The sequence below is a fragment of the Pleurodeles waltl genome, chromosome 1_2 (genome assembly GCF_031143425.1).
Source record: "Pleurodeles waltl isolate 20211129_DDA chromosome 1_2, aPleWal1.hap1.20221129, whole genome shotgun sequence".
NCBI classification, from domain to species: domain Eukaryota; kingdom Metazoa; phylum Chordata; class Amphibia; order Caudata; family Salamandridae; genus Pleurodeles; species Pleurodeles waltl.
Genome location: NC_090437.1, coordinates 58,603,036 through 58,747,214, shown reverse-complemented (window position 1 = coordinate 58,747,214; position 144,179 = coordinate 58,603,036).

The following is a 144,179-nucleotide window of genomic DNA, read 5'->3' as shown; positions in this document are numbered from 1 at the left end:
CCAGCATTCCTGTGAGTGCTGCCATTCCCAAGGCGCATTCAAATAGAGACCTACCTCATCATGATTGAAGAAGTAGGACTTTTGCTCATTAGTGGACAGTGTCAGTTCGATTGTACTACCACTGATCACCCAACTTGGCAATTCTAAGTTAATGAATCTGTCAAAGTGTGATATACAATACCTGATATCAGTGGCGGCTGGTGACATTTGAAAGTGGTGGGGCATAATAGTGCGGGATGAGTGCCCATTGGTGAGCATGCGTAATGAGTGAGCCCGTTCGTCACAAGGTGGGCTCGGGGGGGGGGCGGGACTCTCCCCTGGGAATTGTTTGAAAGAAGAGTGGCAAATGGTACATTTTCAAGCAAATCTGAAAGCAAGAAGGTTAATAAAGCAATTGTGAATGTAGTTATGACATCAATAAAGAGATTACATATGATAATGATGTAGGTAGCTGCTTATTCAGTATACCCAGAAACTTTCACTTCACAACCCTCAAACTCACCCACTCACCTGTAAGCACTATATATGTATTTACTTTTGCCTTCTCAATATTTTGGTAACTGTGCACCTCCTTCGCACACAGTTGCACAGAATCACAATTGCAACTGGAATAAGTGACTATTACTCTGTTTGTTCAGTAGAGAGGCCATAGACCCATTGACAGGTACTGTGAGAAATTCGTAGTGCCTTCAGCCTTTGCTTCAAAGCTCTCAATGGTGGCCCGTTAAAAATGCCTGAGGGCAACTTAGTTCAAAGTATGCACTGTACATAGAAATAAGCTACAAAAGATACAGAAATACAACATCCTGGAAATAGTGAGCACTCTTAAGGAATGCAAGATTAAGTAAAACATGCGAAATATAAACAGGAACTAAATCACTGACATGGAATACCTTAACGTTTTATGCATTCATTTGTTCAGAAATTGATCAGTGTTATTTGCCAGTTGTGGATGGATGGATTGGTGGATGCTTGCAGGTCTGTATGGATGGATGGATGGGTGAGGGGATGGTTGTGTTTGAAGAGGATGAATAAGAAAATATGTTGATGGGTTAATGAATGAATGGGTGGGTTATGGATGGATGGAAGGATGGATGAGGTTGTGGGGCGAATGGAAGGGAGGGGTGGATGGATGAATTGGATAGAAGAACAGATGGTGTTGTGGAAGGATGGATAACCTGGTGAACTGAAATATGGCATGGATTGATGAGTGAACGGATGGTCAAACAAATAGTTTTGGTGGCAAGATGGATGGAATGGATACTGGAGGAGGTGAATTCACTCATGAATCCCTAATGGAAGGGAAGGAGGGAGTGCCACACAGGGGGTAGATTGAGACTGGGAGGTTGAGCCCTTTGCCCGGTGGGGTACAGAAAAAGTCAGACCCAGGCAGGGGTACGGGGTGGGTTTTAATGTCCCCCGGTGCAGATGGCATGTCTGTGTCCAGCAGTGCAAGGACACGCAAAGGTCATGTGGCCCCTTATCCCAGAGAGAAGCTGGATCCCCTCTGCAGTTACAAACTGGGGGGAATTTTAATGTCCCCTGAGGCAGATGGCATGTCAGTGTGTGCAGCAGTGCCAGGACATGGAAAGGCCATGCGTGCCCCTGATCCCAGAGAGGAGCTGGCTCCCCTCTGCACTAATTAAACTGGGGAAGTTTTAATGTCCCTGGGAGGAGATGGCACGTCAATGTGGCCAACAGTGCAAGGACGTGTAAATGCCAGGTGTTGTGTCCCGTATCCCAGAGAGAAGCTGGCTCCCCTCTACACTTATAATACTGGAGAAGTTTTAATGTCCCCCGGAGGAAATGACACATCAATGTGTCCAACAGTGCAAGGATGTGTAAATGCCAGGTGTCGTGTCCCTTATGCCAGAGAGAAGCTGGCTCCCACGGTGTCCAACTGTGAAGGGATGTGCAGTGCAGAGACCACCTGATTCCCTAGTCCACAGAAAGCAGCTGGCTCCCATCTACACATATGGGACTGGGGGAGTTGGAACGCTCTGAGGCAGAGATGGCACGTCACTGTGCCCAACAGTTCAAGGATGTGCACAGGCCACCAGTGCCCCTTGTCCACAGATGACAGCTGGCAGTCTGTGTGTGTGCTGTATGACACAGGAGACTGATGAAAGACCATGCACAGACCCCTCCTTGGACAGCCATAGACCGTCAGCACTACTTCCAGTGCCATAAGCGCCGCCACCAGAAACAGGTCACCCAGATTACCATGACATAACTAATGATTTAACTCCCATCTTCCGGATTCTCACATTTTATACAGTAAGACAGTTTACGTCCTGAAACGTTCCCTTGCAGGCAGAAACAAGGCTGCTGTTTTACCTAGTTAAACACACCAAAGGGGGGTTGAAATGAAACCCACAAGTACACCCCAGTCTGAGGGATCGGAAAGAGGTGGGCATTTCAGCACCAGGTGACACCAGACGAGAAATGAGCCAGCCTAGAAGGCAAGAGTGGATCTATGCTTTAAACTGATGCGTCAAGCAGGATGGCCTCTGAGCTTTCAACGGACCCGCTTGGCCTGTTCAGGCCCTGGTAAGAGGCCAAAGAATTGACTGGGTAACCCTGATGACCTCCCAGGCAAACACCGGTCACCAACAACAACAACCCCTTTGACACAGAGATACCAACACACAAACGCTATCCTAGACAGCAGCTACACACAGGTATATATGATGTGTGCTGAGACTTGAGACCTTAGGCAGGCGCGCACGCAAATACACACAGACACCTACTAACCCACCCATGCTAACACACACACACACAGCAACACATATTAACATGCATACACAGATTAACACACACGTACGCTATCCTACACAGAAGCCACAAACAGAGGTATACGGAATCTGCGCTGATACTTGTGACCTTAGGCAGCAGGCACGCAGGCAAATACACACACACACATACTAACCTTCCGCTACTACACACACAGTAACACGTGCGTGCACACCCAAAGAGTAACACCCACACACTCAGATACACACAGATTGTCCCTCATTTATTTTCGACTCAGAAGAATATAGATGTGTTTGATATGACAATGGGACACAGTACCACTGACTACAGCACACCAAAACCTAGAACACACACTCATTTCCACGTTCTGTCTTCCAGAGATGGGGCAATTTACAAAGACAAGTTCAGATGAGGGGCACAAACATCTCAATTTATAAGTGTAAAGCCACATACCATGGTACTTGTACTGGGGTAGCAACATTTCCGAGCTGCAAGCAGGCCCTCCAACGATATGTCAAGGAAAGCGGGGCTGGTGCTCAGCTAAGTCTTCATCTGCTGCCTCCATGTCAGTGCGTGGGCCCCACACGATGCCACAGCTCCTGTTCATCAAGCGGAGAGTCAGTGGACTAGAATAAACTGTGTCATAAAGAAGCGCCACCTTAATATGAAGCCCGCCCTCTGACAGCCTTGCTGATTGACACACAGTCTCGGGCAGGACAGGGCTTAAGCCTAATGCGCCCACGCTGTGTTCAATCAGCGAAGCATGCCTTTCATCGCAGAGGGGTGAGGCCTTATGGTGTCGAAGCCCAAAGAGGACCAGGGCTAGGAGAATGTAAGCCCTGTTAAACCTGCGACAAGTGGCACATGCGCACTAAGCACGTGTGCCAGTGAAACTTGCCTGACCCTGCCTGATGAACCTGTACACACGTGCTGTACCATGAAAATAATGATATAAACAAGATAGGAAATATGGCCTGGGCGGAGCCCCTACGCCCTCATGAAAAAATCGCCCCTGCCTGATATAAGTACACAAGGCCCAGAGTAACACATTTCAGCCCATATCTATACCTTTTTAGTGCTGCATTTGCGCCGCTTTTTTTAGGTAAAAGTGGTGCAAACTTAGAAAATACATTTGTATTTTCTAAGTTTGTGCCGCTTTTGCATAAAAAAATGACACAAATGCAGCGCTAAAAAAGTATAAATATATGCCTTCATATGCAATGACTACTCCTGTGCCCACGCATTCCGTCACGGTTGATCAAATTAGACACCGTCAGCATACATCTGTTTGTTGTTGGGAGTCATGTAAGTGGCCAATCCATGTTTATGGTAACACTGTCATCAAGTACAACACAGGATCCCTGCCATCATGTTGTCATAGGGGGCATATACGACTCTGGGTACACTGCCAGTGTGGCATATGTAACCTACATACAACACTGGCACACTTATAATGGACCACTGAAAGCACAATAATTCCTGAACGAAAATCAACCACATGAGCATCACACAGTTACTCATTGTCCCTTGATGCACAGGCCACAATACCTAGGTCACTGGTATTGCAGTGCACCAGGAATGTGGCATTGCATGTGTCTCACAATTACAAATGATTAAATGGAGTACCCTCTGGAATGAATTAAGCACAAAATTGAGTATTCATATTTGGCACCACATGATTGTTAGGGCCAGTGCATGTGTGCATATGTGTGTCTATCACCACTGGAGTGACAGTGTCAATGCATGTTTTCAGTGGTATGTCTATTGGGGTGTCTACATGCCTGATGAGCAGCTCTATCATATAAAACGTCACACATAGTAATTTTTTGTTACAGGTTTTGTACAGTGAGCAGACATTGAGCACATATCACCCTTCCAGGTTTTACAGGTGGACAAGCCCCCTACACAATTGGTGAAGTGCCTCGATTTGCGGACCCAGACGTATCCAGTAAGTGTTAATATGTTTGTCCTGTGTTGTGTTTGCAGCTGTTGTATGATTGACTCCTGTGGGTTGGACTCATTGCAAGGTATGATGTGCTGGCACGTGATCTGATATGTGACTTGACTGGAGGTTGACATTTAGTTCCATGGTAGAGTTAGACATTCTGCGGCAGAGAGTCATATATTGGGAGTCAAGTGCAGCGCAATAGGCATGGGCAGGTGAACAAGGTGATTTGTTGCTACATGTATGCCAATCATTAATTTGGAGGTGGCCAGTGTCATAATTTAGTCAGCAAGTCATACCCTAATTCACACAGACCAGTGATGCATAAGTTTTACTCACAGGCTTGCGCATTCCTGTTAAGTAATGAACATGTAGGACGGTATAGGTGACTTTACCACAGCGTCTTGCTCCACCTGTTGCACTCCTTTTACATGGCACTTGAATGAAATGTCATAGGCGTGTATGCAGGTCAAGGCCAGATGGGTGCTTGCATCAATGTGCTTGATTTTGGAAAGGTGTCAGTGAGATCTAATAATGTTGACAATTGTCTGCAATTAGAAAACTAAGTGTAGATGTGATTGTCCAATTGTTGACTCAGTCCTAGTTGACAGGCCTCCTTCACTGTGGTGGACTGACTAAACCCATGGACAGCTGTCCAAAGCATCGTGGTTGTCATTGATGTTTGAAAGTATGTGTTGCATGTCCATCCCCCTGAGGCACAGGGTTAGGGCTAGAAAATATGTGTACCTAGGTGTGATGATCACAGTGTAGATGACAGACATGTAATTCAAGCATTCATGTGTTCCAAACTTCAATGCCTCCTCAAGATTACCAACTGCATACCATCCTGGCAGTTCCATAGACAAATCACAGGTCTTGTGTGACTTGATTTTGATCCTGAAGATAGTTATTAGTCTGCCTGGCACATGTTGAGTACTTGCAGCATTTGTTATGTGACTAATAGCAGTACAAATATGCACAGAATGTTATTAAGAAGATCCTGCAGAGGGCCAATTTGTGACTTTTGGATCCTCACCCAGGATTCCCTCCCCTCTTTCCTCGTTCTTTTCTTCAGTGGGTTTAGGGGGCTTAGTGTTAGGTTAGAGTAGGCTGTTAGTTTAGTTAGTAAAAGTGGGTTGGGGTGGAGGGTGTTATATTATTACATGTTTTTTTGTGGGTGGTGTATGATATTGGGGTTTATGTGTATTAAACAAACAAATACAAAAAAATATAGATTTGTTTAGGATAAGTTAGCATGTGTTTAGGTTAGTATATGTTGTCCTACACATGTCCCGTCATATAAGGGGCTTGGGGGGTTGATGTTTAAAGTGTTAAGTTAATTGTGGTAAGTAAGTTTAGCTTAGGGTAGGTAGGGCCAGTTGTGGGTAATGTGCAGTTAGGATAGGTTAGGTTAGTTTAGGTGTTTCCCCTAGTTTACATTTCCTTTAATACTGATATAATAACGTTTTAAGTACTCATTTACAATATGTGTGATATGCTTGGGGAACAGGGCCTTTGCATGGGTGTACAGTGTCAATTTAGTATTTGCATTAGTGTTCCATCCTGCATCCAAATACCATTCTAGACATAGTTATTCCCACTTCCAAATGAGCTCTCCATTGGCAGCTACAACAAAGCTAGTTCTCTATGCATCTGTCGTCCATTGCACCCACCACTCCAGGTAACTATGGTTCCCAATGTGTTGTAAAGGTTGGTGTGTTTTTAAATTTGTCATCGTTTGAGTCCTGTATTGGAATCCTGGGCACTGTGGGACGTTTGCCTGCAGCCTGATGTTCATGTCAATCCTGATAAGCCGAGTGATGTTATAATCTTATGAAGTTCTGTATACATAACTCACACCTATCATTTAATACATTGTACTCCCAGGTTACATAATTGTCCATACACTCGTACACATCCATTCTTGCTGTATGGTGTATGTGAATAAAGTTTATAGTCAAATGTCACATATATAATGATTGTCTTGAAGGGAATGTCGACCACATTGAGTTTTATCTTGTACATACTTTGGAGCTGACATTCTCAGTTCTACACAGCATAATACTGTTTGTGATCTTTTAACTTCAGAAATAAGCCTTAGGAAGCACAGATGATGATAAAATCTAGACCCCAGTGCATAGTTATCAGCCCACATTCTTTCTACACTGTTGTTTTGACATTCTGTGGCCATTGACATGTTACATCGCATCACAAATCTCCTACACAGTTGATGTGTCACATTACACAGAGACAAAATGGTTGTGTAAGTGCTATTTTTTTTAAAGTGCTGTAGTGCAATATTTTCATAGTCCAGGATTATAAGTCCGTTAGTGTGACGCCTTCTATTGTGACGCAACACAAGTGCAATGGTGAGGGACATGTTATTGGACATGCTGTGGTGAAGTGTCATTCAGTGCAGAGGAACATGAATTGCCATCGAGGTAGTGTGAGGCAATTGCAGTGCATAGTGGTAAGGTAAACAATGTGCTGGAGAACAGTGCATGTTACCAACTATAGCAAGACTGGCATGTTAACAAGCACAGGACATAGGAAATCAGTGCCCATGTGGCATGGACTTGTGCTACCAGGTACTCCTGTGGGTGAAGGTGATCTGTTCCACGTCTTCATCTTCTGATGTGTGTGTCGTCTCCTCTGCCCTTGGTGGTGGTGGGTTTGAAGTGGTAACACACTTCAGTGTTTGAAGACGTGGAGTCGGAATTCCCAGTAGCTGCTAACTGTGGGGCTACTAAGGGTATTACTGCAGCAAGGAGGCGCTGCTGGTTCTTCAGTATAGCAGCTACATCACTGTGGTAGGCAGCCAGGTCGGCCTTGAGGAGGTCATGATTGCCTTTGTGCATGCAGTGAAAGGTTTGGGATCCCAGGTGTTGTGACAACTCCCTACGTGCTGTGGTGAAATCCCTCACACATTGTTGTAGTCCTTGCAGCAGGGATTGTTGCACTTGCATGGCTGCTGACTGTTCTGCAGATGACATCATGCACATGCGAATCCCCTTAAGGCTGGCTTACATATTTTGCATCCCCACCCGCATCTCCTTGGCCAGCTCCCGCTGTACTCCCACTACTATCCTCTCAAAGGTGGTATCCGTTTCATCAGAGTCCTCAGCTGGGTTGGAGATGGCAGGTCATACTATTGGGGTGGTGGGTGGGTCCTCTGTGATAGCTGCTGCATTTGTGCTCCTCCGTGCGACTGAAGGTGGGGTCTGGAGGGTTCCAAGGACATCTTGGAGGGTTCGTTGGCTAATGGTTGCAAGCTCATCATCCATGTTATCAGGGAAGTCCAGGACAGGCATGTCCACAGGAGAGCCATCGTCCTCTACAATGAGATATTGTACAATTAGTGTGTCTGTGTTGTGGCAGTTGTAATGTGACGTCACTGACTTCCTATTAGTGAGACGACGTAATCTTGGTTCCTGTTCAATGTTCGTGTCATTAATATTAGCATTCTCACAGGCCTATGCCCCACCTGCATGTCACATGTAGTGTGGGCAGTTTGGGGAATTGTCTGTGTCACATCCTCTGGGTGTAGGTTCTGTCCAAATTGTGTGTTGCCACCTTCTTGTCCTACTCAACCCTCCCTCTACTTCCATTTGCATGGTGAGGCCTTGCAATGGCTGTGGGTGTTCTGATGCCACTTGCACCACACTTAACAATATGGGACTGACCCAGTGTAGGAAAGTACCATCTTGCCTGGCATGTTACCCCCATTTTTACATGTATGTCAGTTTGTTTTTGCCTGTCTCACTGGGATCCTGCTAGCCAGGACCCCAGTGTTCATAGTTTGTGGCCTGAATATGTATACCTGTGCAATGATTAACTGTGTCACTGAGCCTCTGCTAACCAGAACCTCAGTGCTTATGCTGTCTCTGCCTTTATACTTGTCACTATAGGCTAGTGACCACTTTTACCAATTTCTATTGGCACACTGCAACACCCTTATAATTCCCTAGCATATGGTACCTAGGTACCCAGGTTATTGGTTTTCCAGGAGATCCCTATGGGCTGCAGCGTTTCTTTTACCACCCATAGGGAGCTCAGACAAACCTTTACACAGGACTGCCACTGCAGCCTGAGTGAAATAACGCACATGTTATTTCACAGCCATTTTCACTGCACTTAAGTAACTTATAAGTCACCTATATGTCCAACCTTCACTTGCTGAAGGTTGGGTGCAAAGTTACTAAATGTGAGGGCACCCTTGCACTAGCAAAGGTGCCCCCACATAGTTCAGGGCCATTTCCCAAGACTTTGTGAATGCGGGGACACCATTACATGCGTGCACTACATATAGGTCAATACCTATATGTAGCTTCACAATGGTAACTCCGAACATGGCCATGTAACATGTCTAAGATCATGGAATTGTCCCCCTATGCCAAATCTTGTATTGGGGAGCCAATTCCATGCATCCCCGGGGCTTCACTATGGACCCCGGGTACTGCCAAACCAACCCTCTGGGGTTTTCTCTGCAGCTACCACTGCTGCCATCCCACAGACAGGGTTCTGCCCTCCTGGGGTCTGGGCAGCCCAGTCCCAGTCCCAGGAAGGCAGAACAAAGAATTTCCTCTGAGAGAAGGTGTTACACCCTCTCCCTTTGGAAATAGGTGTTAAAATGCTGGGGAGGGGTAGCCTCTCCCAGCCTCTGGAGTTGTTTTGAAGGACACAGATGGTGCCCTCCTTGCATAAGCCACTCTACACCGGTTTAGGGAACCCCAAGTCCCTGCACTGGCAAGAAACTGGACAAAGGAAAGGGGAGTGAATGCTCCCCTGTATATCACCACCCCAGGAGTGGTGCCCAGAGCTCTTCCAGTGTGTCCCAGACCTCTGCCATCTTGTTTTCAGAGGTGTGAGGGCACCCTGGAGGCCTCTGAGTGGCCAGTGCAGGTGACATCAGAGACCCCTCCTGATAGGTGCTTACCTGACTAGGTGGCCAATCCTCCTCTGAGGGCTAATTAGGGTCTCCTTAGTGTGCTTTTTGGCAGATAACGACGTGCAGGAATTCACCAGAGTTCCTCTGAATCTCTCTCTTCGACTTCTGCCAAGGATCAACCGCATTAGCTCCAGGACGCCTGCAAAACTGCAAAAAAGTAGCAAGAAGACTACCAGCAACATTGTAGAGCTTAATCCAGCTGGCTTTCTTGACTGTTTCCTGGTGGTACACGCTCTGGGGACTGTCTGCCTTCACCCTGCACTGGATCCCGCAAAGAAATCTCATGTGGTTCGACAGAATCTTCCCCCTGCTCCAGCAGGCATCAGACTTCAGTTTTACCGGTACTATGGGACCCCTCTCATCCTGACGAGCGTGGTCCCTGGAACACAGGTGGTGGACCCAAGTGACCCAGACTGTCCAGTGGTTAAACTGTCCAAATTTGGTGGAGGTAAGTCCTTGCCTCCCCTCTCCAGACAGTAATCCTGTGAACCGCATGAATTGCAGCTGTAGGGGCTTCTGTGCACATTTGCAAGAAATCCTGCATGCACAGCTGAGCCTAGGTCCCCAGCACTCTGTCCTGCGATGCTCAGCTCCCTGAGTTTATCTCCGGTGTTGTGGGACCTCCTTTTGCAGTGTTGAGACGACCAATGTGTTCAGACTTCTTGAACTTGTTTTCAAGGACTTCTGCGGGTGCTACCTTCTTGTGCGTGGGATCTCTGCATTGCTGAGCGCCCCCTCTCTCTCCTCTCCCAAGTGGCGACATCTTGGTCCTTCCTGGGCCTGGGCAGCACCCTTTTTCTTCAACCGCAACTCTTGCAGCTAGCAAGGCTTGTTTGCAGTATTTTGCCAAGGAAACAACTCTGCATCCTCCAACTCCTTCAGTTGTTTCAGAATCTTCAGCTTCTTCCATCCAGGTGCAGCCATTTTGCATCTTCATCTGTGGTTTAGTGGGCTCTGCCCCCCGGACACTTTTGCGACTCTTGGACTTGGTCCCCTTCTTTGCAGGTACTCAGGGCCAGGAATCCGTCTTCAGTGCTTTGCAGTCTGTTGTGGTCTTTGCAAAATCCTCTATCACAACTTTAGTGTGTTTCTGGGGAAATAGTAGTACTTTACTCCTACTTTCCAGGGTCTTGGGGTGGCGTATCTTGGACACCCTTAGTGTTTTCTTACACTAGTAGTGTGTAGAGGGTCAGTGACCCTCTACACACTACATTAGCCTAGGGCTCCATTTGTGGTTTGCATTCCACTTTCTTAGTATATGGTTTATGTTGCTCCTAGGCCTATTGCATCCTATTGTATTCTGCAGTGGTTGCACTACTTTCTGACTGTTTTACTTACCTGATTTGGTTTTCTGTGTATATTTTGTGTATTTTACTTACCTCCTAAGGGAGTATATCCTCTGAGATATTTTTGGCACATTGTCACTAAAATAAAGTACCTTTATTTTTAGTAACTCTGAGTATTGTCTTTCTTATGATATAGTACTGATATGATATAAGTGGTATGGTAGGAGCTTTGCATGTCTCCTAGTTCAGCCTAAGCTGCTAGAACACTACTACTCTACTAATAAGGGATAACTGGACCTGGCAAAAGGTGTAAGTACCATTGGTACCCACTATAAGCCAGGCCAGCCTCCTACACCCAGTCTCTGAGAATTCACATACACCTATATGTTGCTGAGGCCAAGCACATACTATGTATAGCATTGGCATGGCATAATACAGGTGTCAGCATTGGTAGTGTGTCATGTTGATGTTTGCGAATGTGTGCTTCATTGGATTGCACTGATGGGCCTAGTAGTGTTCCATTTCCTCTTATGACTGTGCGGGTGTGTTTAAATAGCTAGACATATATGCCCTCCCCCTCAATGCTGTTGTCTTAGCAGTATGACAGTTGGGTTGATGCAATGTGGCATTGCAGCTATTGTAACACAGGCATGGGGTGGACCCTGGAATGGGCAGCATGGGTATGACATTACTCCTGTGTACTTCATAATGTAAGTAACAATACCTGATGTTTACTGCGCCTATAGACATGAGCATTTGACAGGATTTACACTTTGCTAGGAATTACAGGGGATTGATAACATCGTCATCCTGAACCCTCTATTTTGGGTGTGTTTGATCCATGGGCACCTAACTGCCATTTGCTACTTGACCAGCACACACAGCACAGGTGGTAGTGGCAACTGTTGTCAATGGTACATGGCACTTTCGGATATGGCCTGAGACTGGAAATTGAGGCCTAGTTCATGTTGTGACAATACCAGCTGTCCTGTGACAGTGGGCCAGTTTTACGTTCTATCCTACCCTCCTGGACTGGCTAGGCCTTTCCAACAGCCTTGGCATGGCAGAGTGCCCCCATGCAAAGGTTGTTGGTGTAGTGTTGTGCTGTCCCCCTGGTTTCCCCTGCACAGCCCATGCACTCATGCTGTGCCCCTTTCCCCTGCCTGATTTCCATGGCTGACATGCATTGTGTAGTAGGTATATACCTCCCCCTGCTTGCAGTTAACATTTAGGCATTTTTGTCCCCCATGCAACTTACCCTGCATCTCTGTTGTTTCCCGATAGTCTGCGATGTCCTGTCCTTGAATTCCTGTGACTATCTCCTCTGGGATGACGGCTGCCACCATCTCCTCCATCTGGTCCAGGGTCTCCTGCAGTGCTGGACTGCCACCTCCGGTCTGCAGGGCTGCCTTCCTGTTCCTTGCCATTTTTTCCTTGGTCCTGCGCTTGCAGTCATGCCAGCGTTTCTTGCACTCAGTGACTGTTCTCCGTACCTCTGCCACACTGTTTATCTTGTCCACAATTTGTTGCCAAATTGCCTCTCTCCTCCCAATTGGCAATTTTGAGGTGACAAAAAGTTGATGCTGGTGTTCCTTCACCTCTTTCACCAGTATTTCCTGCTCCTCTGCACTGAAACTACACTTCTTTTTCCTCTTCTCCCTCTCCTGGGTCTTGACTGGGTCCTACTGGCTGGTTCCTGGTCGATTGGGGTCTCCCTGGGGTCTCTCCTGGCTTCTGGGATCCATTTTGGGGCTCCTTAGCACTGTTTTCTGCGTTTGCGCCGCTTTTTGACGCTATTGCGGGGAAAAGTGTTGCGTATATGGTTTGCAATGTCATAAACCGGATTAGAGTCATTTTCTCCGCGTTAACGTCATTTTGCTTTACGACGTGGCACAATGGTTAGATAAAAAAAAAATTACCCTAACCTGTGGTTTGTGCCACGGAGCGTCAAAGTATAAATTTGACACCCGGGTGGTGCAAAGAAATGGTTTTAGCCGGCATTAAACTTTTTGACGCAAAACTGCATTGGCGCAGTTTTACATCAAAATGTATAAATATGGACCCTAGAGCCTAGCTGGACTACTTGAAAAGCCAGGCCTTCATCTTGCAGATTTCAAGAAGTGAAGCTGAGGCTCATATGTATGGCAGGATGTTCAATGGTTTAGGAGCGATGGTTAAGGCTTGACTGCCCAATCTGATTTTCTGTTAAATTGGATGCGTGCAAGTAGGAGTCCGGATGAGGGGAGGTGTTGGGAAGGTTTGTGAAACCAGATGCAATTGTTGAGGTATGCTGGGCTAATGTTATGTAGTGCCTTGAAAGTGTGGCTGGTAAGTATGAATTATAAACGTTTGTGTATGAGGAGCTAGACGAGTGCCTTCACTCCTTCACTCCTTCCACTGCTAAAGATGTCATCACTGAGGCTGTGTTAACTAGAAGAGGACACCATCTCCTACATATTGAGAAAGTGTTTATTAAGTAAGGTGCACAATTTTATTTTGACAGGAGAAAGTTGAATGCTTAGGTATCATGTCATAGTCACACATTAACTAGGCCTGGGAGAAATGTTCATTACTATGGCAAAATGTGTGTTCTTCTTGAACTTCACATTATGTGAATTTCCTAAAATTGAAGGCGCCCAACCAATTTACAACAGATCTCCCACTCCATGAAACTATAAATGAGGTGCATTATGTAAAGATATAAGGCATAAAAGAGGCTTCTATAACCCCTGCAGTGCATCCCTGAGCTCTTCACGGGGTCTTAGGGACAGATGTAGCAAAATTTTGCGAGTCGCAAATGGCCCGAATCACTATTTGCGACCCCGCCAAATCGGAAATGGGATGCAAAAACCCCATTTCCGAATCGCAAATAGCGACGTGAGCCATTACCGACTCGCAAAATTTGCGACCCCATTGTGCGACCCACAAATAGGAAGTCGCAATTTGCGAGTCGCAAACCATATGAAAAAGGCACTCGCAAATTGCGACTAGTCGGAAAAAGCCCATTTTGCACACCCAATTTACCACTAACTCAGAGCAGATGGTAACCAGAACCAAAGTATAAAAGGAGACCCAGAAGGCGCCTGGGTTACTCAAGATGACGGAGATATATGTGATAGCAAGGAGGAGGAGAGTCCATGCCGCACAGCAGAGGAGGAGGAGGAGCCAGAGACAGGAGAGGATATACAGAACCAGGCAGACACTTTTCCAACAAACTGAGGAGGAGATTTATGATAAATACAGACTCAGCAGTGCGGCAATATTAGAATTAATAGATCTACTTAATCCAGCTACAACGCCAGACTGTGCGCGGCAGCGCCATACCCACACATGTGCAAGTGCTATGCTAACTGCACCTCTTGGCCTCGGGTAGCTATCAGGGGGTCATTGCTGTGGCAGGTGGGGTATGCCAAAGTGCACTCTCACGGTTTTTCAGATGTTTCTTAGATGCCATATTCACACACATGTCCAGATATATATACCTACCCAGGAATGAGGCAGAAATCAACAGCACCAGGTTGGAATTCTAAAGGATTGCCAACTTCCCTCATGTAATAGGGTGTGTAGACGGGACACATATACAAATCTGCCCTCCTGCAAATCTGGAATATCTGTTCCGCAATCGGAAGTGTACCTACTCACTGAACATCCAGGTGGTAGGTGACGCCCATTTTGTCATCACTGACATGGTAGCCAACTTTCCATGGGGTACACATGACTCCTATATTTTCAGGCACAGTGGGATACACCAACGCCTAGAACGTGGGGAGTTTGGAGACGGATATCTCTTAGGTATTGCTAAATACACCCTGAAGACATACACACAGGTCAATGTGGAAACCATCCATGCCCTGCTAACAGTGTCCATTTTTGCCAAACAGGTGACAGTGCATATGTACTATGACCATGGATACTTACCCCGTACTTAACACCCAGCAATGAGACTGAGAGACGATACAACAGTGCACATAGGAGGACCCGAAATGTTATAGAGAGGACCTTTGGACTGTTGAAGGCAAGATTCCAATGCCTTCACAGAACTGGAGGTGTGCTCCAGTATGCCCCAATAACAGCATTCAAGATCGTTGGCGCATGCGCTATACTGCACAACATTGCCACCAGACGTGGGCTACATCTCACCCCAGAAGACACAGATTCGGAGGATGACGAGCAAGAGCTACAACATCACCATCATGGGGATAGAAGCATTGCAAATCAAGGCAGACAGAGACGGGACCACATTGCAAACCAATACTTTTGAAGGTATGTGCTACCTGTCACCACACACACTAATGTCACACACAAAGAGCCCAGGCGTGAAGTGGAACAAACAAGAACTTTTATTAAGTGAACCTAATAACTAAAGAACTGAACTGTTGGTCAGGGGCTGTAAATGTCCACCTGCAATGAGGACACATTCACCGCATGTGCCTCAATTGTCTGCAAGTTCATAGCTCAACTCCTCCGCCTGGGATGCCCAGCATGGCTAGTGTCTGGAGTGTCAGCAGATCCCTGACGTGCACTGCCACTCCTCAATACCCTTGTGTCCGTGGCAGATGCACTACTGATGGTGGAGCCCTCCTCACTATCTTGAGGTGTGTCTGCCGTGCCCCTAGCCACCTGTCTTGCCTCCATCATGTCCACAGCATGGCTTATCCGTCCCAGTCCACAAGCCACATCCCCTGCACAGTGGCCCAAGTCTACCTGCAGACTGACTGTACGGCGTGACAGCCCTGTTGTATTGACAGCCAGGTGGACGATTGAGGCAGCCATGCGGTCCAAACGGTGTATGAGTTGGCGCTCATGGCGCCTTGCACTCTCTCTCTCTGAAACAAGTTCAGTTACTAGTTGACGGATGAAGAGTGCAAGGTCACCAACATGACTGTTCAAGCTTTGGAAGTCTGTGTGCACCTGTGCCAGCCGTGTAGTGAAATTCCGCTCCATACGCTGCATGGCCCCTGATATGACTCTCATCTGCCTTGTTTGCAGGCTCTGACCTCTGATGAGAGCTGCCTCGGCGGCGGACATGGAAGAGTCCCCTACATCTCCCTGGGACACTGCAGGGACATGGACGTGTCGTCTGCGACGCGGTGGAGCATCAGGGTCTTGTTAGATGGCACTGTGGCTGGGACCGGGTGCTGGGTCAATCTCCCCAATGTCCAATGGTGCAGCTGGAGGGGACTGTTGTTGGGTGGTGCTGGGCCCTTTGGTGGCTGCTCCTGACTCCTGTGCTGCCTGTTGGCTGCCTTCTGCACCCTGGACGGACTGGCTGGTGGGGATGTCTTGTGGGAGACCTGTGGGACATAGGGAACACACTGTCATTATCTAACATCTGTTGTATGCTTTCTAATAAAATGTTGCCTATCAGCTGACTACTGGACTACATTGCCCATAATGCACCATTCTGGTGGTTGCTAGTCTGGAATGGAGCTAATTTGGTTGTGCATGCTGCTGTGTACTGGGTGGGTGGGGGTATGGCAGATATGGGTGTACATGCATGTTTCATGGTACTCACTTGTTGATGTTCCTGGCGCTGACGTGTCCAGCTCTCCAATTCCAGCCACTGCCTCTGGCTCCAGGGTCTGTTCCACACGTTCCTCCATGGGTGTGGGTGGTGGGACGGTGGATGGGCCTCCTCCTGTGCCCCTCATCTCCCGGAGGTGCTCTGCCACCCTCTCCTTGGTCCTGGAGCGCAGGTCGCACCATCTATTTTTGAGCTCTTCGATGCTCCTGTAGCCCACCCCTATTGCGTTGACCTTCTCCTGGATGTCATTCCAAATCCTCCTTTTGTCAGTCTCTGGCACACTCAGGGCAGCCCTTCCAAATAGCTGGTCATGGTGCTGGCAGCATTCATCTGTCAGCACCTCCAGTTCCTTCTCTGAAAACTTAAGTTTCCTCTTCCTGCCAGAGTCCTCCATTCTTGCTGCTGTTCCTCATGGTGGTTGCTCAGCAGTTGGAAATGGGTGTGGTCCTTCCTCCTCCCAGGTGTATTTGTAAACTTCCTGCCTGTGATGTCATCAGCAAGGGCCAGGAAGTGTTTTCCAGACTGTTCTGCTGCACCTGCATGCAATTTGTGGGACAGTCGCAATTTGCGACACCCACTCGCAATTTGCGTGTTCTTTTTAGCGAGGTCGCAAAAAATGACCTCGCAAACAGCGGACTCGCAATCTGCGGTGCGACTTAATTTGCGAGTCGCAAAATGAAGTTGCTTTTTCTTGTTGGATACCTGTTTGCGAGTCGGAAATTGCGAGTCGCGACTCGCAATTTCCGACTCGCAAATTTTCAGCTACCTACATCTGGCCCTATTTCCTTTGGACGGGCCACTCAGCCCAAGGAAAATAAATATCTGTGAGATAAGACAGAATGAGAGACATTCATTGAAATCTGCAGGGGGTCATGATTTTGCAGAACACCACTGTTAAAGATGTCATCACTAAGGCTGTGTGAAATTGTGAAGATAGATGGTTGACAACTTTGATTACTATATTTTCTTTAAAAGTTTGTCAGCCTCATAAACAGTGAAGCTGAAGAAGTTTAAAAAAACAGCTTCACAGAAGCAGTCAAGTGTAGCGAAAGGAATGTTACAACTGTCATGCAGGGTGAAATGAAGCACCATAGGTGAGATTGAGCTGAAATGTATTTCATGTCCAGCAGGATCAGTCAACGTCTTCCTCCAACCTTACTCGACCGTCTCTGCCAACAGTCCTACCCCGAATCCTCGCACCCCCAGCATTTTCCTTCCAAGCACCACACTCGGCACGAGAGAACGGCACAAGAATCAGCATATTCGAATCCCATTACTGACACACAGAAGAATACGACCCAACACATCTTCCCCCTTTATCATCAAATAATAACAAATAATAAATGCAAACTACAGGAAAAATGAACAAGAAGCAAAACTTGAAAAAAAACAATACAACCTATATACAAAATAATATATTCATGAAGTACCTTCAAGTTTTATAAGATTGGTCCATGACAAAATCATCAAATCTATTGGGTAGTCTGACAACTCCGGAAGAAAACTTTCATGAATTTGAATCTTCATTCCTCCTTGTTTCGTCGTTAACTTCACCGTGATCCAGGGATCTGGATAAAGAAATGTTGTCCTTCTTCCACCACTTACCATCTTCCAGTTTCACAGCACTCTTACCCACTCACACTATCTTTCTCCTTGTGCTAAATCTCGATTGACCCTTTGTAACAATTCTTGGAGACTTCACTTTCACGCCATCCCCTCCCTTCCAACTAAATCTACGATTTTGTACACCATGAAGATCATGGGAATATTTCATTTGCACACACTCCCTTTTTCTCATTACACCTTCAACTTTATACCAAGGTACCACAAAATGACCCATCCACTCTTTTCCTAACTTGGAAGATGGAATGTGACCACGCAACAACACAAAAGGTGAAACTTGAGTGTCAGCATTATTAGTGGTGCGTACTGTCCACAACAATTTTTCTAACTCAGATTTACAATGCAACCCACTCACCTTGGACAACTGAATATTGTCTTTAATGACTCTGTTGAATATTTCTACAAGCCCATTGCTTTTTGGGTGGTACAAAGAAGTCTTAGTATGTCTGATGCCTAAAAATTCTAAAAACTTCTTAAATTGCTCAGACGTAAATTGACAACCATTATCTGCCAAAACTTCATCCGAAATACCTTCTCTAGCAAAAATATATTCCAACCACTTTATTATGTTGCTAGTATTTGGTACTTTTACAAACTTCACTTCTGGCAATCTACTATAATAATCTATTAACACAATGCCATACTCTAAAGCACCGCTCGATAAATACATTGGTCCAATGATGTCAGTCGCCAGCTTACTCCATAGCTTGTCAGGCACTTTCACAGCTTCCACTAGACTTGGCGCAGTCACTTGGGACTTGTCACTGATAGCACAATTCATACACTCTCTAACAAAATGCTCCACACTCTTGTCAACTCCTGGCCACCAGAAGCCTTCTCTAAATCTCCTTTCCATGGCCTGCATACCAATGTGACCCTCATGAGCCAAACTTAAAAATCTCTTCCTCATAATCTGGGGTACTACTAATGACTTCTCCTGGAACAATGAGTTGTTACCTACAGACAACTCATCAAACACATGCTTTTACTTATTTCTAAGATCTTTTCCATTCGGACCAATCCATAACAACCCCTTGCATTACTGACTTAAGGTCCCAGTCTGCGTCACACTCATCTCTCAATTCTTGTTCCACTAACGCTCCATCCAGCTGATCACTTATGGAACACACAACTACATCGCCATCCTCACACTCTGTCTTGGAGCCAGACATGTCGGCCTCACAAGAATCAATCCCAGTTAATCTAGACAAGCAGTCCGCTAGCATATTTTTTCTCTCTGGAACATACTTGAGCTTGAAATTGTGATCACACAACGTATACTGCCACTTAGCAATCCTAGGAGTGGCTTTGTCCGCACCTTTAGTTGAAAATAATTGTACAAGCGGTTTATTATCAGTTCTCACAGAGAATCGAGTGCCCCAAACATATTGTTTAAAATGACTTATACCCCACCAACATGCCAGGGCTGCACACTCAATTACAGAATAAGTTGCTTCGGCACCTCTTAAACTTCTAGAAGCAAATGCCACGACTTCGCCCTTCCCTTCCCTCTTCTGCATCAAAACAGCACCTAACCCTTTCTGGCTAGCATCCGTCATTATAAATGTATGATCTTTGGTGTCAAAAGGGTTCAATGGTATGGCATGAGCAATTTCATTCTTGATACAATTAAACTCTCCTTCACAACACTCAACCCAAATAAACTTTAGGTTTAATGCCCTTTGCAGACAGTTCCAATCCTAAATAATTTACTAATGTTACACCAAAGCTTTACTTGCTAGGACTGAGAGTTACTCCCTGCATCTTCAACACATCTAGCACACGACTCAGTCTCTCATCATGCTCAGACATGTCCTTCCCATAAATCAAAATATCATCTTGGAAAGCTTTCACACCTTGCATATCCTTGAACATACTCTCAACTGTTCTCTGAAAAGTAGCAGATGCTAAAGCTAACCCAAAAGGCACCCGTTTAAATTGAAATAAGCCAAATGGTTTTATAAAGGCTGTATAGTGCCTAGGACTAGGATGTAAATTAATTTGATGATACGCAGACGTCATATCAAGTAAAGAATATATCCTTCCACTCTTGACAGATGACAACATTTCTGATATGTTGGGTGAAGGATACTGATCCACCCAAATTTGATCATCCAAGTCACGTGAGTCCACACGCATCCGTAATGACCCATTAGCCTTATGAGACAAAACTACAGGTGCAACCCATTCTGATGACTCAATAGGCTCGATTATGTTTTCTCTGCATAATTTGTCCAGTTCTTTTTTAAAATCACCCTTCAAAGTCAAAGGTACTTTACGCACTTTATGTACCTTTGGGTATGCATACTCATTGGTTTTGATTTTGTGGGCAAAACCTTTGAATAAATCTACTCCACTTTTAAATAACTCTGGATACTGAAGTTCCCATTTGCTGCTTCTTATGGTCGACACTTGCATATATTCTCTCTTTATTACAACTTGTTTGGGGTTATTCAGATCCAACACCATGTCCAAATTGTCTTGATCAAACAACCCATGAAGACATGCATCATTCTTGGCCACACATTGCTTTTGAATTTTAGTTCAGCGTTAAACTCCCCTACCACATCAATAGACTTTCCTCCGTACCCAACAGGTTGGATTTTTGAATGCGATAAGGTGAATCCTTGATCCTTGAACAATTTGTTCCATTTAGCCTCACTCAACAGCGTAAATGGAGACCCTGAGTCTGCCATGACTCTTACTTCAATACCATTAATCTCTACTAGACAAAAGGGTCTGTGGAATTTGAAACATTTAATTCATAAACTAGCGAGTTATCTGCACTAACAACAGATATTTCCTCTTCTTCCTCGCTAGAAGAAGGAGAATTATTCAAATCTATACTATTCACTTTGCCTGTTTCTTGTTTACTCAACTTACATGACTTGCACACCCTAGAAAAGTGTCCCTTCTTGTAACAGTTGGTGCACACTTTATCGATGGCTGGGCAATTATTGGAAATCCCCATATGAGATGTACTGCCACACCTGTAACACTCTGGTGGTTTACCCCCACATTTCTTATCAGATACATTGTTCGTAATCTGTTTATGGCTATCCTTCTTATTGAGTTTTTTATTCTTGCTTTTTACAACGAATACATCTTGCCGTTGAAACTGGAGACATTTGCTCCATGAATGACATAGTACTCTCCATTCTGGTCGCTACTTCTATGGCCTTTTGTAACATCAAATTGGGTGTAGACAATGAGGCTTCTTGCACTCTTTTACTATTAGTCCTCTCCACTAATTGGTCTCTAATCATTTCCTCCTCAAATTCCTTATATTCGCAGGAAACAGCTAAAAGTCTTAAAGCCCCCACATAACTAGATGTGCATTCACCTTCAGCTTGAATTCTTCTATAAAATGTTTGTCTCTCTGATGTAAAATTTTTGCACTTTTTGAATCTGGAATCCAAGGACTTAGTTGCAGTCTCATACTTGTCTTCCACGCCATCTCCTTCTCCTTCTCCTTCACCTACCAATACTAATTATTTTGGAATGTATTTAAGGATTTTCTGACCTTCAGTACCCAAACAATGCCTCAAAATTGCTAATTTTTCATTTGTGAGTGAAATTTTCACCTTCCAACACATCCAAATATGCTTCAAAGGCTTATTTCCATTGTTCCCAGTCAGCATCAGGTGAAGCAGGATTGGGAATGAATGGAGTAGGTGGTGAAATAGACTGATGCACACTGTAAGATAGCTCAACTATTAACAAATGTTGCAAAAGTTGCAATTGTGGTAAGTAATAAGAAGTTGCATAATGATGAAAAATAACTCGTCACTATAATGGTAGAAACCAAAGTTGCACCTTCCAGTTGCCTTTATCAAGGTATATTTGTAATAAGTATATCCATAATGAAGATTAATAAGGTGTGCGTATCACCGGTAATACCAAACATATGACAGAACAATGATACACTATGAGTTGAGCTTATGAACCAACAGTGCCCACTTAAAAATGGCATCCAATAAGGTGTGCGTGTCACCGTGACACGCAGAGCTCAAAATGCAATTGCACGGCGGTTACGGAATGCAAAATTCCTAAGACGGTACTTTCTCGACAAATGCCCACTTCAAAATGGCTCCCGATATGGTGTGTGTGTCACCGTGACACGCAGAGCCGTGACTGCCGACATAAAATGGCTGCAGATGCGTGCCAAAATGTAGAGATGAGCATAATGCGCAACCGCAACGCCGCTGCATGCTGAACTATAGAGGCGGAACACTGAGGGCTCAAAGCGCAGTTGCACCAACGTAGTAGTCCCAGAAGTGGCACAACTTTGGAATAAACAAAGCGCAACTGCCGGCATAAACAAAGCGCAAATGAAACAGCTATCACAGATTTCACTGTCAGAGTGAAAACATTGCACACCAGCATGCATGAGGATCCTGCTGGCAACAGGATGCTCGTCGCCACTGAAATGAAGCACCGTAGGTGAGATTAAGATGAAATTTATTTCATGTCCAGCAGGATCTGTCAACTTCTTCCTCCAACCTTACTCGACCGTCTCCGCCAACCGCCCCACCCCGAATCCTCGCACCCGCAGCATTCTCCTTCCAAACACCACACTCGGCACGAGAATCAGCATATTCGAATCACATTACTGACACACACAAGAATACGACCCAACACAGGGACGCTTTGTACCTATTGAGTTTTTGTATTCCATTGAGCTATTTCCTTCCCCCTATTCTGATGGGTGGTGTCTTCCAGGGTGGCACTTCCGGTAGTGTGTAAGGAAAATGACGTGGCTCTTTGGACAACATGCCTTTCTGTTTCCCACTTGTTACTGTCTGACCAAATGAATTATGCAAGGATAATATAACATTTCTCACCAAACAAAGACCCATATTTATGGAAGCTTAGCGTTGCCTTAGCGCCATTTATTTTGGTGCTAAAGCAGCGCTAACTTTACATAATGTCTATTGGTGCTAGACCCGTCTAACATCAAATATTGGAGTTAGCGCCATTTTTAGTATGCACAAACCCACCTTGAGTCAATGAGATGCAAGGTAGGCGTTCCCGTCCTAAAAATGACGCTAGCCCCCAGCGCCATATTTAACTCCTGGCACAAAAGCAACGCGCGGGTGGGGGGCGGGCCTAAACAATGGAACTAAACCCATTTAGCAGCATTATTTAACGCCTGGTCAGACCAGGCATTATAGTGCAGGTAGGCCCATTTCCATGTGAAAACTCAATGGGATGCGCACCAAGATGCTCACCCCAAGCCCCAGCAACACCACTACCCACACCACAGGGACTCTACAGGAGGAGAGAGCCCATCCCAGGTAAGTTGCAGGTAACTGTTTGTGTATGGTGTGCCATTTGGGGCCCCTTGCATGGGGCCCCCTGTCTGCCACTGGGTATGTAGGGCTGACCCAGGGGACACTGGTCCCCTGTGGTGGGCATTGGGGTGGTAGTAATGACTCCTGTCTGTACTTAGACAAGAGTCATTTTTTGGCTGATTGTGCATCAATAAACGACTCTAGGCTGATTAGTGGCAAACGTTTTGCCACTAACCAGCCTAACGTAATTTCTAACCCACTAGTGCAATTTCCCCTAACGCCATCCCTTACCGGCTAGCGTCTTTTTTTGTGACACTAGCCATTCTTTAGCATCATTGTGTGTCATTTCATAAATATGGCGCATGGATGGCTTTAAGGAATGTCGTTAGCCGGCATGTTAAAAAAATGACGTACAACTGCATTAACGCAGTTGTGCGCCATTTTTCATAAATATGGGCCAAAGTGATTCAACTTTGCCCTTCTTTGCAAATGGTAAATATGTTCAAGTCTGTCTGACTCTACCGGCAAAAGTAAATTGTATATTAATCCTAATTTATAGCTGCTAACATATTTCACCTAAGACACTGCTATGACATCATCCAGATGTGGATGTCCACAGTCTATCGTAATCTAAATTCAACAAAAACAGAGTTCATTCTGATCAACAGTGGCAGGTTTCAGGCAAGATTGGCACCTGCCTCAAAACACCACCAAGACAATAGGTGGTACATATTTCTATGTTCAAGCTGCCAAACTATGGAATTTCTTACCCACAAATATAAGATCCATGGATGACTATCTTATTTTCAGAAGACTACTCAAGAGTTGGCTCATTCCTACATAACTACCATACTCAAACAGCAATACACTGCCTATCCCTGTGAATGTAAACATGTTATAATTTGATTTTGTGTATATATACGTACATATGTGTCTTTCTTTGCACAAATAAGTACAGAAACTATTTTATCTTCAAATATATACATACTCTTTAGGCCTGTTTCATAAATGTTTATCTTACTTCAATTAAAAGGAGATATGTATGTATTTGTATGTGTAGGTGTGTGTATGTGTGTATATATACTATGGACATGTGGATGTTTCTACGTATATATATTATTCCACATTTGACATGTTCATAGGTCATTGCATACTTCCTAAATAGGTTGCTTGATTAGATGCTTATGAGTCTCGTTTTTATTTTATCTATCACAACAGGTAAATATTATTTTCACTATTTATCTACAAGCATGCCACTATTGAAATATTGAGAAAAGATAAAATACTGTTATAAACATACACAAATAATTTAACTGTAAATACTGTGACTCTTAAAAACCTTTGTTTATAGGATAAAACTTGTAATCTCAAAATACTAAATTCCTCACACATTTATTCCTTTGATTATGTAATCATATATCTATATATTTACTACTCTAATCCTACTGTAAGAGAGCAAAAAAAAGAAAGGAAAACATTTTACTCTCTCAAATTATTTACTCTTTCTGACCATCACCCTAAACCTCTGTCAATTTACCCTCTTTCTCCACTCTCTGACTCATCACAAATACATTCTGCTAATATGATCTCCAAAATAACCTTTCCCAGACTGTTCCCACCTTTACCCCTCCTGACTTACGCCAAACCTCAGCTTATGACTATGAGCTCCCAAACAACCCCACTAAATTCTCCTTCATTTATTTCTTCTTTGGCTCATCTCAAATCCTAATTAACTACTATGATCTCCCTAATACCCATCTACAGACTCTTCCCTCCTCCATCTCTCGCTTTACTCATCCCAAACCTCATCTTACTACTATGATCTCCCAATTAACACTTCTGGATTCTTCCCTTCTCTATCCCTCCATTATTCTATTCAAATCAACTAACAGACTCACGTATTCTCTGCTTAAATTAACTCATACCTCCCTATACTAATACCATATTCATATTTCCCTATAGTAATCCCCACTAATCCTTTTGGGTTCCGGTGTTTTGTGTTACTCGCTGAAAAGCTCTTTGATGCCTCATCAGGGGTAGTAAGCACTATATAAATACAATAAAAAAATTCTAGCTATCGCGTCAAGAATTTTCAATTCTATTAAGGACACGGAGGCGAGGATTATGCTTTCTCTTTCTTTACTGAATTAAACAGCAGCCAATCAAATACAAGTAACAGAAAAAACTACAACACCCAGGATACCTAACATCCTGTCACATGGTCCAATCACCGTCCATGTCCTCTGCTATGAGTCCTTTGACCTATGAAGTCACTTCCTCTTTCTTTGTTCAAAACAGATAAGATCAACTTGAAATCGAACTTCTTACGCCATCCCGAAATCCAGAGTCATGAACTTCTTCTCCAAACTGAAGAACCGAAACTTGGATGGCTGCATGCCGGAGAAACAACCGATTAGAACATATAACCCAAACTTCCTTGAGGTTGCGAAATTCAGGTGTTCTTCTGATCAGAAGCTGTAACAATAAACAGGTAGGTAATATCTCATAAAGTATACATAATCTCAAATTTTATAATTTAAAATAATGGGAGGGTTAAATAATAATATATCATCAGATATGTACAATAATTGATAATAAATATTCCATATATATAACAAGGGAGGGATAATCCTTGCCTCCATGTCCTTAATAGTATTGAAAATTCTTGACGCGATAGCTAGAATTTTTTTTATTCTATGTCAGGACCAGAGGCTCCGATTATGCTAGTTCAAAGCTGTTCCATCACCACACTAGCTACATCCAATACAGGTTTATGATAAAACTTACGAAAAGTATTTTCTGAAGACCAATCTGCAGCTTTCATTATGTTCTCTAAACGAGAACCTAAGGCAAATGATTTTGAAGCCATAGCCCCTCTAGCAGAATGGGCCCCGAAAATCGAGGTATCAATACATGCTTCATTCATCATCCATCTCATCCATCTAGCTAAAGTAGCTGAGGAAACTGGTTTAAAAGGTTTTTGCAAAGCAATTAACAGTTGATGTTTAGCATCCTGACAAAATTCTGCTGTGACAACTTCATAATCCTTTAAACACTGAACAACACATCATTTCAAATTTTCCGTATAAACTGGATAGGATACTGACCTGAAATTTGTTTTAATTCTTCTTGTCACCGAAAAGGAGACTCCTTCTGGTGAAAAAGTTCTACCTGCTAAATCTAAGGCTTTGACGTCCGATACTCTTTTGCAAGAGACAAGGCATAACAGCATGGTTAGCTTAGCTGAAAGTTGCTTACGCGATTAATATCTGTTGGCAGGCCAAGAATCCAGGAACTTTAAAATAATATTAACATCCCATAAGACAGTATATTTAGCTTGAGGAGGATTTGAAAGACATACACCCCTCAAAAGCTTGCAAATTAATGGATGTTCTCGAATGGGCTTACCTTCTAACTGCGAGTGTCCTGCTGAAATGGCAGATCTAAAATTATTGACCGTCCGATAAGCCAAACCTGAGCTAGCTAGTTCTGCTAGAAAGTTAACAATCAAGCCAATATGTGCTTCCACTGGATTGGCACCCCTTTCATCACACCAACTAGACCATCTGTGCCAGGCTGAATTATATCTCTTATGGGTACTACTGGCCCAGGCCTGTTTAATGAACTCCGCAGCTTGTTGCGAAACATCTGGGGCACTCCATCTCGATCTGAAATTAACCAGGCCAGAAGTGTTAACTTCCCTGACAAGATCAGAGGATGTTGAAGGCCCTCTGGACTCAAGAGAAGATTCGGATGAGGGGGAATCAGAGGAGGAGAGGCACAGGCTAAATGTAGAGCACTGGGGAACCAAGGCTGTGCTCTCCAAAACGGAGTCACCAGAACAATCTCTGTTTTCTGTCTCCGCACTTGAGCCAGAACTCTGGCAGTCGTCAGAAAAGGAGGAAACGCATAACCTCGAAACTGGGACCAGTCCTGAAGAAAGGCATCTGTCTTTAATGCATATGGGTCTAGACGCCAACTGTAAACATTTTGAATTTGGCAATTGAGACGTGATGCAAACAGGTCCACTTCGCAATTGCCCCATTCCTTGACTATCTGAGCAAAAATCCGAGGATCTAACCTCCAATCGCTGGAGTCTGATAGGTACCTGGAGTTCCAGTCTGCTATGATATTCTGGTCCCCAGGCAGGTATTTCACTATGACTACTAGACGCTGAGACAGGCAATAATGCCAGAAGTCCTTGGCAATCTCTGTCAGGATTCTGGACTTCGTGCCTCCCAGTTTGTTGACATACCTCACTGCCGATATATCGTCCATCCGTAATAGTATGCAACAATCTGTTTTCTGCGGGGAGAGACTCTTTATGGCAAATGAACCCGCTAGAAGTTCCAGACAATTGATGTGAAGGGATTGTTCCCATTCTGACCATCTGCCCCCCGTCACTAGGGAGTTGCAACGAGCTCCCCAACCCCATCTGCTGGCATCTGATTCTATCACTACCTCCGGGCGAGAGCCGAAAATCGCCCTGTCATTCCAAGATTCCATATGATGAAGCCACCATTGAATCTCCGATCTTACTTCGGCAGTCAATGGGATTTGTTCTGAATAACTCAGACCCTGTTGTAAGTGTCTGATCTTGAGCCTTTGAAGTGCCTGGTAATGTAGGGGAGCAGGGAATATCGCCTGAATAGATGAGGCTAATAAGCCCACTATTCTGGCTATATTCCTCAATGATACGGTCTGACAGGTTAAAACCAATCTCAATTCTCTCTTGAAGTTGCGTATCTTCTGAGAGGGAAGAAGAAGTTGGCATAAAGTGGAATTTATCTGGAATCCCAGAAACTCTACTATCTGTGAAGGCTTCAACAATGACTTCTGTACATTGATCAGGAAACCTAAATCTTGTAGGAGACTGATGGTCCAATCTAAGTGCGATATTAGGACTTGAGGGGACTGAGCCATCAGCAGAATATCGTCCAGATATAAAATCAATCTGACACCTTTGGTTCTGAGATATTCCATCACTGGTCAAAGTAGCTTCGTGAAGCACCAAGGGGCTGACGATAGATCGAGTGGGAGTGCCAGGAACTCCAGGCATTGACCCCTCCACTGAAATTGTAGAAATCTTCTGTGGGGAGGAAAAATGGGAATCAACAAATAGGCATCTTTTAGATCCAGACGCACCATCCAATCCCCTTCTAACAGGATGTCCCTTAACATGTGGATGCCTTCCATCTTGAAATGTCTGTACAGAATCCACTGGTTGAAATCTCTTAGGTTTAAGACTAAGCGGTGACCTCCTCCCTTCTTGTCTACTACAAAAATAGGACTGAGGAAACCGAGAGGATGAGGGGAAGCAAATTGTACGGCTCCTTTGTCTAAGAGAGCCTGCACTTTTTTGTCTATAAAATCTTGCTTTGCTTGGGAAAAACACATTAGTACAGGAAGGGAGAGTTGTTTGGGGGTACTGACAAACTCCAGTCGAAATCCCTCTACTGTTTGGAGAACCCATGGATCTCCTGATATTCGTTTCCAATTTGCTAAGCAAGATGCAATTCTGTCCCCAAGTCTGACCTGAGAAAAATGAATAATGCTCACCTGTGAAACTTGAGTCTTGAATGGCTCCTTGTTGTCCCCTGCGATGACCCCTGCGGAAGCGGAGTCAGCCCCCTCTGGGTCGCGTGGGGTAGAAGGTGGAGTCTTGATCTCCGTACCAACCACATCTGCCTCTTGGGTAGTAGTTTTGGGGACTGGAAAAGGAGCTGCGGCCGGACATGCGTCCCGCGTAACGACCGGCCCTGCCAAAAAGGCCTCGCTTGAACACCTTTTTAAGTGACATTTGTGCTTTGTCAAGGGAAGAAAAAGTGGAGCAAAACTTAGCTAGGTCTTTAATGAATGGGGATCCAAAGAGCAGTCCTTCGGCCGAAGGTCCCACTTCTGAAGACGCAAGATCTGATAATTTGGGATCAATGCGCATAAGCACTGATTTCCTTAGTTCAGCTGAAATGGCACAGTTGGAATTACCTAGAAGACACACAGCTCTTTGTGCCCACCCGATAAGAACATCGGTGTCCACCGGAGAACCAGATTCTTTGGCTATATATGCCAGTTCTACGATCTTAGTCAAGGGTCCTGAAAGGTCCAATAGTTTGTCTTGGCAGCTGCGCCATGAGCGGTCTAAGCCTTTTTTGGGATCTTTAGCAAATTGTTTCATAAAGGTGACCATGGTGGGGTCTATCTCTGGAGTTTCAGACACCTTGCCTTCCAGATCAGGTCTGGGGCATTCCGCCATCAGGCGTGACCTAACTTCTTTATCAAAGCTTTTTCGCAAATTGGCTTGAACATATTGAGCTACTTCGGGAGGGGGAACCCAATTGGAGGACCTGGGATGAATAATTTCTGTAGGATCAAAGTCCAGAACCTGGAGGGGGAGGGGCGTATTCTTACTTTTCTTGCTCGGTACAGGATCATCAGAACCATCTGAATCATCAGAGGAGGAAGTCTTATCAGAGGAAGAGGAAGAAAGGGGAATTCCTTTTTTTGAACTGTAACTGTGTTCGCCACTGCGTTGTTTCCGCAGTTTCTTGAAAGCGTCAGCATGAATAGCACTGACCTCTGCTCCTGGCTCCAGATTTTTGGCTTTATCTTTTACTTTTTTGGGTTCTTGTCCCTGCGACCAACCCTGGGATCGGGCGAGGTCAAATATTTGCCCAGAAAAAGGGCCTAGAGCTTTCAGTAGAGCATCATTAACTGATTGTTGGACCCTGGCATCAAGGGCTTCCACCAGATCAACCTCAAGTTGATTACTCAACTCCTCAGTGTAGTACTCGGTTTCTTGCTCATCCCATTGAGCCATGGTTCAAGGATAGTAAAAATATTGAGGAGGAAAATTATAATAAATCAAGAGTTCAATTGGGGGAGCGCAAAAACCCCAAGTTCAGGCCAGGAAAAGGAGCCCTTAATTCAAGTGTGGAGGGAGCGACCCGAAGAGCACTCTAGGCAGAAGCCTGTTCTTTATTTTACAACCCAGTCAGTCTTTAATAACTGCTGGGCGTCAGGGAGCAATATTTGGCTGAGGGAATTGGTCACAGACAAACACGCAGCATACACGAGCCGATCGATTTCCAATCTGGAAAGAGATCGGCTCGATAATGTGTGCGCACGCGTGTGCGTGCTAAAAATAGAAAAAAGACTGCCCGAGGGCAGCCGAGCTCCCGCTCCACCAAAAACGGGCTACAAAATTGGCAAAACGCCACAAATATTAAGCACGAGAGCACTTACATCAATAACTGAAAGCGGGCAGAATCGCGACGCTTATTTAAACAAATTACACACATAAAATCACTCGTAATACATTTAAATACAGGAGAGAAAATAATTGTGTACTTATCTGCTGCGAAGCAGCAAAGAAAGAGGAAGTGACTTCATAGGTCAAAGGACTCATAGCAGAAGACATGGACGGTGATTGGACCATGTGACAGGATGTTAGGTATCCTGGGTGTTGTAGTTTTTTCTGTTATTTGTATTTGATTGGCTGCTGTTTAATTCAGTAAAGAAAGAGAAAGCATAATCGTAGCCTCCGGTCCTGACATAGAATTACAATTACAAAACTGTGTAATTTTCAATTCACCTAAGACCTCTATAATAAACTTTCAGACACTCCCTACCTTTTTATTTCACTCTCACAGGTTCCTGCTTTCTCCCTTTGTGACACATTTTCAGTTTTCATCTTCTACCATTTTTCTGCTGTGAGTGTTTTTTCCTCTCTTGCTATCAGTAAATGTCTTATTCAGAAAAATAAGTGTGGGTCCCTAAAAATAAGTTCTGGTGGCCCCCACCTGCAACCATTGACTCAGATTAGGCACTGAGTACATATGGCCCTAAATTCTTTCAAGGAATGGCACTAGTTGCTTTTCACAGGTTTCTCAAGTACAGATTTATGTAACTTGAATTTGTAAAACGAGATCAGAGCTAACTTTAAGTAACTAAAAACTTCAGTGTTCTATCTGTTTCTATATGTTGTCTTTTTTCCCCCCAAGGTTGTTCTTTCAATATGTAGTTGAAAAAATGTGTTTCTTATTTTTATCGATATTATCACAAATACATGTTTTAAATACGTATTTTTAATTCTACGGTGACTAAACTGTTTTCACAGGATGAGATGTGTGCACAGTGCTCAAATACACACTGTGTAAGAGTCACACAATAGGAAAAACAATATAAAATGATTAAATAAAATTAATTTTCTCCGGATCCATTGGATCGCAGATAATCTGGAGGTAGGTAGCGAAGACTACTCAATGGTAATTGCCTTCAGTTCTGTTAGCGCGTCAGTCCTTAATAAGTAAACTTACAAGGGGACGGGTATAGGTCGATGAAACTTTTGATTCGTTTAAGGTGTTCTTGCCATAGTTTCAGTACAGAAACAATAATCAACACACAATAATCAATAATCATTGGTCAAATCAACAATCAGTGGAGTCAGTAAATTTCACACACCATGACTCTTCAGCCATGAATAACCACACATTTAATTATAAGTTTAGTAAGTTTTATTTCCCTTATATTAACAATACTAAAGTCATTAATCTTAATCAGCAACTCAAATCAAACTATTTTAATAATGCTTGTTAATCAACAAGTCTCAAGAAACATGATCTAATCAAAGCTTGAATCAAAAGACATTCCAAGGCATCAACACAAAGCATTAGTAAAACCCATTTCAGCAAAGCTATAATTTCCATAAAGTTCAGCAAAATAGTTTGTCAACCATTGTCTCTTCAATTCGTCAGTCATCATGTGAATAATCTCAACTCACCCAGATTAGCATCAGCATGTGGGGCTTCATGCAAAACAATTTAGAACACAAATTTGGAAAAACATCTACCTAAAGAAAAATATTAAGCCAGCACAGTTGGTACCTAGAAAGAAAAGGCATAAAAATGTAATTCCACCATTGTCATATCTACCTATCCACAGTATGGGTCAGCAAGCAGAATCAGTCTTCGTCCTCAGGTAATCAATCAATCAGCAACACATCAGGCTCTCAATCAGAGAGTATGAGACCCCTGACAGAATCTCGAATCTCCTCTTCTCCCACTGTCATTCTAGATCTCTCGTCTCGCATTCTACCTAAGTTCCCTTTGTCAAGTTGTTACATCAAAGTTCCCCAAACTAACCCCCAATTTCCAATTGGTCAATTAATTGTAAGTTATTACTCTGCCCAATGATGTCCATATTCCAAATCTATGAATTTTAATATTTCACAGTTCACATGTAGTTGATTGGTTCGTCTTACCATGTTCTTATCATCCGGCTCGTCAGATATCAAAATTGTTGCATCTTCATCTCCAGTCAGTGTCTTCATTGTTCACGTCCTGGGAAAGTACATCTCATGCACATTACACACAATTGAATACATTACTACAGACTTCATCTCCTGCCCGTCGGTTCCCATAGAAAGTTTCTGCTAAGCACTTTATTAAAACAATGAGCATTTCACAGTTAGTTCACCCTGTCAGCATTTTATATTAAATGCTAAGAAATACAACTTCTGCATGAGGCCTGGCAAAACTAGGCCAAGACACTCACTAAGTTAAGGCCTACAATTAATAAGCAAGAACATGATTCATAACCCTTAATATGACATATTGCTACATTAATCTAATACATTTTAAATATTGTGTATGGATTAATTATAATTTAGTACATTTCTTGAACACTGATGGCCATTCTTCGAGGTCACATTTTCAAATGCACATTATTTTTCTACGTTATTCATTTTTCTACATGTCATTATTCAAAATATGTAAACACTCATTAATAATTTCTAATTAAGACATCTTCTTCAGCAGTTCCAACTCATCTTTAGAGATCACCTGGGGTGAAGAGATGTAGAAAATAATGCACGCAGTACCCACACTTGCACGTTTGCTCTAAAAGAGTTCCGAAAAAGCAACAGAAAGTAGCTAAAGAAAGGCGGGTGAGATTAGTGCATGTGGCACATGCAGGACCCTCTGTGCTCCTATTCCTCTGGTCACAGAGCCCTTGGTTGAGAAATGGAAACACACGTCACAGTAGAAGGCAAGATTACAAATAATTGTAAAGAAGGAACAAAGGTGTATACATTTCTTTGTGTGGTAGAAATAAAACGAGTAGTCTCGCCTTACAGAATCATGAACGTTTCAAATTGAGCCATTGAAAAAGAGCTTTTTGAAGCATGTGGCACGTTGTAAAAATCCATGGTGGAAATTGGTATTTCTGTTTACCAGTGCCTCTCTTCTGTCAACCCACTAACCACGTTACTGGGACATTTTCTTTTTATTCAGCTTTCAAATCTGTCAACTGTGAAAATTATAAACCATGTGAAAATGGGCAGGGATTAGAGCGGGGGCTGGGCTTTTTCTGTTGTCATAGCCTGAGCACCACGGTGGAATATTAGAGGGACAGCGGTTATTTGGGCAACCTCATCTACGCTGTCCAAAAGCAGGATGATGAATCTCAAAGATACTGCAAAATTTCTAGTGGATTTGCTCCGCTCAGAAAAGAGCGAACACATGCAAACGAGAAACAAAAGTATCAGTGGCGGCCGGCAGCTTTAGGGCGGAGGGGGGCGGGCGGGGCACACACACAAACCCACACACTCATTCTTTCACACACAGACACACATGCACGCACATCCATTAACAACACTCATACCATTCAAACATGCATGCACGCACCAAACATTCATTTTAAAACATCACACACACTCATTCTTTCACGCACGCATGCACGCACGCACATCCATTAACAGCATTCATACCATTAAAAAATGCATGCACACACCAAACATTCAATCTGAAACATCTCACACATACACACACACACTTACCTTCGGCCTCCAGGTCCCAGGAGGGTTGGGACTGCTGCCTTCCCTCATTGGCGGACCTTAGGTCAGCCAATGAGGGAAGGCAGCAGTCCCAGCCTCGTCACAGAGTGGGATGGGGTCAGTGAGACTGCTGACCCCACCACACTCTGTGACGAAGTGTCACTGATTGACACTCGCCCTGGGCACTTCAGGGCTTAAACTGAAGTGCCCAGGGAGAGTGTCAATTAGTGGCGCTTTCCTCGTCACCCAAGGGAGGGCCTCGAGGCACCTTTGCTGGGCTGAGGAGGTCACGCCCATAGGAGCTGTGATCTCCTCAGCCCAGCAAAGTTCAGCTCAGGCAGCTAGGAGTCTGCGCAAATCGTGCATGTCTGCTCCTGGCTGCCTGACCTGAACATGAAGAGTGTCTGTCAGGCTGACCTTTGTTCAGCCTGACAGACACTCTTCATGGGGGGCATAAGATGGGTGGGCATGGCCCCTCCGCCCTAAAGGATGGGCCGCCACTGAAAAGCATTACTATGTAAATTCAGCTCTTTCCCGGGTAACCATCCAATTGAAAACTGACGATATTGTGTGACACAGGGCAGTATTATGTTGCTTTCTCAATAATCTTAAATTACAGAGACTTTTTTAAAGTGGTATTTTAGGTAATAAGACATATTTAAAAGGAAAAAAAAATACAGTGGGCCTCGTATAAAGCACAAGAAAGCATGTTGGCCTCGCAGTTTATTGTTCAATGGCCAGGAAACAACCAGAGAATCAAGTCACACCTAAGCTCCACAGTTTTAGATATCTGGTTTTGCACTTGATGACAGTCATTCACCCGGTTATGGGTGTCATTTCATGGGTCTGGAGGAATTCCTCTCCGATAACAATAACCTGTAGTGAGAAATCATCTTATCAACCATCAGGGTCTGTAGATACATAAACATATTTTCCTCTAGAGTCAAGAGAAAAATACCTCAGCAAAAATTAAAAAATTACCAACATATGGAGGCGAAACCAGATGTCCGACTCTATGTGTAACAAGCAAGACTTTCTAAACCAGTGTCTAAGGTGTGGGGCATATAATGGGCAGGCAACTAAGTAACATAAACCACGAAATAAACCTTGGCACTCAGTCTATGTAGGAGGTAAAATGGATTACTGAATATTTATGTATTTCTGTTTCACAGTCATCTTAAACCCTGTTGTTCAATTCATTTTGAAATACACCGGACGTCACAACGTTTTTTCTCCCGAGATGAAATGTACTAAAAAAATTATGTGACGTATGCGCTAGGATTATCAGTGATAGTGACTGACTCTTCCCCACCCCCGAAAATCTTTTTGAAGAACTTATCTGCAAGGTGACTTTCGCAGGCTCAATCCTTCCAACATTACAGAGGCACTTGCCTGACTTCCTTATAAGCATTCTTCTGCATAGGACCGATTCTACCCAAACCCACCACTTCTTCCAGAGACAGTCTCCGATGACACAGACACTGCCCCAGCTTTACTGGCATTCAACTCACTGTATGGCACGCGATCAACTCTACCCAAGCCTCATCTGTCTTTCAAATGCATCAGTCTGCATGTGACTGACTCCTCTATCTCGCCAGCCGTGTACAGACATTACTTTAATAATCTGACTGACATTTCCCTCTGAGCCGTTTAGAGATACTCAAATGAATGGTCACTGACTGTGTCCCCTTCAACCAGCCTTCTAACAGAACTAACTTGATATGTAACTGGCTCTCCCAACCCTATGGATTCTTTTTTTAGAGAACTCATAACTATCGGCTGTTAATCACCTTTAGACAGCAGCAAAATAAAGTTTATGTGCCATTGTGATTTATAGTGCTTTATGACGTTCACACTACCTCGTGGCCCTACTAACCAGGCGGAGACAAAGCAACATGCCAATGTATGACGTTACAGAAACCCATTATGAGAAAGTGTCTTGGAAGTGCTGTCCTTTCTGGTACTCTTATATTGATGCAGAGGCCGCATCACTCTAGGGCTGTTGTGGGGTGGGGTGGAGGGTGGGGCACGCTTGAGGGCATGCTAATGACTGGGGCGTAAACCTGGGCTTCAGTTCTTTGTACCTACACAACATCCGCTTGTGCAACCTCAGTAGTGGCAACTGTGTGTGATACAGCAGTGCCGGTCTAACTGACAGTGCCCAAGGTGTGCCTGGCATTGATTGTTTCATTCTCTGATTCACCAGTGGCAAATCTAAAGTTTTGGTGTAGTAAGGCAGTGATTTTGACGGGAGTGAGAGTGGAAGGGCTGTGATGCACTTACAGTGGGTGAGAAGTGCTGAAGGGTTTATGTGAATCCAAGGCCTGACTCCTTGCCCCTGCCCCTCCCTGCCCAGAAGCCCAGGGGAGAAGAGCAGACCCGACAGCTGCCTATATACAGGGAGTTGGGGCAGAACTTGAGACTAGACCTGGGGTCCAGAAGAGAGCACACACTGAATGCACTGCACTCCAGGCCCTTCTCAGAGGGGAGTGAGCAGCAGCCTTTATGTCACTGCAACCATCCACTGCACACACTGCGCTTTAAGCTCTGCTCAGATGAAAGTGAGGAGTGGACCTCAGTGCCACTGCACCCATCCACTACACGCACATCGCTTCAACCCTGCTCAGAAAAGTGAAGCACACCCCAAGCGTCACTGCCGTCATATTCACTGCACACAAGCGTGAACGCATGATCAACCACAGCCGCCATGATCATGAGCGCAGAGGCACAGAAGGAAACAAGCATTTGCAGTGCAAAGGGTGCCGCGTTTGCTCGAGTAAGAGCTATTTGCATTGTAAATTTCTAACTGGAACTTTCTTGCCACACAAAATGAAATTAAAAAGTTAAACAGTTGAGATAAGCGAGCCGATTCAAAATGCCACTGTGACAGCGACGAGAGAGACAAAAGGAAAAAGAAGTTCACTCGCAGTCAAAGTTATCAGCAATAGAGCAATTATCCATGTAACAGGGGCAATGGCCAAGGCAGTAACAAAACCGCCCTAATGGACAAACGTAAAGCAGTTACCAACCAAAACAAAGGACTTTTGAACAGCAAGCACATGGACGAGTGATCGTGATGGGCGTGGTTAAAAGCCCAGATACATACCAACACATTGGAAAAGAAGCGCTTACGTGCTGCTATGGTCGACCTAAGAAATGACAAAGTGCCCTGTGCAACCCTGTATTGAGCAACTTTCAAACCGCCCAGGGTCTAAACCATATATATAGCAACAAATGCCTAAGGTGCAAAGCATATAGTAGCCAAATACATTGTGCAAAAACAGTTTCCCTGAGTACAACCTACTAAATGAACATAGCAGCAAAAATGTTAAAGGTCTGGAAACAAAAATAAAAACAACAAAATACCTTGTTCAACCCAATACTGGCTCCTTCAACTCATCCAATATCTGATATGTTTGTATAGCAACAAAGTTTATAGTGCATAAGTGTATAGCAGCCAAATACATTGAGCTGGACAATTTCCTTAAGTACTACCTCGATCAAAAAATCAACATATGTTTCAGCATGTCCCTGTCTAAATTATAGATCACAATAGTGAAGGAGATCTGGGAAAGCGACTCTTCACATATAAAAACAATATAGACCTTCCCAAACTAACCTTCCTGTGGAAAATACTATGATTTAGCGAAAGATACCCATGTTGCGTTGAATCTCCGAAGGGCCATCTCCTGCTTTGCATAGGCCTCTTCAAAAGTTGGCATCCTAATTATTTTATTGTGCTTATGAGAGTATGCAGGGACCACCTCTTTTTTCCATTTTTGAAGGATCAAAGAGAGCGCCTCATTGCAGGTACTATTGAGATAAAATACTGTTTATGTAAATGATAAACTTGAACCAAAAAGCTACAGCATCAATGAAGGAGAAACTCTCACACACAAAAATGGGCTAATTGCCTGGAACACCTCCTCCCAAAAGTGTTGCAGAATTGGGCACTCATCTGGATGTGAAGGAATCATCCTCTGCAGCCCTTCATGTGTGTAATAAGTTGACCATCTGGATGGAAACGCCATTCTCTTAAAATTGGCGGCTCAGAGAGATCTGTAACATACCTCGGAGAGGTGCTGTCCCTTTTTAATATATCTACAGTTAGTTGAATGATGGACTTTGAGCAAGAGATCAGGAAGTACAGCCTTACTATTCTGTTGGCGTAACAATTGGTACCAGTCACCTACTCTCTACTGCCTTGTTTCGTATATACCAGAATCTATATAACAAGTCTCCTCCTTCATTACTACATAAATATTTTTTTAAATCTAGTTATCTGAATAAAACTAAGCCATAAAACATATTCTGATTGTCAAATCTTTGGATTAATAATTTTCTTGTAATCAAATTTGACAAATTGTAAAAGCCCCTAGTTTTACAAAACCTAATGCTTGCCATTAGGGAGACACCTTTTTTGATGCTTCCAACCTCCCCCCTCCTAGATTTCACAGTCCTGCAGGGGAGTATATGCATGATATTGCAGGACTTTCCAAGATTTGAAAAACGTCCGTATATGTGAGACAAATGTCTTCAGGGTCTTATACCTCATTTTCTTGGGGAGTTTGGCACTATTGCCATTTTGACCCAGGGTTGTTTCTTTGCCCAGACACAACTTCTTATTATAGCATCAATTTCTTTAAGATAGGCACTCTGGATTTTCAAGAGAAATAAAAACAATGGGAGAATATACATTTTGACCAATGCAACTCTGCCAACCAGGGAGGGAGGCAGTAATGCTCACCTTTCCAATAACTCTTTAGTTTTGGCAAGAGTTGCACCCTAATTTAAGCAAAATAGTTGTGTAAAATAATTTGTCAAAAGAAATTCTAAACACCTCACGGGGTTCTGTGGGACCTTCCAGAGAGCAGGTGGAAGCTCAGAGTGAGGTGAGTTAAACAATACAAGTTCAGCCTTGGCCTGTTTAACTTTATAGCTACCTATTTGCGTAAAATTGTCAACTTACTTCAAGGCATTCAAGATTTTAGGCCTCTCGGGCCTAAAATATAAAATCATATTATTGGCAAATAGCTTAATTTTAGCCATTCCCTCAATAGGTAGTAAAATTGCTTGATTATAACGAATCCTAGAGGCAAGGGTTCTATAAAAAGTAAAAAAGAGTGGTGAAAGAGGGCAACCATGACGGGTCCCACAGTTGATCTTTACTACCCCTGCCTCCTTGGTATTGATAAAAATCTTTGCCTGGGCCCCCAGATAAAGCCACTTGATCATATTTATAATTAATAGGGAGATGCCGAATCTATCCAGGATTTTAAAAAACGGCTGACCAAGTAACCAGGTCAAACGCCTTTTCCGCATCAATCATAAGGATAGCCATTTTCTCTTTTTCAACTGAAACATAGTTGATGGCTTGCATCAATTGATGGGTATTAGTTGCCATTGATTTCCAGGCAAAAAGTCATTTTGATTTAGTGAATCAATGATTGTACACATGAATGAAGCTTATCTGCCCAAATCTTCATGAATAGTTTACAGTTCACATTCAGTAGACTTATGGGGCGATATGAATTGGGATTTTTGGGATCTTTACCTTTCTTGATAAAGCTGACCACAACTGATTCTTTGAGATTTTGGAGTATTTCAACTCCCGCTTTTATGCTATTAAAAAGGGTTAGTAGAAATGGGAAAAGTTCCTCTAAAAAGATTCTATACACCTCTGTAGGGATCCCATCACCTCTGCTCACCTTGGCATTGCCCATATTGTTTCAGGCTGTTGTAATATCCTGGGGTTCTATATTGCTATTTAAAATACCTTTTTGAGTTTCAGAGACTTGCAGAAGCTGCAATCCATTAAAATACTGTTCTAAATCGAGCTCCGTAACTGGCTCTGCTTGTTCATAGATTGACCTATAATGGTTAAAAAAGACCCCAGCTATTTCTATATTTTCTGTCTCCAATATTCCTGTTATGGGATTTCTAATTTTATTAACTAATGTTCATTTCTCTGCCCTTTAGTTGACCAAGCCAGGAATTCCCCACCAGTTGGCTCTCCTCATAAAGCTTCTGCTGGTATGCTCTGCCACTTGCAATTTCCTCTACAAGAAACATATCCCTTAGTTCTTCTCTGCTCAGGATAACTGTTCTTGGAGAGTCTGACGATTTATTGAAGGAGGGAGGTTCTCCATCGACCCCAGTATGTGGCTAGGGGCATCCTCCATTACTGCATAAAGCTCCTGAATCCTATCTGCCCTAGCCTGATTTAATGTGGCTATGTAGGAGATCACCTGCCCCCTAAATGTGTCTTTGAAAGCTTACCAGACCACAAAAAGAGAAGCTGAATTAATATTTATTGCAAAACAAATTGTAAATAAATTGTTTAGTGCCCCTAACCCAAATTTGGTTCGAGTGCAGAAGCCCTGTCGCATTGCCATCTTGGCGGTGCCCTCTGTCGTACATCTAAAATTATGGTTAAGGAGACTATTGAGTGGCCTGAGAAGGCATTGGCTGTAATCTCAACAATGCCCTTTCTTAAAGATTGCGCCACAAGAAAAAAAAATCCAAATGCGAAGCCAACTGAAATCTTGAGGAGTAATAAGTATGTTGGGAAAATGTGGGATATGCAGCTCACCAGGGATCCTCCAATGCAAGATCCTACTTGATTATACTAAGGAGTTTGTCTGTTTTTGGTTTAATTTGCCTCCTATCCATATTGGAAGTATCATGGCTCAAATTTTGAATACGCCCTTCTTGGGTGAGTAGCACAAGGAACCACCTGTTAGATGGAGGTACCGAAACCTGGCCTTCAGGAGGCCGAAGGTTCGCTCTATAATTCTTCTTGTTCGCCCATGTGCCTCATTGTAACGTTCCTCTGCCCTTGTCCTGGAATTCCTCACTTGGGTCAGTAGACATGAGAGGTTGGGGTAACCAGAGTCACCTGCAAATATTGAGGGATACCTGTTAGCCAGACACTAACCCTTAGGGCCAACCCCATACCCATACACCAACATATACTGGGTGTGGACCTTGGGCTCAGCAATTAGCCACACCTGGTGCCTCTGGAGTTGAGCCATCACATATGGGATGCTGCTGTTCCTCAGGATAAAGGCATCATGCACAGACCCCAGATACTTTGCATTGACATGGGAGATGTACTGGTCCGCCAGGCACACTATCTGCACATTCATTGAGTGAAAGCTCTTTCGATTTCTGAACACCTGTTCATTTCTCCAGGGGGGGCAAATGCAATATGTGTACCATCAATTGCCCCAATAGTGTTGGGGATGTGTCCCATTGCATAGAAGTCAGCTTTCACTGTGGCCAAATCCTCCAACTGGGGGAAAACAATGTAGCTGCGCATGTGTTTTATAAGGGCAGCCAACACTTTTAATAGCACTATTGAAAACATTGGCTGTGACATTCCTGCTGCCATGCCCACTGTCACTTGGAAAGAACCAGTTGGCAAGAAATGGAGCACAGATGGGAATTGCACAAGAGGGAGGATCCCAGTGGGGTGACAGATAGCAGAGATCAGGTCTGGCTCCAAGTGGGCACACAGCTCTTGGATTGTGGCCCTGTCAAGTCTGTAGGTGAGGATAATGTGTCTGTCCTCCATTGTTGCCAAGTCCACCAGGAGCCTGTATACGGGGGGATGTCTCTATCTCCTATCCATCCTCAGCGGTTGTAATCTAGGGGGCAAAACGATGAGCATTTGGTCAGTATTCAACATTTCCAAAATGTACAGTGCATTGCATGTTGTTACTGAAACAGTATGTTGTTGTATAGTCCCAAATGGTGCCTATGTGTGCTGTGACGCAATTAGGTGCCATGGCCTGCGCCCCTCTCAAATGGCATCCACCTGTCCTGTGTGGCTGGACATGTGGAAATGAGGTGATGTACACCGATGGTGACGGTACGCAGTGCCGTGGACGTGACTGCCATTTTCTATCTCTTCACTCACTTGCTACTTGACCTTCAACAGGAGAGGACCTACACTACATGTGCTGCTGTGACCTGTGTCTGGAACCGACTATGGCTCTTGTCACTGGGAAAAGGGCCCCTGCCTTCACTGCTGTGGAGTTGGAGAGACTGGTGGATGGGGTCCTACCCCAGTGCGAATGCTGTATGGGCCTCCAGACCAACAGGTGAGTACACTGTGAGCACGATGTAAGGGGCATGGTTGCATGGAGTGCTGTGTGTGAGGGCCTCGTGGGGGTAGTTGGTGGAAAGATTCTGGGCAGCGTGCTGCATGTATGGTGGGCAATGTATATGCGTAAGGGGATGGGAGGGATATGGTGGGCCAGTAGTGTAACAGGCCGGATGGTATGACTGATACCTTTTTTTTATGTGTATTTCTCTGCAGGTCAGCGCCCATCAGAAAAAGGGTATATGGCATGCCATCACCAAGGATGTGCGGACCCTGGGGGTCTACGGCAGGTGGAGCACCCACTGTCGCAAACGGTGGGAGGACCTGAGATGCTGGGCAAGAAAGACGGCGGAGGATCAGCTGGGGATGGCCTCCCAACGAGGAAGGGGTGCCCGTCGAACCCTGACCCCCCTGATGTTCGCATACTGGCGGTGGCCTATCTGGATGGGTGCTTAAGCATCACAGCAGCCACAAGGGGGTGAGTACAGTTTCACATTATACCACTTGTGCGTGGTGGAGTGGCCTTCGGGTGGGGGATGTGGGCCTGTTGGTGCACCTAGGCCAGGCCGGACATTGCAGGGTAGGTTCCATGTTGGGCAGGGGCTGATGAACTCCACCTCCAACCAAGCCAGTGGGCATCCACTGCTGGGCAGGGCTCTGTGGGTTTCAAGCATGCTGCAATTGGCGTTAGTTATTACTGTCTGTGGCCTGGTGACTAGCATTGTGACTGGTAGTGCATTGCCAAGTGCGTAGTGAGGTTCCCTGTGTGTGTGTGTGTGTCATGTACGTCAACGGTGGTGGTGTTGCTGACATTGACCAAGTGTATCCTCTGTCTCTTCCCTCCCTTTTTGTTTTGTCATCCTGTCCTTATGTGCATTAGAATCATCTGGCGGAGGAGCAAAGGCATCGGTGACGAAGGGAGCTGCATCCCACAGGGCCCATGAGGCCGAATCAACCGATGGTGAGGGCACCAGTGGGACGCAGGGCGAGGGGAGCACCATGGCGGAGACAGGAGGGGACAGTTCGGAAAGTGATACCTCCTCCGATGGAAGCTCCCTAGTGGTGGCGGACAGCTTTGTACCCACCCCAAATACAGGTACAGCCGCCCTCACAGCAGCCCCTCAGCGAGTTTCCCGTGCCCGCTCACCCAGGAGTGTGGGCATCTCCTTTGCCCCAGGAACCTCAGGCCCTGCCCCAGTTAGCCCTTCTGCCCTCAGTAAGGAGGCGAAAGACCTCCTGAGATCCATCTCTGTTGGTCAGTCAATCACAGTGAATGCCATCCAGGGGCTGGCAGGGCATTTGCAATAAACTAATGCATTCCTGGTGGACATTCACTCTAGCATGGCGGCCCAACAGAGATCAATCCAGGCTCTGGCCTCCTCCCTGTTGGGAGCCATTGTTCCTGTCTCTAGCCTCCCCCATCCAACTTCCTCTGCCCAGTCCCATTCCCCTCAACCCCAACCTATCCCAGTAGTGTGTGTGTCACTCTCTTTTTTCTCCCCCCTCCCCTGTGTGCTAGGCAGTAGTACTCATCGTGGTCGTCTTCGCCGGCGTTGGTATTCCTGGTGTAGGAGGAAATAGACCAGCATGGGGAACACCTACAGTTCGGGCTCCATGGTGGCGTGGTTCTTCCCTGAGTGTCCAGAGGTGAATCATTTACCTTCTGTGTTCTGTTTCCACCGTGCTTTTGGTGTCCTTGGTACCGCCCCAGAAAAGGTGGCGGATAGGCTTCTTGTAATAATGTGGGTGGTACATTGTCTTCCACCAGGCTGTTGGCAGTTACCGCTGTGGTGTTTGTTGCTATCGCTGTGTCAGTCTGTGTGTTAAGGTGGCTGTCTGTCTGGGCAGTTTCCGCCGTGGTCATAATTCAATGTTTTTTACTGCCGGCTTGTTGGCAGTGTTACCGCCGCTTTATAACCGACCGCCAGGGTTGTAATGAGGGCCTTTGTGTCTTTGAGCTGCTGCAATTGACAAATCCAAGAAAACTCTCATCTGGCTAATATCTGCCAACAAAAACAATTTTCTTTTGGATTGCTGCTGTCAAATATGTGTTCTTTTTGCCCACAATCCACAAAATTAACTATAATAGTTCAAGGACATTTCAGATGTGAAGGATGATGACCAGGGATCCCATGTGCCCACATGATCGTCAAATCGACTGGTGCATCTGGCAGAATATGTTCACGAATCAAAGAATCCATTAATTCAGCTACGTTCCGGGCACCCGTGTACATCTCTTCCTTCGGGGATGGCAGTGAACCTGAGGTTAGAGCACCTGCATAAGTTTCCATTTCATCCAGTTTATTTTCCAGTTGTGTCTTCCTTTGGTCAATCGAAAACTCTTTTCTCGCAGACAGCAACATATCCTCTGAGATACTCTGCTCTGTCTCCACCAATCTCTATAGTATTTGTGACAAAATGCTCAATTTCCAATAGAGCAATAATTTTATCTTGCAGACTTGTTGTTGCTTCAGCTCTCTAATTTCCAGTGAAATGTTCTCAAACAAAGTTTTAAAGGTCTCGGGTTGCATTGAGGAGGCCCAATCCTAACTTTCTTTGATGCCCATTGTCCGCTCCATGACTGGACGAGGGCTTTTTTGATTCATGGCCTCCTGCAAACAATCCCTTTGCTCTGCAGTTTCCATGTGGCTTGCAGGGCAATCTCTTCCAATACACAAACTGGTGCTTCCCTTATAAATGAACGCTCCACAGGTAAGTCCATGATAGTTTTGTTGGCCCCCCCCTTATTTTGCTTCTGCATCAGTTTTACCTCCTTATTAATCTGTCTAGACACTGACTTATTAAACACGGATTATACCTTAATTTTATCTGCAGTATTGTATTGGAGCTAACCATAGCAATAAGTCCTGGTCCTCTAGCCTTGATTTCTTGACACTGTACCGGGGACCCTTTCTTACCATATTCCACCTGCGCATGATTGAGCTGAACTACCGGCGCAGGGCTGGCAGTGAGTGCATCAAGAAAGAGATTGGTATCAGCTGTGTCAAATTGCATTTGCTGGCCCTTTTGGCTTGGTGACAAACTTCTCTCTGCCATTTCACTGTAGTGACGTTCCTCTGTCCCACGTTCCTTCTGGCCATCACAGCAAACCATCCCTGAGCCATGCGTCGCTTAAGTTTTGCGGCAGGTGTGCTATGAACAGTTCCGGCTCCTGATACTTAAGAGTGCATTTGTCACATTTTTAAGAGTCTGCTCTAATTTCTAGAGCCCCTGGGGTCATACCCCAGAGCCCCCTTAATCCCTGTAAGAAGCCATCTGCCACAACTCTTCGTGTCCGATGCTCACTGAACTCAGGAAGCTGAGTGCTCCAGCTCCACTCTCCGTGCATGTGCTCTTGATCAGAACACCACCACAACAGCCCTGAAAGAGCCAACTAGTGTCTGTGCTTCATCCCAAACCAGTCAGGAAGTGAATTACCCCTGCACCTTCATACGTTTGGACACCGAGAGCCTCAGGAGACTCAGGAAAACGTCCATCATGCCGCAATTCCAGCGCAGTCCATCTGCTCCACCGTCAGGAAAGTGGGGGAGGAGTCACAAGAGAATGTTAGTGGTAGGCCATGTGAGCTTTGCCTTTGCTAGCCACCCAGCCAACAATAGTATACCACTCTCAACGATCCAGTTACACCCTTGAATTAGAAGGCTCAACAAACACAGAGTTCAGCACTACATGTACCTTCTCATGAGCAACAAGAGTATTTATTGTAGGGTATTTTCATAATCAAACCATATTGACAACAATGTAAGAGCCAGTGCTTCCATATTAGAAACCATCAGAGGAGGATACAGTTCTTGAGCTGGGCATAAATAGTTCAACACTAGCAGTCTCTTAGGCGTATCTATTGAGGTTGTTTTTAGAGGACACCTAGACTTATTGCCTGGGTGCCCGGCTCATGGGCTTGGGCTGATTAGCTTAGTTCTCTTCAGTAGTAGTATTGAAAAGTAGATGTAGTAAGAGAAATAAAGTTTGCTTCAGTGCCTGCACTAAAATCCTAGTATATAAGTTGTAAGCACTTTATAACCAGTATTGTTATTAGTCAATTTAATGGTACTCAAATTATTGCCCCTGGCAAAATGTGTGCCTGAATAGGGCTTGCCATGACTTTAACTAGGACCCAATTATCAAACATAGATCTTTGCTCTAAATCCCCCATTATGACCAGCCCTACACTAATTCCCTAAATAGTAGTTCTTCATGGCCTTGCCAGGAATGTCATTTGTTACAATGTGATGCATGAAACTGTGGTTTGTTACATCAGAGTAATCAAATCATGATTACCACTACATATTGATGAGTTACTTTGTGGACCATTACATCGCTGCTTATGGTTTAAATAATACTTCTAACTCTATAATATATGTGTAATATTTCATTAAGGTAACTGTGTGAATAAAGGTTATTGAAGTACTATTGGCCCTTAAGGTCATTTCTTGTTTTCCCTTATGGAACCTCTACGTTATGAGGATTCTAGGAATAATGGTGTGGGACACAGTTGAAAGCTGACTGCGAGCAGCCTAGGTTGACTGTCGACATCTACTTAAGGAAATACATACCAGAACCAGTGTTCAGTTACTGCATGATTATTTCTACTTACTTCAATGGTGACGAGGATGAGATGGGCGGATGGTCTTCCCAGTGATAACAAACCACCATGGTTGCGAGGGAGATTGGGCTGTGAGGATGAGGTGAAGCGCAGCCATCACAAAAAAAAGAAATTGGGATCGAGGCATCAGATGACGGAGGTTGAGACGATTGTGCGCAGCACTAGAGGATTGACAGCAGTGGCTTTGCTGGTGAGGAACAGTTGTTTGTTTGTCATTTTGCCATGTGAAACACATCTGCTGTCCATCACGACGGTTGAGAACCGACATGCTCAATTTCCTTTAGAAACAAGAAAGCAGGATTCAAAACAAGCGCTGCTTGGTTTAGAAAACACACTGAGCAGGTCTATATAGTGGTGATTTTGGAAATTTCAAAATAAGCTCCACTCGCTTTACAAAACGCACTGAGGGTTTTGACAATGTGGCCATTTTGAAAATTCAGGAAAAATAAGCTAATGTCCCAAAGAAACAAGTTTCATTGTTTTTCAGTAGATCCATGGTGGCCATCTTAGAGGAGTTTTGCATTAGAGATGGTAAACATATTTACACACTTTGAAATACACTAATGAATCTAATCCAGCATTTGTCACATTAGTGCCCATACACTAATACTATTGAGTTGTAATCAGTTATACAAACTACTGCTCGCATACATTTATAAACTCAATTGCATTCCCTTGAAACGTTTATTTACAGGTGTGTATTGGTCGTAAACAAAGATTACACATTGTTTGAACCAGTCATCTTCATCTAAGGGTTCAATTATTCTGTGTCATGCAATCCGTTTTACCACCCCCACCATTTTTGGAGACACCGGGAGAACCACCTATTTCATGGAGACAATGGTACAATAATTTGAGACTTTCCTAGGTGTACTTGGAGCATCAGTATTTCATCCGGAAAGAAAAATATTTGTACTTCTTCATTCACTAGGATTTGAGGGAAGATCTATCTTCAAACATCTGCCGAAAATTCAGGTGGTGAATGGTGAGGATCTTGATGAATTCCAAGAAGCAGTTAAAAAATGGTTGAGAGATTTGATGTACCACCCAGCTTAGTTATGTTGAGAAACAAATTTTTGAATAGAGTGCAAAAATCCAGTGAGGGTGTAGATACTTATATATCTGTTTTACGTAAACTCATTGCAGAGTGTCAATTTGAAAATTTTACAGAACAATTGATTTGTGATCAGTTCAAACGCCATTGCACTGATAGAGTGATTAAACAAAAGTTACTCTCAATGGGCAATCCCACATTGGCTGAAACTATTGAAGTGGCAAATACATAGAATCTTCTTCAAAAGCGGCAAAGGAATTTGATGAAAAAACTCTAGAGCAGGTGAATAGCATTAAAGGTAGAGAGAGTAGGGTAGTAAGACAATTGCACATAAAAATTCAGGAAATAGATTTTCTCAAAACAGTTCATTTTTCAAGCAATCTAATGTTTGTTTCAGGTGTGGTAATCTGCGTCACGCTAAAGGAGGTAGGGTGTGTCCAGTTAAAAATGTCCAATGTCATATGTGTACAAAAATTGGACGTTTTGCAAAGGTCTGCCAGAGTGCCAAACAGAAAACTAAGGATGTCAGTGCATCATGTGTGGAACGTGCAAGAAATGTGGATGAATTGATAGATGAAGTGCATGACATGATGCTTGTGGTGTTTGACATTGTCAAGCAGGGTAATCCTGAACATTGCATAGATCCTTATTTTGAGGTTCAGATAGGTGACAAAATTACAAGGTTACTGGTAGATTCTGGTGCCAGAATCATTATAGTCACTCAAGAATTATTTCTGCAAAAATGGGGTGAATGTGAGTTGATGCCACCAGATAGATCTCCAGTATCCTATGAAGGAAGAAAAATAGAATTGCAACGATATTTTGAAGATATCTTGATGTTTAAAGGAAGGAGGATTTTTGGTAAAGTAAATGTTGCAGTTAAAGGTCTTAACATATTGGGTTGGTTTCACCAAGGACTTTTTGGTATGATTTTACAGCCTGGTACGAGCGAACAAGTATCTGTTGTACGTGATGACAACACCATTGACGAAATTTTAAATCACTTTCCTGAGGTGTTTTCAGGAGAACTTCGAATGATTAAAGGTTTTCAACATAAGATTAAGACCAAAGACAATGTCATACCTATTAAGCACAAAATTAGAGGAGTACATTTCAGTGTCATGGAAGATTTGAAAAGAGAGTTGCAAAGGTACTGTTGAACAAGTTGAATCTTCTTTGTGGCTCTCTCCTTCAGGTATAGCCTAAAAAAGTGGAGAAATCAGCATGTGTGTGGATCTTAGAGCACTAAACAGAGAGCTATGGGTTGATGTTTACCCTCTTCCCAAGATTTGTGAAATGTTGTTGACCATTTCAGGAGCAAGGTACTTTACTAAACTTGATCTAGCTTCGACATGTCATCAAGTGGTATTAGAACCAGAATGTCATCATCTTACTGTAATTGTTGCTCCATGGGGCACTCATCAGTTTTGTCGCATGCCATTCGGCCTAACATCGGTGGCGGCGGTTTTTCAAAGGGTGATGAGCACTATGCTCAAAGGTATTTCTAATGTAACTGTCTTTCACAATGATATATTGATATACGCCAAAAAGCGAGAGGAGCATGATGTTGTGTTACAGAAAGTGCTACCTATTTTCAAATCTTCTGGCATTGTTTCAAAAAGAAATAAATGTGTATTTTTAAGGAAGCCTGTAGAATAATTAGGACATGTAATTTCATCTGATGGAGTGAGACCAAAACCGGGGCTCTTTGATGTCATTATGAAAGCATCTCCTCCAACAGATATGACGTGTGTCAAATCATTCTTGGGTCTTTGTGAATTATATTTGCGGTTCATTCCAGACTTTGCTTCAAGAGTCAGGCCTATTTTGTTGTTGCTGAAGTCACATGTGGATTTTATCTGGGATGCTGATTGTGTTAAGGCCTTCAATGATATCAAATGCCAAATATCATCGGTAGATGTGCTTAAATCATATGATCACAATCTGACATGCATTCTAACAGTTGATCCAAGCAATGTGGGTTTAGGTGCAGTGCTAGCACAGAGGACCGGTGTCTTAGAGTTTACTGTTGGCTTTGCATCAAGAGTTCTTAGAGACTCCGAGAGTCACTATTCTCTCATAGAAAAGGAACGTTTAGCGTGTTGGTGGGTCATACAAAAACTTAAGAGTTACCTGTGAGGTAGACATTTCATTCTTCAAACTGACCACAAACCATTGGTAGCTATTCTCAATGGAACTAATGCCAAAGCCTGTACACTCATGTTAGCTAGGTTTGCTACAAGATTACTGCAGTTTCATTTTGAGGTAGTCAACATATCTGGTGGAAAGAATGTTAGAGCTGGCTACTTGTCAAGATTTCCTGTAACAGAAGTAATTTCAGAAAAAAATAACAACAAGGATGAGGCATCTTTGATTGCAGCAATTGAAATTGAGAATGTAAGTTCATTTTCAGAAAAAAAGTTGGAAGGAGGTCACTGTAAATGATTATGTACTTAAAGGTGTTTCTAAGTATGTAGTGGAAGGGTGGCCAAGGGAAAAAGCAGTAAGTATGATGATTTCATCATTCAGTAAAAGCGCTTAAGAATTGACAATTGAAGATGGTATTGCCATGAAATCAGACAATTTGGTTCCTCCTGTTGATCTTAGTAACCAAATTGTGCAAAAAGCTCATGAGTTGACATCTAGGGGCTACTTTAATCAAACATAGGATACATGAATCGTATTGGTGACCACAAATGCACAGGGACATCGATTTATTGGTAAGGAAATGTGTGTAGTTTGTTCAACTTGTGACAAGTCCTTCAAAATATCAACTCCACCATAGATATGTATAGAGTATCCCTTGGTCCCTTGAAAAAACATAGGTATAGATATGGTATGATCTTTTTACTCTCTTCCACACCATTCCAGGTATGCTAATATAATCATGGATTATTACCACATGTCAAATTTGTGAGTGAACCAAATTCTAAATCTGTGATAACATTTTTATAAGATGTTTTCCTGTGTGCGAGTTTCCCAGAAGAACTGGTTTCAGGCAATGGAGCTCAGTTTGTGTCAGCTGAGATGGAAGAATTTTTAACAGGGAGCTCTATTAAACATTTAAAAAGTTTGTTATATCATCCACAAACCAATGGTTTGATTGGGCGCTTTAATAGAGTGCTAGGAGAATGTGCGAGATGTGCTTTACTGAATAAAGGTGTGGTTTCTTCTGCGCTCCAAACCATGTTATGGTTCTAAAGGACAACGCCTCATTCATTCACAGGTGTATCTCCATTTCAACTTTTAAAAAACAGAAAAACAGCTACACAGTATAGGACAGCCTGGATGGCCAAATTATTGAAGAACCAACAGACTCCAAAAGAATTTGAATCTTTTGTACGAGCTAATGTTGGAATAGCTCAAGCTAAACAAAGAAGTTATTGTAATCAAAGACATGGGGTACTGGAAACGCCCATTAAGGTTGGTGACATGGTATGCATAAAAAAAAAAAACTGGGTTCGTAAGAAAAGGTGAACAAAAATTCTATGAACCTACAGTGGTGGATAAAGTATGCAGATCTGCTGTGAGAGTGTTAGGTCATTACTGGTGAAATAAAGCAAGGGTAACTAAAATTTAAGACAAAGAAAATAAGGAAGGTCCATTGGGTTTTTCTTATGGTATGAATTTTCAGGATAATGTGGTCAATGATGGGACTAGCCAAAATCAAAAGGGTATAGTGCCTGTATGCAAAAGTGCTAGGTGCCGTCAAGTGCCTATGAGATACAGATAATGTATTTGAATGTATTTTTGTTTAACTCATGGTTTTCTCATTCTTTTTATTGTTGTTTGTTTATAGGTCCTGTAGCTTTTTGTAAAAAAAAAAAAGAAAAAACACATATGGAATATTTTAGTATGATAACTGTGTGAATAAAGGTTATTTAAGTCCTAGTAGCCCTTAAGGCCATTTCTTGTGCTCCCTTATGGAACCTCTACGTTATGAGGATTCTAGGAATGTTGGTGTGGGACACAGTTGGGAGCTGACTGCGAGCAGCCTGGATTGACTGTCGACATCTGCTTAAGAAAATAAATTCCAGAACCAGTGTCTAGTTCCTACGTGATTAGTTCTCCTTACTTCAATATGGTATGTGTGTGTTTATAAATTTATAACTAAAAAAAAGTCAAACGTTGAGATGAACGCTTATAAGCAGGTGTTAGAAATTGTGTCTGTAGTTGGCAGAAGTCTGCACACTGTCCAGGTAGGGACCACAAATCTAGTCAGGGTAAGTCAGTTACACACCATAAATTAACCTGTGCTTACCCTCTAGTAGCTTGGCACAGTGCAGGCAGGTTTAATATATGAGGCAAAGTGTGAAGTATTTGACAGCACATAAAACAATAAAACAGTGAAACACTATTAGAAATGGGGTTTTTGGTTGTCAGTCAGGTTAACCTCTGTCCAAGCAAGAACCCTCACTCTAGTCAGGGTAAGTCACACACAATCCAAATTATCCTGTGCCCACCCTCTGGTAGCTTGGCACGAGCAGTCAGGCTTAACTTAGAAGGCAATGTGTAAAGTATTTGTGCAATAAATCATACAATAACACAATATAGCACCACAAAAATACACCACACAGTGTTTAGAAAAATATAGAATAATTATCTGGATATTTGTAGATCAACACAATCAAAGATGCAATAAGAATTTGTAGTAATATCACTGAAAAGTGATATAAAGTGTCTTAAGTCTTTAAAAAGCAAACGAAGGGGGTCATTCTGACCCTGGCGGTAAAATCCGCCAGGGCCAACGACCGCGGGAGCACCGCCAACAGACTGGCGGTGCTCCCTTGGGCATTCTGACCGCGGCGGTACAGCCGCGGTCAGAAATGGAAAACCGTCGGTGTACCGCCGGTTTTCCGCTGCCCTGGGGAATCCTCCATGGCGGCGCAGCTTGCTGCGCCGCCATGGGGATTTCAACCCCCATACCGCCATCCTGTTCCTGTCGGTTTTGGCCACCAGGCACAGGATGGCGGTATGGGGTGTCGTGGGGCCCCTGGGGGCCCCTGCAGTGCCCATGCCAATGGCATGGGCACTGCGGGGCCCCCGTAACAGGGCCCCACCAAGATTTTCAGTGTCTGCCATGCAGACACTGAAAATCGCGACAGGTGCAACTGCACCCGTCGCACCCCTTGCACTCCGCCGGCTCCATTCGGAGCCGGCATCCTCATGGAAGGGTGTTTCCCGCTGGGCTGGCGGGCGGCCTTCTGGCGGTCGCCCGCCAGCCCAGCGGGAAGCCCAGAATACCCGTGGCGGTCTTTTGACCGCGCAGCGGTATTCTGGCGGTTCCAGCCAGGCCGGCAGCTTCCGCCGCCGGCCGGGGTCAGAATGACCCCCGAAGTCTCTTTCAAGCACAAAGTACCTGGTTTGGAGTGGAAAATCTCCGTAGAGGGCGCAGAGGAGGAGATGTGTGGAAAAATGGTGTGTGCGTTGGTTTCGCCCCTTCACACACGGACTTGCATTGTTATTTTTCACGCGTGGAGACGTGCATCGTTCTGTGGGAAGAAAAATGTTGTGTGCGTCGGTTTCGCCCCTTCACACACGGATTTGCGTCATTATTTTTTACTCGGGGAAGACGTGCGTCATTTTCCGGTACGCAGGCCGACTCCTTCTATGGTTCGCAGGATTACCAGACATCCCAGGGTCTGTGCGTGAATTTCTCGGCTTGTTAACCGGCTGCGCGTCGTTCCGGGAGGCTGTGCGTGGAATTTTCTTTCTCACGACAGGCGTCGCGTCGATTTCCTCTCTGGAAGTCGGGCGGAGTTGTCCATGCAAGGCCGTGTGTCAAAGTTCCCATCGCACCGTAGGCGTCGTGTCGAGCAGCATCGGCGTGCGGCGATTTTATCACCGCGGAGCAAGCTGTGCGTCGAAATTTTCGGCGCACGAGGAGTCCAAAGGAGAAAGAGAAGTCTTTTTGGTCTTGAGACTTCAGGGAACAGGAGGCAAGCTCTATCCAAGCCCTTGGAGAGCACTTTTGCAGCCAGACAAGAGTTCAGCAAGGCAGCAGGCCAACAGCAAGGCAGCAGTCCTTTGTAGAAAGCAGACAGGTGAGTCCTTTGAGCAGCCAGGCAGTTCTTCTTGGCAGGATGCAGGTTCTGGTTCAGGTTTCTTCTCCAGCAAGTGTCTGAGGTGATAGGGCAGAGGCCCTGTTTTATACCCAACTGTGCCTTTGAAGTGGGGGAGACTTCAAAGAGTGGCTCAGAAGTGCACCAGGTCCCCTTTCAGTTCAATCCTGTCTGCCAGGGTCCCAGTAGGGGGTGTGGCAGTCCTTTGTGTCAGAGCAGGCCCTCCACCCTCCCAACCCCGGGAAGTCCCATTCAAAATGCAGATGTATGCAAGTGAGGCTGAGTACCCTGTGTTTGGGGTGTGTCTGAGTGAATGCACAAGGAGCTGTCAACTAAACCTAGCCAGACGTGGATTGTAAGGCACAAAAAGGTTTAAGTGCAGAGAAGTGCTCACTTTCTAAAAGTGGCATTTCTAAAATAGTAATATTAAATCCGACTTCACCAGTCAGCAGGATTTTGTATTACCATTCTGGTCATACTAAATATGACCTTCCTACTCCCTTCAGATCAGCAGCTGCCACTTCAACAATGTATGAAGGCAGCCCCAATGTTAGCCTATGAAGGGAGCAGGCCTCACAGTAGTGCAAAAACGAATTTAGGAGTTTTACACTACCAGGACATGTAAACTGCAAAGGTACATGTCCTGCCTTTTACCCACACAGCACCCTGCTCTAGGGGTTACCTAGGGCACACATTAGAGGTGACTTATGTGTAGAAAAAGGGGAGCTTTAGGCTTGGCAAGTACTTTTAAATGCCAAGTCGAACTAGCAGTGAAACTGCACACACAGGCCTTGCAATGGCAGACCTGGGACAAGGTAAAGGGGCTACTTGAGTGGTTGGCACAACCAGTGCTGCAGGCCCACTAGTAGCATTTAATCTACAGGCCCTAGGCACATACAGTGCACATTACTAGGGACCTTTAAGTATATTAAATAGTCCAATTGGGTATGATCCATAGTTACCATGTTTAAAGGGAGAGAGCATATGCACTTTAGCACTGGTTAGCAGTGGTAAAGTGCGCAGAGTCTAGAGGCCAGCAAAAACAGAGTCCAAAAAGTGAAGGGAGGCAGGCGAAAAGTTAGGGGTGACCACGCTAAAGCATGTCAGGTCTAACAAACACCACACAAAAATAATCAACACCAAGTTAGAAATAAAGATCTTAATGTAATTAACATAACAAGACCAAAACAACAAAAATCTTATCAGTAGAAGTTAAGGTATGAATTTTTAAAGAATATCTGCAAAGATAGTGCTTAGAATCTTAAAGTGCCAACCAGGGCAATATGGTCGCACTAGACCAGGATTAGTCCAAATGTTCAGGCTGAAAACGGCGAAGCACGCTCCAGGACCAACTTTGCCCAGCTGAAACAGTTCCTTGTGTGGAGCGATAATGCAATGTCCTTGAGGTGCAGCGTTGAACCCTTTGCGGTGAAGGTGATGCATTATCCTTGAGTTGTGCAACCGAGGTGATGAAAGAGATGCATCGGGCTGAATACAATGCTTCAAACCCGAGCTGCGCAGTTGGTACTGTGATGTCCTTATCCTCAGGAGCAGTGGGAATGGGTCAGCGTTGAGGAGAGATGTGCCATTTCCAATTGGTGCAGTTATGACGATGCAGGGATTTCTGTGGAAGGTAGCTGCAGATCCCACTTCCAAGGGTCAAGGCCCCAAGACTGGATTGGCACCACTTGGTATGGTAGGACTCACATTTGGCAGAGCCCAGAAGCTGTAGCAGAGTTGAATGAAGTAATTGATTTACCTGAGACTTCAGAACAGGAGGGAAGCCAGAAAGCCCTTAGAGTCATTTTGGTTCTGGAGATGTAGAGATGCAGGTCCAGTCTTTCTCACTCTCAGGCAAAAAGGACAGCAGGCAGCGGGGCAAGCACAGCAAAGCTGGAGTCCAGCAAAGTCCAGCAGAACGAATATCCTCAGGTCCAAATTGTACTGCTTTGGTGGTGTTTAGGGTCCAGTACTAATATCCAGTTATGTTTTTGAAGTGGGGAAGACTTAAAAGAGAGTAATTTGAAGTGCACAAAGTCCCCACCCTTCCTTCCCTGGCTCCAGACCCACTGCAGAGGGTTATGAAGTCCTTTGTGAGGGCTCAGGACCCAAGCTTTTCAGGTTTAATTGTCAGCTCCTTCCTCTATCCTGAACAGGATGTCTCACCAAGATATTAATAGCCCATCAGGATGTGGGTGGCCCATCATGCACACCTAAGCTCCCTTTGTGTGTGGCTGTCTAGAGGGAATGCACAACAGCCCAGCGGTCACCTACCCAGACATTTCTTCAGAGACAGGCAGAGACACAGAATGGTTATAGTAAGAAAACAATAACTTTCTAAAAGTGGCATTTTCAGACTTGCAAATTAAAATCTGACTTTACCATAATTTGTGATTTTAAATTGAAAGTCCGGAGACACCAAGCTCCAAGTATCCATCTGGTCCCAATTTTAAATTACACTTATAAAATGTAATAAGGCAATCCCAATGTTAACCTATGGGAGAGATAGGCATTGCAGTAGCGAAAAAATAATTTTAGAGTTTTTTACTCTCTGGACTTGTAAAACTTGAAAATACATGTCCAACTTTTTTTATTTACCCTGTACCCTGCCCTTTAGGCTGTCTAGGGCCTACATTAGGAGTAACCTATATGTAATAAAAAGGAAGATTTGGACCTGGCAGGTGTGTTAACTTGCCAGGTCGACAGGGCAGCTTAAAACTGCACACCCCGGCTCTGGTATGGCAAGCCTGAGTCATGTCTAAAGGGCTACTGAATTGGGTGTCACAATCAGTGCTGCATGCCCACTAGTAAAAGTTAATTTAAATTTACAGACCCTGGACACAGGCAGTGCACTTTTCTAGGGAACTATAGGTAAACTATATATGCCAATTGTGGATAAGCCAATGATAACATGTGTAGGGAAAGAGCATATGCACTTTAGCACTGGTCAGCAGTGGCAGAGTGCCCAGAGTCCTAAATCCAGCAAAAATGAAGTCAGCAAAATAGGATGTCATAAGGCATAAATTAGGGGGAACCACACCAAGGATGTGGTCTCGCGTCCCCACCATGCCCAGATTTTTCTTCAAACAGTCAACTGCTAATGTTTCATTTATACTTTTAAGGACATTATAGAAGTTATCATTACTGCTGTCTTACCTGGGGTAATTAGAAGTGCATGCCAAGGTAGTGGGTATAGTTATCTTAGGGCACGAGTTATAGTTACTTGAAAGAACTCTAACTATAACTGATGAATTTCTATGATTTTGTGCGAGTTAATTCAGAACCTAACTACAACATCCCTATAACTTTTTTTTTCCAGTGAATATATATACATTTATATATATTCACTGGAAATATATATATGTATATATATATGTATGCGCTGAAAAAACCCAATGACCGATATAGGTAATGCATACATGGATATGTGTGTATGCATTTGTGTGTGTGTATATATGTATATATATGTACATATGCATAAGTGTGTGTGTGTGTATATATATATATATATATATATATTTTTTTTTTTTTTTTCACTGAACGTTATAGTTAGGAGACAGAAGTTCACCAAAAGAAACCAAAGGCTATAGCCATGTTATAGTTAGGCTCACCTTTTAAATGTACAAAACCATAGAAATTTGCCAGTTATAGTTAGGGTTATCTCAAGTAACTATAGTTGTCAGAAGGTTACCCATTAAATCAAACTTCCACAGGAGCAGATGCCTTTTACCCAACTCCCTCCAACAGATGTGTGCTCAGACTTTCACTGATTATCTGAACCCTGCATCCGCTAGGGGGAAAGGGAATAGAAAAAGAGAGACTGCCTCCAGATCCAGTTCCCGTCTGTGTTTCCCACTTGAAGATAGGATATTCAGTGTGTGTCTCTGAAAACCTGCACCTTTCTTCTTACTGCAATTTCTTTAAATGAAGGAGATGCAGTCAGATTATAAGAGCATAGATAAATACATTCCTACTGCGCATTCAACTGTTCAGCCATTCACATTCACCCAATTCTATTGTTCTCCTAACATGGACCTTTTGAGAGACTAGCCTCTCTCTAAGAGAACAAGGTCTCTAGGAATTAGTCTGAGCACTGAGGTTTGTCTCTAAGACTGACAAGTCTGCAAAGCAAAGAGTTCTTGAATATATATGTATAGATATATAAATATATATTGTCAAGTCTGGAAATCGTACAAAAGGATTCCTTACTACAGTTGCTTGAAGTTCTGTTAAGCCAAAACAATTTCTCCTCAGAAAGCCGATAGCCAGTTGCTGGAAGAAGGAAGAACATTCAGCTTTTTCAAAAGGGGAAAAGTAGCTGGTGTGCACACTGTAACAAGAAAAATAATTAATTACTCAAATCTGCAAGAATTCTCTATGAAACTAAGCTCCTCAGGAACACTTCTCATTCTCCTCAGGATGACAGTTAAAGTGCAGGGCTCCCAGAGTGAAACAGCTGGAAGGAAGCTTCAGCACGAGACTACAGTAGAAACACTAGAGCGCTGATCTCACAAGGATTTGTGGCCACCATCTTGAGTGGCAGTTAAACCTGAAGAAGCTAGTTCTAAAAACAGCCTCCACAAGAGCCACCGGGAGTGAGGACACCACTGCAACCAATGTGGGTACAAGAAAAAGGGGAATCATTTTTGCTGAGGGAAGAACCTAACTACGTTGGCAATAGTTTTCCTGACAGTACCTTCCTCCAAAGAACTCCCTCCCACGGAAGGTTTGTTGGGGAAAGTGTTGTGAAATTGCTTTATCAACCTTGGAGCATGCAAATTTCTCTGGATCTGGAGGGGTGGTTGTCCTAACATTGGGAGGGCTTCTTTTAAGTAGCAAGACATGGAATACTGGATGAACCTTAACTTGAGGGGGCAAGGCGAGTTTGACTGTTACTGGATTTACAATTTTCTTTATTTTAAAGGGTCCTACATATCTAGGCTGGAATTTTTTGTTTCCTCTTAAATGTAAATGTTGAGTGGATAGCCAGACCTTTTCGCCCTCACAATAACCAGGGTTGCCTCTCCTCTTTCTGTCAGCATGTTTCTTGTAAGAGACCTTCGCCTTGGTCACGTGTTCTCTAGCGGATTGATAGGTCTTTTGAATTTTCTTACTGAATTCATTCGCAGCTGGGGCCGAGCCTCCCATCTTTCCTAAGATAATGTTTGGGTGCCTACCAGAGTTCAAATAGAAAAGAGAATAACCAGTGGAGGTATGAATAGCATTGTTGTACGCGTATTCTGCTGTCCAAATGAAATCTGACCAATCATTATCTTGGTCCAGGAGACATAAGCGTAGGTACTGCTCTATCTCCTAGTTAACTCTTTCTGTCTGTCCATCTATTTCCGGATGATAACTGGCAGAATATCGTGAGTCTATTCCAAGTTGTTTCATAAAGGCCCTCCAGAATTGGGAAACAAATTGGGGCCCTCGATATGAGATTACAACCACTGGAATGCCATGAGCTCTCACTATGTGCTGTGAAAATAACTGTGCTAACTGAGAGACTCTAGGAACCTTCTTCAGAGGGATGAGATTACTCATTTTAGAAAAGGTGTCTACAAAAACTAGGATTGTGTCAAAACCTTGACTTGAAGGTAAATCTACAATCAAATCCATAGTAATGGTGTGCCAGGGATATGGTGCAATGCGAAGAGGCTAAAGCTCACCTTCAGGAGCTAATTGTGTTGTCTTTCCCTGAATGCATTTATCACAGGTGTGAACGTATTGTCTCATTTGAGGGATCATGGCAGGCCACCAGAAATACCTCTTAAAATTAATTCGGTAGTCTTCAAAATTCCTTTATTTCCACCTAAAGGATCATCATGACACGCTTTTAGCGCTAGTTCTAGCAACTCACAAGTTAGCAAATATAAAGCATTTTCAACAAAAGGAAGATTTTCTAAAACTCTTCTTCCTTCTTGACATGGATTCTCGAACCTTCCTTTTTATTTTGGAAAATTGTAAGGTACAAACAAACTTGCCTGCTGGAATAAGTGGAATCTTTTCAGCTTCTCTGGCTCCATGTATATTATTAATTTATATAACACATCTGCCTTGCCATTGGCAGAACCAGGTCGATAGGTAATGATAAAACTAAAATCTGCAAAGTACAAGGATCATCTCAATTGTCTTTGAGTTAATGTCTTAGCAGACTTTAAAAACTGAAGATTTTTTTGATCAGTAAACACAGTGACAACATAAAGAGCCCCTAATAAATAATGTCGCCATTCCTGAAAGGCATCCTTTCTTTCAGCAGGAGTTAGTTTTCTGGATCAAAATGCCACTGGGTGAAGTTGACCTGTTTCCTTATGCCTCTGAGACAATACACCACCAATCGCTTGGTCGTAGGCGTCAGCTTCCACAAAAAATGGCTCCTCAGGGTTAGGGTGGAGAAGGATCATGGCTGTCGTAAAGGCTCTTTTGAGGAAAGCAAAAAATTTGTCAGCATCAGTTGAGCAATGGAAGGGTACTACTTTTCTCAAAAGTTTTGTAATGGGGAGCACCTTTTTAGAAAACTCTTTCATAAATTGGCGGTAGAAATAGGCAAAGCCAATACAACTTTGCACCTCCTTCACCACTTTAGGAGAAGGGCAATATAGGATTGTTTGAATTTTAGCAGGATCCATGGAAACTCCATTTTCCGATAATACGAATCCCAAGAATTCTACTCCCTTCGCGTGAAAGGCACACTTTTCCAACTTCACATTTACGTTATTTTCCAACCATTTTTTTAGAACTGCTCTCACGTGATCTACATGGTCTCGCAAATTCTGGGAGAAGATTAAAATATCATCAATGTGGACTACTACAAATTGATCTAAAAGCTCTCTCAGAACAGCATTCTCAAATGACTGGAAAGCGGCCGGCGCATTACATAACCCATAAGGCATCACTTGGTAGGCCATTTTACATTCGTCTCCCGTAGCAACTAGAATTAAATGGTACGCTACCCAAAGATCTAGTTTGGAGTAGATTTTTGTGTCTTTTACCTGATCTAGCAGTACTGAAATCAAGTGCAGGGGATATCAATTCTTCATCGTAACTTGATTTAACACTCTATAATCGATACAAGTTCTTAACTCTTCATTCTTCTTCTTTGGGATGAAAAAAAGGGGGGAAGAGACTGAGGATTGAGAGGGGTGAATAAAACTGTTTGCCAAATATTTTTCTAAATATTCTTTTAGGAACTTGTTCTCCTTTTCAGTAAGGGCATAGATTCTACTGCAAGGTAGATTCGCACCTGGCTCAAGTTCAATCCTGCAATCATAAGATCTGTGGGGAGGTAGCTTCTGTGCCTCTGCTTGGTCAAACACTGGAGACAATTCTTTATATTCTGGGGGAATGGCAGCCTTTTCCAGAGCACAAACCACATTGGATTTAGTAGCTAAAACCTGAGCGGGAGATGGTGCACTACTTATCTCTTGAGGACCATAACAATCCTTCCAACAGTAACTTGAATTTAATTAGAAAGTCCTCTTTTCCCAATTAATTTCAGGGTTGTGTTCCGTAAGCCACGGTAAGCCCAAAATCAGCTGAAATTGAGGAGCATCTATGAGATTGAGAGATATATTTTCTTGGTGTCCTAGATGATCTTTCAGAACCATAGGTTCAGTTTCCTCTGTGATAGGACCTGAAGACAAGTTTGATCCATCCACCGCACAAACAGGCTCTGCGATTCTCTTTTTTACAAAATGTATTCCCATTTTGGTGGCATACTGGATGTCGCAAAAATTTCCCCTAGCTCCTGAGTCAATCATCACTGAAACCTCCTGCAGCTTATTTTCTCTTAAGATGAGGTCAAAAGAGATGGTAAGATGAGGGAAAGCAGACTGTAAGGTGTTTGACACTAATTGGGATTCAGGGGCTGGATGGTGTTGTAAGTCAACCAGAGCTACTCTCTCAGTAGAATGAGGTTTCTCTTTTCCTGAATTATCTTGTTTAGGCTTCTTTGGGCATTCTCTTACAAAATGCCCAGACAACCCACAATAGAGACAGAGGGCCAGATTTATACTTGTTGACGCAAAACTGCAAAATGATGTTAACGCAGGGAAAATGACTCTAATCCGGTTTGCGACATGGAAAAACGTCGCAAAACAGATATGTGCCATTTTTCACTGCAATAGCGTCAAAAAGTGATGCAAATGCAGCAAACAGTGCTAAGGAGCCCCGAAATGGATCCCAGAAGCCAGGAGAAACCGCAGGGAGACCTGAATCAACCAGGGACCGGCCAGGAGGACACAGACAAGACCCAGGGGACAGACAAGAGGTAAGTTGCATGGGGGACCAAAATGCCTAAATGTCAAGAGCAAGAAAAGGGGAGGCACATACCTATTATACAATGCATGTCAGCCCTGAAAATCAGGCAATGGAAAGGGCAAAGGTGCACGGCACTGGACTCCCTGCACTGCCCATGCCAGGTGCATGAGCTGTGCGGGGGCAACCAGGGACACAGCACAACAAAACACCAACAACCTTTGCATGGGGGTACACCACCATGCAAAGGCTACTGGAAATGCTAAAGCAGACCAGGAGGGTAGGGAAGAACTTAAGACTGGGCTGCTGTCACAGGACAGCTGGTAGTGTCAGAATGTAAGCTAGGGGACAATGCCCAGTCTCAGGCCATTGGCTCAAGCGGCATTTACCCTTGACAACACTTGCCACTACTACTTGTGCTGTGTGTGCTGGTCCGATAGGAAATGGCAGTTAGGTGCCCATGGCACAATCACACTTAAAATGAGGGATCATTATGACTACGTGATCAATCCCCATCAATCCCTATCCAAGTGCAACTCCTGTCAACTGCTCATTTCCATAGACTCAGTAAACATCAGGCGCTGTTATATACATTATGAAGTACACAGCAGTAATCTCATACCCATTCTGCACATTCCAGTGTCTACCCCTGTGCTTGTGACACAATAGCTGCAATGCCACCATGCAACATCTCAGGTGTTATAGTGCTTAGACAACTGCATTGAGGGGGAGGACATATGTATGTAGCTAGGAAAACACACCCGCACAATCATAAGAGGAAATGGAACTCTGCCATGGCCCATCAGTGCAATGCAATTTAGGAAACATACGCAAACATCAGCATGAGAAACTACCAATGGTGACACCTGTATTGTTTCATGGAAATGCAATACATGGCATGGTGCTAGGGCTCAGCACCATATAGGTGTATGTGAAAAATGATTTACTGGGACAGGGCCAAATCTTTATGTGTGGTGTATGTGGCATCAGCACACCAACAAGCATTGCACGGCCTCACCATGCTAATGGTGGCAGAAGGAGGGTTGATTAGGACAAGAATTTGGCAAGCCACAATTTGGACAGAAACCAAGCCTAGAAGATGTGACACAGACAAATCCCCCAACTGCCCATACTACACGTGACATGCAGGTGGGGCATAGGCCTGAGAGACTGTAAACATTAATGACAGGAACAATAAATGGGAACCCAGATTACAACATACCACCAATAGGAAGTCAGTGATGTCCCATTACAACTGCCACAACACAGACACACTAATTGTACAATATCTCATTGCAGAGGACAATGGCTCTCCTGTGGACCTGCCTGTCCTGGACTACCCTGATGACATGGATGATCAGCTGACAACCATCAGCTAGGAAACCCTCCATCATGTCCTGGGAATCCTCCAGACACCACTTCCAGTCGCAAGGAGGAACACAGATGTAGTATCCATCCCAGAGGAAACAACCACCACCCCAATTGTACGACCTGCCAGCTCAAACACAACTGAGGACTCTGATGACACTGGGACCACATTTGGGAGGACAATTGTGGGAGTACAGCGGGAACTGGCAAAGGAGGTGCGGGTAGCTATGCAAACTATGGCAACCAGCCCTGAGGGGATACACAAGTGCATGATGACATCCGCAGAACAGTCAGCAGCCATACAACTCACCCAATCTCAACTGCAAGAAGTCCAACAGTGTGTGAGGGACCTTACCACTGATGTGAAGGAGTTGCAACAACACCTGCCCTCCCAATCTTGCAGCTGCATGCATGACAACAAGCTGGACTCCCTCAGGGCAGACATGGCTGCCTACCACAGGGATGTTGCTGCCATACTCAATAATCAGCATCTCCTCCTTGCTGCAGTTCTAGTTACACAGATGGCAACTGCCGGGAATTTGGAGTCCGCTTCTCCAACTACTGAAGTGTGTGATGCCCCCTCAAACCCACCACCACCATCATCAAGGGCAGAGGAGACGGCACACACATCAAAGGATGAAAATGTCGAACAGATCACCTTCACCAGTAGAAGTACCCGGTAGCACCAGTCCATGTCACAAGGGCACTGTTTTTCCTTTGTCCTGTGCTTGACAACATGCCAGTGTTGCTACAGTTGGTGACATGCACTCTTCACCCACACACTGTTAATCTTACCACTATGGACTGCAATTGTCTCTCACTACCCAATTGGGAATTCGTGTTCCTCTGCACTGAATGACACTTCATATCAGCATGTCAATTGACATGTCCCTCAACCTTGAACTTGTGTTGCGACACAATAGAATGCTTTACACTAATAGGCTCACAATCCTGGACAATGTAAATATTGCACTACAGCACTTTAAAATAAACAGCACCTACACAACCACTTTCTCTCTGTGTAATGTGACACATCTACTTTGCTGGAGATTTCTGATACATGAAACATTTCAATGGTCACAGAGTGTCAATACCATAGTGCAGAAATAATGTGGGCACATATTTATGCACAAGGGCCAGGATTTTAAATCATCTGTGCTGCCTGTGCCTCATTTCTGAAGTAAAAGCAGCACAAACTTACAAAATATCATTGTAATTTGTAAGTTTGCGCTGCTGTTGCTTTAAAAAATTAGGCAAATGCTGTGTAAAAATAGTATATTTCAGGCCCAAGGTTTCTAAAGGACTAAACTCAATGCTGGTCACATCCCCTACAATGAAAAAAGGAAATTCCCCAATGGGATAAACTATACTCAACTACAGACGATACACAGTCTCAACCACTCAGTACCTCCAATGACCAATCTAAATACAAGTATCAGTGATAAACAATATGATTTTAATTAATATAAACCCATAAAATTATAAAATAAAACCACACTTTACACACTATGAACAATAATAAAACCATCACATATAAAAATCAGACATAAGGGAGACAAAACAAAAAGACATCCACTCTAGTCTATTATGTATGCACTGTCCCAATTTTGGTATTTTGGTATGGGCCTATTGACTTCTGTCCACAGTCTTTGTTCAATTTTAGGCCTGTTCCAATGGGTCCAGCAATCCAATTCGCGTAGACGCGTTTCAGTGGTTTTTCAAAAGTCCTTCCACCACCTTCTTCAGGACATTAAGATATACTCCCCACATATATCTTTCAAATCTGCATATACCATAAATCATGTAGGTATCAATTAACCAGTCATCTCAAATGATGTGATTAAATAAATTGATTTGGGAATTAAGTGGATTTTTTGAAGTTATCTGGTCTGTGGACTATCGTGAAACTAAAACCAATGTCTGTATAAACATATGGATTTGAGATGACTGGATAATTGTTTTAACAGTTTTTTATTGTTAATTGAGGATATCTTCATATGGTACTCCATGTCATGATTTGTAATTGGGTGACAATTGCAATGGCACTTCCCTGGTGCACTGCAATACAAGCGACTAAGGTATTGTGGCTTGTGCATCAAGGTACAATGATTAACTGTGTGATGGACATGTGGGTCAATTTTCAGTCAGCAATTATTGTGCAGTCAGTGGTCCATAACAGATGTGGCACAGTTGTATGTAGGTAACACATGCCCCATTGGCAGTGTCCCATAAGCTGTAAATTCCTCCTATACCAACATGATGGCAGGGATCATGTGGGTGTAATGATGACAATGTAGTGCTAAACATAGATAGCCCACTTTGCTGTACCAAAACTGTGAAATATGGTATGCTGATAGTGTCTTAGCTGATCATCATTGACAGAATGCATGGGCACAGGTATAGTCATTGCATCTGAAATGTGTTACTCAGGGCCATATGTACCAATATCAGGTTTTGTGAGTCACACATTGCAAGACTTAGCAACTAGCAATTAGCAAGTTGGATGATCTGAGGTACAACACTCGAAATGACACTGTTTGCAATTAAAAAATGGGGTAGCAAATGACCTACCTCTTGAATAATGATGAGGTAGGTCTCATTTTGCAAACCCCTTGGGAATGGCGGCACTCGCAGGGATGCTGGCCTGCTGGGCTCACCAGACCACCATGTCTGTGACTGCTTTCATATTGGGATGTAAATATTCCTTTAATTGCAGCCTTATTTCAGCAGGGGTAAACAGAAAGTATTTCAAAAACCTATTTTATGACTGAAAAATATTTATGAAAGCAGTCAGTGTCCCGTGGCACAACTTCCTGCTCAGAATTGATTTTTGGCCGTGCATTCACAAAGGGGAAGGTATCCCATGGGGACCCTCCCCTTTTGCAAATAGGTTAGCACCAACTTGAAACGGATGGTACCTGCAATTGCTTAGTGCCAGCATTTGTGCCCAAGAAAAAAACAATTAGCCTGTGACTCGATAATAGGCTATGAAAGCCCATTCGTAAATGCCACTAGCAAACCTTGTTTTGTGATTGTGCAATGTGATAGCAGAATTGCAAAATTTGGGTTGTGCATTTGAATGAGTATTTGTCCTGTCGTAAACACAAACATAAAAAAAAACAGGCCGTTTGTGAAAATTATAAATATCTTGGTACATATGACCCTAAATAATAGTCGGACATGGGTCAACAAAACTCTGGACTGCATTGTTGACATGTATAAACATGTGGAATACATCTCAGTACTGGTACACTAACAGTTTTCTACGTGCATTCCACATGGCCACAAACATAGCGTGCAGCACGTCAAGACATCTGCTATTGTCACTCAGGAGCATTCTACTGTACACATTTGTCAATGTGATACTCACCAATAGGGCCACCGATCACCACACACAAGTGGTCCAGCAGGTCCTGGTCTCTTGCCACCAGGTCAGCCCAACGATGCTTCAGCTGGTGCTCGTTCTGAGAGGTGTTGAACACACTTTTCAGGTGGAAGAGCACCTTCACCCAACACAGCCGCCTTGCCTCCAGCATAATTGTAAGAAAGTGTCACACCAGCCACACAAATGCCCCAAGCTCCTCCTCCCCTATGCAGCTTAGCCGCGCCCTTCCCAACATGTTACGGTACATAATTTCAAAAAGAAAAGTGAAAAATTAAGGAAAAAAAAAAGTCAAAAGGAAACTTACAACCCAAATTACAGACTCCAACTAACCCAACTAATCTAACCCCCAAACAGACACCTGACAGTACAAATACAATTCAGACAGCACTAGAATACACAAAACTGTTACACAGGTAAATATACAAATAGAATACACCAAAAGACAAAAGATAGACACCACGAGTACAATATATGCAATCCAAACAAGAGCAACACCAAGACACAGCCACATAGTGAAGAAAAAGCACAGACTGTAAAGTGAAAGTGAAAGTACGCTCACTGTCCCATGTCGGGAAACAGGATTTCCTATTATATCACTTCCTGTCCCCTTTGCGCCCCGTTTTCCGTCTTGCGTGTATTTTTTTTTACGCATACGTAGTTTGCATTAATATATTTGATGCATAACCTACATGTGCAGCAAAATACCACGCATTACCGGGAAACTACTATTTTTATGGATATCCACATGCGTGGGTTGCGCAGGTGGAGTTAATGCATGGGACCCACTGATGTTTAGTATACGTTTGCATGGTTTTTCGATGCATTTGTGTCAAAATTTCTGACTCAAACTGTCCTTTCCTGAATTTGTTATATTTAACATGCATGCAGCCTGTATCTAGATGAAGCTAGGATAGTAAGGCCTGCAGTGTGTGTTATAGTGTTTGGCCACATGTGGTAGACCATAAAACTACTGCCCACATTTATACTATCTTTGCGCAGCATTTCCTTTTTTTCTGATGCAAAAGCAGTGCAAAGTTAGGAAATTCTAACGGAATTTGTACGTTTGCTCTGATTTTGCATCAATAAATGACAGCAAGGCTGTGCTACAAAAGTATAACTCATGGTCTGTGTGTTTTGTGTGTGAATTGACTGTTACAACTATATGTGTGCTTCTGATGGAAGGGCATGCAATACATTTGGCATAATGCTCATGTATGAATGTGTTACAAATGGGTATCAACATCAGATGGCAATCAATGATGTACAACAGTCATGATATGTGTTTGTAATATGTGTCGACTCATTTGATGTGTGTAGTTGTTTGACTTTGGGGACATTACATTTCCCACGACAAACAATACACAGGGATGATCGAGGATGGCTGATGAGAGCTATGTCGGATATGTTACCCCTCACATGTCATTAATTGTTGGCTACGACTTCATGGTGACATGTGTAAACTACCTATATGTCGGGTATTTGTACATGTTTGGTAGATACAATGTTTACGACACTGAACCTCAATTCCAATCATAAAAATGTTCTGTACACGTCAGTTTGACTAATGTAAATTACCTATGTTCATCCTGTGGCTGTGGTGGATCTGCAGCCCTGGCTGCATGTGTTCACATAATTTCAGAGGTGCATTGCACGAGTGTCCAGTTCAAGTGTGTGGGCATGTGTACCCTGTGTCAGTATTGGGCTCCATGTTGTTATGGTTTCATGCAGGTCTAGGCAGGAGTCTGTTGGGGCAACCCTTGAGTTCACAGAGTATCTTGAAAGGCAGATTTGTCCTAAAGCAGATCAGCTAAAGGCATACAAGGGGACACGACAGCTATAGTACAACAGATAATACAGAATAGTGAATACAGAGCAACCTTAGTGGTGACAAATATGTATTGGGTCAGTAATGGGCAAACATGCAGGGCTCATCACTCAGTTTGTACACAGGGTATGGCTCAGAACTTCCCACAGCAACAGGGAACATCAGTGTCTCTGTGAAGATTAATCTCACAGCTAGTCACCATGCAAGCCCCATAGAAAGGTGGCAGCAGAAGTGACTCTGTGTCTGGACCCTCAGGGCACAAACATGGATTGCCCTTACATACACAAGACTAGCCCTTGTTTGTCAGGCTGGAGACACAGTAACAAATCCTGGAATACAGTCAAAGCACAGTGTCACTGTTAGGCACTAATGACTACATGCAAGACTAGACACAGAATGGGGGCTGGATTAGCCTCCTGGAAACTAGGTGCCAGAACAAATAAAAAGATAAACAATTCTATACAATTGAGGACTGATAGTACACTTACCAGACACGATACCCCAAGAGGAAACAGAGGGCAAGGGAACCAACTAGGAGGCACATACAGGCACAGGGAACAGGCTCTGGTTGACACAAAGACTGGAACAGGTCTGGGTAACAGAAAGCAGGCTCTGACAGAAACAAACATGAACAAGGCTGAAAAACAGGGAGCTGACTCTGACTGGTAAAATAGAGAGCGGTTTCAGGCGCAATCAGGACAGTAACACAATCCACCAAGGGCTCTGGTACTCCAGTGCTTCAGGGAATGGCAGCTTCTAAACAGTTCCAAGCAGCAGCAAGGCCATGGTAGACTCACATGGCTGGGCTGCACGAGAGAGGCCACAGGTGCGTGCAGCTTCAGTCTCTCACAAGTCCCGGAGGAGAGAATTCAGTATAAGGGGACAACCAGACTTTTCCCATAGGAAGCTATGGGCAGAAGATTACAGGTCTTGCCGACTACCAGGCAGTGCATTATGGGACCTGAAGTCCATGCAGGCTAATATAGTTGTTCTATAGCATGCCATATGGAAAAGGAAAGCAAACAGGAGTCAGAATGGGAGTCTGGGTGAGTGTTAATGATGATTCACAGGGTAAAGATAGTCCATTTACAGCGCCCCCTAGAGAAGGGAGGGCAGAGACTTAACACATGGCAGTTGCAGGACTTATTACCAGGGGTGGACTGTGCAAGGCCTGTGTTGTGACCATTGCTTGTCATACATGGGACACTTATGCTGTCCATTTTCAGGATTGATGCACCTCTTGTCACACAAGCTCCTTGCAGAGATAGCAAATGTCACACTTACGAATGTCAAGGGTCTGTTCATACATTATTGTTACCACTGATATATCATATCCACTGGATCATGTATGAGGTGCTTATTTACCTTATGATTGAAGATGTCATAGTTGTGTGTCATGTACTACAGTAGACCATGTTGGCAACGTGGATGTCTGTCATATGCTGTGGTCCTATGATTTCGTCTTTCATATGTGTGATTGAAACAATTTTTTTTTTAACTGTGTGTGATGTGTGCTTTACAATCATACGCATCACATGTGATTTTGCATCAGAAGTAGTCAGATTTGTCTTTGTGACATGCTCCCTGAGGTAATACTCACATCCATAAAGAACATGTGATGCAAAAATAAGTAACCAGAGCAGGATTGAGTGATAAAGTGAGGTGTTTAATTACATATCGTAACAATGTGTTTAGAGTGACTATTGGTGAAAAAAGTTTTGAGCTATCTGCTGTCTGCGATGCGTTCCTGCAGCTGTGTTTGGATGTTCTCCCTCATTTTCCCTGGCACCATCTGCCTCCTCCTCCTCCTCCTCAGGCAGTTCTTGTTAGGGTTCATATAGGGGATGTTCCTCCTAACACAAATGTTGTGCAGGATGGCACAAGTGAATATGATCTTGCAGACCATTTCTGAGGAATATAGGAGGCTTCCTCCTGTGATGTCCAGGCACCTGAATCTGGACTTCAGGATGCCAAATGTCCGTTCCACAATGGTGTGTGTCCTCCGATGTGCCTCATTATAGGCACGCTCTGCTGCTGTGCTTGTGTTGGGGAATGGGGTCATGATCCATGGCTGGATCCCATAACCCTGATCAGCTGAAAAAGAAAATAGGAGTAAGTATTTTGTTGTTGCTTTCGCAAGGAATGTCATGTAGCAGATAATATCTTGTGTCATCTGTGACTCATATGTGTTTGTGGCATTGTGTGAGATCCTGGGCTTCTGTGAGGTTCTTTCTGCATTGGGTTGTTTGACTTGACAACTTGTGTTTGGTTCATTGACCTGATATCTCTAGTTTAGTTTCCAAACTGCAGTTCAGTGTGTACCATGCGTTGTGTAGTGTCCTTAATGTTTTAGTGTGCTTTCACTGGAGGCGACATGATACTTCCACACACATGGTAGATTCCGATGTGGTGGTAACATGGTTGCATTACATGGCCTGGACATCCCATCCACTTAGACATATGTCTTTGCTGATTAAATCAGAAGTGAGGCCCTTTGATTAGGCCTGGTGAAAATGCCCAACACATCTCCCTAAGTTGGCAGCACAGAGGTGTTCAGTATTGACAATGCACATTTGTCCCATGTTTGACTTGGTTCTATGTAGACCTTTGTGGTTCCCTCTGCCAGTGGCTCATGTGCAACCGTGCACCTACACTACCAAACTTTCTCCTGGTAACCTGGATAACTGCCTTGTGGAGGTGGATGTTTCTGTGTAGGAAGGGCCATCTCCCTGTACATCTGTTATTTTGATGGACATTTGGCTCTTTCAGTGTGTGCAGCAGTGGGCAGTTTGCATTAGTGGCACATCAATATGTGTTCATAGGACAGTCCACTTCCTATTGTTTCCTGGCAACGGCACCCCAGGAGTGATGTGTGATGTTGGGACTGCCTCAGTATTTCCATGTCACCTACATGTGAGTCAGCATCATCAAGTTCTGTGTCTCATGGTGTTTGACCTCCAGCAACACACATTGCACACCGCTTCCACAGTACTTTTTGCTTGGGAGGGTGTGGGATTGACTATGTGGCCTAATGTAATAGTATATGGTTCATCTTCCAAATTGTACTTCCTGCTCAGGCCATGTCATTGTCATTGTCATCATGCATTGACATTGGTCCCTTGTAGCTCTACAGTGGCATATATTATTATTGGCAGCCATTGTTTGTCCATAGGTGTGTATCCCATTGTGTCAGGGTGTACAACATAACTACCTGTGTCACACCTCAGTGTCTTCCTGCCCACGTGTCAATGTAGTGGTGTATGTATTGTGGGCCCTACAGGGTTGCTGTGGCGTGTGTATATTGCTAGGTTTATGGACTTACCAACAAGAAGGCCATTTCCATATCATCCATCCTGGAAATGCAGATTGATGGTGCTGTGGCGGAAGATGAAGGAATCATGTACACTCCCAGGATACTTGGCCAAGATGTTGGTAAACAATCCCTGGTGGTCAACTATGGCCTGCATATTTATGAGGTGGGTGTGCTTTCGGTTCCAGTATAGATGCTCAGTTGCAGCAGGTGGTACACTCCGGACAAGGGGTGCAGTCAACAGCGCCAATCACATCCGGGAAGCCATGTATTTGGTAAAACCAGTGTTTGATCTCCTGCTGCTTCTGCTGTGTGTTGGGGAAGCTGATGTGATGGGGAGTGAGGGAGATGATGCCATCTAGGACCTTGGGAAGGAAGGCAGAGAATGAGGGCTGTGATACCCCAGTGACCAAGGTACCCTTATTTGGAGTGAGCCACTTGCCAACATGTGCAGGACAGCTAGCAGCTTGGTCACCGGTGGAATATTGTGTGGTGTCTGCAGGCTGGCTGTTATCTGTGGCTCGATTTGGCGCACCAGCTGCTGCATGGCTTGCCAGTTGAGTCTGTAGCTCTGGATGATAACCTGTTCCCTGAGCTCTGGACGATATCCTGTTCCCTGAGGCCCTGGAGGGTTGTCCTGGTCCTGAAGACCCTCTGCTGCCATCGGCGTTGCGTTTGAGGTCCACGGTGGTGTGGTGGTGGCTGCTGCTGTTGGTCAGGTGCTCTGTGTCATCTGGCATGCTGCATGAGTAGCACCTCTATATTGTCCTTCTTGAGCAATGATGTTGCTTGTGTGTGTTTTTCTTAAGTAGTGGTGTGTTTGCCCCATTTTAATGCCTACCCTGACCCAGGCGTTAAAATTTGACACAAATCTGGCATTGCGTCATTTTTCGAGTCCGCATCCCACCCGTGCGTCATTTTTGATCTGTTGGATAAATATGGCGCTATGGTGTTTGAGTCATTTTTTGGATGGGAACGCCTACCTTGCATCTCACTGACTAGAGACTAGCCTCTCTCTAAGAGAACAATGTTAACTTAATATATTCTTTTCTCCAGGAGTCAGAGGTTTCCAGGATTCCCTGGAGAACCGTTCAAGAGGTCACAAATATACAAACTATTAATGTCTTTTACAGGAAACAAAAACTCCTTCTCAAGGTTTAATTTTTTCAATCTCGGTCTCTAGGAATTAGTCTGAGCGCTAAGGTTTGTCTCTAAGACTGACAAGTCTGCAAAGCAAAGAGTTCTTGAATATATATGTACATATATATACTGACAAGTCTGGAAATCATACAAAAGGATTCCTTACTGCAGTTGATTGAAGTTCTATTCAGACAAAACAAATTCTCCTCAGAAAGCCGATAGCCAGTTGTTGGAAGAAGGAAATAAATTCAGCTTCATCTAAAGGGAAAACGTAGTTACTTCAAAAGGGAAAAAGTAGATGGTGTGCACACCGTAACAAGCAAAATAATTAATTACTCAAAACTGGAAGAATTCTCTATGAAACGAAGCACCTCAGAAAAACTGCTCATTCTCCTCAGGATGACAGTTGAAGTGCAGGGCTCCCAGAGAGAAACAGCTGAAGGGAAGCTTCAGCACAAGACTAAGGTAGAAACACTAGAGCACTGACCTCACAAGGGTTTGCGGCCACCATCTTGAGTGTCAGTTAAAGCTGAAGAAGCTAGTTCTAAGAATAGCCTCGGCAAGAGCCACCTGGAGTGAGGACGCCGCTGCAACCAACTTGGGTACAAGGAAAAGAGGAATTGTTTTTGCTGAGGGAAGAACATAACAGTGCTGGCAATTTATTTCCTGACAATATTTTGTGCCTTAAGGTAACTATAGCTAGCTCCCTTGCCATGCACTGCTAATTACCGCAAATTATGTCAATCATGACATCTTTGATAACATGATTGATAATATCAATGTCATATTTGCTGTAAAATTTTTGACAAAAAACCTGTGCATGATGAGGGAGAGAGAGGCTGTCAGATTGTCTGTCTGGGTGTGAGAGAGCGTATATCGGTGTTTTAGTAGGCGCACCAGTGTGTGCATGGGTCTGTGAGTGGGTACATGAGAGTGTCAGTTGGTCTGTTAGTGGTTGTGTGACATTCTGAGTGGGTGTGTGATTGGGAACATAACCGTCTGACTGTGTCTGTGAATGGGTGCGTGAGGGTCTGACTGGGGCTGTGAGTGAGTGCATGAGGGTCTGAGTGGGTCTGTGAGTGGATGTGTAAGTGTATGAGTGGGTGTGTGAGTAGGTTACCTTGACTGAAAGAGAGACAAAAAGAGAGAAAGTGAGGGAGAGAGTTTTTTATGGTTCTATGTCTGATATACTGAGAATGACATGTTTGAGTGCAACTTTAAATCAAAAATATATTTATTTTTAAAAAAGATTATAATTTTGTTTGAAAAAAATAAAAGGAGTCCAGCTGCACTTGAACCCCTAATGCTCAGTGTGAAGGCCTGCGACCTTCAGACTGAGCAAATGGGTTTTCCCCCCCCCCATTTCCCAAGATTCAGTGTCTCTATTTATTTATTAATTTATTTTATATATATATATATATATATATATATATACATACATATAAATATATATATATATACATATATATATATATATATTTAAAATCCCTTTACGGGTATCTGGCTCCACAGGGGAGCCCTTGAAGGCTTCCCTCGTGGTGTCATTGCTTCAGCAAGCACAGAGCTGCTTTGACAACAGCTCTGTGCTTGTGGAAGCATTTCATCCCTGTCCCCTGCTTTACAGGTCCCCCTGTCAAAAATGAAAGTGTTTGCTGTGGCTTGGCTGCAGCTGCAGTGTTGCAGCCAGGCCACAGCAAACAGTTATGACCTGGGGGGTGGTGGTCTCCAGGACCATCAGTGGCTCCAGGAGGGGGACAACGAGGACTGAGCCACAGGGAGGTAGTGGTTCCTGGGGTTGGGGGTCCCAAATTGACTCCCTTTCGTTTATTAAAGATTTGCCCTGGTGGTTGGTGGTCCCTGGTGCTGTGGGGGGCTATGAGGGATCCCAGTCATAAATAAGTGTAGCCCGAATGGGGTGCTGGTCCCAGGGGTGCGGGTGCCACGCACCCCCTGCTCCAAATAAAGTGTAACCATGGGGGATGGTTTTCTGTGGGGTACGGGGGCAACAGTATCCCCGCATTAATTAAATTGATTGTCCCAGGGAGGTGGTGCTCCCCGGGGCTGTGGGGAAGGCCATTGGGCCTCCCCCATGTTCTTAAAAGCATTTTGGCCCCAGGGGGTGGTGGTCCCCAGGCTGCCTGGGGGCCCCATTCATATTTGCATATTCACCCTAGGGAGGTGGCAGTCCCCGGGGCTTAGTGAAGCTCAAGGATGGGCCCCGTGCGCCCCCCTCCTCTATGGTACCCCCGGGACCTGGCCCACCTGGTAGTAAATTTCTTGAAGTGTGGGAGGCCGTTTTTCTTTTATCTCAGAAAATCTGTGGATCCATCCACAGATTTGTCTGTTTTTTTTATTTAAACAAAAAATGCTTCTTAGCCCTGGTGGGGTCCCTCAGGGACCCCAGCATCAGGGCCAAGGGGTCAGGGTGACTCTACCTTGGCCCTTTTCTTTTCTTTATCTTTTTTTACTGGGACTCGGCTTGGCTGTCAACATTTCCTTGCTGAAGTGTTTTCAGCCAATCATATTTCAGCACAGGGACAGTTGGATCCGTGGAGGATCCATGTCCCTATATATCTATATTTTTTGGCCTTAAATTTCGCCAAAACTACTGAACAGATTTGCAGCAACTCACAAAAAGCTTGATTTGCGGAACAGGTTCTAGCTTCATGCCAAAGTTGGTGCAATTCCATTCAGTAGCTCGGACTATAAGCGTGTCTAAAGGTCCTATTGAAAAATTAATGGGAAAAATGCATTTTGGGACCCTCCCTTTTTCTCAGCCCCCACTTGACACATCATCCCGAAACATTCAAGACAGAAGCTGAACCTAGCAGAGTATACATTTTTTACATTTTGTGAAGATTTGTCAAGCAGTGCAAAAGTTATAGGCAAACCAAAAATTATTTTTCTATAGGATAGGGTTAGAGTGATGCATAAATGATGCACAAAAAAAGAGAGAACTCTGGGTAGTTCTCAAGTTTAGGTGGAAAGCAGCTCCAGTAAGGAGCACCCTGCAAACCAGCGACACTCTAGATTTGTTCACCTCAAATGTCTGTTTATCTAGCAAAGTTTTTAAGCATAAGATCAGCACGTGCTATCCATGCTGAGCTAGATAGGGACAAAGGGGGTGATTCCAACTCTGGCGGGTGGCGGAGGCCGCCCGCCAGAGTTCCCCCGACAGAACACCGCTCCGCGGTCCTAAGACCGCTGCGGTGATTCTGTGTTTCCCGCTGGGCTGGCGGGCGACCGCCAGAAGGCCGCCCGCCAGCCCAGCGGGAAACCCCTTCCCACGAGGAAGACGGCTCCGAATGGAGCCGGCGGAGTGGGAAGGTGCGACGGGTGCAGTTGCACCCGTCGCGAATTTCAGTGTCTGCTAGGCAGACACTGAAATTCTTTGTGGGGCCCTCTTACGGGGGCCCCTGCAGTGCCCATGCCATTGGCATGGGCACTGCAGGGGGCCCCAGGGGCCCCACGACACCCCATAACGCCATCCTGTTCAACAGGATGGCGGTATGGGGTGTCGGAATCCCCATGGCGGCGCAGCAAGCTGCGCCGCCATGGAGGATTCCATAGGGCAGCGGAAAACCGGCGGGACACCGCCGGTTTTCCTGTTCTGACCGCGGCTAAACCGCCGCGGTCAGAATGCCCTGCCGGGCACCGCCAGCCTGTTGGCGGTGCTCCCGCCGACCGCAGCGGTCAATGACCGCTGGGGTCGGAATGACCCCCACAGTCTTTTGCCATTTATACAGCAACCTCTTTAAGCACAGGACTGACACAGTATCATCCTTGCCGAGCTGTAAAATGCCAAAAACCATTTACCACTCCAGGCACAGTATTACAGCTTTGGTCTAGTAAAATACCATCCAAGCCAACCTGGAATGAGTAAAAGCAACCCCTGTCACGTGTTTTGTTCTCATTAGAGCTCTTCAGAGGGATTTTATATATATATATATATATATATACAACCTAATGCACACTTATATATCTCTATAGGCATTATTGAATATATACATACATATTTAGTAAACTGTGTTGTCATAGCTAGGTCAGAGTTTCCATAGGACAACTATAGCCTACTGTTTCCTTAATAATACTGGCGCTGTTAGATTAATCTGAACAAAACTGTCAAAGCAAAAGTTCATACACCTTGGCTTCTTTATTACAAGTTCTGCACTGATCAATAAAGTGGCCACTAAGAAAAAGGAGTTGGGTTCAAAAGTGAAATTTACTTTGTCAATTCCCATAGTATACTTTGTGCTATGATATGGAAAAAAGTTGAATGGGATACCACAAACTGTCTTGAAAAGTTTGAGCTTTACTCTAAAAATATGCTTTTTATGGTTTTGCCCCTTCCCCCATTCTTTTCCCCACCTTCTTTTCTTGGCCCCATTTCACCAAACAGTGTCAAACTTCCCATACAGAACCTGAGGTGGATTATTTTTTATTTGGAAAGTTTCGTGCAGGTTCATCAAATCTCACCAAAAGTATTGGCAAAACAATGCTCTTTCTTTGGCAACACCAGCCTAACTATAACCACATGGTCTTGACAACCACTCTGTAATATGTGAGTGTGTAAGTATGTGGGGGTGTGTGTGCATTTGAAAAAACATGCGCCTAACCAGTGATCTAAACTACTATAATGTAAAGGTAGTAAAAACCCACCCTTGAGTTACTTGCTTCTGTTATGTAATGGCCGCGATGTAACCATAGCAATGTAATCGGAGCACTTCTACAACGGAGGCATCTACAAAACTAGGCTGCATTATTACTGGTGGCACACAATTTGATCCCCATTGATCTCATGGAATAGGGCATAACATACATAAATTAGTTCTAATGCTTCAATTTCATTTTTCAGCCTGCAATTTCAATTTTTTTTATGGGGATAAATTCCCCCACAGTGGACCTGAGGATTTGCAGCAGAGAACTAGGTGTGGCTACCACATATGGTATTGCTACAATAGTCATACTATCATTTTGAGTGTAAACTCATAGTTCCGCCCAAAACAGTGTTTCGGGACCACTCGTACTCAGGGCATTGATGGTTAAATAACTGATCTAGCGTGTCAATAATGTGAGAAATTAATGAATAAGTTAATTAATACCACTTAGTAACAGTCCTTGTAACCCAAGAGGGTTCAGATTAATTAATTTCGCCTTGTTTTAGAGTTGCCTACAGTCCTACACCAGACGTTTCACTACTGATAACATGAATATATTTTGAGGTAGGACATCCAACATTTGCTAATAATATTCATGCAATGCAGGAGTACAGAAAATTTTAGTCCTGTAAACTGAAGACCGTTTTACATACTTTACTTTTAAATTGTTGATGACCTTAGATTATGAAATTGCACGGATTCTATTTGTGAAAACTGCTGACCTATTGTGTGCAGCTATTTCCTAGAGCTTGTTTTCATTCACTTCTCCGTTAATAGTCAAAATCTTCTTCCGGATTGAAATGCCTGGTGAAATTGCACTCTTCTGCTAAAACTTGACATCTTCTACCTCTTGCAAGTGCTGTGTGATATTGTTTCTGATGATGTGAAATAAAATATTGGCCGGATTTGACAAGAAGTGATTAAGCTGAAACAATCTCGTCCCGCTACCTCTCGCCCTTTTTTCGTTGCTAGAGCTATCTTTGGCTTTCACATTGCCGGCAGAGGAAGGAATTCCTATTATGGTAAGCAAGGGCCGACCTTCTCACCTGAATCCCTGTTTTGAATCTTTCAAATAAGCAAGCTAAAATTATGCATTTGATGCACTGAAACTTTTTGCATTTCATGTGTTTATTATTTCATAAAGCCGATGTTCTCTGAGGGGCCTGCCCCAGTGGGATGGTGGAATAAGGAAAACTCCTTAACTGTACAAACACCAACTTTCTCCTGCTAATATGTCGCTGTCTGGTCAATTAAAAAAGGTGAGATCACCTACACAAAATTGTTTACATCCGCGAAACCCATAGTCAATATTAAGAAACTATGAAAATGTCGCAAGAGGACGTAAACATACTCATTCATGGTTTCATGCCCAAGCGCTTTATTTAAAGTTTGGTAGACAGATTTCTCCATCTATACTTGGAGGATATCGCATTTGTCATATTGCAAATCCCCTTGGTCATACTAAGTGGCAGACGGGGCATCCACCTCCTTTGTGATGGAGTTTTCTGTCCGCCAAACTTTAAATAAGACCCAGTCACGGCTCGTGGCGCGCTGAAGGGGTGGTGCGAGGTGGGGTGGGTGGTTCAGAGCAGCATCTGGATTGTCTGGGAGTGCCCAGCCAGGGCGCTCCCAGGCAGACTGGGAGCCTGTGCCTGCTCTCTCCAGCCCAGCAACACAGTGCCGGGCCGGAGAGAGCACACTGCGTATGTGTGTTCGGCCAGCATGAAACGGCCGGCCAAACATACATGCGCACTGAGGGGGAGTGCACTCCCCCTCAGTGCTTGTCAGAGCCTGTGGCCTCACCCCTTTGCAAGAAAACAATAATAAACCCAGTTTATTATTGTTTTCTTGTAAAGGTTTTGCAGCTGCCCCTGCTGGCAGGGGGGCGACACTCCGCCCTAGCGGAGCAGCCGCCACTGATAAGACCCCAAGTTAGAGTTTTATTGTCATCTACAGTTATCGAATGTTTCAAAGTTTCAATTTAGATGACAGAAGTGGCACACGTATACAATGCAGAGACAGATAGGCAAACGTTATGGGAGGTTATAATCAATAATTAAATATGCGTGGGCGTTGGTGTCACTCAAATGTGGCAATTTTCAAAGGAAAATCTTCATGTGCAGACTTACATGCAAGTTCATTTACACCTACAACTTAATGTAAATCTCTGCTTGGAATGTAATTCACAGACTGCAGGCAGAGATTAATGCACAGTATTGGATTGACGTCCCCACCTTCTTTCAACCTTGTGAATGAGATGGTGGGAAGACGTATGCCTTAAAATATGACTTTAAGCATACATTTGTAACTTTACATTGGTATTTTGGATGTAATTCACGCAAATGCTTTTCTACATCGTTTAGCTGTGCGATGTAGAACAGAATAGGTAAAAAAGTATCACCTGAAGAAAATCATAAACACCTGTCACTCAATACAAGCGAAAGCACATTAACAAAGCCCATAAACTAGTCTTTAGTCTCTTCCCCTTGTTCTGTGTGAAGTTGTAGAAACCAGAGACCAGCTACATTAACAATGGTGCAGACCATCCTACTATAGAGGAAGAGGAACTTCACTGAAGAGGAATCTGACATTGTGGTGAACTATATTATATAGTGGACCTCTACAGTTAAACCATTCAGAAGCTTATGTGGGGCTTGGGGAAAAATCTAGATGTGGGGCAATGACCGAAAGAACCTGGCTTCAATCCCAGCTTCCCAGTTTGCACAAACTGTGATCCTAGCCAATTCATTTTCTTAACTGTGCCTCCTTTTCCAAGTTCATCACATCTGACTGCATCTTGAATTAATTTGGTTCAGTTTGCACACAAAAACCTCCCTTGTATACAGTTTAATTGACCATAATGTTGCTTCTTCTCTGACAATAGTAAAGGCTTATGTGTGAGGTACAATACAATAGCCTGGTTTCTTTAGTCACTAATAATATTGTCAGCGTGCCAGAGAGCCGGCGTGCGAGATTGCCGCACACAGAATTTTGTATATTATTCTTCTCAAACCTGTTACAAAGATGCTGCGGCGGGTGCAGGGGGCCACCCATACAATCTGAAATTCCCAAAAGCCTTCTGGGACTCGCTTCTGTGGCTTCTATGCAGTTGGCACTGTCAGTGGCTTTTCCTCGCTGCGTTTTGCCTGTGTGCCATCTGGCCTTTTGCGCTGTCTGCAGCGAGTGCTCGGAGTTCTTCCTACCTCCACCTGTACAGATATGCTGGAATGATACAGCAAGAGGGCCTGCTGGCGTCTCTGTCAGGCCCCTGAATTCAGCTGTGAGAGCCAGGGACTGTACTGTGGTGCGGCGGCATTGGGGAGGTGGTCCTGCTTTGATATGCGGACTGCCCTAGCTGCTGCACCGGCCTTTGTGAGGCCGGGTCTGTTTCTAACGTACCACATGCCCTCCTCTGCAGCAGTGTGCCCGCATCTGAACACCTGGGCTTTTCCAGGGGGCATCTGCTGTTGCCTTGCCCCCTGGACATATACTGCCATATGTACTGCCCCTTGCATGCATTTTTTTGGGTGGACCCGGGCCTCTCTTGAACATTCTGCTCTACTGGTGCCCCACTCTCTCTGGTAACGCCTGGCCATCTGGCTGATGTGATAACTGCGCCCCTTCCGCATCTGGCCTGCTCATGCCCTCCACCCCCATGTTTCTGGATACATGTGGGGGTGTGGAGGGGTCCATCTACCTTCTAGGGAGTTGAGCCCTTTCGCAATGGGGCAGTTAATGTGACCCAGCTCTATTCGTCAACACTAGGCCTGTAACTGCTCTTCGGCTGCACCATTAATACATTGTCAACTGGGACCCATGGCTTCAACCTACTCCTGGAACATGCACATGTCTGGCCTGCTCATGCCCCTCTGCCTTAGAGGACAGTGGGGGGCGTAGCAGGACCAGAGAGCAAGGTTGGAAACCTGCTGATTGTCTGCTTCACTTCGCTACTGATGTTGTGAGCTATATAGCACTGTCTTTTCTATTTCCTTAAGTGCCTCACCTATTCTGCTTTACTATCGGTTGGCCGGCAGGCAAAGCGTCAGTTTGAAGCACAGCGTGCCCCTCGGGGCTCTACCTCTGGCTCTGAGCCCATAGACACATCAGCTCCTCCTCCCCCAGTGCCGGCTATCACATAGGATATGACAGACCTGCTTCTGTCCATGCAATCCAGCCTGTCTTCTGTTAAAACCAAGGGTGCGCAAAAGGACAGCCTCGCCCGCAAATTAATAAAACACAATGGCAGACTACAAGAGGCAGAATAACACATATCACAAGTGAAAGACTCTGGCAATTCCTGTGAAGACACCCTCCTCAATATGGAAAAGGTCCTCAATGTAATTGAGGCCAGAAATGAGGATTTGGTAGAGAGATCGCACCATAATTACTTACGTATCATATGTGTGCCTGAGTCCAATAATACTGGTAAATTGGAAGACTATGTGGAATGTATCTTGGTCTCCCTCTTTGGTGCTGACTCCTCCTTCCACTTCCTCATAGTGGAACAGGCACATTGCATCCTGGCAGCTAGGCCACCTCTGGGGGGCCCGGACGCAGTCCATTATCTCTGTCTTCTGAATTTCAGAGATCAGGACACTGCTTTGTGCTTGGGGTGCAAGAGCGGCTCCTTATCCTTTGATGACAACACCATTTCGATGTTTCCAGACTTCTCAATACTCCTCAACAAGGCACGGATTTCCTGTACAAGCTGCTGGCTTGAATGCCAACGAATCCTGACCTCGTGTTTCGTCCAGTGCGGCTTTGTCACTGTCTGCAGCAGACTGACAAGATGGACACTGTCTATTGTTTTACAGTGGAAGCCCTTCGAATTCCAGCTGAACTTCCTCTCTTACAAAATACATGGCAGATTGCCGTGCTGCAGCTCAGCGTTTCCATTGGTCATCTCATGCATTAGCTATGGCCTTGATTTTTGTTATCCCCTTGACTGAGGATGTCTCCGCTGTCTCTTTCGGTGTACCCTTCAGGCTACCCCTTTGTTCTTTCCTGCATACCAGCTGCACTTTTGTGCTTTGGTTATGTTGGTTATTTTGTTTCTGTTACGGGTGGGTAAGTTTGGGGGGGGGAGGGGGGTTTGAATGCCTGACACCTGGGTTGTCAGCGTGGGTGGGATAATGGGATGGTGACTCAGGATGGGGTAACACCTGTTTCAATACTTCAGTATTATTACGACTCTCGCTTACTGTTGCAGTGTTGTTTACATATGTATCAATACGCTCTGCAGATCTCATACAGTATGTTGTTTATATGCTACCTGAAGTAAGCACATCCCCTGCAGGCTTTCACACACAATATGACTGCCTTACCTGGAATGTGCATGGTCGTGGAAGTCCATGAAAACGACAGCATATTCTATCATATATAGATCGTCTCGCAAGGCTCCTTAACCTCTTAGCTGCTGGGCCTTCCCCCGCCCCCAGTGCTGAGCCCTTTTTTGGCTATTTGGGGTGGTTCGCGCTTAGGCCTTCATAACTTTTTGTCCACATAAGCTATCCACGCTAAATTTGCATCCTTTTTTTCCAACATCCTAGGGATTCTAATGGCACCCAGAGTTTGTGGTTTCCCCTGGAGGAGACGAAGAAATTAGCCAAAATACAGTGAAAAATTATTTTTTTCCAAAAAAATGGGAAAAAAAGGCCTGCCAAAGAAGGCTTGTGGTTTTTTCCCTGAAAATGCCATCAACAAAGGGTTTCTGGTGCTAAAATCACCATCTTCCCACCTTTCAAGAACGGGCAGACTTGAATCAGAAAACCACATTTTTCAACACAAATGTGGCATTTTACTGGGACATACCACATTTTTACTATTTTTGGTGCTTTCAGTCTCCTTCCAGTTAGTGACAGGAATGGGTGTGAAAACAATGCTGGATCCTGGAAAATTAGACACAATTCTGAATTCAGCAATGGGTCATTTGTGTAGATCCTATAAGGTTTTCCTACAGAAAATAACAGCTGAAATAAAAAAATATTGAAATTGAGCTGAAAACAACAGCCATTTTTCTTTATGTTTACTCTGTAACTTTTTCCTGCGATGTCAGATTTTTTAAAGCAATATACCGTTATGTCTGCTGGACTCTTCTGGTTGCGGGGATATAAAGGGCTTGTAGGTTCATCAAGAACCCTAGGTACCCAGAGCCAATAAATGAGCTGCACCCTGCAGTTGGTTTTCATTCTATACTGGCTATACAGCAATTCAGTTGCTGAAATATGAAGAGTGAAAAATAGGTATCAAGAAAACCTTTGCATTTCCAAAATGGGCTCAAGATAAGGTTTTGAGGAGCAGTGGTTATTTGTACATCTCTGAATTCCGGGGTGCCCATACTAGCATGTGAATTGCAGGGCATTTTTCAAATAGACGTCTTTTTTACACACTCTCTTATAATTGGAAGGAAAAAATGTAGAGAAAGATAAGGGTCAATAACACTTATTTTGCTATTCTATGTTCCCCCAAGTCTCCCGACTTGTGGGGATCTGACCAGGTTCTGTTACCCAGAATCCTTTGCAAACCTCAAAATGTGGCTAAAAAAACACGTTTTCCTCTCATTTCGGTGACAGAAAGTTCTGGAATCTGAGAGGAGCCACAAATTTCCTTCTACCCAGCGTTCCCCCAAGTCTCCTGATACAAATGATACCTCACTTGTATGGGTAGGCCTAGCGCCCGTGACAGGAAATGCCCCAAAACACAACGTGGACACATCCCATTTTTTGACAGAAAACAGAGCTGTTTTTTGCAAAGTGCCTACCTGTAGATTTTGGCCTCTAGCTCAGCCGGCACATAGGGAAACCTACCAAACCTGTGCATTTTTTAAAACTAGAGACCTAGGGGAATCCAAGATGGGGTGACTTGTGGGGCTCTGACCAGGTTCTGTTACCCAGAATCCTTTGCAAACCTCAAAACGTGGCTAAAAAAACACGTTTTCCTCACATTTCAGTGACAGAAAGTTCTGGAATCTGAGAGGAGCCACAAATTTCCTTCCACCCAGCGTTGCCCAAAGTCTCCCGATAAAAATGATACCTCACTTGTGTGGGTAGGCCTAGCGCCCGCAACAGGAAATACCCCAAAACACAACGTGGACACATCCCATTTTTTGACAGAAAACAGAGCTGTTTTTTGCAAAGTGCCTACCTGTAGATTTTGGCCTCTAGCTCGGCCGGCACCTAGGGAAACCTATGAAACCTGTGCATTTTTTTAAACTGGAGACCTATGGGAATCCAAGATGGGGTGACTTGTGGGGCTCTGACCAGGTTCTGTTACCCAGAATCCTTTGCAAACCTCAAAATGTGGCTAATAAAACACGTTTTCCTCACATTTCGGTGACAGAAAGTTCTGGAATCTGAAAGGAGCCACACATTTCCTTCCACCCAGCGTTCCCCCAAGACTCCCGATAAAAATGATACCTCACTTGTGTGGGTAGGCCTAGCGCCCGCGACAGGAAATGCCCCAAAACACAACGTGGACACATCCCATTTTTTGACAGAAAACAGATCTGTTTTTTGCAAAGTGCCTACCTGTAGATTTTGGCCTCTAGCTCAGCCGGCACCTAGGGAAACCTATGAAACCTGTGCATTTTTGAAAACTAGAGACCTATGGGAATCCAAGATGGGGTGACTTGTGGGGCTCTGACCAGGGTCTGTTACCCAGAATCCTTTGCAAACCTCAAAATGTGGCTAATAAAACACGTTTTCCTCACATTTCGGTGACAGAAAGTTCTGGAATCAGAGAGGAGCCACAAATTTCCTTCCACCCAGCGTTCCCCCAAGTCTTCTGATAAAAATGATACCTCACTTGTGTGGGTAGGCCTAGCGCCCGCGACAGGAAATGCCCCAACATAACATGGACACATCCCATTTCTAACAGAAAACAGAACTGTTTTTTGGAAAGTGCCTACCTGTAGATTTTGGCCTCTAGCTCAGCCGGCACCTAGGGAAACCTACCAAACCTGTGCAGGTTTGAAAACTAGAGACCCAGGGGAATCCAAGATGGGGTGACTTGTGGGGCTCTGACCAGGTTCTGTTACCCAGAATCCTTTGCAAACCTCAAAATGTGGCTAAAATAACACGTTTTCCTCACATTTCGGTGACAGAAAGTTCTGGAATCTGAGAGGAGCCACACATTTCCCTCCACGCAGCATTCCCCCAAATCTCCCGATAAAAATGATACCTCACTTGTGTGGGTAGGCCTAGCGCCCGCGACAGGAAATGCCCCAAAACACAACGTGGACACATCACATTTTTTCATAGAAAACAGTGCCTACCTGTGGATTTTGGCCTCTAGCTCAGCCGGCACCTGGGGAAACCTAGAAAACCAGTGCATTTTAAAAAACTAGAAACCCAGGGGAATCCAAGATGGGGTGACTTGTGGGGCTCTGACCGGGTTCTGTTACCCAGAATCCTTTACAAACATCAAAATTTGGCCAAACACTTTTTCCTCTCATTTCGGTGACAGAAAGTTCTGGAATCTGAGAGGAGCCACAAATTTCACAGTTTCAGAAGGCCTCGTAAGAAAAGGGAGACTCTCCCCTTTCTTACGAGGCCTTCCTGAAAGTGTTTCCTGGCCTCGATCGCAGCTGTGCTGCAATCGGGGGCCAGGAAACTTGAAAGTGTGACGTCACAAAGGGGCGGGTGGGGGGCAGGGGGAGACATGGAAGAGCTTCCGTGTCTCCCTGGGAGCAAAAAAATTAAATAAATAATAACCCCCTCCCTGGTGTCGGCCACTGGTCGTGACCCGCACCAGGGAGGTAGTGTGGGCGTCGGCCACTGGCTGACGCCCGCATTGAAGGGGTTAACTGATGAGAAAGATAGATATGTAATCGCATAGGGTAAGCTAGCGACACATACTTACCATGGTGAATTGTTACGGCCTTAATGCAGATGATCCAGCTTTCTTCGACTGTTTATGGGGTTGTATCGCTTCTACTTGTCCATCCACTGCTCTTATGGGGTGGCAAATTCAACTGCGTGCCAAACGAGGTTGTGGATCACTCTCATGTTGCACCCAGCTACCGCAGAGTGGCATCTAGACAACTTGGGGACATGATGAATGATCATGCTCTCCTACATGTTTGGCGGGTACAACACCCACTTACTTGTGAAGGTGCATTCCTTTCAGGAGTCCACAGGAGCTAGTCAAGAATAAACTACTGGATGCTTTCCTGTGGTTTAGCGTTGTGGGTGTGGGATGTTTGCCATCTGGCCCTCACCTTCTCATCACACCCCTGTGCTCCTCATGCTCTCAGTTTCTGCAGCTACATCACTCAGCTACAATTGACATCTTTTATCACTCATATTGCTTGATTCCCAATTCACTATAGAGATGCGTCAGGAATTAATGACGTTTTTGAAGTTTTTAACTTGTAATGTGGACCCTGTCCCGTGGGTCAGGGTGGTTTGGGAGGCCTTTAAGTTGACTGCCAGGGAGCTCTGTACGGCCAATGGTAGCGGTATTCTCCCTTCCCCTTGGGATCGTCTTCCCCAATTAGAGCACAATTTATCCCTTCCATCCACTATTGCTGACCCCTTCATTACCTAACAAATCATGACCACCTTGACAGAATACCAGGACGTGGCTGATAGGGAGTGCCGATTTCATGGCATATATGCCACTGCCCGTGGTTACGGAAAATGCATACTATGGTAGAAGATGATAACTACCATGATTTGATCTGTATACAGGACTCACGTGGCCAGCTACACACAGACACCCTACACATGCTTCAGACATTCACTGATTTCTACAACTCTCTGTACTCCTCCCAGCATAGCACTTGACTAGACGTAGGGCCTAACTCAAATAATACAGCTTTGGGGTGGTTTAATGACATGCACTCTACCTTTCTTGAACAAGATTTTACAGTGGATGAAGTCAGAAAGGGGATCATGCAATTACAGTTGGGCAAGACCCCAAGGCCTCATTCGCTCCTGGCGGAGTTTTAAAAAACTTGGGCCCATATTTATACTTTTTCAGCTCCGCATTTGCGCCACTTTTTTAAGCAAAAGCGCAGCAAATTCACAAAATACAATTGTATTTTGTAAGTTTGCGCCGTTTTTGCGTCAAAAAGTGGCGCAAATGCGGCGCTAAAAAAGTATAAATATGGGCCTTGATCTACTGGATCCCCAGCTGCTTGACATTTATCAAGAAGCATGACAAGCAGGCTGTCTTCTGTATAAATGCAGGAGGCCCTAATTATTACACTGCTTAAGCCTGAGTGCTGCAAATCCTACAGACCCCTTTCCCTAATTAATTTTGATGATAAAATTCTAGCTAAACTTATTGTCAATTGCTTGAATCCCCTCATGTCTTACTGTGAGAAAGTAGCCTCTTTCTAGCATGGTTACACCCCCCCCCCCCTGTTTTTGGCCTGTTTGTCAGAGTGCTTTTACTGTCTCACTGGGATTCTGCTAGTCAGGATCCCAGTGCTTATAGTTTGTGGTCTACATGTCAGTATGTTTTACTGTTTTGTCAGTATGCGTGACTGTGTCACTGGAGTCCTGCCAACAAGAACATCAGTGCTTATGCTCTCTCTGATCCACAATTTGTACTTATATACCCTGTATTCCATTCCAAATTGGCATACTGGACCCGACCTTATAAGTCCCTAGTATATGGTACCTAGGTACCCAAGGGTTTTGGGTTCCAGGAGATCCTTATGGGCTGCAGCATTTCTTTTTCCACCCATAAGGAGCTCATACAAGTACTTCTTCAGACTGCCATTGCAGCCTGAGTGAAATAGTGTAAGCACTATTTCACAGCCATTTTCACTGCACCAGGTCACTTATAAGTACCTATATATCTAACCTTCAGACTCTGAAGGCTAGGTGCATAGTACTTGTGTGTGAGGGCATCCCTGCACTAGCAGAGGTGCTCCCACGTCTTCCAGGCCCATTTTCCCAGAGTTTGTGAGTGAGGGGACACCATTAAAAGTGTGCACTACACATAGGTCAACACCTATATGTATCTTCACAATGGTAACTTTGAATATGGCCATGTGAGGTGTCTAGGATTGAGAACTTGTACCCCCAATCTGGTTCTGGTATTTGGGGACAAATCATGCACACTGGGAGCTCCACCATGGACCCCCAGTACTGCCTTACCAGTCTTCTGAGGATTTCACTGCAGCCACAGCTGCTGCCACCTCAGAGACAGGTTTCTGCCCTCCTGGGGGTTAAGCAGCTCAATCCCAGGAAGGCAGAACAATGCATTTCTTTTAGGAGAAGGGTGTTACACCCTCTCCCATTTGAAATAGGTGTTACAGGCACGGGAGTGGTATCCTCCTAGAGCCTCTAGAAATGCTTTGAAGGGCACAAACGGTGCCCTCCTTGCTTAATGAAGTCTGCACCGGTTCAGGGACCCCCAGTCCCTGCTCTGGCACGAAACTGGACAAAGAAAAGGGGAGTGACCACTTCCCTGTCCATCACAACCCCAGGGGTGGTGCCCAGAGCTCCTCCAGAGTGTCACTGGGTGCTTTTCTGGTTAGGTGACCAATCCCCCTCTCAGGGCTATTTAGGGTCTCTCCTATGAGTGTTTCCTCAGATTTAGATTTGCAAGATTCCAGCAGGACTCCTCTGCAACCTCTGCTTCACCTTCCACTGGCGGATCAACTGCAGAACTGCTCCAGGAACTCTACAACTGCAACAAGGTATCCAAGGAGGCTACTGCAACTCTCTAACTTCAGCTCCTGCTTGCAACTGCAACAGTTTCTAGTTCATACATGCTCCAAGGACTGCCTGTTTTCATCCTGCACCAGAAGGATCGAAGAAATCTCCCGTGGAGTGATGGAGTCACTTCCCTGCTTCAGCAGGCACCTCTCTGCAGCAGTGACTGGTACTCGGGGTCCCCTCTCCGGACAACGAGCGTGGATCCTGGAACACAGGTCATGGACCGAAATGACCCAGACTTTCCAAAGGTCCAACTGTCCACAGTTAGTGGAGGTAAGAGCTTTCCTTCCTGTGCAAGAAGTATCCCTGTGCACCACATGTTTTACAGCTCCTAGGGCTTCTGTGCACTTCTCCAAGGAATCCTTTGTGCACAGCATAGCACAGGTCCCCAGAACTCTATCCTGTGATGCTCAGCTCCCTGAGTTGTTCTCCGGCGGCGTGGGATCCCTGTGTGTAGTGCTATGATGACTGCGATTTGCAACTCCTTTGCCCCATGTCCTGGGATTCCTGTGGGTCCTGCCTGGTCTTCTGAGGGCTCTCTGAAGTGCTGAGAGCCCCCTCTGTCTCCTCAGTCTGAGTTGAGACCCCCATGTCCACCCTGGGCCCAGGTAGCATCTTTCCGAGCCAACTGCGTCTTTTGCGTGAGCCAAGCCTTGTTGGCAGAATCCAATGACGAAAACCAGCCTGCATCCTTCTACTCGAAATGGGACATCTCTTGCACCAAGCAGGAACCCACAGCTGTCTTCTTTGGTGCATCTCTGACTTTTTCTTCTAACCGGAGAATCCACTTTTGCACTTTCATCCTGGTTAGCAGGGGATCCTATTCTTCCTGGACTCCTCATCTGTTCTTGGACTTGGTCTCCTCTCTTCACAGGTCTTCAGGCCAGGAATCCATCATTGGTGTCTTGCAGTCTTGCTTGGTTTTTGCATAATCCTTCATCACAACTCCTAGTGTGTTCTGAGGAAACTTGCTTTCCTTTACTTCTGTTTTCCTGGGCTCTGGGGTGGGGTACTTTACTTACCTTTGTTGTTTTCTTACACTCCCAGCACCCCTCTACACACTACTCTTGCCTAGGGGGGTATCCGACTTTAGCATTCCACTATTTTAGTATATGGTTTGTGTTCCCTCTAGGCCGATTCTAGTCTATGGTGATTTTCACTATTTGAACTATAATATGACTGCGTACTTATCTGATTTTGGTTACTAGTGTATATTTTATGTGTTTTACTTACCTCCTATGGGCGTATAGCCTCAAAGATATTTTTGGCCTTGTGTCACTAAAATAAAGTACCTTTATTTTTGGTAACACTGAGGGGCATGTATATATATATACTCTGTTTGCGCCGGATTTGCATCATTTATTTGGACACAAATTTGGCGCAAAATTAACACCATATTTATACTTTGACACTAGACCCCACTAACATCAAAATCTCAGTGTGCGTCATTTTCTGAATGCGTGAAACCGCCTTGCGTTAATGACATGCAAGGTAGGCGTTCCCGTTCAAAAAATGATTTAAACACCCGTGCGGCATATTTATCCAACCGTGCAAAAATCCCGTACAGCTCGGAGGCGGAGTTGAAAAATACTGCACATCCCGATTTGGCATAAAAAATTAACGCCTTGGTCAGGGTAGGCGTCAAAATGGGGCAAACACACCAGTACTTAAGGAAAACCCACAGAAGCAACATCAGAGCTCCAAAAGGAAGACATGGAGGTGCTATTTATCCAGCATGCACAAAGGGGCAGAGCACAGGAGCAACAGCAGCAGCTTCCACCACACCAACAGGGATCCCAAAGGCAACGCCAAAGGCAGGAGAGAATATTCCGGACCAGGACAACACATCAGGACCTCATGGAACATGACATCATCCAGAGGTACAGTCTAAACTGGAAAGCCATACAGCAGCTGCTGCGCCACATTGAGCCATAGTTGGAACCCAGCTTGCAGACACCCCACATCATTCCACCAGAGACCAAGCTGCTAGCTGTCCTTCACATGTTGGCAAGTGGCTCTTTTCAAAGCACTGGTGCCCTGGTTGCCGGAATCTCACAGCCCTCATTCTCTGCCTTCCTACCCAAGGTACTTGATGCCATCATCTCCCTCACACCGCGCCACATCAGCTTCCCCAACACACAGCAGAAGCAGCAAGAGACCAAACAGGGCTTCTATCAAATCAATGGCTTCCCACACGTGCTTGGTGCCATTGACTGCACACATGTACGGATTGTGCCACCTGCTGCAACCGAGCATCTATACCGCAACAGGAAACTGTCAACACCAGGGCAGTGCGCGCTCTATTGGCGACTAGAATGCAAAAACCCAGCACTCTCAAAACAACGTAATTGATGCATTGTGCTGATATGTTGTTGTTTAACCTTTTGCATTGCAGAGTTTAATCCAGAAGACTTATTTTTAATGTGTTTACAAATACTGTTCATTTGCAATGTATTGCTGCAGGCTTTCAGAGTGTGTTAAGGTGTGGTCCCTTTCCAGGGCCTTCTAGAGACTGTCCCTGCAGCATGCCTGGGTGTGGTTGTGGGCTGGGCCAAGACTCTATAAAAGGGAACAAGCCCAGCTCCAAGTGCTCACTATTCAGAGGTCCCGGTGCAGAGCAGCAGCTTCTTCCTGAGCTCCTGTCCCGGTGGCCTATTTGATCTTCTAGGCCTCTGCCCTTCATTCTTCATTGGTGATCCTTGTTCTGGGCGGTAAGACGGTGGTTGGGCTGGCCTCCCGACGCCGTTATCGAGAACTTTCATATTCTTGGCTTAATTCTTTAATGATTAACAGATTACTTTGCGCGCTACCATTTCTTGACATTTGCATGGTGGCTTGCGAATCGGCAAGACGCGCGATTCGTTTCATGCTGATTTGATCTTGTTATTCATTGTGCGCTACCATTTCTTGACATTTGGCATGGTGGCTTAAGAATCGGCAAGACGCGCGATTCGTTTCATGGTGCTTTAACTTTGTTGTTCATTGCGCGCTACCCTTTCTTGACATTTACATGGTGGCTTAAGAATCGGCAAAAGACGCGCGATTTGTTTCATGGTGATTTAATCTTGTTATTCATTGCGTGCTGTTATTTCTTGGCATTTACATCATGGCTTACGAATCGGCAAGACGCGCGATTCGTTTAAGGGTGATTTAACCTTGATATTTATTGCGTGCTACCATTTCTTGACATTTTACATGGAGGCACTCGAATCGGCAAGACGCACGATTCTCTCCTCAAGCTTAATTAATGTTGTTAATTGTATGCCACTATTCTAAGACATTTATTACGTAATATTCGAGTTGAGAAGTTGTGTGATTTGTTTCCTGAATCCATATTGTGTTATTCATGGTGCACAATCCTTTTATGTTGTTTACTATATATATGAAAATCTGCAATGTGCGCAATTCGTATTGGAACATTTCAAGAGAACACAGAAGGCCAGAGTTTCTAGATGCAATATTGCATGGTCCTAGTATGCATTCTTAAAAAAGGATTCATATGACTGGTTTAGAACTTATTGAGAATGTTTTCCTGATTTTCATGTAAAGGAAAGTACTTGAATTTGAAAGTTTCATTTAATCCATCTTGATTCCCTTACAGGTATCAGGCCATCTTGAAACTTAGTCATTTTAAGCCTAATTTTTAGGTTGTTCATGTTTTCAGAATGACTAGGCTTAAAGTCATAGTCTAGTATTGATTTCATGAGATGTAATTTTCATATTGTGTGTTTTAACCTTTTTCTTACTACAGGTCTCCTTCCCAGCTGATCCCTTCCTAATCCCCTCTTCCCCTCTTGAACTCTCTTAGCCTCTGTGATTTATCTATCAGAGTCTTGGAGCTGTTCAGTGGTGGACGTGTTGGGAACGTGCGCAGACCCCGAGTATCTGGTGACTCTGACAGAATAGTAAGCCCACAAATTATTATCCTCCTGGTTTGTGGATGTTCTCATTATGGCCACGTTGGACAAGTTAGTCAAGGCTATCACCCAGCTCCAGGCAGAGGTGGTATCATCCAAAGAATTGACAACTAGCCTAGCTGAGAGAGTGAGTCAGTTACAAGATAAGGTAGAGAAGAAGGAACAAAGTCCCACAGGTGTGTCTTGGCCAGGTACTTCTTCTCAGACTTCTGGAAGTAATCCGACAAGCATTTCCCTCAATGTCCCTTCTGAAATTCCTTTAGCTCCCCCAGAACGTTTCTCAGGTGACCCTGTGAAAGCGCAATCTTTCCTGGTTCAAGGGGAACAACACTTCACCTGTAGACCACATAATTTCCCAAATGCCCAGTCCAAAGTAGCTTTCTTGTTATCATATCTGTCTGGGGATGCAGCTACCTGGGCAATTAATCTTGTGCGTAAAGATAGTCCCTTGTTGTACAACTGGAGAAATTTTGTTTGTGAGTTTGAGAGAGTTTTTGATCGTAGAACTGTAACACAGTCAGCAGATCGTAAATTATTAGATTTACACCAAGGGAATCAGGACCTAGTGTCGTATTTAGCCAACTTTAACCGGCTGGTTAAACAAGCTGTCTTGTTTTACAAGGGACTCAAAGAGGAACTAAACAATATCTTAGCGCAAATCGACCCACAACCTACAGACTGTCAAGAATTAATAAACCTTGTCCTGAGGCTTGATCATCGTTTAACAGAACGTAAAAGAATGCACAAAAAGACTGAAAAATATTAATGGCGTGTTCATGATAACAGAGAATCAAGAACTCCGAAAGAAAGAACGCCGGAACCAATGGAAATTGGAACCATCAGAAGACCTTTGACCAAAGATGAAAAGGACCTACGCAGAAAAAATGGACAATGTCTTTATTGTGGGCGGAAGGGTCATTTTGCCAAAGATTGTCCAATCAAACCAAAGAGCAAGCAAGGTCCAGTTCAGAAGGTCGCAGCCAATGCACCAGTCGAGTTGGAAAACTAAAACACCCGAGATGCAGAGAAGGGTTGCTCTTGGGTGTCAACGTGGACCCTTCACAATCTAGACATCTTAAACCGGAAATAAGAGTTCAGGTGAAGAAAAAGATCTATTTAAAAAAAGCTCTAGTCGATTCTGGGGCTACTGGGAACTTTTGTTGATGTCCAATTGGTTCGTGCATGGGGGATCCCATGTATTGAAAAGAAGACCCCAGAAATCATCCAGGCAGTGGATGGAAAACTCTTGACTGGAGGTCCAGTAACTCTTCAAACTATTTCCTTGTCGATGATTTGTGAAGATAAGAATCAAAGAAAGAAAAATAAAGAGAAAATCATCCTTGACGTGATCCATGCTCCCCAATATGGGATTATCCTTGGCTTGCCATGGTTAACTCATCACAATCCAGAGATCAATTGGGCAGAACGAAAAATCATGTTCTCAACTGCGCTATGTAAAGAACAATGGCCCTCATTCTAAGTCTGGCGGGCGGCGGAGGCCGCCCGCCAGACTTCCTCCCTCCAGAATACCGCACCGCGGTCGGAAGACCGCTGCGGCTATTTTTAGTTTTACACTGGGCTGGCGGTCGCCCGCCAAAAGGCCGCCCGCCAGCCCAGTGTAAAACTCCCTTCCCACGAGGACGCCGGCTCAGAATTGAGCCGGCGGAGTGGGAAGGTGCGACGGGTGCAGTGGCACCCGTCGCGAATTTCACTGTCTGCAATGCAGACAGTGAAATTCTTTGTGGGGCCCTCTTACGGGGCCCCTGCAGTGCCCATGCCATTGGCATGGGCACTGCAGGGGCCCCCAGGGGCCCCACGACAACCCATACCGCCATCCTGTTCCTGGCGGGAGAACCGCCAGGAACAGGATGGCGGCATGGGTTGTCAGAATCCTCCATGGCGGCGCAGCGAGCTGCGCCGCCATGGAGGATTCTAATGGGCAGCGGAAAACCGGCGGGAGACCGCCGGTTTTCCACTTCTGACCACGGCAAAACCGCCGCGGTCAGAATGCCCTGCGGGGCACCGCCAGCCTGTTGGCGGTGCTCCCGCCAACCCTGGCCCCGGCGGTAAGGAACCGCCGGGGTCAGAATCAGGCCCAATGTCTCCAAAAGATTCAAGTACCAAAAGTCTGCAACTCTTACATAGCTACTGCCACGGAGAAAGAAATTCAGCTGCCCAAACAGTATTCATCTTACAAAGATGTATTTGATGAGAAAGGAGCAGAGACCCTACCTCCTCATAGATCTTATGACTGTCAAATTGATCTAGCCCTAGGTGCGATACTTCCCAACTGTCGTGTGTATGCCCTGTCAGAACGTGAAAATCAACATTTACGAAAATACCTAGATAATTTTTTGGAGAATGGTTTCATTCGCCCCTCTAAGTCTCCTGAAGCTTCTCCTTTGTTTTTTGTTTCAAAAGCTATTGGAGAACTTCAAACTTGTATCGAATATAGGGGATTGAACAAAGTCACCATCAAGAATAAATATCCTTTACCCCTAATTCCGGTCTTATTGGAACAAGTAAAGAGAGCACAAATCTACACGAAGCTTGACCTTCGAGGTGCTTATCATTTGGTCAGAATGAGAGAGGGTGACGAATGGAAAACAGCGTTCAAGACAAGATATGGCCTTTAAGAATACACCGTCATGCCTTTTGGTCTGTGTAATGCTCCAGCAGCACTTACATTTTTCTTGAATGACGTTCTTAGAGAGTACCTCAACATATTTGCCATAGTATACATCGATGAAATTTTGATCTACTCAGACAATGAAAACAAACATGTCCAACATGTCAAGAAAATTCTTGCAGCCCTTCGAAAACACCATTTATATTGCAAACTAACCAAATGTGAGTTTCATGTTACCACAGTTGAGTTTTTAGGGGTTATTCTTACCCCTCAAGGTATGGTGATGGCAGAAAAGAAAGTAAAAGCTGTATCTGATTGGCCCACTCCAAAGACTGTTCGTGATGTACAATGTTTCCTGGGGTTTGCAAATTTTTACCGGAGGTTCATAAATCATTTCTCCCAGACAGTGGTTTCAATCACTAAGCTATTAAGAAAGAAAGAAAAGTTTGTATAGTCCCCAGAAGCTGACCAAGCCTTCTCTACTTTGAAGGAAGCTTTCTCCACTGCCCCAGTTTTGACTCATCCTGATGCGAATTAACCTTTCATAATGGAAGCTGATGCTTCAGATGTAGCAATAGGAGCCGTCTTATCGCAACGAAATAAAGACACTGGTCAACTCCATCCTGTAGCTTATATGTCTCGGAAGTTGAACAAAGCCAAACAGAACTATGTCATTGCTGAAAAAGAGCTTCTGGCGATTCGTGATGTCTTTAAAGAATGGAGACATCATTTGTTGGGTGACAAATACACGGTCACAGTATATACTGATCATCGTAATCTTCAATTCATGAGTTCCGCCAGACTTTTGACTCCTCTGCAATTACGCTGGATGCTGTTTTTTGCCGAATATGATTTTGTAGTAACCTTCCGTCCTGGTAAAGATAATCGCAAAGCTGACGCCTTGTCCCGCCAAGAGTATACCACGTTGCCTGCATTTCAAGCCTCCAGAGCTATCATTGCTCCTGACAAGGTTCTATGTATGAGAAAAACTGAATATTTATTTGAAGAAATTTGCAACTCTTTCACTGTTGAGAAATGGCAAACATGGGCCCAAGCAGACCCCAAAAGGTCAATCAAGCAAGGACTACCCTTTAACGACGCTCGTTTGTTCGTATCCACTACCAAACTTCGCAAGATAGTGTTTCTTGGTTGCATGTTATACCTACAGCAGGTCACCCAGGTACTCCTAAAACTCTTGAACTGATCCAAGGCTACTTTGGTGGCCTACCCTAACAAAAGATGTCAAAGCAATGGTAAAGAACTGTGAAGTCTGTGCTCGCACTAAAACAAGTCATTCAAAACCAAAAGGGTTGTTACATCCACTTCCAACCCCAAGTCGTCCATGGGAACATATTTCTTTAGACTTTATTACCGGTCTGCCAGTGTCTCAACAGCATTCAGTAATTCTGGTGGTAGTAGATTTAAATCAGACTTTGAAACAATACCTACGTGCCTACGCTGAAAAGGCACTTCGTTCTTGGACATCTATGCTCTGGTTAGCTGAGTTAGCCTACAATAACTCATTCCACACTTCTATTGGCGTTACACCCTTTTTTGGTTTATTTGGCTATCATCCTGACACCTTGCCCATCACAATTCCCCAAGAAAGTTCTCTTACTCCAGCTGTGTCAGAAACCATTCAGCATTTGCATCAAACCCAGAAACTGATTCAACAGGATTTAGAAAAAGCCAAACAAAAATACAAAAGGCCTTATGACAAGATACATTGTGAGGGACCACAATATCAACCAGATGACAAAGTGTGGCTTTCCACAAAACATATAGATTTCAAGAAGAAGCACATGTTTAACCCCAAATTCATAGGTCCTTACACTGTCCTCCAGCAAATCAATCCGGTGACCTATAAACTACAATTGCCCAGATCCTTACAGATTCATCCAGTGTTCCACACTTCCCTCTTGAAGAAGGCAGTCTAAAAGGTCCACCCTCATCCAGCTCCTGTTCTAGTACAAGAGGAAGAAGAATACGAAGTTAAGAAAGTGTTGGATTCTAAACTGAGAGGGCGTAATCTATGGTACTTAATCTCATGGAAAGGTTATGGTCCTGAAAGTAACTCATGGGTTTCCGCATCTGATGTTCATGCTCCAGTACTTGTGAGACGCTTTCATCGTCTTAATCCAGGCAAACCAGGCCCTAGAGCGCTTCTGGGAGAGGGGAGTACTGTCAACACCAGGGCAGTGCGTGCTCTATTGGCGACTAGAATGCAAAAACCCAGCACTCTCAAAACAACGTAATTTATACATTGTGCTGATATGTTGTTGTTTAACCTTTTTCATTACAGAGTTTAATCCAGAAGACTTATTTTTAATGTGTTTACAAATACTGTTTATTTGTAATGTATTGCTGCAGGCTTTCAGAGTGTGTTAGGGTGTGGTCCCTTTCCAGGGCCTTCCAAAGACTTTCCCTGCAGCATGCCTGGGTGTGGTTGTGGGCTGGGCCAAGACTCTAAAAAAGGGAGCCAGCCCAGCTCCAAGTGCTCACTATTCAGAGGTCCCGGTGCAGAGCAGCAGCTACTTCCTGTCCTGTGGCCTATTTCATCTTCCAGGCCTCTGCCCTTCATTCTTCATTGGTGATCCTTGTTCTGGGCGGTAAGACGGTGGTTGGGCTGGCCTCCCGACGCCGTTATCGAGAACTTTCATATTCTTGGCCTAATTCTTTAATGATTAACAGATTACTTTGCGCGCTACCATTTCTTGACATTTGCATGGTGGCTGGCGAATCGGCAAGACGCGCAATTAGTTTCATGCTGATTTGATCTTGTTATTCATTGTGCGCTACCATTTCTTGACATTTGGCATGGTGGCTTAAGAATCGGCAAGACACGCGATTCATTTCATGGTGCTTTAACTTTGTTGTTCATTGCGCGCTACCCTTTCTTGACATTTACATGGTGGCTTAAGAATCGGCAAAAGACGTTTCGATTCTTTTCATGGTGCTTTAATCTTGTTATTCATTGTGTGCTGTTATTTCTTGGCATTTACATCGTGGCTTACGAATCGGCAAAACACGCGATTCGTTTAAGGGTGATTTAACCTTGATATTCATTGCGTGCTGCCATTTCTTGACATTTTACATGGTGGCACTCGAATCGGCAAGACGCACGATTCTCTCCTCGAGCTTAATTAATGTTGTTAATTGTATGCCACTATTCTAAGACATTTATTACGTGCTTTTCTGGTTAGGTGACCAATTCCCCTCTCAGGGCTATTTAGGGTCTCTCCTATGAGTGTTTCCTCAGATTTAGTTTTGCAAGATTCCAGCAGGACTCCTCTGCAACCTCTGCTTCACCTTCCTCCGGCAGATCAACTGCAGAACTGCTCCAGGAACTCTACAACTGCAACAAGGTATCCAAGGAGGCTACTGCAACTATCTAACTTCAGCTCCTGCTTGCAACTGCAACAGTTTCTAGTTCATACATGCTCCAAGGACTGCCTGTTTTCATCCTGCACCAGAAGGATCGAAGAAATCTCCCGTGGAGTGATGGAGTCACTTCCCTGCTTCAGCAGGCACCTCTCTGCAGCAGTGACTGGTACTCGGGGTCCCCTCTCCGGACAACGAGCGTGGATCCTGGAACACAGGTCATGGACCGAAATGACCCAGACTTTCCAAAGGTCCAACTGTCCACAGTTAGTGGAGGTAAGAGCTTTCCTTCCTGTGCAAGAAGTATCCCTGTGCACCACATGTTTTACAGCTCCTAGGGCTTCTGTGCACTTCTCCAAGGAATCCTTTGTGCACAGCATAGCACAGGTCCCCAGAACTCTATCCTGTGATGCTCAGCTCCCTGAGTTGTTCTCCGGCGGCGTGGGATCCCTGTGTGTAGTGCTATGATGACTGCGATTTGCAACTCCTTTGCCCCATGTCCTGGGATTCCTGTGGGCCCTGCCTGGTCTTCTGAGGGCTCTCTGAAGTGCTGAGAGCCCCCTCTGTCTCCTCAGTCTGAGTTGAGACCCCCATGTCCACCCTGGGCCCAGGTAGCATCTTTCCGAGCCAACTGCGTCTTTTGCGTGAGCCAAGCCTTGTTGGCAGAATCCAATGACGAAAACCAGCCTGCATCCTTCTACTCGAAATGGGACATCTCTTGCACCAAGCAGGAACCCACAGCTGTCTTCTTTGGTGCATCTCTGACTTTTTCTTCTAACCGGAGAATCCACTTTTGCACTTTCATCCTGGTTAGCAGGGGATCCTATTCTTCCTGGACTCCTCATCTGTTCTTGGACTTGGTCTCCTCTCTTCACAGGTCTTCAGGCCAGGAATCCATCATTGGTGTCTTGCAGTCTTGCTTGGTTTTTGCATAATCCTTCATCACAACTCCTAGTGTGTTCTGAGGAAACTTGCTTTCCTTTACTTCTGTTTTCCTGGGCTCTGGGGTGGGGTACTTTACTTACCTTTGTTGTTTTCTTACACTCCCAGCGCCCCTCTACACACTACTCTTGCCTAGGGGGGGATCCGACTTTAGCATTCCACTATTTTAGTATATGGTTTGTGTTCCCTCTAGGCCGATTCTAGTCTATGGTGATTTTCACTATTTGAACTATTATATGACTGCGTACTTATCTGATTTTGGTTACTAGTGTATATTTTATGTGTTTTACTTACCTCCTATGGGCGTATAGCCTCAAAGATATTTTTGGCCTTGTGTCACTAAAATAAAGTACCTTTATTTTTGGTAACACTGAGGGGCATGTATATATATATACTCTGTTTGCGCCGGATTTGCATCATTTATTTGGACACAAATTTGGCGCAAAATTAACACCATATTTATACTTTGACACTAGACCCCGCTAACATCAAAATCTCAGTGTGCGTCATTTTCTGAATGCGTGAAACCGCCTTGCGTTAATGACATGCAAGGTAGGCGTTCCCGTTCAAAAAATGATTTAAACACCCGTGCGCCATATTTATCCAACCGTGCAAAAATCCCGTACAGCTAGGAGGCGGAGTCGAAAAATACTGCACATCCCGATTTGCGTAAAAAATTAACGCCTTGGTCAGGGCAGGCGTTAAAATGGGGCAAACACACCAGTACTTAAGGAAAACCCACAGAAGCAACATCAGAGCTCCAAAAGGAAGACATGGAGGTGCTATTTATCCAGCATGCACAAAGGGGCAGAGCACAGGAGCAACAGCAGCAGCTTCCACCACACCAACAGGGATCCCAAAGGCAACGCCAAAGCTAGGAGAGAATATTCCGGACCAGGACAACCCATCAGGACCTCATGGAACATGACATCATCCAGAGGTACAGTCTAAACTGGAAAGCCATACAGCAGCTGCTGCGCCACATTGAGCCATAGTTGGAACCCAGCTTGCAGACACCCCACATCATTCCACCAGAGACCAAGCTGCTAGCTGTCCTCCACATGTTGGCAAGTGGCTCTTTTCAAACCACTGGTGCCCTGGTTGCCGGAATCTCACAGCCCTCATTCTCTGCCTTCCTACCCAAGGTACTTGATGCCATCATGTCCCTCACACCGCGCCACATCAGCTTCCCCAACACACAGCAGAAGCAGCAAGAGACCAAACAGGGCTTCTATCAAATCAATGGCTTCCCACACGTGCTTGGTGCCATTGACTGCACACATGTACGGATTGTGCCACCTGCTGCAACCGAGCATCTATACTGCAACAGGAAACTGTCAGCACCAGGGCAGTGCGCGCTCTATTGGCGACTAGAATGCAAAAACCCAGCACTCTCAAAACAACGTAATTGATTGTAGGAGGCTGGACTGGCTTGTAGTGAGTACCAAGGGGTACTTGCACCTTGCACCAGGCCCAGTTATCCCTTATTTAGTGTATAGGGTGTCTAGCAGCTTAGGCTGATAGATAATGGTAGCTTAGCAAAGCAGCTCAGGCTGAACTAGGAGACGTGTGAAGCTACTACAGTACCACTTAGTGTCATATGCACAATATCATAAGAAAACACAATACACAGTTATACTAAAAATAAAGGTACTTTATTTTTATGACAATATGCCAAAGTATCTTAGAGTGTACCCTCAGTAAGAGGATAGGAAATATACACAAGATATATATACACAATAGCAAAAATATGCAGTATAGTCTTAGAAAACAGTGCAAACAATGTATAATTACAATAGGATGCAATGGGGAAACATAGGGATAGGGGCAACACAAACCATATACTCCAAAAGTGGAATGGGAACCACGACTGGACCCCAAACCTATGTGACCTTGTAGAGGGTCGCTGGGACTATTAGAAAATAGTGAGAGTTAGAAAAATAACCCTCCCCAAGACCCTGAAAAGTGAGTGCAAAGTGCACCAAAGTTCCCCTAAGGACAAAATAGTCGTGTTAGAGGGAGAATGCAAGGAAAACACAAATCAGCAATGCAACAACGATGGATTCCTGTCTGAAGGTACCTGTGGAACAAGGGGACCAAGTCCAAAAGTCACAAGCAGCTCGGAGATGGGCAGATGCCCAAGAAATGCCAGCGGTTGGTGCAAAGAAGCTCTTACTAGGCTGAAGAACTGTGAATACTGCAGGAACGACAAGGGCTAGAGACTTCCCCTTTGGAGGATGGATCCCCCACGCCTTGGAGAGTCGTGCAGAAGTGTTTTCCCGCCGGATGGACGCCAACAAGCCTTGCTACACGCAAATCGTGCGTTTGGCGTTTTTGGACGCTGCTGGGGCCCAGGAGGGACCAGGAGGTCGCAAATTGGACCTGCAGAGAGAGGGGACGTCGAGCAAGACAAAGAGCCCTCACTGAAGCAGGTAGCTCCCAAAGAAGTGCCAGAAACAGGCACTACGAGGATGCGTGAAATGGTGCTCGCCGAAGTTGCACAAAGGAGTCCCACGTCGCCGGAGACCAACTTAGAAAGTCGTGCAATGCAGGTTAGAGTGCCGTGGACCCAGGCTTGGCTGTGCACGAAGGATTTCCGCCGGAAGTGCACAGGGGCCGGAGTAGCTTGCAAAGTCGCGGTTCCCAGCAATGCAGCCCAGCGAGGTGAGGCAAGGACTTACCTCCACCAAACTTGGGCTGAAGAGTCACTGGACTGTGGGGGTCACTTGGACGGTGTCGCTGGATTCGAGGGACCTCGCTCGTCGTGCTGAGAGGAGACCCAAGGGACCGGAAATGCAGCTTTTTGGTGCCTGCGGTTGCAGGGGGAAGATTCCGTCGACCCACGGGAGATTTCTTTGGAGCTTCTGGTGCAGAGAGGAGGCAGACTACCCCCACAGCATGCACAAGCAGGAAAACAGTCGAGAAGGCGGCTGGATCAGCGTTACAGAGTTGCAGTAGTCGTCTTTGCTACTATGTTGCAGGTTTGCAGGCTTCCAGCGCGGTCAGCGGTCGATTCCTTATCAGAAGGTGAAGAGGGAGATGCAGAGGAACTCGGCTGAGCTCATGCATTCGTTATCTAAAGTTTCCCCAGAGACAGAGACCCTAAATAGCCAGAAAAGAGGGTTTGGCTACCTAGGAGAGAGGAAATGCTACTAACACCTGAAGGAGCCTATCACAAGGAGTCTCTGACGTCACCTGGTGGCACTGGCCACTCAGAGCAGTCCAGTGTGCCAGCAGCACCTCTGTTTCCAAGATGGCAGAGGTCTGGAGCACACTGGAGGAGCTCTGGACACCTCCCAGGGGAGGTGCAGGTCAGGGGAGTGGTCACTCCCCTTTCCTTTGTCCAGTTTCGCGCCAGAGCAGGGGCTAAGGGGTCCCTGAACCGGTGTAGACTGGCTTATGCAGAATTGGGCACATCTGTGCCCAACAAAGCATTTCCAGAGGCTGGGGGAGGCTACTCCTCCCCTGCCTTCACACCATTTTCCAAAGGGAGAGGGTGTCACACCCTCTCTCAGAGGAAGTTCTTTGTTCTGCCATCCTGGGCCAGGCCTGGCTGGACCCCAGGAGGGCAGCTGCCTGTCTGAGGGGTTGGCAGCAGCAGCAGCTGCAGTGAAACCCCAGGAAGGGCAGTCTGGCAGTACCAGGGTCTGTGCTACAGACCACTGGGATCATGGAATTGTACCAACAATGCCAGGATGGCATAGAGGGGGCAATTCCATGATCATAGACATGTTACATGGCCATATTCGGAGTTACCATGGTGAAGCTACATATAGGTAGTGACCTATATGTAGTGCACGCGTGTAATGGTGTCCCCGCACTCACAAAGTTCAGTGAATTGGCTCTGAACAATGTGGGGGCACCTTGGCTAGTGCCAGGGTGCCCTCACACTAAGTAACTTTGCACCTAACCTTTACCAGGTAAAGGTTAGACATATAGGTGACTTATAAGTTACTTAAGTGCAGTGTAAAATGGCTGTGAAATAACGTGGACGTTATTTCACTCAGGCTGCAGTGGCAGGCCTGTGTAAGAATTGTCAGAGCTCCCTATGGGTGGCAAAAGAAATGCTGCAGCCCATAGGGATCTCCTGGAACCCCAATACCCTGGGTACCTCAGTACCATATACTAGGGAATTATAAGGGTGTTCCAGTAAGCCAATGTAAATTGGTAAAAATGGTCACTAGCCTGTCAGTGACAATTTGAAAGTAATGAGAGAGCATAACCACTGAGGTTCTGGTTAGCAGAGCCTCAGTGAGACAGTTAGGCACCACACAGGGAACATGTACATGCACACCTATGAGCACTGGGGCCCTGTGTGACAGGGTCCCAGTGACACATACATATAGGCCACAAACCTATGAGCACTGGGGTCCTGACCAGCAGGATCCCAGTGACACATAACAACCATACTGAAAACATAGTGTTTTCACTATGAGCACTGGGGCCTGGCTATCAGGATCCCAGTGAGACAGTGAAAACAGTGACAAACACCCTGACATACACTCACAAACAGGCCAACAGTGGGGGTAACAAGGCTAGAAAGAGGCTACCTTCTCACACAACCCCCCCCCAAACGAAGGACAATAAGGCTAACCTTGGCCAGTTGAGACTTTATTGTCTAAGTGGTGATAAGTAGAGAGTAGCTCTGCAATAGACTGGTTACTCCCTTTATCATCCACTATATGGTAACTTCCCTGTGGGGATGTAAACCACCCTGTTTGAAGTTTTTTAGCTAAGCAACAATGTGAAGATGTATTTTCAGAGTTTCTATCAGTAAGTTTTAGTTTAGAGCAGTGGGAATTGTCCACTGAACCTATTTGTAGTGATGGAAATGCCAGACAGGGATGCTGTCTCAGAAAAGTCATAGCTGGGCAAAAACTTTGTCCATTTGGCTGGAAGAGAGAACAGGGATGCTGTTTCTCTTGAGTTGGAGCAGGGCAGGGATGCTGTCCTATGAGCTCCACACTAGGGCAGGGATGCTGTCCTAAGTGTTGTGAGGTAGTGCAGGGTTTCTGCACTAAAGTTTCTCTGGGAGGGTTGGAGGGATGCTCCATGTTAACTAATATGGTGCTGTTTTTCTCACCAATGTTAGTTATCCCACAGAGAGGTACTTCCACCTCAGGGAGTCCAGCTTTGCCAGCTGATGATTCCCTTGGAACAGGTGCCACCCCAGGAGAGGTTTCTCCCACCACAGGAATAGTATCCTGAATGGTAGGGTGGTTAGGGGATACTGTAATACCCTTTTTACCTGTTGATGGAGAGGGATCCTGAGTTTTCAGGCCTTCTCTCCTTTGCTTTTTCATTTCACTTGAAATGAGAGGGAACAATTCCTCAGGGATGCCCAGCATGGCTGCATGGGCATAAAACTCTACATCAGCCCAACCTGAGGCCTCTAGGTCATTACCTAAGAGACAGTCTACAGGTAAGCTAGGTGATACCACCACCTGCTTAGGGCCAGTAACTCCACCCCAACTAAACTGAATTATAGCTAAGGGAAGAAACTTAGTGGAGTTATGGACATCAATAATCTTATACTGTTGTCCAATGATGTGTTGTTCAGGAGGCACTAGGTTTTCAGTCACCAAAGTGAAACTGGCACCTGTGTCCCTGTAGGCCAAGGCCTCAACACCATTTATTGAAACTGTCTGCCTGTACTTATCCATTGTAAGGGGACAAGCAGCCAGTGTGGCAAGGCCAATGCCACTAGGTGTGACAGAAACTGTCTTGGGACTGATTACATCAGTTTCCACTATGGACCCATAAGTGAACCCAACTACACCCTTTGCTTGACTGTTGCCAGCAGTCCCACCACTAGTACCACTACTGCTAGGGGCACTAGAGCTTGATGTATTAGTGGTGGTAGGCTCAGGGGGTTTACCTGGACAGGACTTATCCCCTGGCCTATGGCCTCTGTTTTTACACACAAAGCACCAAGGCTTTTTAATGTGTGCAGGTTGGGAAGAAGAGGAAGAATTTGTTTTATCCCCACCCTCTGAAGAGTGTTTAAGATTTGAAGTGGGATCTTTGGTTTTACCCTTATCCCCATGCTTATCTTGAGATTTTTCACCATCTTTCTTCTTATTGCCATCTTTGTCACCCCCTGTATGAACTTTTCTGTTCACCCTTGTTCTGACCCATTTGTCTGCCTTCTTTCCCAATTCTTGGGGAGAGGTCAGATCAGAGTCTACCAGGTACTGGTGCAACAAATCAGACACACAATTATTAAGTATATGCTCTCTCAGGATTGTGTTATACAGGCTTTCATAATCAGTAACTTTACTGCCGTGTAACCACCCCTCCAAGGCCTTCACTGAATGGTCAATGAAATCAACCCAGTCTTGTGAAGACTCCTTTTTGGTCTCTCTGAACTTTATCCTGTACTGTTCAGTGGTTAAGCCATAACCATCCAGGAGTGCATTCTTAAGAACTGTAAAATTATTGGCATCATTTTCTTTCACAGTAAGGAGCCTATCCCTACCTTTTCCACTAAATGATAGCCATAGGATAGCAGCCCACTGCCTTTGAGGGACATCCTGTACAGCACAGGCCCTCTCAAGTGCAGCAAACCACTTGTTAATGTCATCCCCCTCCTTATAAGGGGGAACTATCTTGTGCAGATTCCTGGAATCATGCTCTTTTGCAGGATGACTATGGGGAATACTGCTGCTGCCACCATGGGTATCTAAACCCAACTTCTGTCTTTCCCTCTCTATTTCTAAAGACTGTCTATCCAAATCCAGCTGTTGCTTCTTGAGCTTCAGTCTGGTTTGTTCCACTCTCAATCTATTGAGCTCCCTTTCTAACAATCTGTCATCAGGGTGGGTGGGAGGGACATTTCTAGATACAGAGGTATGATGGGAATGAACAGAAGGAGACCTGTCCCTTACAGAGGGCACCCTAACAGCTTGGCTACCAGCATAATGTGAGATCACATCATCAGTATGGTGTGATTCAACCTCTGTACCAACTATGCTAGACTGTCTAGTAATGGGCAGGCTGAGAAGTTTCTTTCCTGAACCTTTTCCTGGGGGAGTCCCTGGATCAGATTGAGAACCATTAGCTACTGTTTCTACAGATTGGGCACTTATGGCCTTATCCTGTACTCTAAGCATATTAATTAACAGTTCTAAGGAAGGATTCTTCCCTACACTCAAACCTCTCTCTATGCAGAGACTCCTTGCTCCTTTCCAGCTAAGGTGATCATATGCAAGTTTGGACAGTTCAACATTTTGGCCTGTGCCAGACATTTTTAGAGAGAGTTAAAGTGATAGACAAAGAGAAAAAAGTTTTCAGAACTTTTTGTAAAGACAGAAAAAAACTTTTTAAACTTTTAAGAACTTTTTGAAAGTTTAGTAGTACTTTTCAGCACTTAGAAAAGAGTGAAAAGAGGAAATGCAAAACTTTTTGGCTATGTGTATATACACTGACCTTGTTTTGTATATTTTTCTCTTATGAAAAGTACAATGACAAGAGTGGTAAGTAGTCTCAAGCACTTATCCCACCACTGCACAACCAATGTAGGAGGCTGGACTGGCTTGTAGTGAGTACCAAGGGGTACTTGCACCTTGCACCAGGCCCAGTTATCCCTTATTTAGTGTATAGGGTGTCTAGCAGCTTAGGCTGATAGATAATGGTAGCTTAGCAAAGCAGCTCAGGCTGAACTAGGAGACGTGTGAAGCTACTACAGTACCACTTAGTGTCATATGCACAATATCATAAGAAAACACAATACACAGTTATACTAAAAATAAAGGTACTTTATTTTTATGACAATATGCCAAAGTATCTTAGAGTGTACCCTCAGTAAGAGGATAGGAAATATACACAAGATATATATACACAATAGCAAAAATATGCAGTATAGTCTTAGAAAACAGTGCAAACAATGTATAATTACAATAGGATGCAATGGGGAAACATAGGGATAGGGGCAACACAAACCATATACTCCAAAAGTGGAATGGGAACCACGACTGGACCCCAAACCTATGTGACCTTGTAGAGGGTCGCTGGGACTATTAGAAAATAGTGAGAGTTAGAAAAATAACCCTCCCCAAGACCCTGAAAAGTGAGTGCAAAGTGCACCAAAGTTCCCCTAAGGACAAAATAGTCGTGTTAGAGGGAGAATGCAAGGAAAACACAAATCAGCAATGCAACAACGATGGATTCCTGTCTGAAGGTACCTGTGGAACAAGGGGACCAAGTCCAAAGGTCACAAGCAGCTCGGAGATGGGCAGATGCCCAAGAAATGCCAGCGGTTGGTGCAAAGAAGCTCTTACTAGGCTGAAGAACTGTGAATACTGCAGGAACGACAAGGGCTAGAGACTTCCCCTGTGGAGGATGGATCCCCCACGCCTTGGAGAGTCGTGCAGAAGTGTTTTCCCGCCGGATGGACGCCAACAAGCCTTGCTACACGCAAATCGTGCGTTTGGCGTTTTTGGACGCTGCTGGGGCCCAGGAGGGACCAGGAGGTCGCAAATTGGACCTGCAGAGAGAGGGGACGTCGAGCAAGACAAAGAGCCCTCACTGAAGCAGGTAGCTCCCAAAGAAGTGCCAGAAACAGGCACTACGAGGATGCGTGAAACGGTGCTCGCCGAAGTTGCACAAAGGAGTCCCACGTCGCCGGAGACCAACTTAGAAAGTCGTGCAATGCAGGTTAGAGTGCCGTGGACCCAGGCTTGGCTGTGCACGAAGGATTTCCGCCGGAAGTGCACAGGGGCCGGAGTAGCTTGCAAAGTCGCGGTTCCCAGCAATGCAGCCCAGCGAGGTGAGGCAAGGACTTACCTCCACCAAACTTGGGCTGAAGAGTCACTGGACTGTGGGGGTCACTTGGACGGTGTCGCTGGATTCGAGGGACCTCACTCGTCGTGCTGAGAGGAGACCCAAGGGACCGGAAATGCAGCTTTTTGGTGCCTGCGGTTGCAGGGGGAAGATTCCGTCGACCCACGGGAGATTTCTTTGGAGCTTCTGGTGCAGAGAGGAGGCAGACTACCCCCACAGCATGCACAAGCAGGAAAACAGTCGAGAAGGCGGCTGGATCAGCGTTACAGAGTTGCAGTAGTCGTCTTTGCTACTATGTTGCAGGTTTGCAGGCTTCCAGCGCGGTCAGCGGTCGATTCCTTATCAGAAGGTGAAGAGGGAGATGCAGAGGAACTCGGCTGAGCTCATGCATTCGTTATCTAAAGTTTCCCCAGAGACAGAGACCCTAAATAGCCAGAAAAGAGGGTTTGGCTACCTAGGAGAGAGGAAATGCTACTAACACCTGAAGGAGCCTATCACAAGGAGTCTCTGACGTCACCTGGTGGCACTGGCCACTCAGAGCAGTCCAGTGTGCCAGCAGCACCTCTGTTTCCAAGATGGCAGAGGTCTGGAGCACACTGGAGGAGCTCTGGACACCTCCCAGGGGAGGTGCAGGTCAGGGGAGTGGTCACTCCCCTTTCCTTTGTCCAGTTTCGCGCCAGAGCAGGGGCTAAGGGGTCCCTGAACCGGTGTAGACTGGCTTATGCAGAATTGGGCACATCTGTGCCCAACAAAGCATTTCCAGAGGCTGGGGGAGGCTACTCCTCCCCTGCCTTCACACCATTTTCCAAAGGGAGAGGGTGTCACACCCTCTCTCAGAGGAAGTTCTTTGTTCTGCCATCCTGGGCCAGGCCTGGCTGGACCCCAGGAGGGCAGCTGCCTGTCTGAGGGGTTGGCAGCAGCAGCAGCTGCAGTGAAACCCCAGGAAGGGCAGTCTGGCAGTACCAGGGTCTGTGCTACAGACCACTGGGATCATGGAATTGTACCAACAATGCCAGGATGGCATAGAGGGGGCAATTCCATGATCATAGACATGTTACATGGCCATATTCGGAGTTACCATGGTGAAGCTACATATAGGTAGTGACCTATATGTAGTGCACGCGTGTAATGGTGTCCCCGCACTCACAAAGTTCAGTGAATTGGCTCTGAACAATGTGGGGGCACCTTGGCTAGTGCCAGGGTGCCCTCACACTAAGTAACTTTGCACCTAACCTTTACCAGGTAAAGGTTAGACATATAGGTGACTTATAAGTTACTTAAGTGCAGTGTAAAATGGCTGTGAAATAACGTGGACGTTATTTCACTCAGGCTGCAGTGGCAGGCCTGTGTAAGAATTGTCAGAGCTCCCTATGGGTGGCAAAAGAAATGCTGCAGCCCATAGGGATCTCCTGGAACCCCAATACCCTGGGTACCTCAGTACCATATACTAGGGAATTATAAGGGTGTTCCAGTAAGCCAATGTAAATTGGTAAAAATGGTCACTAGCCTGTCAGTGACAATTTGAAAGTAATGAGAGAGCATAACCACTGAGGTTCTGGTTAGCAGAGCCTCAGTGAGACAGTTAGGCACCACACAGGGAACATGTACATGCACACCTATGAGCACTGGGGCCCTGTGTGACAGGGTCCCAGTGACACATACATATAGGCCACAAACCTATGAGCACTGGGGTCCTGACCAGCAGGATCCCAGTGACACATAACAACCATACTGAAAACATAGTGTTTTCACTATGAGCACTGGGGCCTGGCTATCAGGATCCCAGTGAGACAGTGAAAACAGTGACAAACACCCTGACATACACTCACAAACAGGCCAACAGTGGGGGTAACAAGGCTAGAAAGAGGCTACCTTCTCACATTGATGCATTGTGCTGATATGTTGTTGTTTAACCTTTTGCATTGCAGAGTTTAATCCAGAAGACTTATTTTTAATGTGTTTACAAATACTGTTCATTTGCAATGTATTGCTGCAGGCTTTCAGAGTGTGTTAAGGTGTGGTCCCTTTCCAGGGCCTTCTAGAGACTGTCCCTGCAGCATGCCTGGGTGTGGTTGTGGGCTGGGCCAAGACTCTATAAAAGGGAACAAGCCCAGCTCCAAGTGCTCACTATTCAGAGGTCCCGGTGCAGAGCAGCAGCTACTTCCTGAGCTCCTGTCCCGGTGGCCTATTTGATCTTCTAGGCCTCTGCCCTTCATTCTTCATTGGTGATCCTTGTTCTGGGCGGTAAGACGGTGGTTGGGCTGGCCTCCCGACGCCGTTATCGAGAACTTTCATATTCTTGGCTTAATTCTTTAATGATTAACAGATTACTTTGCGCGCTACCATTTCTTGACATTTGCATGGTGGCTTGCGAATCGGCAAGACGCGCAATTCGTTTCATGCTGATTTGATCTTGTTATTCATTGTGCGCTACCATTTCTTGACATTTGGCATGGTGGCTTAAGAATCGGCAAGACGCGCGATTCGTTTCATGGTGCTTTAACTTTGTTGTTCATTGCGCGCTACCCTTTCTTGACATTTACATGGTGGCTTAAGAATCGGCAAAAGACGCGCGATTCGTTTCATGGTGATTTAATCTTGTTATTCATTGCGTGCTGTTATTTCTTGGCATTTACATCATGGCTTACGAATCGGCAAGACGCGCGATTCGTTTAAGGGTGATTTATCCTTGATATTTATTGCGTGCTACCATTTCTTGACATTTTACATGGAGGCACTCGAATCGGCAAGACGCACGATTCTCTCCTCAAGCTTAATTAATGTTGTTAATTGTATGCCACTATTCTAAGACATTTATTACGTAATATTCGAGTTGACAAGTTGTGTGATTTGTTTCCTGAATCCATATTGTGTTATTCATGGTGCACAATCCTTTTATGTTGTTTACTATATATATGAAAATCTGCAATGTGCGCAATTCGTATTGGAACATTTCAAGAGAACACAGAAGGCCAGAGTTTCTAGATGCAATATTGCATGGTCCTAGTATGCATTCTTAAAAAAGGATTCATATGACTGGTTTAGAACTTATTGAGAATGTTTTCCTGATTTTCATGTAAAGGAAAGTACTTGAATTTGAAAGTTTCATTTAATCCATCTTGATTCCCTTACAGGTATCAGGCCATCTTGAAACTTAGTCATTTTAAGCCTAATTTTTAGGTTGTTCATGTTTTCAGAATGACTAGGCTTAAAGTCATAGTCTAGTATTGATTTCATGAGATGTAATTTTCATATTGTGTGTTTTAACCTTTTTCTTACTACAGGTCTCCTTCCCAGCTGATCCCTTCCTAATCCCCTCTTCCCCTCTTGAACTCTCTTAGCCTCTGTGATTTATCTATCAGAGTCTTGGAGCTGTTCAGTGGTGGACGTGTTGGGAACGTGCGCAGACCCCGAGTATCTGGTGACTCTGACAGAATAGTGAGCCCACAAATTATTATCCTCCTGGTTTGTGGATGTTCTCATTATGGCCACGTTGGACAAGTTAGTCAAGGCTATCACCCAGCTCCAGGCAGAGGTGGTATCATCCAAAGAATTGACAACTAGCCTAGCTGAGAGAGTGAGTCAGTTACAAGATAAGGTAGAGAAGAAGGAACAAAGTCCCACAGGTGTGTCTTGGCCAGGTACTTCTTCTCAGACTTCTGGAAGTAATCCGACAAGCATTTCCCTCAATGTCCCTTCTGAAATTCCTTTAGCTCCCCCAGAACGTTTCTCAGGTGACCCTGTGAAAGCGCAATCTTTCCTGGTTCAAGGGGAACAACACTTCACCTGTAGACCACATAATTTCCCAAATGCCTAGTCCAAAGTAGCTTTCTTGTTATCATATCTGTCTGGGGATGCAGCTACCTGGGCAATTAATCTTGTGCGTAAAGATAGTCCCTTGTTGTACAACTGGAGAAATTTTGTTTGTGAGTTTGAGAGAGTTTTTGATCGTAGAACTGTAACACAGTCAGCAGATCGTAAATTATTAGATTTACACCAAGGGAATCAGGACCTAGTGTCGTATTTAGCCAACTTTAACCGGCTGGTTAAACAAGCTGTCTTGTTTTACAAGGGACTCAAAGAGGAACTAAACAATATCTTAGCGCAAATCGACCCACAACCTACAGACTGTCAAGAATTAATAAACCTTGTCCTGAGGCTTGATCATCGTTTAACAGAACGTAAAAGAATGCACAAAAAGACTGAAAAATATTAATGGCGTGTTCATGATAACAGAGAATCAAGAACTCCGAAAGAAAGAACGCCGGAACCAATGGAAATTGGAACCATCAGAAGACCTTTGACCAAAGATGAAAAGGACCTACGCAGAAAAAATGGACAATGTCTTTATTGTGGGCGGAAGGGTCATTTTGCCAAAGATTGTCCAATCAAACCAAAGAGCAAGCAAGGTCCAGTTCAGAAGGTCGCAGCCAATGCACCAGTCGAGTTGGAAAACTAAAACACCCGAGATGCAGAGAAGGGTTGCTCTTGGGTGTCAACGTGGACCCTTCACAATCTAGACATCTTAAACCGGAAATAAGAGTTCAGGTGAAGAAAAAGATCTATTTAAAAAAAGCTCTAGTCGATTCTGGGGCTACTGGGAACTTTTGTTGATGTCCAATTGGTTCGTGCATGGGGGATCCCATGTATTGAAAAGAAGACCCCAGAAATCATCCAGGCAGTGGATGGAAAACTCTTGACTGGAGGTCCAGTAACTCTTCAAACTATTTCCTTGTCGATGATTTGTGAAGATAAGAATCAAAGAAAGAAAAATAAAGAGAAAATCATCCTTGACGTGATCCATGCTCCCCAATATGGGATTATCCTTGGCTTGCCATGGTTAACTCATCACAATCCAGAGATCAATTGGGCAGAACGAAAAATCATGTTCTCAACTGCGCTATGTAAAGAACAATGGCCCTCATTCTAAGTCTGGCGGGCGGCGGAGGCCGCCCGCCAGACTTCCTCCCTCCAGAATACCGCACCGCGGTCGGAAGACCGCTGCGGCTATTTTTAGTTTTACACTGGGCTGGCGGTCGCCCGCCAAAAGGCCGCCCGCCAGCCCAGTGTAAAACTCCCTTCCCACGAGGACGCCGGCTCAGAATTGAGCCGGCGGAGTGGGAAGGTGCGACGGGTGCAGTGGCACCCGTCGCGAATTTCACTGTCTGCAATGCAGACAGTGAAATTCTTTGTGGGGCCCTCTTACGGGGCCCCTGCAGTGCCCATGCCATTGGCATGGGCACTGCAGGGGCCCCCAGGGGCCCCACGACAACCCATACCGCCATCCTGTTCCTGGCGGGAGAACCGCCAGGAACAGGATGGCGGCATGGGTTGTCAGAATCCTCCATGGCGGCGCAGCCAGCTGCGCCGCCATGGAGGATTCTAATGGGCAGCGGAAAACCGGCGGGAGACCGCCGGTTTTCCACTTCTGACCACGGCAAAACCGCCGCGGTCAGAATGCCCTGCGGGGCACCGCCAGCCTGTTGGCGGTTCTCCCGCCAACCCTGGCCCCGGCGGTAAGGAACCGCCGGGGTCAGAATCAGGCCCAATGTCTCCAAAAGATTCAAGTACCAAAAGTCTGCAACTCTTACATAGCTACTGCCACGGAGAAAGAAATTCAGCTGCCCAAACAGTATTCATCTTACAAAGATGTATTTGATGAGAAAGGAGCAGAGACCCTACCTCCTCATAGATCTTATGACTGTCAAATTGATCTAGCCCTAGGTGCGATACTTCCCAACTGTCGTGGGTATGCCCTGTCAGAACGTGAAAATCAACATTTACGAAAATACCTAGATAATTTTTTGGAGAATGGTTTCATTCGCCCCTCTAAGTCTCCTGCAGCTTCTCCTTTGTTTTTTGTTTCAAAAGCTATTGGAGAACTTCAAACTTGTATCGACTATAGGGGATTGAACAAAGTCACCATCAAGAATAAATATCCTTTACCCCTAATTCCGGTCTTATTGGAACAAGTAAAGAGAGCACAAATCTACACGAAGCTTGACCTTCGAGGTGCTTATCATTTGGTCAGAATGAGAGAGGGTGACGAATGGAAAACAGCGTTCAAGACAAGATATGGCCTTTAAGAATACACCGTCATGCCTTTTGGTCTGTGTAATGCTCCAGCAGCACTTACATTTTTCTTGAATGACGTTCTTAGAGAGTACCTCAACATATTTGCCATAGTATACATCGATGAAATTTTGATCTACTCAGACAATGAAAACAAACATGTCCAACATGTCAAGAAAATTCTTGCAGCCCTTCGAAAACACCATTTATATTGCAAACTAACCAAATGTGAGTTTCATGTTACCACAGTTGAGTTTTTAGGGGTTATTCTTACCCCTCAAGGTATGGTGATGGCAGAAAAGAAAGTAAAAGCCGTATCTGATTGGCCCACTCCAAAGACTGTTCGTGATGTACAATGTTTCCTGGGGTTTGCAAATTTTTACCGGAGGTTCATAAATCATTTCTCCCAGACAGTTGTTTCAATCACTAAGCTATTAAGAAAGAAAGAAAAGTTTGTATAGTCCCCAGAAGCTGACCAAGCCTTCTCTACTTTGAAGGAAGCTTTCTCCACTGCCCCAGTTTTGACTCATCCTGATGCGAATTAACCTTTCATAATGGAAGCTGATGCTTCAGATGTAGCAATAGGAGCCGTCTTATCGCAACGAAATAAAGACACTGGTCAACTCCATCCTGTAGCTTATATGTCTCGGAAGTTGAACAAAGCCAAACAGAACTATGTCATTGCTGAAAAAGAGCTTCTGGCGATTCGTGATGTCTTTAAAGAATGGAGACATCATTTGTTGGGTGACAAATACACGGTCACAGTATATACTGATCATCGTAATCTTCAATTCATGAGTTCCGCCAGACTTTTGACTCCTCTGCAATTACGCTGGATGCTGTTTTTTGCCGAATATGATTTTGTAGTAACCTTCCGTCCTGGTAAAGATAATCGCAAAGCTGACGCCTTGTCCCGCCAAGAGTATACCACGTTGCCTGCATTTCAAGCCTCCAGAGCTATCATTGCTCCTGACAAGGTTCTATGTATCAGAAAAACTGAATATTTATTTGAAGAAATTTGCAACTCTTTCACTGTTGAGAAATGGCAAACATGGGCCCAAGCAGACCCCAAAAGGTCAATCAAGCAAGGACTACCCTTTAACGACGCTCGTTTGTTCGTATCCACTACCAAACTTCGCAAGATAGTGTTTCTTGGTTGCATGTTATACCTACGGCAGGTCACCCAGGTACTCCTAAAACTCTTGAACTGATCCAAGGCTACTTTGGTGGCCTACCCTAACAAAAGATGTCAAAGCAATGGTAAAGAACTGTGAAGTCTGTGCTCGCACTAAAACAAGTCATTCAAAACCAAAAGGGTTGTTACATCCACTTCCAACCCCAAGTCGTCCATGGGAACATATTTCTTTAGACTTTATTACCGGCCTGCCAGTGTCTCAACAGCATTCAGTAATTCTGGTGGTAGTAGATTAAATCAGACTTTGAAACAATACCTACGTGCCTACGCTGAAAAGGCACTTCGTTCTTGGACATCTATGCTCTGGTTAGCTGAGTTAGCCTACAATAACTCATTCCACACTTCTATTGGCGTTACACCCTTTTTTGGTTTATTTGGCTATCATCCTGACACCTTGCCCATCACAATTCCACAAGAAAGTTCTCTTACTCCAGCTGTGTCAGAAACCATTCAGCATTTGCATCAAACCCAGAAACTGATTCAACAGGATTTAGAAAAAGCCAAACAAAAATACAAAAGGCCTTATGACAAGATACAGTGTGAGGGACCACAATATCAACCAGATGACAAAGTGTGGCTTTCCACAAAACATATAGATTTCAAGAAGAAGCACATGTTTAACCCCAAATTCATAGGTCCTTACACTGTCCTCCAGCAAATCAATCCGGTGACCTATAAACTACAATTGCCCAGATCCTTACAGATTCATCCAGTGTTCCGCACTTCCCTCTTGAAGAAGGCAGTCTAAAAGGTCCACCCTCATCCAGCTCCTGTTCTAGTACAAGAGGAAGAAGAATACGAAGTTAAGAAAGTGTTGGATTCTAAACTGAGAGGGCGTAATCTATGGTACTTAATCTCATGGAAAGGTTATGGTCCTGAAAGTAACTCATGGGTTTCCGCATCTGATGTTCATGCTCCAGTACTTGTGAGACGCTTTCATCGTCTTAATCCAGGCAAACCAGGCCCTAGAGCGCTTCTGGGAGAGGGGAGTACTGTCAACACCAGGGCAGTGCGTGCTCTATTGGCGACTAGAATGCAAAAACCCAGCACTCTCAAAACAACGTAATTTATACATTGTGCTGATATGTTGTTGTTTAACCTTTTTCATTGCAGAGTTTAATCCAGAAGACTTATTTTTAATGTGTTTACAAATACTGTTTATTTGTAATGTATTGCTGCAGGCTTTCAGAGTGTGTTAGGGTGTGGTCCCTTTCCAGGGCCTTCCAAAGACTTTCCCTGCAGCATGCCTGGGTGTGGTTGTGGGCTGGGCCAAGACTCTAAAAAAGGGATCCAGCCCAGCTCCAAGTGCTCACTATTCAGAGGTCCCGGTGCAGAGCAGCAGCTACTTCCTGTCCTGTGGCCTATTTGATCTTCCAGGCCTCTGCCCTTCATTCTTCATTGGTGATCCTTGTTCTGGGCGGTAAGACGGTGGTTGGGCTGGCCTCCCGACGCCGTTATCGAGAACTTTCATATTCTTGGCCTAATTCTTTAATGATTAACAGATTACTTTGCGCGCTACCATTTCTTGACATTTGCATGGTGGCTGGCGAATCGGCAAGACGCGCGATTCGTTTCATGCTGATTTGATCTTGTTATTCATTGTGCGCTACCATTTCTTGACATTTGGCATGGTGGCTTAAGAATCGGCAAGACACGCGATTCATTTCATGGTGCTTTAACTTTGTTGTTCATTGCGCGCTACCCTTTCTTGACATTTACATGGTGGCTTAAGAATCGGCAAAAGACGTTTCGATTCTTTTCATGGTGCTTTAATCTTGTTATTCATTGTGTGCTGTTATTTCTTGGCATTTACATCGTGGCTTACGAATCGGCAAAACACGCGATTCGTTTAAGGGTGATTTAACCTTGATATTCATTGCGTGCTACCATTTCTTGACATTTTACATGGTGGCACTCGAATCGGCAAGACTCACGATTCTCTCCTCGAGCTTAATTAATGTTGTTAATTGTATGCCACTATTCTAAGACATTTATTACGTAATATTCGAGTTGACAAATTGTGTGATTTGTTTCCTGAATCCATATTGTGTTATTCATGGTGCACAATCCTTTTATGGTGTTTACTATATATATGGAAATCTGCAATGTGCGCAATTCGTGTTGGAACATTTCAAGAGAACACCGAAGGCCAGAGTTTCTAGATGCAATATTGCATGGTCCTAGTAGGCATTCTTAAAAACGGATTCATATGACTGGTTTAGAACTTATTCAGAATGTTTTCCTGATTCTCATGTAAAGGAAAGTACTTGAATTTGAAAGTTTCATTTAATCCATCTTGATTCCCTTATAGGTATCAGGCCATCTTGAAACTTAGGGGGTGATTCTAACCCTGGCGGTCGGTGTTAAAGCGGCGGCCAACCCGCCAACAGGCTGGCGGTAAAAAAAATGGGATTCTGAGCCTGGCGGGAACCGCCAACACAGACAGCCACCTTAACACTCCGACCGCCACGGCGGTACAAACAAACAGCGCGGCGGTCACCGCCAACAGACAGGCGGCAGACAATGTACCGCCCACACTATTCCAACTCACCAATACGCCACCTTTTCCGGGGCGGGAGCACCGCCGATAAAAACACGGCGGAAACAGACTACGGACGGGAAAACGCTCACCACTACGCACTCCAGGAGGAAGGAGGACAGTATGGAACCCGAATTAAACATCCTACCTGCTCTCGTCTACCTTCTCATCTACCACGAGTACGAAGTCCGGCGCAGACGACAACGGTGAGTACTGCACCTACGACACACGGGAGGGGGAGGACGAAAGGTTACGGGCACACACATATGCGACCCCCCCCCCCCAACTATGTACTCACCAATGCAGAGCACCAAGTCACAGTGACACCACCCAAACACCCCTGAAAAATGCTAGGACATAATCATATTTGGAATAAATATTTATGTACCAAAAAGCTCCAGAAAATTATCGTACAACCATGAAAGATATTCACAACAAAACTAATGACATACACATCAGTGTATAACTGAAGTACCAAGTCCTGCACATCCTACGAATTCAGCATGTCCGTGGGCCAAAGTCTTGAGAAATAAGGGCAAAGCCCACACAGGAGACCTGAGTCCTTTGGAGAGAACACTGCAGGGGCATCAGATGTAAAAACTACAGGCACCTCAGGGGGAAGGGAAGGGGGGCACCACAGCCACATGAGTCCACGACGCCAGATCCACGAGGAGCCACCATGCCCACTGGACCATCCTGGGGAGTGCAAAGCCACAGTCTCTCAATGTCTCTACAGTGGGTGGGCTGCCCACTGGACCATCCTGGGGAGTGCAAAGCCACAGTCTCTCAATGTCTCTACAGTGGGTGGGCTGCCCACTGGACCATCCTGGGGAGTGCAAAGCCACAGTCCATCAGGTGGATGACAGTCTCCACTGGTCAAGGAGGAGGCATGGTGGGCACAGTGAACCATAAACGGTGCTTGAGACGGCGGTGCCCAGCGGAGCGGTGCTTGAGATGGCGGTGCCCAGCGGAGCGGTGCTTGAGAGGAAGGGCCCAGCGGAGCGGTGCTTGAGAGGAAGGGCCCAGCGGAGCGGTGCTTGAGACGGCGGTGCCCAGCGGAGCGGTGCTTGAGAGGAAGGGCCCAGCGGAGCGGTGCTTGAGAGGAAGGGCCCAGCGGAGCGGTGCTTGAGAGGAAGGGCCCAGCGGAGCGGTGCTTGACAGGAAGGGCCCAGCGGAGCGGTGCTTGAGAGGAAGGGCCCAGCGGAGCGGTGCTTGAGAGGAAGGGCCCAGCGGAGCGGTGCTTGAGACGGCGGTGCCCAGCGGAGCGGTGCTTGAGACGGCGGTGCCCAGCGGAGCGGTGCTTGAGAGGAAGGGCCCAGCGGAGCGGTGCTTGAGAGGAAGGGCCCAGCGGAGCGGTGCTTGAGAGGAAGGGCCCAGCGGAGCGGTGCTTGAGACGGCGGTGCCCAGCGTAGCGGTGCTTGAGAGGAAGGGCCCAGCGGAGCGGTGCTTGAGACGGCGGTGCCCAGCGGAGCGGTGCTTGAGACGGCGGTGCCCAGCGGAGCGGTGCTTGAGAGGAAGGGCCCAGCGGAGCGGTGCTTGAGAGGAAGGGCCCAGCGGAGCGGTGCTTGAGAGGAAGGGCCCAGCGGAGCGGTGCTTGAGACGGCGGTGCCCAGCGTAGCGGTGCTTGAGAGGAAGGGCCCAGCGGAGCGGTGCTTGAGACGGCGGTGTCCAGCGGAGCGGTGCTTGAGACGGCGGTGCCCAGCGGAGCGGTGCTTGAGACGGCGGTGCCCAGCGTAGCGGTGCTTGAGAGGAAGGGCCCAGCAGAGCGGTGCTTGAGACGGCGGTGCCCAGCGGAGCGGTGCTTGAGACGGCGGTGCCCAGCGGAGCGGTGCTTGAGAGGAAGGGCCCAGCGGAGCGGTGCTTGAGAGGAAGGGCCCAGCGGAGCGGTGCTTGAGAGGAAGGGCCCAGCGGAGTGGTGCTTGAGACGGCGGGGCCCAGCGTAGCGGTGCTTGAGAGGAAGGGCCCAGCGGAGCAGTGCTTGAGACGGCGGTGCCCAGCGGAGCGGTGCTTGAGACGGCGGTGCCCAGCGTAGCGGTGCTTGAGATGAAGGGCCCAGCGGAGCGGTGCTTGAGAGGAAGGGCCCAGCGGAGCGGTGCTTGAGACGGCGGTGCCCAGCGTAGCGGTGCTTGAGACGGCGGTGCCCAGCGTAGCGGTGCTTGAGATGAAGGGCCCAGCGGAGCGGTGCTTGAGAGGAAGGGCCCAGCGGAGCGGTGCTTGAGACGGCGGTGCCCAGCGGAGCGGTGCTTGAGACGGCGGTGCCCAGCGTAGCGGTGCTTGAGATGAAGGGCCCAGTGGAGCGGTGCTTGAGAGGAAGGGCCCAGCGGAGCGGTGCTTGAGATGGCGGGGCCCTGTTCAGCGGTGCTCTACTCCACGGCGGGCCCTGTTTAGCGGTGCTCCACTCCACGGCGGGCCCTGTTCAGCGGTGCTCTTCTGCACCGCGGGCCCTGTTCAGCGGTGCTCATCCAGCAGGTCAAGGGAGCCAGACCTGGCCTGGACTCCCTGCTCAGTCGCCCTCGGACCGTGACGTTTCTGGACCCTTCGGGGACGGACTCCTGGCCTCCTTAGTGTCCTCCTTCCCAGCTGGGATGTGGCATGTGGGGTCCACCTTCTCCGCGCTCCTGCTGCCCTTCCGCTCCTTTGATGGGGCTCTCGGGCCCTTGCCTCCCCTAGATGGTGTGGGTGGTGAAGTGGCCGCACATTGCTCCTTGGGGGCAGCCCTGTCGGTCCTCGCACGGCGGCCCTTGTTTTTGCGGGTCCTCTTGCCGGGGGGGGGGGGCTGGACGTGTCCTTGCTGCTGATCGATGTGTCACTGCTGGCAAAGGGTGGGCTCCAGAACCCAGGCACAACAGTGACACCCGAAGCTGGGCTGGTGGTGGCTGCGGTGCTCTTGGGACTCTTTGAAGATGGATGGGGGAGCTCATCGGGGGGAAAGAGGTTAAGGTTAGCCAGGAAAAGTTTTTTAGGGCCAAGGTAAAGGGTAGGAGAAGTGGAGATGGAAGTGGAGGTAGAGGAGGTGGTTGTAGGAGAGTCAGGTGTGCTGTCATTGGGTGAAGGTGCTGGTGCTGTAGGCTGTCGTGAGGTGGATGGCTGTTGGGTGGGTGTCTGCCTGCGTTTGTGTGTCTTGGAAGAGGGGGTGACAGACACAGTGGGAGAGGACACAGGGGACGTGTAAATGGCAGTGGGGGTGGTGACTGCACGAGTGTGGACTGTCCTGGAGGGTGAGGTGGTGATGGAAGCACTGGCTGATGTTTGGGTGCATGCAGGTGTGAGTGTAGACGTCACAGGGAGGGAGGAGGGAGACGAGGAGGAGGGGGACACAGGGGTGACAGTGGCTGTTGGCATGTCTGCATCTGGGTGTTGCTTGGGTGAGTGTTTGTGGGATCTGTGGTGCTTGTGTTTGGATGAGCTGCTCTTGGGTGTTGAGGTGTGTGCAGGCTGGTCTGATGGTGTGGATGGGATAGGCTGAGGAACAGGAGACAGAGAAAGGCTGGAGGCAGTAAGAAGAGGGAGGCTGGAAACAGGGACAATGGCTGCCGTCAGTGCTGAGGCCAGAGCAGTGAACGCTCGTTGATGGGCAGCCTGACCCGAATGAATGCCCTCCAGGTACGCATTGCTCTGTTGCACCTCCCTTTGCATACCCTGGATGGCATTCAAAAGGGTTGTCTGCCCAACAATGAGCGTCCTTACCAGGTCAATGAGCTCCGCACTGACGGCAGCAGGGGCAACAGGGGCAGGGGCTGAGGTGCCTGGGGCGAAGGAGACGCGCGCCTTCCTGGGCGAACCGGCACGGAGCGAAGACTGAGGGGCTGCTGGGAGGGCGGGGCTGGTGCGCTGGGTGGCGGCTGTACCTGTAGAGGCGGGGGGCACGGATGTTGCCGCCACCCCTAGGGAGCTCCCATCCGAGGACGTGTCGCTTTCGCTGCTCTCACCAGCGGTCCCCGTCGTGGTGCTCCCCTCGCCCTCCGGATCACTGGTGCCCTCGGTGTCTGTTCCTGGGCCCACCGGGGCCTTGTGTCCTGCAGCTCCCTCGTGCTCCGATGCCAAATCTCCTCCGCCTGATGATGCTAATGCACACATGCACAAGAAGATGAAGAGAAAGGGTGGGGGGAGAAAAAAGAAGACTAGGTTGAGTGCATGCAATGTCAACACCGTTGGCGGAGAGGACAGACACAGGTGCCTAATACACTAAGCCGCGCATTCGGGGTACACTACTCAGTACTACTGACTAAGACAACAGGCCAAGAGACGTCAAACGCGCACATGGGAGATGCTGGACCTTCAATGGCTGTACTTCTCACCCTACCGAGGTGGGGGCCGGGGGCACAGGGCCATGCCTAAGGGAGAGGACTACACTACAGAAAGCGCCCTGGCCTAATGTCACCCACAGCCCTCCTCCCCCACCCAGACGCCTCCACTGCGCAGAAAGATAGGAGAATGTGCTGATACTCACCCCCTTGTGTCTGCTGTGATGTCTTAAAGCGCCCATCCAATTCAGGGTAGGCCACCGCCAGGATCCGGGACATCAGGGGGGTCATGGTGCGACTGGCACCCCTCCTAGGTTGGGAGGCCATCCCCAGCAGTGTTTCTGCGGTCTTCCTTGTTCCGCGGCGGATGTCCTCCCACCTCTTGCGGCAGTGGGTGCCCCGTCTGTTGTGGACCCCCAAGTTCCGGACTTCCTTGGCGATGGCACGCCAAATCTCGATCTTCTGATGGGCGCTGACCTATTTGACATGTACAGGGTGGAAAGGAGGAAATCATGAATGACCTGCATGTTAGATGTGATTGGCCCCCCCCACCAACTTTGCCATATGGCACATGCTCTCATCTGTCGGGCGTTGCACTCCTCATTCGCCCCCCACCCCACCAACTTACATCCACCCCAATCCACACAGGCATAGCCCATTCCATGTGCACCCGGTGTACTCACTTGTTGGTCTGGAGGACCGTAGAGTAGCGCATACTGGGGGAGGACCCCATCCACGAGCTTCTCCAACTCTTCAGACGTGAAGGCAGGGGCCCTTTCCCCAGTCGCAGCAGCCATTGTATCTTCCAGACCGAGGTCACAGCAGCACTTGCAGTATAGGTCCTCTCCTGTGGATGATCAGGTCTCGAGTGATTAAGCAGATAGAAAATGGCGGTCACGCCCGCGGCGGTGTGTACCGCTGCGGTGCGTACCGCGACCGCCGGCGCACTTCGTCATTGGCTCCTGAAACCCATAGGCTTCAATGTTAACCAATGCGGCTTTGCGCGCGGTCTTCGACCGCCTACCGCCACGGTGTGCCCCGCCAGCGCATTGACCTCACATCCCATTGTCCCACTTCACAGGTCAGGCAGCCGCCATTTCAAGGGCCTACATGGCTTAATTTTGACTGCGACACACAGGCCTAGGCCTTGCATTGCCACACATACACGCCTTTCAACCCATTGCCATTCTTTAACTGTGCAAGCTGTCTGTACGTACCTGTGGTTTGGCTGACTCTGTGCTCCATGTTGTCCTTCCTAGGCACCGTCCGCTGGGACTTGCGATGAGAAGGAGGAATCCTCGCGTGTACCGACCGCTGGTGGACCTGTCGACAATGGAAGAACGCCATATAATACTTCGATACAGACTTGACCGTGCCACTATCCATGAACTGTGTGCCCAGCTGGAGCCAGCCCTGATGTCCCCCATCCGCCAACCCACAGGGATTCCCCCTCTGGTGCAGGTTTTGTCAGTCTTCCATTTTTTGGCCAGTGGGTCATTCCAGACCACAGTGGCCATGTCATCTGGAATGTCTCAGCCTATGTTTTCTAAGATTTTGAGCAGAGTGTTGTCTGCCCTGTTGAAACTCATGCGGAGCTACATCATTTTCCCAGAGGAGGGTGACTTGCCTACAGTGAAGGGTGATTTCTATGCCCTTGGACATATCCCCAACATCATTGGTGCCATTGATGGGACCCATGTGGCTTTGGTACCCCCAAAAGACGATGAGCAGGTGTACCGAAACAGAAAAAATTATCATTCGATGAATGTCCAGGTGGTCTGTTTGGCTGACCAGTACATCTCCCATGTAAATGCCAAGTTCCCAGGGTCAGTGCATGACGCGTATGTGATGCGAAATAGCAGCATCCCCTATGTGATGGAGTAGCTACAGAGACAACGTGTGTGGCTAATAGGTGACTCTGGTTACCCCAACCTGCCGTGGCTACTGACCCCAGTGAGGAATCCCCGGACAAGGGCAGAGGAACGCTACAATGAGGCCCATGGGCGTACTAGGAGGGTGATTGAGCGAACCTTTGGCCTCCTGAAGGCCAGGTTTAGGTGCCTGCATATGACAGGTGGATCCCTAATGTACTCACCAAAGAAGGTGTGCCATATCATCGTGGCGTGCCGTATGCTTCACAACCTGGCTTTGCGACGCCAGGTGCCTTTCCTGCAGGAGGATGGTCCAGATGGTGGTGTTGTAGAAGCCGTGGAGCCTGTGGAGAGTGAAGAGGAGGGAGACTCAGAGGACGACACAGACAATAGGGACAGAGTGATACAACAGTATTTCCAGTAACACCCAGGTAAGAATCACCCACGCCATTTCACAATTGCTTCTAGCCTCCTGCATCTGTACTTTCTGTAGTTCCCACCAGATATTTTTGGGTAATTTTTGATTTTCCCTTCCCTTCTCAGTGCTGTATGACGCAGTGCCTGACTTCTGCTTGGTTTGCCCATGAACTACAGCGTATTGACATTGGTATGTTGTCATCACTAATTGACAGAACAGATATTGAACAGTAATATGTAATACATTTGCTAATAATACAGCATGACTCCAAACTGATTTGTGTGCAATATGTGATTTATTTACAGGGCTAGATATTGGTACATGTGATTCTAAGGGTGATGGGTGGGGGTGTAGTAATGTCCATGGCAGAGTCCAGTTCTCAGTCTCACAGGTGCATTGTCCTTTTGCCTGTGGAAGGATGGAGCAGAGGCAGTTCATGGTTGGACAGGGTGGCAATGTGGGACAGTGGGAAGAGTTCAGGGGGTATGTCCTGCTGGCGGGGGTCTTGACATCCTACTCTGTCTTTTTTTTGGATCTCAGGCTCCTCTTACGGGGTGGTTGTTCTTCAGCAGGAGGTGGGGTTCTGGTGGCCTGCCGTGGTGTTGGGGCCTCCTGTCCACTAGCGCCGGCGGAGGTGGTAGGCTGTTCCTGGTCCGGGCTAGTGACAGGGGCCCTGTGTGGTGCCACATGGTCCTGCAACGCGTCTTCTATCCTGTTGAGGGCCAGGACGATGGTCCCCATTGCGGTCCCGATGATTCTCAGCTCCTCCCTGAACCCCATGTAGCGTTCCTCCTGCTGTGCCTGGATCTCCGTGAACCTGGCCAGTACCGTCGCCATCGTCTCTTGGGAGTGGTGGTAGGCCCCCATGATGGTGGTGAGGGCCTCTTGGAGAGTGGGTTCCCTGGGCCTCTCCTCCCCCCCCTGTCGCACAGCAGCCCTCCGAGCTGCCCGGTTTCCCCCGGCCTCTGTCTCCTGGACGGTGTGCCCGCTCCCACTGCCCCCAGGTCCCTGTTGTTGTTGGGGTGTTGGGTTAGCCTGGGTGCCCTGTAGTGGCAGACACACCGCTGATTGACGTTTCCTAGAGACAGAGGCATGGGCCCGCTGGGTGGGAGCTGTGCTGGTGTTGGCAGAGGGGGTCGGGTCTGGTGTGGCCTGTGTCTGGGTGAGGGGAACCGACTGCCCAGAGGTCCCCGATGGTCCGGGCTGGTCATCAGGTTCAGTGTCGACAGAGCTGCTGTCCTCACTGTGGGCCTGTTCTGGGGGTGGGATGGACATTTCTGGACCCTCCTGGCTGGTGTTTTGGCATTCGGGTCCTGCATGGGGTAAGAGAGTTTTTTTATTGTTTCTGTGTGTGCAATAGCGTGCGTGTTATGGGTGCCCTCGTCCCCCAGTGCAGGCATTCCCTTGAGGGAGGTGTTGTGAGGGTAGTTAGTGGGGGGGGGGTAAGTGCAGTGGTCATGCTTGGGTGATGGGTGTCCATGGATTGTGTTGGCATGCAGGAGTTGGTGTTGGGATGGGTGGGTTGTGCTGGTGAGACATTGTCAGGGAGGATGTGTGCTGGGGGGTTGGGGGTGAGGGTGGGGGTGTGGGTTGGCATGCTGGTGGGGTGGGGGGGATCTAGTAGTTGAGATTGGACTTACCAGAGTCCATTCCTCCGGCTACTCCTGCGAGGCCCTGAGGATGCAGGATGTTGAAGACCTCTTGCTCCCATGATGTAAATTCGGGAGGGGTGGGTGGGGGTCCGCCGCCAGTCTTCTGGACCGCGATGTTGTGCCTGGAGACCATCGATCGGACCTTCCCCCGTAGGTCGTTCCATCGTTTGCGGATGTCCTCCCTATTCCTGGGATGCTGTCCCACCGCGTTGACCCTGTCCACGATCCGCTGCCATAGCTCCGCCTTCCTAGCTATACTGGTGTGCTGCACCTGTGAGCCGAAGAGCTGGGGTTCCACTCTTAGGATTTCCTCCACCATGACCCGGAGTTCTTGGTCCGAAAAGCGTGGGTGCCTTTGGGGTGCCATGGGGTGGTGTGGGTGAGGTGTGGGGTGGTGTATGTGATGATGAGTATGTTGGTGTGTGGTGCTTTGTGCTACTATGTGGTGTGTGTGATGGTGTAGTGTGCCTCAGTGTGTATTGCTATGGATTGTCTGCTGTGTCTCTCTCTCCTTCTCTCAGTAATTGTGGTCGTAGGGGTTTGTGGGTGATGTGGGGGTGTGTTTTATAGTTGATTTATTGTGTGGGAGTGGGTTGTGTATGTGTATCAGGTGTGTGTATTTGTAATTGTCCAATGTGCCTGTGTTTTGGTGCTGTGTGTGTATTTTGACCGCGGCGGTGTGTACCGCCAATGGAATACCGCGTTGGAAAGCCCGCCGCGTTGATTCGTGGGTCGTAATGGCATGGGCGTTTTTCTGTTGGCGTGACGGTGGAGGTTTGGTCATCTCCAGTTTATCGCTGCCCGCTGATGTGGCGGCCTGCAGTGGAGGTCGGATTTTTGGAGGTTTGGCCGTTGTGGGTCAGAATGACCGTGGCGGCTTTCCGCGGCCGCTGCGGTGTTATGGCTGTCTTCTGACCGGCGGTAAGCGCCTTTTACCGCCGAGGTCAGAATGACCCCCTTAGTCATTTTAAGCCTAATTCTTAGGTTGCTCATGTTTTCAGAATGACTAGGCTTAGAGTCATAGTCTAGTATTGATTTCATGAGATGTAATTTTCATATTGTGTGTTTTAAACTTTTTCTTACTACAGGTCTCCTTCCCAGCCGTTCCCTTCCTAATCCCCTCTTCCGCTCTTCAACTCTCTTAGCCTCTGTGATTTATCTATCACAGTCTTGGAGCTGTTCAGTGGTGGACGTGTTGGGAACGTGTGCAGACCCCGAGGATCTGGTGACTCTGACAGAAGCACACACACTCCATCAATATGCAGGCCATTGTGGATCACCGGGGATTGATCACCAACATCGTGGGAAAGTATCTTGGAAGTGTACATGATTCATTCATCTTTCGCCACTGCACCATCAATCAACACTTCCAGGATGGACGATATGGCAATGGCCTACTTATTGGTAAGTACAGAAACCTAGTTATATACACACAGCACAGCAACCCTGTAACACACACAACACACACACCACTACATGGACACGTGGCCAGGAAGACACCAAGGTTGTGACACTGCTAATCATGTTTGATATCCTGACCCAATGGGATACACACCTATGGACAAATGACAGATACAAACAACAACAAATGATACTCGAAAGCCACAAGGGACCAATTTAAAACCACACAGTGACAATGACATGGCCTTAACTGGCAGTACAACTTGGAAGATTAATCTTACAATATCACATCAATAACACTCAATCACACACCCTTCTAAGCAATATCTACTTTGTGAGGGGTGTGTAATGTGTTTCACTGCAGATCAAACACCATGAGACACATAGCATGATGATGATGACTCTAATGAAGGTGGCATGGAATTATTGAGGCAGTACCAACATCTCATATCACTCCTGGGGTAACATTGCCTGCTAGCAATAAGGAAGTGGACTGTGCTAAGAACACATGTTGATGTGACAGTATTGCAAAGTGCACACTGCTACACATACGGTTTGAGACAATTACACATATACACAACAGATGTACAGGCACATGGACCTTCTGACACTTAAACCTTTACCCCACAACCAAGTTAGCCAGCTTACCTGGACCAAGTTCTGTAGTGTAGGTACACGTTTGCACATGAGCCAACTCTGTGAGGGCACAAAAATAGGTTTGCATAGAACTTGTCACACATGGGATATTTGTGCATTGTCAATTGTGAACACTTCAGCGCTACCGACTTATGGAGATGTGTTGTACATTGTCACCTAGCCAAATCAAAGGGCCTCACTGTTGTTTTTCACATGCTATTACAAATGTTGAATTGGATGGGATGTTCAGGTCGTATAGTGCAACCGTGTTACCACCACAGTGGAATCGATTCTGTGTGTGGAAGTATCATGTCACCTCCAGTGAAGGCACATGGACACTTCTTTCACATGACATAATGCATGGGAGATACACAATGAACTGCAAGTTTACAAATATACCGCTGGTATCCGGTCACTCAGCCAAACACCAGTTTTGATACTTAAACAACCCAATGCTGAAAGTACATCCTAAAAGCCTAGGATCCCACACAATAACACAAACACAGCTGAGTCACAGATGACACAAGATAACAACTGCCATGCAAAATGGTAATCAAGGTGCAAACCACATCCAAGTATTTACACTCATTTTCTCTTTCAGCTGATCAGGGTTATGGGATCCAGCCATGGATCATAACCCCATTTGCCAACGCCAGCACAGCATCAGAGCGTGCCTATAATGAGGCACATCGGAAGACACGCACCATAGTAGAGTGGACCTTTGGCATCCTGAAGTCAAGATTCCGGTGCCTCAACATCACTGGAGACAGCCTCCTATAGTCACCTGAAATGGTCTGCAAGATCATTTTGACCTGTGCCATTCTGCACAAAATTTGTGTAAGGAGGAACATTCCCCTCTATGAACCAGACCCACAAATGCCTGAAGAGGAGGATGCTGTTCGTGAACATGAGGGAGACCATCCAAACACTGCAGCAGGATTGCATTGGAGACAACACATTGTACAAATCTTCTTCCAACTATAGTCACCATCACCACTTTGTTACCGTATGTCATTAAACACCTTACTTCATCATTCAATCATGCTCTGGGTAATTAATTATGCATCACATGATCCCTAGGAATCATAATCAGAGTTTAGCCTCATGGAGTATTGCAGAAATACAGATTAGGATACTGAAAAACCCACATCACATTTGATGGGCATGAATGTACAGGCAACATCATACACAGTGGAAATTACATATGTCCTGTCTATTTCACATGTGAAGGGCAAAATCAGAGAACCACAGCTATGACACACATCCATGTTGTCAACATGGTTCATTGCAGCACATGACACACAACTAAGACACCATCAATCATAAGGTAAAAAAGTGTTTCATACATGAGGCAGTGGATGTGCTAATGCATTGGTAACAGGAATGTATGACCAGACCCTTGACAGCAGTACGTGTGACATCAGCTATCTTTGCAAGGAGCATGTGTGACAAGGAGTCCAACTAAGCTGAAAATGGATAGCACAAGTGCCCCAGGTATGACAAGCATTGCTCACAAGACATGCCCTGCGCAGTCCATCCCAGATAATAAGTCCTGCCACTATCATGTTTTCAGTCTCTGTCCACCCTTCTCTAGGGGGCCCTGTAAATGGACTACATGTACCCTGATAACCTTCATCTACACACACCCAGACTCCCATTCTGACTCCTGTGTGCTTCCCTCTTCAGTATAGCATGCCATAGTCATAGTTCATCAGTCTGCATGGACTTCAGGTCCGATAATGCACTGCCTGGTAGTCGGTAGGACCTGTAATCAGCTGTCTATTGCTTCCCATTTGAAAGGTCCAGTTGGCCCTTTGAACTTGATTCTCAACTACAGGACGTGTGAGAGACTGAAGCTGCACACACCTGTTAGCACTTCTGTGCAGACCAGCCACTTGAACCTGCCCTGCCATTGCTGCTGCCTGGAACTGCTTAGAAGCTGCCATTTTCTGAATCTCCTTGTTGTGCATTGGTGTACAAATCACTTGTGTACCAGAGCCCTTGGGGGATTGTGTAACGTTGCAGCCCACAGCACAAATACAATTTTTAGTTCCCACACTGTTGTTCCAGCTTTTCCCAGTCAGAGCCTGCTCACTGTGTATTTGCTTTGTTCATGTTTGTTCCTGACAGAGACTGCATCCTGTTAGCCTGACTGATTCCTGTCTTTGCGTTAACCATAGAGGTTCCCTGTGGCTACATTTGTCTCATAGTTGCTTTCCATGCCCTCTCTTTCCTCCTGGGGTATTGTGTCTGGTAGATCTACGATGAATCCTCAAATGTATAGTATAGTTTAATCAGCTTACTTATCGTATTCTGTTCTGGGACACGTATTCAAGTGGCCTAATCCAGCCCCCATCCCTTGTCTGGGGTTCATGTATTCATAAGTGCCAAACAGTGACAGTGTACTATGGCTGTATGCATGGATTTGGTGCCTCCAGCACAACAAACAAGGGTTGCTAATGTGTGTGTAAGGACAAAAGATGTTTGTGCCCTGACAGTCCACACACAGATTCACATCGGATGCCAACTTTTGATGGGGCTTGCGTGGTGACTAGCTGTGAGATTAATCAGCACAGAGGCACTGATGTTCCCTTTTGCAGTGGGAATTGTAGAGCCCACCCTGTGTACCAATGTTGTGATGAAACCTGCCTGTTTCCTAATACTGATCCATAAAGTTTTTGAGCACACCAAGGTTGCCCTGTTGTCAGCCTTATAAAAGTTCTGCAGTGCCATAGCTGGACTATCCCCATGTGTGTCAATAATTTATCTTTGGCTTTAGGTCAATTCTGCTTTGAAGGATACTCTGTTAATGCAGGGAATGGCTCCACAGACTCATGACTAGACCTGCACGTAACTGTGACAACATGGAGGCCAATACTGACACAGGGTACACATGGCCACACACTTGAACTGGACACCTTTGTGCAATGAACCACTGGTCATATGTGAACACATGCAGCATGGTCTGCTGGTCCTCCACAGCCACAGGAGAAACATAGGTCATTTACATGACTCAAACTTTGGTGTACCATAACTTTTTTGGATTGTTGTTGGGACTCTGTGTCACAAACACTGTACCTACCTAGCATGTTCAAATGCCTGACTCATGGATAGTATACACAGAAGTGACCAGGAAGTGGTATCCAACATTCCAGTACATGTGATGGCTTACCTTTGTAACATTGCCATTATCAACCTGCCTTTATCTATCCTGTGTATAGTTTTTCATGGGAGATGTTTTGTCCCCAAAGTAAGGGAAGTTCACACAGCATAAGATGCTACGGGTATGACAAACACATATCCTGACTGATGTACCTCAATGAATGGCATCTGATGGTTATCCACAATTACAACACATGCATACAAGCACATTATGCAAAACACGTCATTTGACGTTCACACAGAGGCACAACAACAATTGAAATAGCCAATTCAAAGAGATAAACACACATGCCATGAATGAATGTATTAAATTGTGTAGCCTTGCTATCCTCTATTGACGTACCACCTACTCAAAGTAGGGAATACCAATTTTAATTCCAAATGTTTGGGTTGGTGTTGCGTCAGTTAGGAGTGCTAATCCGGCACAACAACATGAGTATTATGGTCTGCAGTAGTGTGGTCTGCCACATGTGCCCAAACACTGGAACACACACACCAGGCCCTAACATCCTATCTCTGTATTATTACAGCTTTCATGTATGTTAAAAATGAGAAAAATTACACAAACACAGTTAAAGACAGATACTTTGATGCAAACGTGTCAAAAAAGACGCATATGTGTTAAAATATGCTGCATACGCGTGAAAAAATGATGCTCACAGCCATTATACATTGATAGGTCCCTAGCGGTAATTCCAACACTGCGCCCCATGAAATTGGTTATCCATGAAAAATATATTATTCTTTGAATGCAGGGTAATTTTTAAGCATATGCATCAATAAATATTGACGCAAAGCCCGTAAGTGTCATAAAATTTCACGCATCATAATATAAACGCACCGCATTTGAGACAGGAAGTGATGAAATAGGATTTGTGTCTAATTTTGTCTTTGTACTGTTGGGAGTGTGTAGTGGGTATTGTTAGTTGGGGTATTGTTGGGCTGTTTGTGGGTTCTTTAAGTTTAATTTTCCTACCTCCTTTCCCTGTATTTTCCTCTTATCCCTGTCCTATCCCTATTATTTTTGTCATGTTGGGAAGGCCACGTCTGGGGAGGATGGGTGAGGAGAAGCTGGGGGCTTTCATTTGGATGGTGTGCCACTTCCTCCCCCTGATGTTAGAGGCTGGTGGCAGGGTCATACAGGGGTATCACACCGAGGCGAGGAAGCTCAGGTGGTCCAAGGTGCTGTTCCACCTGAAGAGAGGATTCAACAGCCAGCGCAACGACTACCAACTCAAACATCACTGGGCTGCCCTTGTGGCCAGAGAGCAAGACCTGCTGGACCACCTGGGTGTGGTGATTGGTGGCCCTATTGGTGAGTACAAATCAGACTAATGTGTACATTAAAATACTCTGTAGTGACAGTAGCAGATTTGGTGACATGCTGCATGCAATGTTTGTGGACCTGTGGAATGCAAGTTGAACATACAGTGGCCCTGATTTATAAAATATTTGCTACGCATTACCGTCATTTGTTGATGCAAAAGCTGCACAAACTTACAAAACACAACTTGATCTTGTAAATTAGTGCTGCTTTGACATCAATAGATGATGGTAATGCGGCACAAACAAATGTTTTATTCATAGTCTGTGAGTGTACCAGGAATGAGATGTATTTCACATGCTAAAGCAAGGAAGGAATATAGTCCCCAATAATTTTGAATACATGTCTGAACTGTATTAATTTCCATACATACAAAGATATTCCTAACCTCTGGTAACATCTTAGGCAGATAATTTGACTTGGTTTGTGCAGCATTTAAATTAATTGTGGATGTCAAATTAATGCACAATGGATAATATCTAGATGTTTGTTGCTACTTTCCATAGCTGTAGTATAAAAACATGAAGCAAATGCTACACATAAAAAAACAATATCTGGCCCTAAGTTTAATGTTCCTGTGTGTTTTAATATGGCTTGGGTACAATTGCTAGTACAGAGCTGATGCATTTGCCATCTGTGTCACTTTATAGCCAAGCAATTTTCATAAGTTAATGGGTCATCATGGGATCCCTGAACTTGGTGAAGGTATGGTCACAAATGATTTATTTGCATGATGTTGTGCAAAGGACCCCTGACTGCTTCCATCACACATTTAAAGTGACGAAATAGTTTGCTAATTTACTTTTGGTACACCCCTGCTGATATAGTGCAGCATATGTACAATTGTTAACTTCTCAGTATGAAGGCTATCACAGACATGGGTGTATGCTAAGATCAGCGGACCAGCATTCCTGTGACTGCTGCCATTCCCAAGGTGCATACAAATTGAGACCTACCTCATCAAGATTGCCACAGTAGGACATTTGCTAAACCATGTTTCAATTAGGGGACAGTGTCAGTTCATTGTATAACCACAGATCACCCAACTTGGCAAATGTAAGATGATGAATGTGGCTAACTGTGATCTACAATACCTGATATAGGTACACAGGGCCCTGAGTAACACATTTCAGGTGACTACACCTGTGCCCATGCATTCTGTCACGGATGATCAAATGAGACACTGTTAGCATACATTTCTTTGTTGTATTAATTTAGATAAATGGCCAATCCATTTTTAGCGTAACATTGTCATCAAGTAACACACAGGATCCCTGCCATCATGGTGTCATAGGGGTCATATACTGCTCTGGGTACACTGGCAATATGGCATATGTAACCTACAGACAACACAGGCCCACATATAATGGACCATAGAAAGCACAATAATTCATGAGCTAAACTCAACCCACATGAGCATCACACAGTAACTGATTGTCCCTTGATGCACAAGCCACAATACCTGAGTGACTGGTATTGCAGTGCACCAGGAATGTGGCTTTGCATGTCTCTCATAACAACAAATGAAGAAATGGAGTACCCTCTAGAAATAATTCTGCACAAAATTGAGTAATCAGGTGTGTCACCACATGAATGTTAGGGACAGTGCATGTGTGCATATGTGTGCCTATCACTCACTGGAGTGACAGGGTCAATACATGATTGCAGTAGTATGTCTGTTGGGGTGTCTACATGCCTGAGGTGCTGCTCTATCATATAGAATGTCACATACAGTGCGTTTTTGTTCCAAGTTTTGTACAGTTAGCAGACATTGAGCACATTTCACCCTTCCATGTTTTACAGGTGGACCAGCACCCTACACAATTGGAGAAGTGGCTCGATTTGCAGACCCAGACATATCCAGTAAGTGTTGATATGTTAGTTCTTTGTTGTGTTTGCGGCTGTTGTGTGATTGACTCCTGTGTGTTGGACACATAGCAAGGTATGATGTGCTGGCACATGATCTGATATGTGACCTGACTGGAGTTTGACATTTTGTTCCATGTTTGAGTTGGGCAATCAGTGGCGCAGAGTCATATTTTGGGACTCTGGTGCTGCGCTGTAGGCATGGTCAGGTGAACAGGGTGATATTTGTTGCTACATTTATGCCAATGATAAATTTGGAGGTGGCCATGTTCATGATTTAGTCAGCAAGTCAGACCCTGATTCACACAGACCAGTGTTGCCGAAGTATTACCCACAGACGTGAGCCTCCCTGTTAACTAATGAACATGTAGGACTGTATGTTTGACTTCCTAGCATCATCTAGCTCCACATGTTCTGCTACATTTATGTGGCACTTGAGTAGAATGTCAGAGGTGTGCATGCAACTCAAGCCCAGATGTGTGCTTGCATCTATGTGCTTGTGTTTGGAAAGGTATTAGTGAGATCAAATGATGCTGAAAATTGTCCACAATTAGTAACATAAATGTGGATGTGACTGTCCAATGTTTGAGTCAATCCTAGTTGGCAGCCCTCCTTACCTGTGGTGGACTGACTAAACCCATGGACAGCTGTCCAAAGCTTCCTGGCTGTCCTTGATGTTTGAAAGTATGAGTTGCATGTCCACCATCCCCTGAGCCACAGGGTTAGGGTTATGAAATATGTGTACCTAGGTGTGAGGATCCCAGTGTAGAAGACAGACATGTATTTCCAACATTTCTTTGTTCCAACCAAGGATACCCCCTCATGATTAGCAACTGCATACCGTCCTGGCAATTCCATTTACAAATCAAAGATCTTGTGGGCCTTGATTGTCATTCAGAAGATAGTCATTAGTTGGCCTATCACATGTGGAGTACTTGTAGCATTTGTTATTTGACTAATGGCAGAACAATGATGCACAGATCATTTAAGTAGGTACACACCTTTTTGAGCATTGCTGTGCTGTTAGATAGGAGATGTGTAGGCTGCATTGGCATGTTATTCCTCATGGACAATCTATGATCTGTACTGTGATTTGGACTGTTTAAGCTAATTTTGAGGAAGTGTTAGAATATCATCAGTAGATGTATCACACAATAATGTCATTAATGTTTGGCTTCCTCTAGTTTTACAGCTGCCAACATGAATGCCAATCAGATCAGGGAATTCCAGAGGCGGGCGATGTGTTACCTCCACATTCTAGATGTGGAGTATGGGTACCGCAAAATGGCACGGCGTTATCTCCATGAGAGAGCCACAAGGGTCTGGAGGGCATTTGCCGAAGGGGGAACATCCTTGCCCACAACAGCCACTACCACTAGCACAACCGATCCAAACCACAGTCGCACAAAGGATGATAGCCACTGTTGCGGTCCCTCTACCTCATCAGCTCCAGGCCCACAGACTTCAGCTCCTGCCCCTCCCCCTCCAAGCACGGCACCGGCACCAGCACTACCATCCACTAGTGGCACACAGACAACCCCTGCTGCAGTGATGGACAATGCAGAAGTGCAAGCAATGAGATGTGACATGCAACGGATGTTACGCAGGATGGAAAGGCTACAGCAGGAGGTGTCCCGCAATAGCAGGAGACTGCGTGGAATAAAGAAGATCCTACAGAGGGCAAATTTGTAACTTTGTGTCCCTCAGCCATGATTCCCTCCCCTCCCTCCTCTTTCCTGGTTCTTATGTTTAGTGGGTTTAGGGGGCTTGGTATTAGGTTAGAATAGGCTGTTAGTTTAGGTAGTATAAGTGGGTTAGGGGGTAGAGGGGGTTAGGGTATTACATGTGGCTTTTTTGGTGGGTGGGCGGGTGGTTGATGATGTTGGGGTTTATGTGTATAAAAATACCCAAAAATGTATAAAAAAATTAAATAAAAAAATACCAAAAAATATATATATTTGTTTAGGATAAGATAGTATGTGTTTAGGTTAGTACATGTTGTCCTGCATGTGTCCCGTAATATAAGGGGAGTGGGTGGATGATGTTTACAGTGTTTAGTTAAATGTGATCAGTAAGTTTAGCTTAGGATAGTTAAGGGTCAGTTGTGGGTAATGTGTAGTTAGGATAGGTTAGGTTAGTTAAGGTGTTTCTCCTAGTTTATTATCCTTGTTTACTGTTCAATAAATATTTAGGTACTCCTTTACAGTATGTGTCATATGCTTGTGGATCAGGGCCTTGGCATGGGTGAACTGAGTCAATTTAGTATTTGCATTTGTGTACCATCCTGCATCCAAATTCCATTATTGACATGGTTATTCACAATTCCTAATGTGCAGTCACATTGGCAGCTACACCACAGCTACTTCTCAATGCATCTGCCATCCATTGCACCCACCGCTCAAGGTTACTATGGTTCCCAATGTGTTGTGAAGTTTGGATGTTTGTTTTAAATCTGTCATCGTTTGAGACCTGATTTGGAATCTTGGCCACTGTGGTACGTCTGCCTGCAGCCTGATGTTCATGTGGACCCTGAAAAGCTTAATGATGTTATAATCGTATGCAGTATTGCACACATAACTCACACCTATCATTTCTTACATTGTACTCCCAGGTTACATAGATGTCCATACACTCGTACACATCCATTCTTGCTGTATGGTGTGTGTGTGTGATGAACGTTTATAGTCAGATGTCACATACATAAAGATTGTCTTGAAGGGAATTTTGAACACAATGATTTTCAGCTTAAACATACCTTGAAACTGACTTTTTCAGTCCATCAAAGCATTAGACTGTTTTCAATTTACTTTTGAAATAAGCCTCAGAAAGTGCAGATGAAGATACAATCCAGACCCCAGTGCATAGATATCAGCCCACAATCTTTCAACATTCTATGGCCATTGACATGTTACATGCATCACTTATCTCCTACACAGTTGATGTGTCACATTACACAGAGACAAAGTGGTTGTGTAAGTGCTATTTATTTTAAAGTGCTGTAGTGCAATAATTACGTAGTCCAGGATTGTGAGTCCATAAGTGTGACGCCTTCTATTGTGATGCTACACAAGTACAATGGGACATGTCATTGGACATGCTGAGGTGAAGTGTCATACAGTGCAGAGGAACATGAATTGCCAATGAGGTAGTGAGAGACAATCACAGAGCATAGTGTCAAGGTAAACAATGTGCTGGAGTACAGTGCATGTGAGCAGCTGCTGCAAGACTGGCATGTTTCCAAGCACAGGACCTAGGAAATCTGTGTCCATATGGCATGGACTTGTGCTACTGGGTACTGATACGGGTGAAGGTGATCCGTTCCATGTCTTCATCTTCTGATGTGTGTGTCATCTCCTCTGCCATTGGTGGTGGTGGGTTTGAAGGGGCAAAACACACTTCAGTATTTGAAGACGTGGAGTAAGAAATCCCGGTAGCTGCCAACTGTGGGGCTATTAAGGGCAGTACTGCAGCAAGGAGGAGCTGCTGGTTCTTAAGTATAGCAGCTACATCACTGTGGTAGGCAGCCAGGCCGGCCCTGAGGGGGTCATGATTGCATTTGTGCATGCAGTGAAAGGTTTGGGGTGTGAGGTGCTGTTGCAACTCCCTTACTGAAGTGGTGAATTCCTTTACAATTTGTTGTAGTCCTTGCAGGATGGATGTTAGCACTTGCATGGCTGCTGCCTGTTCTGCAGATGACATCATGCATGAACGCATCCCCTGAAGGCTTGCTGCCATATTTTGCATCCCCACCCACACCTCCTTGGCCAGCTCCCGCTGTACTCCAACTACAGTCCTCTCAAAGATGGTACCAGTGTCCTCAGAGTCCTCAGCTGGGTTGGAGTTGTCAGGTTGTAATATTGGGGTGGTGGGTGGGTCCTCTGTGATGGCTGCTACTTCTGTGCTCCTCCTTGCGACTGAAGGTGGGTCTGGAGGGTTCCAAGGACCTCTTGGAGGGTCTGCTGGCTAATGTTTGTCAGCTCGTCATCCATGTCATCAGGGAAGTCCAGGACAGGCATATCCCCAGGAGAGCCTTCATCCTCTGCAACGAGATATTGTACAGTTAGTGTGTCTGTGTTGTGGCATTTGTAATGGAACATTCCTGACTTCCTGTTAGTTGCACATTGTGATCTTGGTTCCTGTTAATTGTTCCTGTCATTAATATTAGCATTCTCCCAGGCCTATGCCTCACCTGCATGTTACTTGTATTGTGGGCAGTTTGGGGAAATGTCTTCGACACATCCTCTAGGTGTCGGTTCTGTCCAAATTGTATGTTGCCACCTTCTTGTACTGCTCACCCCTCCTTCTATTCCCATTATCATGGTGTGGCCTTGCACTGGCTGTGGGTGATCTGATGGCACTTGCACCACACTTAGCAATCTGGAACTAACCCAGTCTTTGATATTTCACATCCACCGAAATGTTGCTGAGACCCAACATATGCTATGTATAACATTGACATGGCACGATACGGGTGTCAGCATTGGTAGTGTGTACTGCTGATGTTGGGGAATGTGTGCTACATTGGATTGCACTGATGGTCCTAGCAGTGTTTCATTTCCTCTTATGACTGTGCAGGTGTGTTTCACTAGCTGGAAACAAGTGTCCTCCCCCTCAATGCTGTTGTCTTAGCACTATGACACTTGAAATGTTGCATGGTGGCATTGCAGCTATTGTAACACAGGCACGGGGTAGACCATGAAATGTGCACCATGGGTGTGACATTACTGCTGTGTACCTCATAATGTTAATTACAGTACCTGATGTTTGAAGCGCCTATAGACATGAGCATTTGACAGGATTTGCAAATTTTTATTAATTACAGGGATTTGATAACGTTGTCATCCTGAACCCTCTATTTTGGGTTTGTTTGATCCATGGAAACTTAACTGCCATTGGCTACTTTACCTACACACACAGCAGAGGTGGTAGTGGCAACTGTTGTCAATGGTAAATACCACTTGCAGATATGGCCTGAGACTGGAAATTGTGCCCTAGTTCATGTAGCGACAATACCAGCTGTCTGGTTTATGTTGTACCCTACCCTCTGGGACTGGCTTTGCCTTTCCAAAATCCTTGGCATGGCAGAGTACCTCCATTCAAAGGTTGTTAGTGTAGTGTTGTGCTGTGCCCCTGGTTTCACCTGCACAGCCCATGCACCTGTGCTGTGCCCCTTTGCCCTTTCCACTACCTGATTATCATGGCTGACATGCATTGTGTAGTAGGTATGTCCCCCCCGCTTGCAGTTCACAATTAGTCATTTTAGTTCCCCGTGCCACTTACCCTGCATCTGTGTTGTATCCTGGTAGTCTGCGCTGTCCTGTCATTGAATCCCTGTGACGACTCCTCTGGGATGATGGCTGCCACCATCTCCTCCATGTGGTCCAGGGCCTCCTGCGGTGCTGGACTCCCACCTCCAGTCTGCAGTGCTGCCTTCCTGTTCCTTGCAATCTTTTCCTTGGTCCTGCGCTTGCAGTCATGCCAGCATTTCTTGCACTCGGTAACTGTTCTCCGTACTTCTGCCACACTGTTGATCTTATCGACAATTTGTTGCCAAATTCCCTCTCTCCTCCCAATTGGCAATTTAGAGGTGACAAAAAGGTGATGCTGGTGTTCTGTCACCACTTTCGCCAGTATTTCCTGCTCCTCTGCACTGAACCAACACTTCCTTTTCTTCTTCTCCCTCTCCTGGGTCTTGTGTGGGTCCTCCTGGCTGGTTCCTGGCCGGTTGTCATCTTCCTGGGGTCTCTCCTGGCTTCTGGAATCCATTTTGGTGTACCTTTGCACATTTTGCTGTGTTTGCGCCTCTTTTTGACACTACTGCGGCAAAAAAAGGCACATATCCGGTTTGCTATGTCGTAAAATGGATTAAAGTCATTTTTGCCATGTTAACATCGTTTTTCTTTACGACGTGGCGCTTTTGTTTGAGTAAAAAAAATGACTCTAACCCGTGGTTTGTGCCGCCGAACGTCAAAGTATAAATTTGACGCCCAGGTGGCGCAAAGAAATGGCGTTAGCCGGCGTTAAACCTTTTGACGCAAAACTGCGTCGGCGCAGTTTAGTCAAAAAGTATAAATATGGCCCTGAGTATTATCTTTCTTGTGTGTGAGTACTGTGTAACTACAGTGGTATTGCAAGAGCTTTGCATGTCTCCTAGTTCAGCCTTGGCTGCTCTGCCTACAGCTACCTCTGTCTTCTAGACACTGTCTACCTTTCACTAATAAGGGATAACTGGACCTGGTATAAGGTGTAATACCTGTGGTACCCACTACAAACCACCTCCTACACTTACCTGGCATGCCCTGATCAATCCGGCTTCATCTTGGGATGATACGCGTCTCATAATCTGCGCACTCGCTTTGCAGTCATGTACGATATGCATTCAGAGCAGGCTTCAGTGTCAGCTTTCTTGGATGCTACACAAGCATTAGATTCCCTTGTGTGGGAGTTCGTGATGGCCATACTTCATAGGTGTGGATTCCCCAGCACTTTTTTGACCTGAATCCAATTGCTTTATACTTCTCCCCCCACCAGGGTACATGTCAATGGTGCTGTATCCTCTCCTTTTTGCAGCACTAGGAGAACTCGGCAGGGGTACCTGCTTTCACTCCTGCTGTTTGCAGTGGCAGTGGAATCTCTAACAGCCACGCTGCGACAATTGCGCCATGGTCTCTTTGTATGCTGATGATATCTCTCAAGACACTCATGTCAGTCTTAGTCCTGTCCTACAGGAGACTTGGAAAAATCATGGCTGTTTGAACTTACACCTAATACGATGTCCTTCACCCTTGACTTTTCACTCCAATGGTGCTTCACGGAAATCAAATATCTAGGATATGGATTTTGCACAATAGGGAGACAGTTTCCCAGTCTAACCATGGCAGAGCATTAAATAACATCACTGATCAAATCAAGCACTGTAGTTCCTTTCCTGTGTCACTGGCTGTGCATATATCTTTAATGAAAATGGCTATCCTCCCCAAATTCCCTTATTTGTTCTTAAATAGCCCTATCAATTTACAGCACTCTTTTTTTCACATGCTTCGCCATCAGTTGATAGACAGGGTCCAACCTCGTTTCAAATAGGATACTCTTATCTTACCTTTCCAAGAGGGTGGTTTCAAAGCACCTGATTTAGAGCTTTAGTATTTATGTGCTCAGGCTCACCACACCATTCACTGATTCAGACTGACCCCTTACCTTCTGCATCAGGCAGTTGAGCAGGGATGCATGGCCCCCAGTCCTCCATCCTTGTACATTAGCATCCCTGCAACTGGATCCCCAAGGCCCTGGAATACTGTTGCATGCATAGCAGCAGCATGGCAAAGGTTGTGTCACTGGGCTGGTAATACTTTCCTCCATTCTCCCCTGTTCCCTTTGGACCATCACCTCTTATTGCTGATCACTCATGAAGCTTTAGGTCACTGTCAATTCCCTCTTTCCTGAGGAGCCGCCGCTCTTTGCCACATTGCATGTTTCAGGTTTCCAGCCCCAAACACCTGGTCTCCCTTCTCTATCATGCTGCCCAGGTTGAACCAAAGCACCCTCGAAGCAGAGCCCAGGAGTGCTGGGAATAGGAGTTGGATGGGAACCTCCAACTGGTGAACAATGGCAATACTGCTGCTTCCAGACAGGATTGATATCTGCTAGTAGCAGACTTTGAATTATTCATTTCAAATTCATACAGAGTGCATATTACACTCCTGTCCTGCTACATCGGTTTGGGCATAGGTCATGCACCTGCTGTGCGAGTTGCAGTTTGGATGGTGCTGACTTTCTGTACTAGGCCTGGGGGTGTGGACCGGTGCACATCTATTAAATGGAGGTATAGGAGGCGCTCTCCAGTATGACAAAGGGTAGGTTAGTGCTGACACTTTTGATCTCCCAAATGGGCTATCTTAAAAATTTCCTAGTGCCTACTTATAAATATATTGCTCTATCTCTACTACTTGCCAAGAGATTCATTGCTTGTTGCTGGGGTAGAAAGAGGGCTCCTAAGTTTAAGGACGGGCTCAGTGATCTTTTCTAAAGCAATGCTCAATTAACGTTATATGTAGAACTCTTGCCCCACTTCCCGAACGCCCTGGATACATTTGGCAACCTTTACACATTAGCATGTAACTCCAGGCTTTGCACCAAAGTTCCTGATGTGCATTTCGCTGCTGGTATACCCTTTCTATGTCTGCTGAAAGGTGAAGACAGGCATCGTTGAGCCCTCCTATCCTGGACCTCTTTTTGGTCTCTGTTGCTTTCCCTTGAACATGCTGTAATACAATTTCCATGATAACTTCCACATTGTCAGTGGTGGAGTCTAGTGTATTAAGTCTACTGCTGTAAAGTAATTGGAGTCGTGCCATCCTGTAATTGTTATTTCCCTGTTATGTCCTGGTCACCAACATTGTGGTTTATGCATTGTATGTAGCAAAATAAAGATGAATAATTTATTTTAAAAAAACGAATAATATCGTCATCAGAGGTGCATAATG